General features: G+C 44.7%; 1 protein-coding gene across 4 annotated transcripts; it reads right to left on the reverse strand.

Moving 5' to 3' along the window:
* Window positions 1-8,602: 8,602 nt before the first annotated feature.
* On the reverse strand, window positions 8,603-60,377 carry chl1b (cell adhesion molecule L1-like b). Of its 4 annotated transcripts, XM_037490555.2 has the most exons (28): window positions 60,225-60,377; window positions 30,712-30,889; window positions 29,167-29,184; window positions 28,037-28,145; window positions 27,705-27,895; window positions 27,186-27,308; window positions 26,639-26,809; window positions 26,437-26,463; window positions 26,221-26,332; window positions 25,970-26,151; window positions 25,299-25,430; window positions 24,654-24,794; window positions 24,032-24,143; window positions 23,668-23,834; window positions 23,423-23,588; window positions 23,208-23,332; window positions 22,764-22,865; window positions 22,326-22,523; window positions 22,079-22,149; window positions 21,322-21,544; window positions 20,697-20,812; window positions 20,393-20,597; window positions 20,133-20,255; window positions 17,006-17,185; window positions 12,883-13,044; window positions 12,395-12,526; window positions 11,631-11,703; window positions 8,603-10,415 (listed from the first exon to the last, which is right to left on the reverse strand). In XM_037490555.2, exons 2-28 carry the CDS (start codon window positions 30,806-30,808, stop codon window positions 10,211-10,213), a joined length of 3,663 nt encoding a protein of 1,220 aa, XP_037346452.2. In that variant the 5' UTR covers window positions 30,809-30,889; window positions 60,225-60,377; the 3' UTR covers window positions 8,603-10,210. The 4 variants fall into 4 exon arrangements, with proteins under 4 accessions (XP_037346452.2, XP_037346449.2, XP_037346450.2 ...); XM_037490552.2 differs by lacking the exon at window positions 12,883-13,044; XM_037490553.2 differs by lacking the exons at window positions 12,883-13,044; window positions 60,225-60,377 and adding an exon at window positions 37,972-38,261.
* Window positions 60,378-128,210: the final 67,833 nt, after the last annotated feature.

A 128,210-nucleotide genomic window follows, 5' to 3' on the forward strand; every position in this document is an offset into this window, starting at 1 on the left:
AAAACAAGTTTTTTACAGTTTTTTTTAGAAAGCAAAACCTTTTTTGTTTACCATGTCACGGTGTGGGCTTTCTACCTGTTTTATGTCTCTCGTTCCTGGGGTTAGCTTCACTTCCTGCCTTGTCCTGTGATTGTCTGCAGTGTCTGATTGTTTCCACCTGTGTCCAATCACCTGCACCCCACTGTGTGCCCTTGTTGCATCATTGTTCACACCATAACTCTGAAACTATTACAATCGTATTTGTCATAAAAGTACAAATATTTTTTCACGATTGTGACTAAAGATTTGAGAAAACCAAGTAGTGAGTAAATTTACTTCACCACAAGTTCATCCAATTATATAAATTATGCTAATTGGCAATTGCATTGAAGTCCAGTTCAAAATAAAAATGATCCCAGTATGAACATGCATTGCACTGGCAGAATGGAAGAAAATATCGACGGAAGAGGTCTTGTGCATGACAAATTTCAATGTGCATGCCAGAAATGAAACTATGAGGCTAGAACGGCATGCTAATGTCAGGTAAAAAAGGTGCCACCGCCTGAGGACATTTCATCCTCTATTTCTTTTTGAGTGTCAAAGACAGACGTTGGATTTTAACATCAAAAAGCTGTGGAATCCTCCCACTGTTCGCTGCAGATTTATTATGGTCATTTAGCAAAAGTATTATAGGTTTATTCTGTTTCTTTGTCCCCCCCTTGCTGAATGTCAGAAGCAACAGACACAATTTCTTTGAGTGTGGTGCATCAAGGCTAGACCTTCTCAGTAGGAGGGTATTTCAAAGTGCCTTCTTAGGGACTCGGTTTGGAGCTTATCCCACTAGTTACCAGTATGAAAAAGGTGGGCCAAACCTTTTTGAAAGACTTCTTCTCCCCCCCCCCCCACACACACTTACAGCTCATGGTTTGGGGCCTTAAAGAAACTCAAAGCAGATAACACGAGCTCACCTTGTTGGATCAAAGTAGAGGAGCTCCAGAGGGGAGGGCCACCGCTAGGCCCAGACCACTCAAGCCAGAGGGCCATCAGTCTTCCCCTGAGCCAAGAAGGGGTCCGTGGGGGAAACGCCTTGTACCGAGCAGTGCCAGATGGGTTTTTCTGATCGATGACTGTTCATACGCTTTTGTTCCACATCCATTCGTGTGGCATAACATGCATTAGTATCATAAAGGACCGTTTTCTAACCTACATTTGATTAATTTGCTGCGTTGTAGGAATGCTGACAGGGAAACTGTAGCAGCCGACCACAGATGCTAAATTGATTTCAGTTTTTTCTATTTGACCCTGCTTTCTTTGACACATTTTGAGTGCTGGCAATGATTGTTTCTTTTTTTTTTTTTTTTAAAGCTTGGTCATTAGACATCCATTTTTTTCCCAACCACCATGTACCAGCTGCTCTCTGCGTTGATGTGATCAGACAAATGTCTCAACAGAAAGGATCACAGAGAGGGAGTGGAGTTGAAAGCAAAAATTATAACTTTCATGTGGTTCACCCAATCATAGCAGGTCGTATGAATAATTAACATGAGGAACTTAAGTCACATACAACAAGCAACATAGTGCAGTGATCTGGATAAGGAGTGGTGAGCAGCTGGGTTATAGATACTGTGAGGTCTGAGCACACGAGGAACAAAAAAAAAGACGAGAGACGAGAGAAGTGAACGCAAAAATAAAACCAAACTGTAAAATCAACTGTACAAAAACCCAAACCGTGATACCAACACTTACCCAGATGGTCTGTAAAATGAGTCCGTTTATGCTCAGAATGATTACAATAGATAAAATGTATTACAATATTATGTATTGTAATACATTATCATTAGGTCTGTCCTTTTGTATCCAGGGTAATTAGTTGTCAGACCAACAACAATGAACCAGGATGCAACAAAGGACATTTGTTCAGTGCCCTCAACAACACAAGCAGCTCTTATATTGCAGTGTTGTTTAATAGAAGCTAGGGGCAATTCCTGGATTACTATCAGTTTTTTTTTTCCTGTATCAGTTCACATTACATTAGAGAGTGGGGGAACTTTATTGGATATAATCATTGTTTGAACTTTTGACTTTAGTCATCCACTAATGCTGCTATTGCGTGTAATTAATGACCGTGACTGAGTTTTTATGATTCCATGTGAATCTATAGCATTTCCAGGGATTTTAATATTAAGCATAGAGAGTAGGCCGATCATTTATCACTCGTTTTATTGGCCACTCGGGGGAAGCGAAACGATGGGAACACATGGTTGTTTCTGTGATGGTGGTTTGGATGGGCTTTGTACAGATGGTTTTGCTGAGTGAAGATGACACTTTGAAGGTGTGAACCCAAACAGTAGCACCATAGGACAGCAAGCTAAACCATGATCTGAAACTCCCCACGAAGCTCCATGAAGCTGAGGGGAGCTGCAGATGATCCTCTGCAGGCTCATCACTACAACAACCTCTTTCACTTTGCCCAGAATGTACTTATGTCAATCTCACATGTCAGCCCAGTTACGTGGTGTGTGCACAGCGACATACTCTGCATGACAAGGTTAGGTTGAATTGGTCATGTCTCCGTTTACATGTGCAGGAACCCAAATCCTCGACACAGAAACAGAGTAGGGGCAAAGCTAGTTTACTCCGTGTTCGGGCCGGGTCAGAACCAGGAGATCAGTCAAAGAATCCAAAGGCAAAACGGGAAGGCGGGGTCGGCAACAGGCTGAACAGATATACATGGACCAAGTAGCGCCGGAGAGCTTGGCAGTGACAAATAAGACAATGTGTGCAAGTGAGCGGACCTAAACAGCGAGGGACTAATGAGGGAAAGGGCTGCAGGTGAGATGGCCGTTGAATACCAAGTGAGGGACATGAGGCTTAGTGGGACGGAGCAGCAGGCAATTTCTTTTTACACATTTGCCACCATCCAGAATCACTTCCAGTTCAGCAAACGCAAAATGGACTATGTCGGCTATTCATTTAAAAGTAAATAAAAAGTGAAACTTCAAATTCTGTATTTTATAATAACAATGGAATTTACCAATTGTATCAGCAAAGCCTTACGCCTCTGTCTCACAGGTGTATTGAATTCTAAAGAAATAAGACCAACTCTTTCAGCTTCCTCCTCTGTTGGAGAGCAGGTGTCGCCTTGCTCCTCGGTGCAGAACGAGACGTGAGCGCGTACAGATGAACGGAGAAGAGGGGTCACACACGGAGCCACCTGGATCTGAAGCGAGCGACGCCTCACACCCTGACCTGCTGTAGGCCCATCTGCCGTTCCCCCGGGGTCCCCCGCTACCTTTTGTCCCGCCATGTGTTTCACCGTAGCCTACGTCCCCAAAGCGGCCGCAGCCCACATCCAGCAGCTGTCCGTGTTCGACACTCTGCTCCCCGCGCTCACATTCCCGGAAAAAAAGGGTATTTCTCGCATATTCCCACACCTCCCCAGTCAATCATCACCTCCCCAGGAAGAAAGCGCTAGGTGTCCCGAGTTTGGATTGGGCGTCATCGAGTGGGGGACCCAGACGGTTGACATTGCTGTGTAATCATCATTACCCACACAACTGCCTCTAGGAGGGTCACAAGAAAGTCGGCGTAGTATCGTACATCAGCAGCTATGCAAATGCTTGGAGTTCCCAACCTCGTCTGAGAAGTGCATTCCGGTGCCTGTGAAGCTGAGCGCAAAGGTTTTGTAGAAAAAGTGAGGCAAGCCGAGAGTGTGTTGATTACCTTTTGATTTAGTGAGCTCATAAAATGCCTGGGAGTGAATTACTATCCTCGGTCTTTGTTTTATGACTTTCTAACAGCCTTATGACATTGTGTATCAGTAACAAATAAGAACCATAGACAGTAGTGGCCTGTGGACTGTGAAAGCTCAAGAACCCTCAGCTGAGATTTATTACTGTCAAAACATATTTGTTATATACTCCACTTTATTATAACTTCATACCAGCCTAAAAGATTTTGAACACAACCGGTTGTATTTCTATGGTTTGTGTCTCTTTAGCGATACACAACTTATACATGTGATGCTTTGTGTTTGAAAAGAATTAAACCTGGTGGCTCATTTTCTAGTAAATCAAAATGAATTTTATTGTTGATCATATTTTTATAGCCTTAAAGACTTTTATGTCCAGTTCATGGGTGTCAAGGGTTTTTCAATAAAAGTTTTTGATGTGGATTTTCAAGTGGCAGCAATCTCCAGGTTTCAGGCGCATGTGGGTTAACTCGGCCAAACCAAGTCTCTGGTCTTACAGAAAGTAATTTTCTCATTTTTTTATGCGTTCCAGGATCCAGCGTGTAGCGTGAATTCAGTCTTTCCCCCCCGAGGCAGTCATTGGCCTCTGCTGCGAAAATGCATACATGCATACCTATGATAAGAAGTGCAATAACTCTGGAACTACTTTGTCCATTTGGACAATTTATTTTCTGCAGGATAAATGGGAACCTCTGTGTGCCTTGATGTGTAAAAATCAGTTTATCTGGTTATTAGTAAAGAAAACGGAATTTTGATCTAGCTATCTCACAACGTGCATAAACTTCATAGTAGATCTAAGAAAATGCTGCGAATTGGGTTGAAGAAAAACAGTGGTAATGAACTAGAAAGTCAATGTTGATTCCTGGTTTGACATGCAACAGAAACAACTGTCTCCTAGGTTAACTTTAAGTGTCTTCAGGCCCATCGGTGTTTGTAATGTGGAGATGGTTGGTCTTTATGTGACGTATTTAGTCTGAATATAGATTGGTATATCGTGTTTGTCTACAAACGAAGCATGTAGACACCCCAAATAAAGAAAATGAGCATAATGATGCTCTAAGTCTCACAGCTAACAAATCTAAAAACCTTTTAACACGTTAGTACTCAGCAGCTCAGCTGACAATTCACCATGTACAGAGAATACAGTTTCACGTAGAAATACTGGAAACCCAGAAACAAAGCAATATGGATCCAGGTCAAAAGTTATGTTCATTTGAAAAATAAATGTGAACCTGAAAGTTTAAGTTTAGTTGTTGCCCATTGAAAAATACAACATTGTATTCAAAATAAAAATAAGTAGACAAAAAATATTCTCGAGTTGAATATAGTTTTGACTCAATCCATAAATTTAGAAATAAAAAAGAAAAGTTTTGCCACATTTCTTTCCTACTTTTCAAAACTTGCTGCTCACAGAGAAAAAAAGAAAAGAAAAAGGTGAGGGATGAAGCTCTCGTACAAAGTGAGTCTCTGACAGCTCCGGAGACCCGGGGGACCAATTCATTACGTCCCGATCGGTCCCTCCGATGTCCCAGATGTCCGAGCACTTTAAGGAGTCCCGGGACACGGAGCATCCTCTGCCACTGCTGGGGAGGCTTCGTCATCACCCGGCTGTGTGAGTCAGACGTCCACTGGTCGATCTGCACATCGTGCTCCACGTGTGTCTATCGCAGAAAGACGTTACGGAGGAATACGAAGTCATGTGGTATGAGGCATAACCCCCCCCCCCAATCATTATTGGATCCTCTGTTTCCTTTTGCTTTTGTGATGTTGGCCTCGAGGCGTCTTTTTGTGGCATCATGGGATGAAATTTATATGCGAGGGGAAAGAGTCAATTTGTCCTCTTAACTTAATGCAGCGATTCCTTTCCAGCGTGAGACCTTCGAGGCAATTCTGACGTTTATTTGCAGCACGTATTATTTACAACCCAGATTTCAGCAAACCGCTGAAGCAGCGTCCTGCCTGGGAAAGAAAAAAATAAGAGGCTCCTGCACGTCATTGGAGCTCTTAAAAGTCCACCTTGTGCATTAAGTCATTGACCCTCCTTCTCCTCTATTCATCACTGAGCAAATGGCGATGCCCCTAGAGAGACGCTCGCCACTATTACCCGCTGTGAATTCCATTAGAGGTACAGACACACAATAGCATTTCTTTAAGCCTTTGACTTTGCCATTGTAATGGACTGGGGGTCATGAGATGATGCGTGAGGTACAGAGCATGAAAGGCAGGTTGGATATGATACTGTAGCTGTACTTCATGGCTTTCACGTTTAGAGGTTAATCCTTTCACCTCTATCCAGAGTGCTGCTCCGGGGTTGTTTTTCCTGGATACATCATAGTAAATGAATCATGTGACCCCCCCCCCCCCCCCCCCCGACGCGCACAATGCGTGTGTTGGTTTGATAGTGGCCTTCATGTTACATTAATAATCTTTCATGCACAGCTCACCTGGGGGGCACAAAACCTAGATGGCAGATTAGGATTTTGTTATTCTTGCTGATTTGCTGGCACATATAAGTTACCATGGTGATGTGGAGCCTATTCTGTTCAATCCGCAGTCATTCCATGTTGTTTGTATGTATTTAAAACTCAACAGTTCACGACGACACAAGTACTTGCACCCAGAGGTGCTTTTACAAACTGCATCAGCGACACAGATTGTCTGGGGGCAGCCCACCCCTCCAGACCGCTCGTTCCTGAGATTCAGTATTTACGGTTTGGGGACTTTCTTCCTTGTGTGTCAATGGAGACGTCCAGCTATGTCCTGTCGGCCATCATTGGGGAACCAAAGGGCTTCCAAAGTGGTGTGAAGATGCACTTCGCTTCAAGTCGCTTTGGATAAAAGCGTCAGCTAAATGACATGTAATGTAATGTTAATTTAGCTGATGACATCAATGTCAGACTGGTCAGAGACCTAATATGTTCTTTTTAGTTTATTATTATCATATATACAAATGTCCAGTGTATCCCAAATTGGGGCTCTAATGTTTCATAGTTGTATCCCTTTCAGATAGATATTTGTTTTACACATACAGTAAAGTGTCTTTAGTTTATTGTCTTCTTAGACCTGTGTGTGTGTGTGTTTCTTCAGGTGATGCTCACAGCTTTCCAGGACTGTTACAAATATGACATTTTGCTATAAACAATTCATTTATATGCAGTAACGACTAAATGAACATTTCCTAAAGACATGAGACGCTCAGTCCACCCACAGCGTCTCACAGCACTGTGCAGAATGGTGTTGGTGACATTCATTCGTACTGTTCTTTATTTTGTGCTTTTCAGGGTGTAGAAAGTCCTCTTCACATGTGTATGTTATGCATTAATAATTAAAGCCTATTGTTGCTGGTGGTCAGCAGCTTTGACTCATTACAAGACGGGGTTTTATTCCTGGGCGTCAGCGTCAGTTCTGCAGCTTCCTCCCACGCTCCAATGACATGCAGCTTAAGCCAATAACTAGAAAGAAACGGTGTGAATATGTCTCTGGGGACGTGTCCCGGGTGCCCCCTGCTTCCCCACCGGACCCTGAAAAGGATGAGCGAGAAAATGAATGTTGCAACAAACCAAAGATGTTGGATGGGCTGTGACGGCTTTTCTCATTCCATTGTTGAGTAGATGTTGGTGTCATCAGCCAACATCACTCCAGTGCAAAGAGTTCCACCCGTCACATCGTCTCAAACTGTAAATAAATAATCTCCATTAAACCTTTTGTGACATGCACTTTTGTTCTGAGAGGTATCTGTTTATGGTTTAGCGGAGGGAAGCCTAGTCTCGCTTGTGGTCGTCATGTCATTTGGTGATTTGTCATTCTTATGAAAGAGCAAAACCCAACACATGAGGAAAAGGAGTTAAGAATCCTTGTTAAAATAAAGTGCATTCGTTACAATTTCATTGCATGTGCTGAGAAATTCTTTGGCCGAGATGTTTCAAGTTCACTAAACAGGAAGTGTGCAAACACACACACTTACCCTGCCCTCATTTTCAGAGCATTTGTAAGTTAGGAGCTCTAAAGATTTGTGCAAAACTTATTTAAAAAAAGCAGAAGCGAGCCGCATTATGTGCCGGAGTTTGACATATGTGGTTGTGAGGCTCCACACCTGCAAACAGCAGGAAACACACAGAAAGCCATAAAATAACTTTAATCATCACCTTCCATTCATCTGACTCATGATGCCTGTGTTTAGAGTTGTCAATCAAATGGGGAAGGATTCCATCGAAAACAAGTCATTTACATTTTGTCCTGGACTGTAACATCTGTGGTCCATAAGTGCAATAAATATCATAAGTGTATCCGTGGCTAGCGTGCTGTTTGTGAATGCATCTCTCTGCTTGGTGCAGAGTTCTGTTGAACTTTAGATCTTTCCTTTCGCTGCCCGCTGAGTGAGCACTTCTCGGATGATCATAATGACTCGCTCAACTTGTCCTTTTAACACAGAAAAGTATTTTTCAAAAGGCGCTGTGATGTAACTAATTGTATTGTTGCAGAATTAAGCTCTGTGAGTGGCTCCCCCCGCAATGCTAACGGCATGTGGCAGCGCGTCGCCATTGTAGCTAAAGACCTTCAAAATACCAACCAGAAGGTCCATTATCAGCACTCAAGGTCCTAAATGTGAAAGCTGTCGTCGCTCAGTGACGAGCTTTGGAGTGTGCGAGGCAGATGTGACCTCGGTGGTGGGAACCCTCACGGTGACTCTGAAACCCCCCCCCCCGGCCCCCCAACCATCAGACGGGATTACAGGCCGCGCTGCATGATCCGCAGCTTCGGTCCACTCCGCCTCTTAAACGTCTTCTGCTTTTATTCGTAGGGAACCAGGACGTGTTATATTTCCACCGCGGACTGGAAGTGGAGGCGGAGAACAAACAGGCCGTCACACCGTTACCAGGGTTGTAAAAAAAACAGTAAACCAATTTTAATGACATCGAAAAAACAAAACACCAATCGACATTCTTTACATGCAATGGCTGAATTTTTACATAACATTGCAATCGGTTCCCGGTGCGGATGTTACTGCTGAGCGACAGGTGTGTTTTTAGAATGGCAGAATACTGGAAGTAACAAAGTGAGGCTTGTTAAGACTGATGTAAAGGTGCCTACAGTCTATTTCCACTCACCAAGGGCCGCGTTACACAAATGGAAGATGGAAATCGGTGTATTTATCCCACTGCGTGCTGGTCAGAGGAAAAATGAGCCGCTAAATGTTCTGCTCCGGAGGTGATGATGTCACAGTGGTTATCCCGATTTTGGACTTTGAGACCGCCGAGTGACTGCGACACAAACTGGGGTCTTGGAATTTGAATGAGAAGATGAATTATGAAAAGTGAAGGATCTGGTGTTAAAACATGTCCACATTAACCCTTTATAAAATAGTGTACAATGCTAAATGGTTGGAGAACTGCTTTCAAGGAATAGTTTGATATAGTCATACTTTTTAGACCGATTGTGTCACTTTTGGGGCATTTCCATTAGCTAACCAGCCACAAGCCGCAACTTTATATTTAACGCTAAACCGTAAAAAAGCGAATATGCAAATTTCCCAAAACTACTACAGTAAGAGGCCACTTCTTGGACAAAAAAATGTTTCATTTGAGTATTCCAGCTATCGGTTAACAGTGGCATTGTGAAATATTCTGTCTACAAACTGGATTTAAGCGTAATGGTGCTATTTAATACAAATTCAGATATAAAAGTGTTCAACTGGATTAGAGTTTCTGAATTGAATTGATAATCCGTATCTGGTATGGAAACCTCTGCATGGGGTTGTTGATCATAAACACAGACTGAGGCCTGTCATATAATCTGTCCACTTGATCTGTGCTAAGTGCTAAACAAACTAGACACATAAAAGCTACATTTTTTGTCTAACGTCACACGGAGATCAATGAGATCAATGACTCGCTGTTTGATATGTAAATTTCCTTGTTATTCAGTCAGGTACAAAACCAATGGATAGAATAAGTTAATATGCTTCCTTTTTATATACATCTTCCATCATATTTAATGAATCCATTTCAAATATAAAAGGTCAGTAATAGTCAGCTGCAATTGAAAAATATCAACTTGATATTCCCACGTATCTGAGAGGCGAAGCTGCATATAATGATGTGCAGAGAGACGTGTTTCTAACACTTGTACAAGCAGCACTGCAGCTGATGTAATGGAGATATTTTTGAAGCAAAGAAAATCCAAGTCCTCTACATTTTTTGTGTAATATTAAAAAAAAGACACTCACACATACAATATGCACTATATATACACACAGTATTTAGTAACGGTCGTTCTGTTGCAACTCGACAAAACAGCTGTATAAAATGAAGGTGGCAGTGTACGGTCGGCAATGACTCATTACATTTGACACCAAACGCGTGTGCTCGCAATGGATCACGTCTGTTCCCCACTGGTGCCCCCCACCCCCCCTCCCCGGCGGGTTGGATGAAACCGTTGCCCTGGAGACGACGGATGATGGATGAGCGGCGGCCGCGCTCCTCACGCCGGGGCCTGAACGCCGGCCTTGACCTCGGCCGACGCCCTCTTCTCCTTCCGCCCGGCGTACTCCCCGATGAAGGATCCGTCCTCGTTGAACTGGACCTCCTCGTCGCCGTAGTCCACCAGGCTGTCCCCGCTGTCCCCGGCTTTGATCTCCCTGCTCAGCGAGCGCTGGCTGCCCTTCAGTGGCTTCTCGTCGTTGTCACTGCGAGAAAAGGCCCAGTGTGCTTTAGAAAGGCCCCGTTTCACCCACGCCGTCTCTCTATGGGTTATTTATTAGGGTGGGGGGGGGGGCACATGCTCCAACTGGCGTTGGTATCTCTGCGTACGAGGGAGGGAGGGAGGGGGGGCGGCGTCGAGGCGCAGCGGAACAATCTTTGATTGTGTGACGCATGTTAGCGGCCAGCCTGCGATTAGGTTCAGATACGCTCAATTGACATTACAGCCTTTGACATGGACTTCACTTGAGCTTGTTGGACCGTCAAATTAAATCACAAGCATTTGCCAGGTGGAAATGTAGGCGCGGGTCAGCGTTCAATCCAACTCGTATTTATTATGAGCGCCACTGAGGGACTCATTAATACCCTCTGCTCTTGTGTTCCACTCAAACAGTAAATACATAAAACAAAACCATCAGTGAATTGATTGAAGAGAAGAAGCCGGTTCCAACACACTTTAACTCCTGTAGTGCTGCTCGATCAGAGGGACCTCATTCAGTGGAAAGGCCTTCACACGCCGGGGGAACAATAAACAACTTACCTGAGATAAGACTTCTAATTATGAAAAGGTGAGAACACAATAAGTGGAAAATGGTCCACCTCGACAGTCTCGTTTCAGACTGCGTATCCTTCATGTGGTTTCATGAATAAAGCATTGAGGCACACCTCGTTTTGCATAACGAGATATGTCGATGCCTCTTTGTTTTCGGGCAAAAAAAACCTTGTATTATTTTAAAATTCTTTGTTTAATGTATTCATGAAAAACACTAAATAAAAAACCTGCCCCCGCGGTGTAAAGACCTTCAACATGTTGGCTTCTTGAGTTTAAAGGGACACTGCCGCACAAGCTCAAAGAAGTCAGGAGGGACTTCACCCAATCAGCATGCAGATCCTGCTGATTGGAGAATTACACTGCCCTGGGGGAGGAGCCGCTTTCAGTCTCCGCCCCCGGACAGAAAAACATGGCCGCCGCGTATCACAAACAACAAACGGGATCTAAGAGCCCCTCTAAAGGGATGCTACCACTCGGGGGGCTGTTTATCACATTCTTTTTATTTACGCGGGCCGTCAAATGTGTCGAGGGGAGGAAGCAGTGCGGAGCTCCTCCTGCATGCCGGGTGGTCTGAGAGAGAGGAGGACAGCAGAGGAGCACACTGTTGCAGGTGAATTGCAGTGAGGCGGTGAAATAGCGCTCCGCTTACCTGTATTCACAAAACGTGTCGTCATTCATGCCCTGGGACTCAACGTCTGGGTGAAGGTCTTCTTTTTCTTTCACTGCTCGAATGAAAACAAGATATCAGCGATTTCCCCCGAGAGGCGGCTGGCGCTGAGGTTTCAGTCTCGGTCCCCGACTCCCTGCACTTATTGGCAAAATGAAAGAAGAGCACTGCCAGCCTTGGAAAAGGGGATTTCAATCCATTCCGAAATATGATCTCAGTACTTCTAAATCTGACTTCAGATTTCAACCATGTTTCCTATTTGGTGTAAATTTACAGTTTACAGTACTTGTTGGAGCTGCGGGAGATAATACATATGACAGGGCTGCATCTCGACGACCCAAAGGCCACTAGCTGTGAAGGACTCTAATGTCCCCAAGAGGACCAATAACATTGGGATGCCACCCCGCCTGCAGCATTTGCATTCAGTCTCGCTGTGGGCTTTGTTTAGATTGCTGCTGGGGAAGGAAACAGAAGAGCTGCGTGTCCCAATGATGTCAAATTCAAATTATAGACACGGTAGAGAAGCTTATTTTCCTATCCGTACTCAAACTTATTTTAGGCGTGACTTTCCAATAAAAAAAAATAATTTAGTGGCTGGAAGCAAAACGCTTCCTGTAATGGCTGCCAGTGTGATTGATCATTTTGCTCGTGGCGTCCAACAGATGAATAGAACTATAACGATGCTCCCAGCAGCATTTACCATTAAAGCAAGGTGTGTGTGTGTGTGTGTGCGCGCGTGCACCTACCCGAATACTTCCCTCCTTTGTTTCTGTTGACGAAGCACGCGATCAGCACAATGAGAGTGAGCAGGGCGACGGAGCACATCAGGCCGATGAACCAGCCCCGGGTGGATATTCCTCCGTGGATGCTGGCCACACCTGAGGAGGAGAGAAGCCGGTGACTTTGACACGCCTTGGCCTTTTCATCGGGACACTTGATTGAATGCTTGCATCGACGGAGCCCGGTCTGACGCACGAGGCGGGGCGCTGATTGGAAACGGCCCAATATTAATATTAAACAGCTAATCCCGCTTGTCTAATTAATCAAGTAAAGGGACGCTGTACAAATGTAATTCCTCTCGTCTGGGTCCGCGCGGCTAAATTAAATCCAAGTGACAGCGCGGCGGGGCTTGAGTCAGCGCTCAAGGACGCAGAGGCCATTTAGGTTCCCCCCCCCGCGTCTCCCTTCATTCCTTTTCGTTGTCTCTTGAGCCGTTTTGAATCCCACTCCTCACCTGTCAACCCGGTCGTGATAACGTCTTCAAATATGCTAGATTTATCGAGCCAGCTGTTGGGAATGAGGCGCACAGTGTACTCGGTGCCGGGGTCGAGCCCGTCGATGACGTGGAAGGTCTGAGAGGTGTTTAAGGCCTCTGATATCTTCCACACCCCCTCACCTGTACACAGGGCCAATGGTCAGGATGGGTTAGTTCTGAGGTACGAAGGGGGGAGACATGGAGGACGAATACAGGCACCACAAGCTGTCACTAAAACCCACTGGTCACAAACTACCTGAAAACTACCAGAAAGAACAGTAATGTGAGCTTACGGTTGTTCATATGCGCAATATAAAACTCTGTGTGCTCTCCTGCAGACGTCCAGCTGATATTTGCAAAGCTGTCGCTTACAGCTGAGCTAAAGTTCAACAGGGACGAGACTGGAGGTGAAATGAGAGAAGATGGAAAAGGAGAGGTTAGTGAAGGTCTATAAGGAGTGAAGGAGCCCTCCTTTGTTTCCTTGTAAGGAAGCAACCATCACGCCTGAAGAAGAGGACATGGAATCACTCCACAGCAAACAGGAGGATCATAGACAAACATGAAAGGGTTCCTGGTATATTGCATCTCTTCTGAAGAGGAGTAACCCTTTAACTAGGCAAAAAGTGATATTTCTGTTGATTTTGACTAGCCAAATAACAGTCTCTAAACCTTTTGTCAAAATAATAAAAACATGATTCCATGTGGAACGTAAGTCCCATTAGCAGCAGTGGGGACATGAGCCCTGTCCCATTAACGGTAACCACAGCCCCGCTGATACTGTCTCTGCTTTGAAGATCAAACTATAGGTGAGCTTTAATAATGACATTTTAGAGCAAGCTCAAACTCAAACTGTCTGCTTTAAGCTTTGTCTGCCTCAGACAGATCATGTGACGTAGCCTTTTGATACCCAACTGCGGTGAGAAATCTAATAATGTAGTGAATGATGTGGGTCGTTAGTGTGGGGGGGGGGGGGGGGGGGCTTTTGACAGCAGCTGCAACAAAAGCACAATCCGCTTCATTTCCCCACGGCCAACATGCAAATCTTCTGCCGCGTCTCCAGCTCAGGTGCCTCATTTGCTCAGGTGATAATTCTCCAAGCGAGGACACCTGCGCCCCCCCCCCCGTCACCGCGGACGACGCTCTCTGACTAACGTTGATGGATTAGTCTGCAAACTATGGTAATTCTAATCACTGGCACTGCCCGATGACTTGAATTGACAAAAAAGCGAAGTATCTCGGGGCCTGCTGAAAGCTGCAGAGAGCAGCTGCTCCCCCAGCAGGGAGCTGGTGCCCTCAAAGACGCCCCTTCAAAGTCCTTTTTTTTATTTCTAAGTAGAGGCCGCCCTCAAAAGCTCCCTCCCATCCATTCCAAGATTCTGTGGAAATGCCAGGTGAGCGTTTGGTCAATATTGGGAGGTGTACGGGAGAAAGGGGGGGCGCCGAGGCCCCAGCAAATCAATCACTGACAATTAGACATATTTGTCCCCTTCAAGTGACTGCAGTCTACAGCTCCACTGTGGGGTCGTGCCCGTATACGGTACATCTGGTGTGGCACAGACAGGAAATTAAAGCCAGCTTTTTTCATCAGCACGCCGCCGAAAGCCCAAACAGGAAAGAGTTGGACTCTTTTTCTGTTTCTGATAGGGGAAAAAGGGTCTTGCTTGTTGTCATTGTATTGATTCACTTAGAGGTCAAAACGCATTGAAAACATCTCCCCTTAGGGTTTTTTCAACAAAAGACTCTACTGGGAAAAAGCTAAGGAAGTTTTTTCAGCAATGACTTACTGATTCATAATACTAACTATTTAACATGACAGTTGGTACTTGACGTGAATTCTGTTGATGGTTCTGTGCTCTCTCTCTCTGTGTTTTCATAGTTTAGTGAATAACGTTAAGCCAATTTCCCTTAATCTAGTAAAAGTATTGAAGGGTTTATACATAAGTTTGGGAGATGTACCTGCTGTGTATGGAGACATTAAAAGCTATCTAAAAATTGGTTGCATCTAAAACATGAAGCAGCAGTGATGCGCCTCTAGTGGTTGAAATTGCTATTACAACAACAAACAACTTTTCACCAGCTTTCCCAAAGACTTTTCTCACGCCATCATAATAAGGATCTTTTTGATGGATAATTGTGGCACTGTATCACCTTTTCTTTAGTAAAAACATTTGGATGAGATCTAGAAGATGAATAACCTCAACATTCCTTTTCACCTCTTGATGCAATTGTATTTAAAATACCAAGTGATGGTGATACCATCGCTAATAAGCCTTCCCAATATCCGGCTATCAAGTGACTAAATGGACGCATATTTATCTTCCTGAATCTCTGTAATGATGCCACACTGTTGTGTCACTGGAGCGAGTGGCTTTGGCTTGTGGGGACCTCGCAGTGCTTGGAGGTGAGGGCGAGGCTGACAGACCTTGTGGTGATCCATCAGCACAGTTGAGCTGAAAATAGCATGCGTGCTAACATTAGTAACTAGTCTCATCTACTGTGAAACAACCTGGACTGACATATTTTTTCTACACAAGGGGAGGTGTTTCTTTCTTGGACTTGATGTTGCCTCCTTAAAGTGAATACAGTGTCTTTGTGCACATATTGATAGGGAGAGGAATGGATGTCTGCTCTTAAGGCGCCATTTGTTTCCTCAGCTTGAGCTAGACGCGTCGGCTGTTGTCGGGATTTAAGTCAATATTCGTTTACAGTGGCTAATGAGCCCAGATTAATATGAATTCATAATTAGGTTACTCATTACCATTGCTATTAGAGAGAGAAGGCACAAACTTCATGGAAGAAGTTGACAATTTCCTAATGAAAGGAGGCATCAGAGTGCTCTCTGCTGATTGCAAGGGCAAACACAAGACAAGGTCAATTATTTGCAGAGGAGCTGGCTGTTTGGAGCTTTTTAATTCCGCATATGAGGAAAAAATAAAAATGTGTCAACCTTTTTTAAAAGTTCAAACCTGATGATTTATTCATTTCTACTTCTAAAAGCATGCAAGGACTACCTGAAACAACAATGCAACATCTCATACCGACATACTGCGGATTCAGAGACTCCTAAAAGGAGGCGTGACGTGCCGCACTGTCTACGACAACGCAGCGCTACATACTGAGGCCGACACCAGAAGCCAGGTGGGAGTGGGGGGGGGGGGGATGATGCAATGCAATCAGACATTTACAAAACACACTGCGGGATCAAAGGTAGCGCACCCAGCAAAGCGGTTCGCTACGACAGCACGCATTCAATACATAAGAAATGAGTCCTCTTCCCTGTAATCATTTTTTAAAATCATTCTCTTTATGCAAATAAACAAGCCCTAACAGCCATTAAGTTCCTTTCCCCTGATTGTCAGAATTCCTTCGGCAAACACTAAGTAATCGCTCGAAGACTTAAACCCCCGCAGCTTGTCTCCCCCCAACCGCCTTTCTTTTCCTTTGCAACCTGAATTCTGCACTTAAAGCCTGCCGTTTGTATTAAAAAGAGGCCCGGCCAATTATTTTGTGCTGACAGTATCTCTCTAGTCGCTGCTCACTGTTTCCCTCCCCCGTCCGATCGGTCTTTAAAGCGCCCCCCCTCCCCTGCCCTACCCCCCCCCCCACCACAATCTCACAGAAGCTTGACTTTTGAGCTCAACAAATGATATGTAATTAAAAAGCAAAAGATTACACGCTATCCCTCGGCTCATTATGATTACTTACCCGGCAACTCTTTCTTGTGATTACACAATTCAGTATCAGCAACTTCAGCCCCCCCACCCCTGCTCAAAGCAATTGTATTTCTTTGCTGATTGTTTCATAGCTGGCGCTCTCTTTCCAATCAATAAGCACTAGCTCTCTTCTGACAGTGACAAATGAAAACCTCCGCTCCCGACCGTATGAAATTGTTTATCCACAGAAATGACTTCCATGGAGATACGAAGCGCCCGGCTGTGGATGACATCCTTTCTTTTTTGTTACACAGTGAAAAGGCTCCTTCTCTCCGCCTGAATGTGTTATCTTTGCCCCCCCCCCCCCCATCCCCCATGAGCGTATCCACGTGCGCAGCCCCCCCCCCCCCCCCCAGTCAATTGCTTTGCGGGGGCCACCCATCACTCACTTGTTTCCAGGGTGGTGGTCCCCTCCTCGCTGGAGACGGGCCCGCAGCCCACGGCGGTGCAGGAGCGCAGGTAGAGCTTGTACTTGCTGAGGGGCTCCAGGTCGCGCAGGACCCACGTGGTGGTGTCGGGGTTGCTGATGTCCACCGTCTGCAGGGCCCCCGCCTCCTCTGTGTCGTTGACTAGATGGAGAAATGGAAAGGAACTTGTGAACATAGGCAGGATGTATACCTACGAAATGTTGTGGGCCTCTCCTCAAGTCACGTCCAAAATGTCATGTATGAATGTGCGTGTGTGGGGGGGGTCCATTTGGCATTGGGTTGACAACCATAAGACTCACTTATCTGGATGGCACTGTACCAGCACACAGCCATTGCCAACACTGAATATAGTAAGGACATTTTTTTTTAGATGTGGGATATCAGTAATATGGCCAGAGTGTAAAAGGCTGCATCAGAGTCAAGTGTCCTTTTCAGAGAGCCAAAGAAAACTTGCTTGTTCGGACCGATTTAAGATGTGATCCGCTTTAATCAAACAAAAAGATCGTGGCCTGCACATTCACAACTCGGATTTATCAGTGTTGTCCTTGTCTGCATTATGACGCCTTCTCATTTTTCACCTCCTAAAGCGGCGCAGTAGGCAGCGAGGTGGCATTTATGTTCTTTGGAACAAAAACAAACGCAGCAGGTGTTCAGGTGACCTTTTGCTGTGAAAAAGGTGCAACGGAAACAATGACAAGAATGTATCGGTCCGCCTCTCGTTTTGCTCAGACGCCCCCCCCCCCCGCTGCCATCAGACACCAGGGGTCTGGTTATTTTATTTCCATGGACCGTGTGGTGTTGCACAGAAGAGGCGTCGTTTGGACCCTGGTGGACGGATACCTTCACAGCCGCAGCACATGGCCTGTTCCAAAATGTCCCTTCGACACCCCCCCCCCCCCCCCCCCCCCCCCCAGTTGTTGGCCTTGTGGCGTGTCAGACTAACCACACGGTTAAGAGTTTAGCTCAAGTGCAAAAGATCCTTCTTCTTATTTCCCCATTGACATTAATACATCATTCCCATTTCACCTATATGGGGCTTCTTAATAGTCAGTCATCTTCTACACAGCGTATTCTTAGAGGGTCGCAGGGGGGCCTGGAGTCAATCCAGCAAGCATCAGGTGACAGACGGGGTACGCCCTGGACTGGTCGCCACTTAATTGCAGGGCTGATAAAGAGACAGACAATCAATCACTATCACACACACCTACGGGCAATTTTAATGTCACCAATTAACCTATGCGGCATGCCGTTGGTGTGTGGGAGGAAGCCGGGGAGAACCCACGCAGACGGCACACAGAAAGCCCGCTGTGTGGTTTTGAACTCAAGACCTTGTTGCTGTGAGACTGACCAGCGCCTCTAAAAAGTGTGATTTTATTTTGACGTCCCATCGTGACTTTTGTCTTTTTGATCTTGTATATGACCTTTCCTCTTACCCGCTCTCTCTTCCGATACATTTACTGCTAACCTACATATCAAAGTCAAACTGACACTACTCTGCAAACAATAACGCGGAGAACCGCTTCGAGGTAAAAACCGAGCGGCTGGATGGAGTCGGAGCACTGGTCTTCACCTCCGTGACACACCTCGGTTGGTCGAGAGGCGGGCTGGTGCTGGTTTGTCTTTGGTGGCCCTGCTCTGCTTCAGGCTCTTTAAGGCCTCTGTGACCGGACCACCCACTCCCTGCTGTGGCGAGAACTTTCAGCCTCAAGGTATTTAGTGATTAGAAAAACAATAATACTGACATTAACTTTCTGTATGGCTTCAGTTTACAACTATTATCATTGCTGGTACAGGTAAAGGTGTTGGCAGATGAAGGTCAAACCCAGGACACTGAGTCCTGTTAGGAGTCTTTTCTTCCGTGGTAGTTGCATTATTAGATTCTGTTTGGTTAGAAAGACATTTACTCTATTATTCCCACCAAAGGGAAATTTGAATATGTAAAAAAATAGGATAGTTTTACATTTCATATAGCAAAGATCTAAACAAACAAACAGTATAATGGTGTAGTTATGTGATTGGTTTATTGCATAAAATCTGTCCTTGTCCGTCCTTTTACAGTTTGGACAAATAAACACAGCCCACAGTAAGCTACCTCTACACTTACATTATCTACCGTTGGCACAGAGTGAAGGGAAAATGTTTCCGACATTCTTTTACTGAAAAAAACTAATGAAAGTAGCGTTGTCTCTCGATGCGTTTGGGTTTTACGGTGCGAGATCATCTGAAACAACCATGAAAAAAACAAAGAAATATTTTGATAATCCTAGCAGGACTCGAACAAACCTCTCACAACACGAGCCCATCATCTTTATTGTGGCGCTACAATGACGACGTCCTCTCCTGAAAACGCTGCGTGAAACTGCCCCCCCCCCCTGTGCCGCCACCAAATCAAACTCAATTAGCCGAAGGGATGCAGCGCTGAGGACGGCGTCTAAGGGGCGTGGCTTGTGTGCACGCATCAGAATCCCTTCAGTACACACAACCCACAGGGGTGTTGAGCTATGGTGAAGATAACCCCCCCCCCCCCCTTCTGCCCATGAAGCCGGAGCCTTAACAGACTGCGACATAGTAGCCTTGGTCAGCACTGACCCCCCCCCTCTCCTGTACCGACACAAACACTATCCCCCATTAGAGCAGCACAGGGATCTTCCCCCCCCCCCCCCCCCTGCTGAGGATCATCAGACCAGCAGCACACCCCTGTCCGGCAGACCAACAACAAAAAAAAACATTCACACAAATGACGCAGAGCGGATGAGAAATACCTTTAAGTAGGACTCGTAATAAATGCTCTTCTTCTGTCTCCTCATGGGGGGGCTCTCCAAAGACATAAAGGGGCCTAAATGGGTTAGGAAGGCTAGCATCGCCTTGCACTGGTCAAACTGACGCCGTTTCTGTGATATAAATATAATAATATGATTGTTTCTGTGCAGCCCGATCCAGTCACGGTTTCCAAATAGAGGCACACGACGGCTGTGTTTCTATTTTCTTCAGAGGAAACACGGGGATGTGAAAGATGTTAAACACCAGAGGGAGGGGGGCATGGCCATTCCATGCGAGCTAGATAATGGTGAGACGAAGGGATACGTACTGAGCTGATACTGGAGGAGGTACCCGGTGAGAATTCCATTAGGCTCCGATGGCGCGGCCCAGAGCAGAAAGATGCTGTGCTTCTGGACACCCGTGACCCGGAAAACAGGATTTTTCCCCGGGACTGCGGGGGGCAAAGAAGAAAAGACACACGGTGAGCAGTCGAAACTCTGCTGCCCAGTTTCCCTGGCTATTATTAGACCCGCCCCCCCTCAGTGGGGTTGAATCAATCCACTCCGTGCTGTTATTGGACAATCCTACCTCCCTCTGGGGTTTTGAAGATGAGGGGGTGGCTGCCAGGGCCGTTGCCCCGCCCGTTGAAGGTCATGACCATGAGGCTGTACTCGGAGAAGGGCCTTAATCCCGGCACCGTGCCGTGCGCGCGGTCCCCGGGGAACGCCAGCGTGTGCTTCTCTCCGTGGCTTTTCTTTGACTCTGCCAGGCTGCGCAGGCGCCACCAGTTCACCTAAAGGAGATGCACGGGGGGGGGGGGGGGGGGGGTGTATAGGAGGACGTTCAGAGCGAGGCGCCGTGCAGAGCTTCGTCCTAGGTTTTGAGACATTACCCTGTAGCCTCCCAGATGTCCGTGCAACTTGTCCTTGTGGACACGCGTCCAGCTGACCTCCGCCACTGAGCTGTTCAACACCTTCACGGTGACGTCGTCGGGCGCAGCCGAGGGAACTGCAAAGACAAAGAGGACATTCAGGACATTCAAGCACACGTGGCCAACTGCGAGGACCCAGTTTTGTGGAGTTCATGACTAACTACACCTACTGAAGGGACCTCTGACCTAAGGATTTAACACCACAGCTATTGACACGGGACACAACAAAAGAGAGTGAGACGAGTTGTGACCTGAGGTTACATCCTGTGGACAAGTCCAGAAGAAAGCTAAACAACAGGAGACAAAGTAAGCTTCTGCACATGCGGCTTCTCTCTCTCTCTCTCTCTCAAGAGAAGCTCAGAGAGAAATGGTTTCAACAAATGGGAGTAAATATTACTAAATATTATTTAAAACAAATTCAAGGCAAGTAACAGGTTATTTTTTTATACAGATTTGTTTTGGCAGGGTCATTTTAAAGGTACTTTTTTGTTGTAGTGCTCCTGAAACAGATCACCAAAATCCATTCATGTATTTGCTCCCCCTCGCCCCTCACAATCCGATAGGTTCAACAAAGTCCACTACTCACAGTCCTCCCCTGAGTATCCTGTCACTATCCTGGGCTCAGGGCCCCAGCCTTGGTGGTTCCTGGCTTGGATCTTGATCTCGTAGGGCACAAAGGTGGGCGTGTTCTTCACCACAAACGAGTGTCTCTTCACCATGTGCTCCTTCCAGTCCTCCTCCACGTCCTGTCTCCTGTAACTCACCTTGTACTCCAGACCGGGACCATTGTGCTCGATGGGGAGCAAAGGCTGCAGTAATGAAAGAGGTGTGAATGGACCCATAGAGACATTGTGCCTCAGAACTCTTCTCGGAGCACCGGTCTATCCAGCAATCTAATAAGGGAACACCTGGTCTGGTCTCGCTGCAGCGCGGCCTTTCTTTGATACGCGCCGCCAATGAAAAGATTCATCTGCTCACAGAAGTCCAGCCGTGAGAAATAGAACGAGATACTATTATCCGCAAAAGCAAATCATTAACCGACGGAAAGCTTGTGAATCCGATGCCACAACAGGGCGGCCAGATAATAAGCGAAGGAGAGATTTATCTTTTTACCATAAAGGCTGAATGTATTAAAAGAGTAATCATAAGAAATGGCTTTTCTAAAGGCCTGAACCCCAGAATGAAATATCAATGTTGGGCAGTTCCTAATACAATTAATTCCTATTGGTCACTGCCTGTGAAGCATTGATGGAACTTCATGTTGTAGCCGATGTGAACCCCTTTACAAAGGCAGCGGCCACTACAGAACGTGCGGTAAGAGAAGACCAAACTGTCCTTCTTACCTCCCAGTTGATATCCATTTCATGTGGCAATTGACCTTCGATTTTGATGTTTTCTGGGTTCTTGTCCGGAGCTGCAGAAAAGATGGAATATAGATTTTTATCGCTTTTGTTCGCGGAAGAAATCTCAGGTGAAGTGTGCACACAAGAGAGCGTGATGTTTAGTTCTTTCCCCCCTGAGCAGAATCAATTATGTGGCGGGGCAGCGTTGGAGAATTCTGACAATGAGAAAAGGACGCGATCCTCGCACCTGCCGGCGGGGGTTTGTATCTCTCGGTGGGCGCGCTGGGACGACCCCTCCCCACGGCGTTGAGGGCGGACACGCGGAAGCGGTAGTCCACGTGGCCGTGGAGCTTGGGCACGGCCTGGTTGTGGTTGCCCGGCACGCGGAGCAGCTCCTTCCAGTTCCCCGGCTCCCACTGGCTCTCCTCGTACTCGATGATGAACTCTGTGGACAATCAGCAGCTCGATCACAGCGGCCAAAAGGACCGCTCATCCACCTACCAGCTGGGTGGGGTGGGGGAGAAATACGCAAGCCCTGCTCCTAAGGGAGGCTAATCGTAGTTCATGCTTAGATAAATCAATAGACTGAACGAGAGGGTATCAGTAATCAATTAACCCCAAAACGTGCAAAAAGCGCTGATTCACACCTGTACACAGATGCTTATTTATTTACATATTTATTTACCTGAGACGGAGCTGTTGTGATCGTCTCCGGGGATCCATTTCAGCTTCACACTCTTGCTCTTGTGTTCAGACAGTACCAAGGACTCGGGTGCATCGGGGACGTCTGCAAAAGCATCACACCATGGCTTGTTTTCAAAATCACAGACACATCAATCTCTGCAGCAGCAGCAACAAAAAAAAAAAAGGCCAACGGGAGCCAAAGTCCAATCGAAATCAGCCCACAGAGCCAGAGGATGTGGAAGGAGCCGCATCGCTGCATACTTGGGAGTGTGGAATACAGAAGGGGCCGATTGTCGGTGAGCTGATGAAGCCGCGTGCGTTCTGCCCCGGCTCGCTGACATATCGATCCCTCTGTGAGCGCCTCATACATAAATGTAGCGCCAGGGGTCGCCGATCCTTTTGGCCCCCCCGAGGCGGGGGCATCGTGGGTTATTTGTTGGCTCACCTAGCACCATGAGCAGCGTCGAGGCCGAGTCTCGGTCCACCGGGGTCCTCGCCACGCACGTGAACGCGCCCTGGTCCCCGTGGCTCACGTTAACGATCTGGAGGATACCTTCCTCCGCAAAGTATCTGTGGACAGAAGGGATGGAGGAGAAAACGTCGATCGGTGACACTGTAGAAATAGATGTAAAAGAAATGGGGGGGGGAGCAGCATCCTACCTCGGATTCTCGGTGTGGTTGAGGCCTATCGTCATGCCGTCTTTCTCCCACAGGAGCTCAAAGTCGTCGCTGAAGGACTTGTCGTACTCTGCGAAGCATGACAGCTGGGCCGTGGCACCTATTAGGACCTGCAGGTCCTCCTGGGCCGCCTCTACTCTGGTGGGATCTTCCATAGGCCACACGTATTAATCATAAGGACCGCAAGCCACTGCTATAAGCATTTTTTACGGGATAAACAAACAAACCTTTCACGTCGAGCCCGGCGTTGACGGCGGACGACCCCTCCGTGTTTTTGGCTAAACACGTGTACTGTCCCGCGTCCTCTTTCTCGGCGCCGTAGATCTCCAGCGACCCGTTGTCGTGGACGGCGAACCTCGGCCCCTCCACGGATTCAGGCGAGTCGTCTTTGCTCCTGGGGAGCAAACCAAGTTCAATGGAAGCGCCAGCGGCAGTCTGACCCGGGTGGGACCGTGCACACTGGGGAGAGCGACCTGGAAACAGGAGGTCACTCAACCCACTGTGTGTGTGTGTGTGTGTGTGTGCATCCAGCGGTTGAGCTCTACTGCTCTCTGCTGGCGTGTGGGGGGCAGGAGCAAAGTGCACACCTACCAAGTGACTGTGAAAGGAGGAGAGCTGAAGACGGAGCAGTGCATCATCACTCCCTTCCCCTCCACGGCAGAGTAGTCCTCCCCCTCCTTGGTCAGAATCATGGGGCGCAGATCTGTGAGAGGCAGAATATGACCATCAATCTCATGGCCGCTGGACAGGCAGAGGACGTCCCTGATGTGGACCGTGTACCACGGAGGAAACCCGTCACGGCCACTTTGCGAAAGCAATCTGAAGGCAGGAAGGACAGGAGGCTGGTCGTGGTCCGGCGAGGCGACGGCGCTGTCGATTGTCCAAACAATGTACGAATGCAGCAACGACGACAAAAGCGGAACAAAATCAGGGGAAAACAATGGAATATTAAGTGAGCCCGGCTTATCGGTTGTAGCCAAAGCCTCGTGTTACAATGGAGCGTCCCTCCCAACCGTTTACCGAGGCAGCCGCTGGGACATTCAGACACTGTTCAGCTTTATTAACTCCGCAGCGTTCCTTCTTTTGTTTTTATCTGCACTTGTAAAGCGGCACATGGTTGCCTTATGGCCCTGAAATCAGTATGGAATTGCGGGTGGTGGGGGGGGGGGGGCTGAGGCCTGTTGCTGTTTGGGCAGCTGTCCTCACGACTCACTCATGATCATGATGTTGGCGTTGGACAGGAGGGTGCCGTGCTTGTTGGAGGCCTCGCACTGGTAGACGGCGCTGTCGGAGGCTTTGGCGTTGTGCAGAACGATGGTGTCATCAAACACCTTCCGGTTGGCTGAGGGGGCCCCTGTGGGGAAAAAAACAACAACATTTTAGATCATTTATGCCGCTCCATTGAGAAAGGAAACGTTTAGGCTGTATCTATTAAAACAAACAAAAAATCATGAATACTTTGGTTAAATGGTGATGACTCGGCAAAAGAGTCACACACACAAAGCACCTCCCCCCTCCCGAGTTAAATCCCCCCCCCAGGCAGACTGCACATAGACCCACCTGACACCGGGAAGGGGTGCGCTGGATTTGTAACACCCGACAAAACAAAAATGCAATGCGGCATAGCGCTCGTTTTGTTTTAGTGATCTTCATCAGCCAAAAATGAAAAGAAAAACGCATAAAGTCTGTACATTAAAGTCCGGATATTTCAACAATATTTAATTCCAACCACTCAGATTTATATTTCTCTTGTGCTATTCGTTTTGAATAAGTTGTATTAAAAAAGACCACAAAAGAAAGCAGAAAGCCGTCAGTGGACAGGTGTAAAACAGAGAGGAGGGTCTTTGGTGGGACGGACCCGTCAGAGGCTCGCCGTTCACCCTCCACGTGATCCTCGGCTGAGGCGCCCCGCTGGCGGAGCACTTGATGAGCACGTCGGAGCCGATCATGCTGAGCTGGCCCTCGGGCTCCACCACCCACTCCGGAGGCTCTGGGGACACACAATCGGGCGCAGTGCTATCAGACTGATGAGCGAGCGAGACACTCGGCGCACGCAATCAGGGGAGGGACACGGGTTACTGGGGACGAGACGCCAGAGGCTCGTCAGCTGCCGACTGTCTCGCGTGTAGTCTGAGGCCGACAGAACATTTCCCCAAGTGCCGATGTACCATTTTGAGGTACAAGTGTTTAGCATTTTTAAATATATATTAAAAAAGAAGCTCCCATCTCTGAGCTTCATCTAAATAACTGGTTGAGGCCCAAAGTGGTCATTTCGATATTCAATATATCAGCAAACAGGAAATAAAGGAATAAAACTGGTTGTATAGAACTTTCTTTGCTGTTAATCACCAAACGACTCCTCAGACTCTTCATGTGAGTTAAAATGTAATAATATCTCACTTTTATATTGTAGTATTGTACTGCTAATTCTTCTGTACTTAAACTTCAGTTAGCATCCGAGTGCATGACTATTTTTACACATATTCATACAGAATATATTTTTTTTATTGTAATGTATCTGGTAGCTACCTTCCACCGTCAGAGTAAAGTAATGGACGGCCTCTCCCTGCGCGTTCTTCGCCTTGCACATGTACTTCCCGCCATCTTCCCGGTCGACTCTGGGCACAATCAGCCGCTTCCCGTGATTCTCCAGTTTGACTTTATCCGGGAGTTGATGACCCAACTTCACCCACTCCACGCCTGGAGTCGGACTGAGAGAAAAATCGACTATACGTGACAGGAAATGACAAGCTGAGACCGTGAGAGGTTCATTTACTCACAATCCCTCAGCGATACACTCCCATTGCAGGTCCTCTCCTTTGACTAGATGCGTCTCTGATCTGACACCAGAGGGCGTCAGAAGAGAGGGCCTTCTATCGAGGATCGCATTGGCTGAGGAGGCACAGCACAGAATTAGACTATTCATATATTGAACACATTTATGCACACACATCGGGCCGCACACCTGTGTTTTACTTTAAAAACATGAAACTCACCAGTTTCGGGATTCATGCCACTTTTTTCTGAAATGGAGGTGGATGAGAGATAGAAAATCAAAACAAAGACGATGAGCATGAGGGCTGCGTGGATCAATGCGACACATCACAGAGAACATAACAACCGAGGAGATGCACGTAAACAAGAAGGCGTGACGTGGTCGTGGTGCGGATGTGACTCGTGGAGGGGGGGGACACCTACTCGTCCTCACGATGACGGACATGGCGTTCTTCTGAACGATGGTGCGTATCTTCGAGAAGGCGGCGAAGCAGCAGTAGTCCCTCCTGCTGTCCTTCTCCACGGCGTGGGAGAAGTAGAGGTCTCCGTTGAGGCCCATGGAGACCCGCTCGTCCTGCTCGATGTGCTGGAGGTCTGAGTACAGAAAAGGGGCGGGGCTTACATCCTGGCGCGTCTCATGCTTCATTATTTATGTGTTCCGTTTACACTATACTTCTACTCCACTACTACATTTACTAGACTTTAAGATTTCACACACACAAAATGGTTAAAAACATCTATCTTGTGCAGCCACAGTTGCCACAGTCCTTCAAGGACGTCGTCATTAAGTTGTATTAACATTTAATTTAGCATTACCTCTGGTGTATTTCCAATACATGTCTATTTGTGTGGCAAATGATGAGTGAGTTATTCCTGTTGATGTTGTGTTTTGTGGCTTCTTGAAGCCTGTACTGCATGCAGCCTAATGTGTACATAACGTCACTGTTGACTGATGGTAAACCCGACTCACTGATAGTCATCCAGTAGATCTGGAGGGGGGGTATTCCTTTCGGTGGATCGCAGTGCAAAACAAAAGCCTGGCCTTCCTCCACCATGACGGGTTCAAGTGTTTCTTTTGGGAACTTTGGAACATCTTGAAGAAAAGAAGAAAAAAAGACAGACAGGAATGAATCAAATATTGGATGTAGTTCTCTTCTCCTCCAGGAGATGGCAGTGATATCATTCTGGGATGCTCCTTCTTTCCCCATGTTGGCCTGCAGAAACAAATCGGACATCCCTGCCACAGAGTGGGTTCATGCACTGGGTTCAGGGAACAGAAAGTGAGGGAAGGAAATGCTGAAGCATACTCCATGCTTTTCTTTTTTTTTTTTTATTCCAATGTAGGTGGGTGGAGGTCTTTGAGGGCCTCAATGACTTTCTGCCTCGTCCAATACAATGAGAGGTTCACAATGGAGAGGTGCAGTCATCACACACCCGAATCAATTTGAAAGCCTTGTAACAGAGCACCACACACACAGATGTTACTCACTGGGCACAATGAACTCAATCTCCTTCGATATGGCCGTCCCCATTCTGTTTGAGGCGTAACAGCGATAGTTTCCCTGGTACTCTGTGAGGTTCCCATTATTGGGTATCACAAAGGTCCCAGAATTCTCCTCTTTCATCAGGCGGGGGTCCAGAGAGGGGTCGAATTCCTGGCCATTCTTCATCCATGTGAATCTACGTGAAGAAAGGCGGCACTGAAAGGTCAAGTCCCTCAGCTAAGGGCAACTCATTTTCCAAACCATCTGAAACCAAATGCAACACGCTGTAGTGGATTTTGGCAGCTGAGTGTCCTTCCTTCCCGTCTGGAGTACTCACTCTGGCTCGGGGTTGCCTTTGGCTTCGCACGTCACGGGGAAGCTCTCGTCGAACGGGAAGGCGATGAGGGGACTGGGCGACTGCGCCGTGATGGTGGGCAGCTGCTCAACTTGGGGACACACAAACAACGGCGGCAATGTGAGAGACACAACACGGGCCCTCGTGTAGAGCTCTCTTCAGTGTCATGATCAATGTCAGACTATGGCCAGTGGTTCCCAACCTGTTGGGCCTGTGACACCCGCCCCCTGCAGCTTATTCAGCCTTCTAATGAGGACATATTTCAAGTAAAAGACTTCAACTCAAGAGTAACTTTTACTTTTGAGAAACTCTGAATGGTGAGTGTGTCTACGGTGTTTCAGGGAATAAGCAAAACATGATTGGTTTCTTTCTTTCAAAGAGCTTTAATCATATTATAACCACATAGATTCTTCTCCTTGGGTGGTCTTGACCCTGCACTGTCTCAGAATGGGTCTTTTGGGGGGGTGGGGGAGGGTCAATAATCAACACAGTAAGCATGATCGAGCCCCGTTCAATATAAGTAATGAGTCCTATTTATCCTACTTGCTAGAAATGCGTGTGTTTGGCTGTTATCTCCAAAAGTATCTCTCAGGCATCGCGTAAACTTCAGCTGGGGAGGCGGATGAAAAGCCCAAACGGTCGGACTGTGGGTTCTGAAGCTGTGATCCCGATCACACTACGGCGTCCCAGCGGAGCGTCCAGGCCCCGGCGAAACAATGCGGCTTAGCTGGCTTATCCAGCCAAAGCCGCTCGTGGATGAGAGGCTGTAGTCAGTCAAAGTTGTGACTGTTTGATGTGGGATTTGGGTGCTGGCTAAAGCCTGAGGTCAGGAACCACTGTACCACTGTTTATGATCACTTCTACTTTGGCATGGAACAAACACAACACAGGCGAGGAGAATGGATAGCTGTGAAGTTACAACGAGGACATGCCATGAGTCCTACAAGCTAGAGCGCCAAGATGTTACGGAGTCGTGACAGATAACACATGAGATTCCGATCCAACACACATGGCTGGAAGCGAAGCATCCGCTGTGCTCCGCGGCAGATGATCAGCAGACGGGAGCACCGGATGTCACTAATACCAGTGATGGTGCAGCAGAGCCAACTTACTGTTTATATGAGCTAAAACTACAAAGTCCATGTCGGCAGGGAGGGGGGGGGGGGTAGAGAAAACAAAAAACAGTCAGCGATTTACAAATAATCTCCTCATGTCACAGGAATTCTCTACATAAACCCCTTTATACACACATGAGTAACGCAAAAATACTGACATCCACAAAATACTGTTACCTTTGCTGAAGAGCCGTTTATGAAATATTCTTTATCACTATCAGGCCCTTAAGAGATATTTCTGAATAATTCAGGTTGGATGTGTGTTTCCAAGGAAACTGAGGCTCCAACACAAAAGGGACAAAAAAATCGGACTGAAAGCAGAGAGCAGCTGTAAATATATTCTATTCACAGAATGTAAGCGTCCTCCGTGGTGCCATTCATCTGCCTCTGAAATATTCAACACCTTTTTTTCCCCCATTAAAAGCATTTGAAGATAAACCAAGGACAAGTCCTCTTGAGACGAGCATTAATAATTCTAAGACCCCTGTCCTTTACATGCTCTGCCGGCGTCTTGCTTCACATGTGGCTCATCTGAAGTGGCTTTTCACAGGAGTGTGATAAGGTTTGTTTTGTCACAATTCAGCCGTTTCATGCTGAATTATTACACTGAAAAACATCAAACAGCTCACCATCAATTACTATCATTGACATGATCACCTATTTAGAGCTGTTTCAGAACTAAGATGAGGCCATCAAGCGCATGATGGTATGATTTAAATAAAAGTGCTGCTCAAATAAAGTTTTTATACAAATGTCATCTGCTTTTTAGCTGACTCAGAATGCATTGCATCAGCGTTCAAATCTTTAAATAAAAGAAGTGGTTGTAGTGCCTGGATGTCACCCATTGTTTGGTATACTGCTGGTTTGAAGCACAGCAGACGACACGATGGTAGCAACCTGTCAATCATAACTGAAGCTGAATGCTAAATATACCATCGTTTACAGTTCAACATCATGCTGTATTGAAGGAAACTAGAGATTGAGACCATTAACTTATGTTTACAAGATTTACAACAGGATAATTTTCTCAAAGATTTCTAAACAATCTTACGTCTTATTTTTTAAACCAGAAGAGTCGCCCCCTGCTGGCCAGTAGACACAATGCACAGCATCACTTTTCATACCTTCTAGAAACCCTTCTTTGATTTTTACTTGTAGTTCAAAGGAAACACATGATAGCAAACAATAAATACACACATAGAATGTAGCCAAAGCCATGCTATATTAAATCAACTCAGTTTTCAAGTTATTCAAGTAGAGTTAACTCTCATTTTGAATGCAGCAAGAGAAGTCTAACTTACAAACAATAACTTTAAGTTCCCGGCCCTCCCCGATAATTTATTTGATTTGTCCAGATAGCTGTGTGCATGAACAAGTGAATCAAAATGTTCTTTTTGGTGTCATTGCAGAAACAATTAATTAAACTTATTTATTGATAGAAACTGTAAAAACTGCAGAAGACATTTGAGTGAATAGCCTGTCAACTATCAAAGACATCAAAACAAATGTGGAGCCTCCCGTCTAACCCGAGGCGGCACTCACCCTCCAGCGGGATGTCGACGGCCGTAGTCGCGTAAAAGACGCAGGTCATCAAGGACAGCGCGGCGACCAGCCTCGGGCTCCTCTGCTGCAACCTCATGGTTCCTCCTTAAATCTCGGACGTCCTCAAGCAACGAGTGTTCTCTGTTTTTGCTCGGACCTCAGTGCATTTCTATGGTACCTGTGAGAGAAGCACAGAGACGGAGGAGGCCGCATGAATCCACCGACAGGAAGTAGTGGAACCCCGAACCCGCGCTGCTGCTCAGCCCCTTTTTTGGGGTGGCTCTTGTTGAAAGAATCCTTCACATAAAGCCCTCCCATCATCCCTTCCTCTTGGGACTCGGCTTGTCTTGTAGTTTGATGTCAGTGTGCGGCACAGGGTTTATTATGGAAATAAATAAACAAAGGGCCCCATGGATGTATTAATGCACGGCAGAGATTCAGCAGTAGTTTGAGGTGGGGGGGGGCATTCAAATAAACAAATCCCCATGGAAGTTAGGAAACTTTTCGGCTGATGAAATCATGTGCCTGCCTGTACCCGATAACGACCACTCGAAGGGATTAACACTGCAGCTACACATTGCCGAGGGGTGCGAGCTATTACTGGATCACGTAGTTAACAGTGAACCTGACCGGCCCGGAGTGCAGGGGGGGGGGGGGATGTGATGTGTGTGATGACACAAGGAAAAGCAATGGCAGAAACATGATCTCTGTGGACCAATCATGAAGCTGCTGGTCTAAAGGGGGGGGGGGTTGCCGGCGTTCATGTTAAACAAGCGGTTTAATCCAAAGGGCAGAGGGGTTATTGCCCTGGTGTAGATTAGGCCTCAAGGCGCGTGTGTTGTTAAGGAGAACCAACCGAGACATGGACGTCCGAGGACGAGAACATCAACATTCACTAGAAGGCTCGAAGCCAACTGTGGCTTCTCTGCTCCATTAAAGGCGTCTTTAGCTCCTGCTCTGTCACATGTAACCCGTTGACCCAAGATATTTGGGCGCTTTGCAGTTATGGCTGAATAGATATAAATACATTGCTTTTATCCTTCTACCCCACCGGTCTGTGGGCCATTTCTCACCAGACTTTCTCCTCCTTAAATGCGCTCATCCATCTCGGCATGTTTCCCGAGCGCCACTTAGAGTTTTTTTTTTAAATGTTTACACACATCATAGTTTGCTCGTTGGATGGATGACCTGATTTAAATGGGTTTAAAACAGTCACTACATGATTTCGAAAGCACACGTAATATTTCATTTTACAAGAAGAATCCAGGATTGGATTTCTTTTTTGGGGGTAAATCTTTTTTGTATAAATACTTGACCTCAGAGTTAAAAGGGGATTTTTGATTTTCCCTTCAATAAATTCAGGAGGTCAAACTCCCTTTTCAATGGCAGTAATTAAATAACTGACCGTAGGGCGAGGGAGTCGATTTCATTCATTGCGCGCAGATCTGTTTTCAGATGAACGTGCACTCTGAACTTTTCAACCATGTTTCATGTTAATGGTATTAACTCTGCCTGTGACTCAATACTGGCTTTCTGAACCGTTGTGACCCCTGCCACACCCACGACAAGGCTGGAGACTTTTGAGTGTGTAATACATCATATGAACCCACTCCATCACGATTCAGGCCTATTGACTTTATTTCCAACTGAAGATTGGTGTCTCACAGTCATAAGTAATTCTGTAAATAAACGCCTCAGGCCTTCTTTTGTTTTTAGTTTTTCCCAGACATGGTGATTAATGTTACTTAACTAACAAGGTAAGGGCTGCCTGCTAATTGGCTGGGGCTTTGTTGGCAAGGTTGGCCTGGTTAAGAGAAGAGGGAGCAAAGGGGGGGGGGGGGCTGTCAATCCCCACAACACATAGTTTTCTCATTGTCCTACTGAGCTGGCCAAAATCCCACAACAACCTAACACCACCTTGGAGGGATTACATTGTTCAAACTGTGCTCGGGCGTTTGACTCCTGATTTAATTTGTTCTCCCCTCGTTAAAGATTTATTGAGAACCAGCCTGGCCATCTGGTTGTGGGAGGTCTGCTCCCGGGGGGGCTCAACTGCTGCAAGTGGTGATGTCTACATTCATGGGGTATGGTGCCCACCGGACCCACATGATGCGCACGGAAGGGGGCCCCCCCTTCTGATTTACAGGCAGGCAGGCTGTCCCTAATCCCCGCCCCTTTCAGCGGCGATCACGGCAGCCTGACATTGATGAAGCTGGCAGGAGGTTAAAAGCTGCTCACTGTGGGAAGACCAACATGAACCCTAACCTTACTTAGCCAAGGCTGAGAGGGAACAGAAGCTCGGCTCGGTGGAGGGGGGGGGGGGGCACACGGAGGGAAACCAAAGTCATCGGAGCTAAGTGAAACGTGCCCCGGCACTTTAAAGCTTTCTCTGAATGACAGATGTAGAGCAACTCTTCACTGTCTGCAACAACAACAACAACAACATCGAATCACTTTCACATATGGACGCCTTTGTAACCTACATTTTTCCATCATCATTCAAGTTTTTCCTGTGTTTTTCTGTCCTATGGGACAGTCAGTGCGCATCCACCAAAATTGTTGTTTTTTGTCCAACCAAGTCTCCCTCGAGCAGAAGTCTCATTGTGCATCCAAGTTGTTGAAATCGCCTCAATAGTCAGCCACGACCTTGAAAACAACTCGTTCCTCTCAGTCCCGTTTCCACCACCTGGCAACAAGTCCCCTCCTACAAGGCCTCAGAAGGAGAATTGCTCTTTCAGGTAAATGGATTCAACACATCAACAAACAAACCAGAGCAGGCAACGGCTAAATAACATTTCTTATTTTCCTTCATTATTCCCTGCATTTAACCCATGTCCTGCCAGTAAAGGCGCCTTGCAAAAGCCTCATAGCCGTCAATGGAGATATGAGCTAAAAGATGAATCTTTTATTTCTAAATGTATCTTGGGTCAGTTTTGTATGAGTTAAGGTCCCTCGTGTTCAACATTCATTGGAGCGATTCCTGTTGATTTTTAACAAAGTGACAACATCTTGTAAAACTGCAGCTGGTGTCGTTCCCCGCATGGGTCCCACTTGCTCTATCAGATGGTGGTGCCTGTCCTTTGTGGGATTTCCTATCTTAGTTGACAGTATATCCATACATCAGCTCATGTCTCATCTATGAGTTTGCAAACCCTGCTTTAGGTCGTCACAGTAACACGACGGCCACTAAAAAGAGTTTCCTCAGGAGGAAGCAGTCGTCTCGCATACGGTGTGTTCAGCATCCTCAACCAACATCAGTGTACTTATTTAGGGAAGTGGGCTTTCAGTTCAGCAAAACGACAGTGGCTCCAAATAGCTTTGTGCCCTGTTAACACTAGAAGATTCCTATTTTCTTCATATCGCTGTGACCTCCTTCACCTCTACTCCTTTGTTAGTCCTTCAGCGTTCCTCAAACTACCGGAGAGTGTGTCCTCTATCGCTGTGCCGCTTCCACCGTCTTTGGCCCACGTCAACAGTACAGTTGGCGAGCGCTTGTGCGTTTGTTCGCTCGTGTGGTTCGGCCATCTGTTGCGGCGTTTCACCTTAACTTTGACAAACAAATACATGAAACGGAACCCGGGCTGAGGATCACGTGGGTAGGATTTCAAGGAAATAAATAGCGCAACAACAGGCCGTTTACCTCGAGCATTCCCCAGCACTGGTGGATGTGTTGTCTAGTAACCGGGTGGGCTCAGCCAATCAGACTCCACTACGGTGGGCTGTGGAGCCGCCACCATCTGCTTATTTCTCACACAAAGACAACAGTCAGAGGCGTGTGGGCCTACTGTAGTTTAATGTGCACGTCTGTAATAGGATTAAGGAGATCCTCGTCTTGTCAGGCAGGATTAAAAATATTCTCCACGTTTTAAAGCCCTGAGACGGTGGGTGGGGGGGGGGGGGGGGGGGGGGGAGACGGCAACCCGGCGCTCCCCTCTCGCAGTCCGGATAATTCCACCACACTGATTCCCATTTGATCACTCAACGACAATTAAGACAAAAGGCCGATTAACACTAAGCGCCGATTGACTCGCGTTGCTTCTGATGTGCGTAATGAGCGCGGCTTCTTCGCTCCTCGTTTCGTGGACTCAAACGCTCATTCAGCTCATTCAGCTCGCCAGTCTGACGCCCTCCGTGGCGCTCGCTGCCACGTACGCAAGGGGAGGGTTTCTCTTTTGTGGTGTAAATACATTTCCTTCTGTGTTCAAACTAGATGTAGTTTTCCCCCACTACAACATGTTTGATATAGATAGTATTCTGACCTTTGGCAACGATTCACACAATCCTCGTTCTACTTGTTATTCTACAGTTATTCATCTATTATTGAAATATCAGTAGAGTGAGGAGAAAAAAGTTAAACCACAGAAAGCAGTTGCTAAATGAGATTGGGAAGTGGGAGCAATAACATGCTCGCTTAATTGCAATTTGTCTCGTTCTCTTACTGCACTTCAGAAAGCATGGCGGCTCAATTATCCCAGTATCAATAATTCAGGGCCGTGGCTTTAGCGGGATGAGGGGACCGAGGACTGGAGCCGTTCAGAGGGTGGTAGGGGGGGGTGAGGGGGTGAAGCTCCCAGGTGTGGAGGAATGATATAGAGCAGCTGCACTGATGAACACGGGGGGGTCCGTGACCCTCCCTGCCCCCCCCGTGTTCTGTTAGAACTAATAAGTACGACCTTAGATGAACTCTCCTCCCCGGGGCGGGGGGGTTGTTACACAGCGCCTAACCTGCAGCGACCTTGCGCAGCCATGAGGTACCACATACAGTACCGCCGGGGGGGGGGATTGTGAACAAGTGAACAGATCATGCAGTTCAGTGGAAATGAAATGCACACAAACAACAGCAGGTTTTCATGAGCATGGAGCCATGAGGATCCCAATTATCCGCTTGCTTGTGTGTCTGAAAGCCGCGTTTGTCTGTGTAAAATATGAAGATGTGCACAGAGTGATATGACATCAGTTCATCTTTTCTCTACTCACTAAACTGGAACTGGAGTGAAATAAACCAGTACGCTGTAGCCTTGGTCGTTACATCCACTCTGAAAAAAGCACATCTTTTATTTCTCAGTAAATGTATGCACATGTGGTGGCCTCAGTTAATTGATTAAGATGTGTTATGCGATGTCAACACGGTAATTCAGTCACTCAATTCCCACATGTAATGTCTCCATAATTAATGCAAAGGAGGGGGAGGGGGTAAACAAATAGAAATGTGCCCTCTAAACAGGACAGTGTGAATGGAGTATTATCTTTATAGTATTCTTTTCAGTTGTCTGCTGATTGAAAACACTTAAAACCAGCAACATGACATATGATTTTAAATCGTGTGGAATGTCTAAGCTACTGTATGTAAACCCAAAATGCATATCAGAGGCTGTCAGACTCCTCACTTTGAACCGGTTAATAACTTTAAAGCAGAAGGGTTTGTGAAAGTGCACTGCACCTGTGCACATCACAGCTTACAGCCCTTTTCTCATTTTCCCTCTGATCTGCTCTCTTTGAAGTCCCGCAGGAGTGGGCCCTTGCCCAGGACAATAATCACATTAGTGTGTGATCCTCGCCGAGTAGCCGGCAGAGAGATGAATTCACGAGCCGGACCGCAGAGACTGGAATAATATTTTGTGTGGGCTAACACAGCGTGCTCCACTCCGCATGCACTCTGACCGATGCTGGCAATTTCCCCAGACGTCACTGTGCCACGGCAGGACATGATCGATGGCCCGTGTGTGTGTGTATATATATATTTAATCTGACCCAGAAGGAGTTTATTTTCTGCCAAACAACCAATAATTTTTGCAGAAATACTCTGATCCATGTGTTTTCTTTTGAAATCCCTTGAGGTGTCTAACATTCAGTTGAAATCATAATTTCAGTTTGCGGACCGGGTTTCTCTGCTCGCTGTGATTGAGCATTTGAATTTCCTTCTCCGTGCTGGAGCCGAGCATCTGGACAGCGTTACTCTGGGTAAGCTGTTTGACACAGCTGTCGGATGTGTGGCCCAGTTCCTGAGCCTCTCCGTCACTTTGGTCGGGTCGGGCTGAGGTTGTTTACGGAGAGAAATTCAATGGAATGAACTCAAGACTTTCAAATCTCTCTATTGTCAATGGATGCTCTGCAGATGCAACAACAATGAACTAATTGTGACATAGTCATTGAAAAAAGCTCATTATGTATTCCGAGTCGAAACTAAGGCAGTGTGAGCCAACAGTGCTGCAATAAATCGGTTCTGTTTGTGTGGTGTTGATTTGGTGGTGCCGTGGTGCAGTGGGTTGAACAGACAGGTTTTTACTTTGCATGTGTTTAACACCTAAAAACCGGCAGTTCCACAGCGGCACATGTTGCATCCTCCAAATGAACCACGCAGTTGGATTAACTACTGTAAATTGAGGTGTTTGCAGGTCTATAGCGATGCAGCTGGGGGCTGTTTGATGTCCATTTGCTTTGGCAGGAAGCCCAATGTTCTTACAGGAAGTGCACGTGGATCTGTGTTTGAATGGCGAGTGTTTCACTGAAATACTGTTTGAAATGGATGTTCAGTCTGCTGTACGCAACAGTGATCCAGTGAAGTCCGATGGCTTCTTTTTAGTTGCATACTACGAGGCCTGGACACAATGGGATTAAATTCATCTGATCAAACAAACAAAAGGCCTTTTCACTGAACTGGTGGGATTACGTATTTTGTCCATCTAATCTCGCTTGTTTACTTGTTGAGTCAATGAACAGGATGATCTGATTAACCATTCCAACTTAAATCCACTGATTGAAGTTGATATAAATACAATAAATAGGACGATTTCAGAGTTTACGGCTGCCGATACTTAACGTGTCTCACATCTCCCACCAAGTGAATGTTCCACAATTCAAGTATCAGTCTACTCAGATATATTTGTCAGAGGAGCATGTCTCATGGGGTAAACATTTTTACAGCTATTAACTGTTGACTTTTCCCGTGAGCGATATCTGGATATTTTGAGGACTTTGTTTAGTCAAAGAGCTCATTTGGTTCCAGCTTGGTTGTTCAGTACTCTCCCAAAAGCAACCCGTGTGGGCTGATTTATTAATAAATACAACAGCTACAAAGCTCAATTTTCACATTCAAGTAAATTTGCATTTGCATTCACAATGAAAACATGGTTTTCAACAACTTTCGTAGACTAATCTCCTAGATGTCTCCTTCACACAGTAACGAGCAGAATACACTCAAACCCAATGTGCTGCAGCAGCTTTCTTATAGACGTCCCTAAATACCTACGAGATACTTACAAGATTTCACCTCATTGTTAGCTGTCGTCCCTGTGAGAGGAGCGACCCCTCTTCCTCCAGGTGAAACCATCCACAAGAAAAAAAGAGGACTAAATCACATCGGAGGAAACACGGAGAGCTGCGGGCCCGTTCTGCGTTGTGTCGCGCCAGCCGGGGACGGAAAAAGGGAACTAAGGCGCTACATGTGTTGCCAAAGCTCCTAGCGTGGCTTAGAGGCTCATTAAGCCACTGACAATCACTCCCACAAAGCCCCATCCGAAGGCTATTCACAGGGGGCGTACAAAGGAGAGTGGAGGAATGCAAGTTCCATTTTGCTCCCCACTTCCCTCCACTGTCATTCAGGAAGGTCCTTTGCGTCACCTGAAGACTTGTTGTGGTTTCCAGCGATTGGCTGGAATGAATATGCAGAGTGTGTGTGTGTGTGTGGGGTGGGGTGGGGTGGGGGGGGGGGGGGGGGGGGATCGCCTGCTGTGTGGAAATCTGTTTGGCGATGGCTGACAGAAGAAGATTGCAGGGCAATCTCCTTAATCGCTAATGCCGCCCAGAGATTGTTGCTCAGCATTTGAACCACTTTTGTTGGAGCGGCGCACGTCCCCACCGTTAAAAAAACTCTCAATCAACATGATGCCCGTTTACAAGCCTTATTTCGAGGGGACTCTTGATTGTTCCACGCTAGTGAACAAAGACCAGACTCCCATCCACAGACGGGGTTTTGAGTGGAGGCTGGTTGACACGTCAGGACAGAGCTCGGTGCACACGGAGCGCCGACAAGAACCTAACACACACACACACATTCAGTTTCTCTCCCACGACCCATGGGGGGGAGGAAGCGCCCCTAGTCTGGATGATGTATGGTGTGGACCCTGGGCCGAGACTTGGGGTTTTAATAAGGAGAGAAGCAGAAAATGAAAGGGGGGGAGGGTCATGCTTGAATTATGCTGATGCTGGTTGTAACCGCTGTAGGAGAACCAACCGCGTCCGCAAATAACAAGGTTATTATCACTGGGGCTTCACATATGCTGACAGTTGGGGAAACGCTGGAGGTGAGATTGTGTACCTTTTTTACAGGACTGGACAAAATGACAGTCATTTAGCAGCTTGTTAAGTGCAATTTAAATGCGATATGTCTTTCAATCATCTACCGTTGGATTGTAGGTTGGATTTAAATGGTCTAGATTCATCAACAAACATTTTTATGTCACCTAACTTGCGGTTTTCCATTTAGCAAATTGGCGGCTGAGATTCGGAGCTGTTGATGGGGGGGGGAACTGGTCTTTTCATAACGAGAGCAGTCTGCCAAAGTCGGTAACTGAGAACACTCACACGTCCTTTCAGCTACAACAGGATGGAGTTGCCATTATGGCCACACAAAACAAAGAGGGAAGCCTTATGAACTTTGCACAAACGCTTAGGGCTCCGGGGCTGGACAGCTCTGGACGCCAGGGGGAAGGGAAGGGGAGGGGGGGGGGGAGGGTACATACCGGGGCGGGCTGCCAGTTCCGAAAAGCTTAGTGTTCATGCACTAGCACCAGACAGACCTGACATTGTCCCGGGCACCGCCCCCCGGGGGGGGGGGGAAAGTCTCTTCCTCTTTCTCTGCGATCCCCTGGCTCAGTCGCACTTCCAGCCCAGCTGATTCACGGGGTTTTTGGACATGACTTACAGAGACAAAAAGGCACACTTTGAACCAATGTCAAAACGCCATAAGGAACGTCGGGGAGAAAGTGGAAGCTGGTCGCACGACTCAATGAACTCATAAATTCTGTTTCGCGGCCACTTAATTCAGGGACATTTATTCATACAACACCTTTAATTTATGATAGAATTCTTATCTCCCTCAAGCAGCAATCACTAAAAGGTTATCTGACCACGACAAGATGGAACTGTATTGTGTCACTGGATTTTAAATAATGCTCTCTTGACCCGCTGCCCCCGCCCCCTCGGGTGAGACCCGAGCACGGAGCGTTTGAATTCGCTCCCACCCACCCAAGCTCACACAACGAGGGAACAAACGTAGGTGGCAGCGGTTCACGGCCATGCAAAAACTCATCAAGAGGTAGCTCACGTGTTTCCTTCAACGTGTCAGGTCGAGGAAAATAATACTGCATCAGAAGGACATTTTTTTTTAATTGATTGGCCTTAACGTCATGGACTTCCCAGAGGCACAACCAAATCGCTGAGGGAGACCAGCTTTACGCTTTTTGCCACCATTTGGCAAGTGTGCTTACGACGCACAGTGTGACGCTTTTAATTGAACTTTGGGCACATGGCCGGTTTTCTGCTGCTCAGTCTGTCAAAAAACGGTCAATAAGCCTCCAGCCTGGCAGTCAGACAGAGGCCAGCCTGCCTTTGGTTGATACCGCACGCTCTATCCTCTAAGTCCGAATGGATATAAGAAACCAGTGCAGGGTATTCTTTTTGACGAGTTGCCACGGTAACAGGTGTCCCTATCTTTCTCACAGACTGTTGAAAAGTTGATTTTTGCTGAGTTCCAGAGTTTGAACTCTGCACGAACCTCATACCACATACTACTCAGGTCCTAAACTGGTATCGTTTAGGACCTGTGACTGCAAAATGGAAAACAGGCACAAATTCCGTAGACCAAATTGGCCACATGCATGCACTAGTTCCTCATCATCCGTGGCACTTTAACAGTCTCCTAAATGATTTCCAGATCCGCAATGACAGGAGATTTACTCAGCGGGGCGTACTTCAGAGAAGCTGATCAACCAACATGCGTGAGGGGTTTATCTGAAACGTTCACTCTTGTGATGATGTGCGAATGCAGCGCTGACTGCCGCCCTGTTGAGGACTGGGGGAGTCTCTTCACCAGACTGCTGGCCTTCGGAGTACCACAGATGGTGCACTGAGTAATCATGGCAGCGATCAGCGGATCACTACTCCTGATTAGCACACCTACTGAACACAGTGTGCACAACAACGTCTGTTCCATCTCCGGCTGCCTCCGCCAAAAGACGAGTGAGTGCCGCTTCTACGAGCACCGTACCTCTGACAGGGCAGAGTCCGTCTTTATAACCATCGGATGCACGACTCAAGTGCAAGATGTGAAATGATTTTAATCTTCAGTACCATTACTCCATTCGTAAGAATGCTTCCAAGACTATATGTTTAACAGATGGTATAGCCCCATTTAATAAAAAAATGGAGATTGTCACATCTATGTTGACTTCCAATTAATTGAGGCACATCAAAGAGGAAATACTGGTGCACCAGAACCCGGACAAACGCAGATTTGCGCTTCCCTCATGTGGACCAGTTCAACTGAAGTGTCCACTTAGACCTCAATTTAATCATGCCCCCCCCCCCCAACGAATCAATAGGCTATTTCACCCAAGTGACACTTGGCAATGGAGAAGTCCTCTGCTCTGTGGCTGTGTACACAGCTGACAGAGAGCACGGCACACAAGCTGGAAAATGAACTCGTTAAGATAAACGGAGAAGGGAAAAAAAGGTGTAGGCATGGTAACCATGACACTCAAACGCACTACACACACAGCGCAACACACATGCACTGCATGCACAAAATTCATCTGATCGAATCCTCTCTCTCCAGAGAGGCTGGCTCCACTGTAATGCAATCTGAAGCTAACCCAGAGGATGAGGAACAGCCTTTTAAGGAGCGTCCCGCTGGCCTCTCTTCACACACCTCGGGGTCAGCCCCTTTAGGTGCACTGAGGCAGAGCAGCCCCGGTGAGCTACAAAGTTAATCCTGCGGTGGAAAATGTTGGTGGGATCCGTCGTGCATGGACGCACAGCAAGAGATGAGGAGGCGGACCAATAGTTGAGACAAATTAAAGATGTGTGTGTGTGTGTGGGGGGGGGAGGGTTAGGGGTGTTCAGGGCGAGGCTTTTCTCTCTGTGTGTGTGTGGCTTTGCACAGACATGCTCATCAATAGGCTGGCTGCACAACGTTTCATCCTCATGGCCATTCACTGAGCACACAAAAATAACACTGGCAGAACTACATCAGTGTTTGCGTGAGTGTGTGTGGGCTGGCGTGATCGTTTGCTAGAGTGTTACTTGGGGAGTTCCTGATTCCCCAATATTCGCTTGAAAAGGTGTCTAGTCAGGAGAACATGGCGTGCAACAGTACTACACACTCCTTTAAGTGTGGGAAACGTGGAGGCAGATTCTTCTCAGAGCCTCTCTTGATATCAATTAGCACGTCAGGTGTGGTAGCCTACAGGCACAATTCTTACGAGTGCGCTGCCACAGCAATATCCCTTCTGGCACTGCATGATGGATTGTGCTCATCGGTGTTTTGGTGTATTTTTTATGACACATATGTTCCAGGAAGAAATTTGAAGATATAGACATGGGCTACATGGGGTAGTAGTGGCTTATCAAAAGAAAAACACTAAAGTCAATATAAATTATTCCCCTCAGGTGGTGAATTACAGGTAGCTGAGACATTTATGGACAGGCATGAACCTGCACCCTGCGTCTCAGGGACATGCGCATACAGTTCTCTCTGGGTATGCGATTGAATGGCCGATTGTCAAAATGCCAGTTTCCATTATTTCACTGTTTCTGTGCTGAGCTGAGAAACACATCAGGAAGTAGGAAGGGCAACCACATAGATAATGTAGTTATCTAGGGATATCAACCCAACATCAACCCATCATGACAGATGTGGAGCCAGATCAAGGGCCTAAAGCTCTCAGTGTTTCCGATAGAGCCCCCGCCCACGTGAGGGGGTGCTTGAAGAAGTGAAACAAATGGCTGCTTTAGACTGAAACAAGAGGCACACCCAGAAAGTTATCTCTTCACAACTTGAAAGGACACATGGGGCATTAGCAAAGAGGCAGTGAAAGGGTTCTTTTTCGGAGTTGGTGCCTTTGTTGGACCACCATCAAAAGCTCTGCCTGAAGACAGAATACAACATTGTGTTTCCTGTGTGCGCGAGGTCGGCTGCTATTTGTTGTGCTAAAAGTCAAACGCCTGTTTTATATCAAAAGGCCGAGAACATTTTAGAAAGTGACATCTGTAAAAAAAAAAAAAAAAACGCATAGTATGCTGACCTCTGAAGGAGACAGTTAGAGCATCCATTTGTAGACCACTCAATACACCCTGTGTCCAGAGTTATGAGCGGCCTTGGCTGCACCCTTCCTCTTTCCATTTGATCATTATTTAACATTTGTTTTGTTCAGGCCGATTGGAGAGTACAAAACACGCTGCAGAGCTCCACTGGAGCCGGGCAAAACACAAATTTCCTTCTTCTGTTGCATAGTGCACACGGTGTTGAGTGTCAGGGGCGGTAAAAAGCTCTAGATTTCAAGTGAGCGAGTTCAGGTCTCAAGGAGGTATCAAGTGGTTAGAGCAAAATGAGGCTGCCGTCCTCAGGTTCTGAGTATATGTTCAAGTGCTGCGGTTTGGCATCGGCACTGAGTGGGATTAAATCTAATTTGCTTTAACGGTAAAATCGAACCTTCAACAGGGCGAGGCAAGGAAATGGAGACGAAGATCATTGGTGTCGGCATGCTATCTGCATCTGTGGCCTTGGAACAGAAAAGGAGTGCTGCAGTTGTGCATGCTACTTCCAATAAGCGATGCAATATAGATTTGCTTTGTGGTCTGGACCGCATCCCATGAGTAGGTTGACGGACGAGGCGAGCCGGCCACAAAGCTGACCTCCTGGTGGCTCCACGCGGGGGCTGAATATTCAGGTTAACTAACACACAGCATTGTGAGGCCATTCAAAGGCAAACAACACATGAGTAGCTAAAAGTGCCGGCAACCTCCAATCTAATTATGTCTTTTGATGCCCATGTCAACACGTGAAAAAGCAAAGGCAGGGATGTCACGGTGAACATGTGGTGTGCCCCCTGTATTATGTGAGAAAAAGAACTGTGGGTCAATGACAACAAAAGGTTTGTGATCCACAAACTCAACATCGAGGAATGTTTCACCCCCCGCCAAAATGCTTATTTGTTCACGGGAGAATGCCTCAATATTTGCAAAACTGTTGTACAGGATTGCTTTGAACAGCAGCCTTTAGACATGGTAGGAAACATGCACTGATGACTCACAGTACAAATTGTATAAACAAGGAATTTATCGAACCAATTCCACTTTTTTGAGGATTCTAATATCTCCACTTAAGGTAGATGCCGATTCTGGGTACATTTTCAACAGCAGTGCTGGTAACCCATTGAGAAACACTGTATCTGCATTAATCTATCAGTTCCAGTCTCTAAGAGGACGGTGAACCATGGCTGATGCCCTGATGAGGAAAGCCTGGCTACACCGAAACCCCTGACATATGGTCTGTCATACTAATCATGATAATCATCCTCTAACAATGATAGCAGTTGGGTTCGGAGATTGACTGACTTGTTGCCTGCGAATGCATTATTTTTATGACAAGCAACATCCAGCCAGGGTTTACTGCGGCATGAGACACTAAGTAGGCAGCCGGCCGTGACTGAACGAAAGTAAAGGATAGCGGACCCACCTGAGCGTAAATGTTGAGCGCTGTAATTAAGGTGTTTAAACGGTTTGAATGCTCAAACACGTGGAAACATCGATCCCACAAAGTAATTTAACAAAAAAGTGGAGGCTTTACACTGTTTATGAAGTACTTTCATCTCGCCCCATGAATAGTTCAATGAAGGTTTTCCCTTCAACAGTCAATAGTCCATTTGTAATGCGAAATGACATTGAGAATTGGGTGAAGTTGGTCGCTCTGTGGTTCGATCGCTCAAACTGGTCGATACAAACGTGAACCTGTTCCAGAGCTTCACCAGAATGTCACATAAGAAATATCTTTTGAGTAGTTGACACAATATCAATCCAAAAGGGGGCCCAGAGGCTGGAGGGCGGCTCTGCAGAGGACCCTCCTCCCAGCACCCATACAGATAAGGAGTAATTACTTTCCCAAGCAATCACTAAGCCCTGCCTGCCCTTCATTTATTTGCTCGCAGAAAGTTTCTCCAATACAGAGCCTTGTGTTGCCGTCATTTACATATGGGAGCACATAGTTACCGGAATTCAATATTAGCCACTGGAATGGAAAACCGCTCCAATGACAGGCCACTTCATTGGCTCTTCTCTTCCCCACCAAGTCTAGACAACCTATGACTATACGGACAGGTGGGCAAAAGCACACAATGCCCAACTGAAGATATCTAAATGTCAGCATCTGTGTTTGGCTCCAAACAAAGGTTACAGTGTGACCCCTGTTTGGAGGCGAACACATTTCTTCTTCTTCCTCTTTACAATGATCAGAGTAACTGTTACACAGAACATTGTGAGGGAAAGAAAAAGAAGAAATGTTCACAGTAACATAACATGCTTTCGTGAGTGCTCCAGAAGAAAAGAAGGGGGATTCAGAAGCCCCATTACCCAGGAAACCAGCACTCTTGTTGTCATATTTGTCATGTTCTGTTATGTGTCTGGCTTTTTTATGCAGTCCCCCCCGGCCACAGGGCCCATTAGAGTGGACCATGCCGTGTCGTGACATGGGAACCCTTATAAACGTGTTAAGAACCGAAGGCATTAGCATTTTGGACGCTAATGAATAGAGCCACTTGTTCCTCTTCCTGTGCCTCCCTGAAAGACTCTATTAAAGGGAGGTTTAGGAATTGCTCTGTTTTGGACATATTAAAGTTGGGGCAGAATGAAGAGGACATTCAATAGCAGATTTTTCGTGGAAACATTTTTAAAGTTCATTCTTTTGTAATTATTTTTCTGTACACAAATACATTAATAAAAACCACCCTTTTCTGCTGCTTTGACATGGGCTACAGGTACACTGCGTGCCTAATAGCGTTTGCCCCACTAGAAGGTTATTGTGTGAATGAACAAGGGTTTAACGCCTTGCTGTGACAGAGGACAAAATCAAACACATATCCAAATTAACATTTATCTTATTTTCCACATGCAGATACAGAAGTGCTTAATGGATTCCACCTTCTTCAGGACATTTGAAGCAAAGAGACTTTTGGCTTGGCTTCCATTGATCTCTGCTTCGATCTCACGCTGTGGTTGCAGCAGCATCTGTGGGAAGGCTCTTACTCGCTGGCATCCATTCCGGCTTTCATCCCAAAGCCTCTCACAGTTTATGCGTTACATTTAGAATGACTACATCATCCATAATGCATACTCCTCGGTTTTGCCTAATGATGAACAGCGGTCGGCATGCTGCATCGTAGCAACACGCGCACACAACAGGCGGCTCTGATTCTCTTATCACCAGTTGTTGTCTGCATTGCCTGAGTGCTCAGCTGCTGATCCAAAATGAGGTTATTGAAGAACACAATTGATCACAATGCAAGTGAACTAGAAACGGTATCACGAACCAGTACATGTACACCCATGTCAACACATGTAAATGGATTTTCTGTTTCGGGTAGATCAAAGCTAAGGTTTCATTTTTATCTTAACAGGCACCAGCTGAAACATTTTCTTTTCACCCCGCCGAGTGTTCAGAGCCAATGAGCAAGACTTTATGAATTACATTAATTACTAGAAACTGTAAATGTGCGATAATATAATTGTCAGCATTATTTTTTATATATTTTTTTGATTTACTACCATGCTCAATTACCATTGACTTATTGTCATTTAAGATAAAGTTACTGTTACTTGAGGGTAACACGTTTTGGGTTGTCACAAAGAGATTAAAGACTTTGTTCTTCTGGAACAACCTGCTGTGTTTACATCAATACCTTTATCAAAATGTCCCAAAAACACATCTAATCCGTATCTTGGCAACCGTTTTTGCAAACAGCAACACCATCAAAAGGACACGTCTGTCAGAGGACATTTAGAGGGACAGTAGCCAATGATGTGATTTTGGTTTTGCTCTTTCCAGTAGACTAATGTGATCAACATATTGGTCAGGAATCAAAAGCTATGAGAATAAAACAAGAAATGACATGGCAGTGGGCTAATATCATTGGCGGATATTGGTTTAACGAAGACAGATTGGTATCAGGACGGAGGCGAGAACACAAAAGTAGATTCCTTAGATGGGAAACCCCTCTCTTTGATAAGCTAACATTTCTTTGGTTTTAATTATCTGCCGTAGGGTGTTTTTATATCTGTACTGGCCCCTTGGCCAGGCTCCAAATTAAAAAAAGGCAGCATCCTTTGCTCCTCCCAGGGGACTCGATCTCCCTCACCGCGAGTATTGACTGGCATCAGGTAGGACTGAGTGAGCTAATCATCATTGATGACGCCCTGTTTGCCTGATACACAGCATACACTAGTGCGACACCTTGATAGATCCAGACAAACAAAGTAGAAAAAAAACTTAAATGTCTCACACAGGTCAAAATAAAAATGTGGCCATTACGAGACCATGGCATCAAGTGACCGGTCAACATGGAACCACCCGGATCCAATTCTACCCTCAGTAGCTCTCAGGGGCATGCAGGGTTAAATTACTGTGACAACCCATTGATGTACAAAGTGTACATTTGGAGGAGGTAATGATCGTGCCCAAAACCAAGGGGAAAGGCTACACACAATGACTGCAGGCATTAAAGAGCTCATTCGGTGTGCTGGAAATCTATACTGAACACTACAGTACGAACAGAAAGGGGGGGTCGGACTGTGTCCGCCTTTGCATGTAATTGGAAAAAGATGGCCAAGTAAAATTGCCCCGGCGTGACGGAACAAATAAACAAACTTGATGAATGTCCCCTGTCATGACCCTCTATTGATTTCCAAATATTGCATTTAACACTTTCTTTAGAAATAGAGACAATAAATCTTTTTTTTTTCGTACTTCATGCAGAAATGTACCCCCCCTCCCCCATCTTTTGATGCCGGGATATTTCCCGGTTTGAAAGGGTGCTCTTATGGCCATTTGAGATAACTTAAAACACAATTAGGCCAGGGACAGCACATCTACAGCAGATCAATTTCCCCAGCCCCATCCCCTAATTAGCACTGCAACCAGTTTGCCCCTACCCTATCCCCCTGCCCCCCCACTCAATATTGAAACGAGTAAACAAACGCCATCTTTTCCAAGGCTTTTAAATGAAGATAAATGAGGACAAACTCTCCAATTAGTCTCCTTTCATCGTGAAAAAAGCGGATGCCACGGCTTCTCAACAAAAGGTTCTCCGCGCCCCGCATCCTTACGTCCTGCTGAGAGCGGCAACAGGAAACCGTGAAAATGTCTCCCTCTTAAATTCACGTGTTCACCCCCCCCCACCCCCGTTTTCTCGGAGTCCTGTGAATGTGCAGAGGCAGCAGAAACGGGGACCGCCATTAGTGTCCACCGCGGCACGACTCTAATGATGATGGCTGAGGACTTGCTGCGCTCTGCATTCTGGGAAGGCCTCGGCTCTGATCACATGGGGAAAGGGGATTCTCCGACGTGCCGCCTTCCTGCGGTCACTGGGTCAAGGCGCGAGCCCGAATGGCTCGGAACAACATTCCTTTGGCGCCGTAACGCACACACAGCTTTAATCCAACCTGTTTGTTTCTCTCATTCACGTGAACGTTTTACCCCTCCCACGTTTGACAAATACTCAGTGGCATGGAAAAGCATCTCCACAGCCATAGCAGCAGAATGCAGTGCTACTGTTCACTGACAGTGACAGAGAAGCTAAAGTATACCATCAATCGAATGGTCCCACCTGCTGTAGCAGGAAGCTGTAGACTTATAAATCAGCCACTGATGTGGTGGAGAAAAGGGCATTTTGATACAATTTTTCAGCACTTGAACACAAAATAAATCCCCCTCTGGTTCCTGTTGGAGCACAATAAAGGATCTCCCTCCCGGAGCTGTGCTTGTGGTCTGCCATGGCGCCCATTTCAGAATTGACGGTAAAAAGGAGTCGCACAGACGTGACTCCACTAGCAATGCGGAGGTGTGCTCCTGCGGAGGCACGCGACGTGAACGCCGGCGTCCAGGCTGCAGATGACAATCCGTCACTGCGCAGCAGCACGGATTCAGGGCACGTACGCGATCAGGAACTAGTAGATTACACCGTGGGTTTTGGACTAATTCTTTCAATAACAGCTGTTCTACCATCTGCGGGTGAAAACTATGAATTTCATTCAGATTACAGCTTCCCTTCCATCAGTAGCGCAGACGCAGACAGGTGGGCCGGTCGGACCTAGAGAGGTTCCCGATACTCTAGTCCACGTATGTCTGTATCTCTAACTATCGTGCACTACGGTGATCGTCTGGAATGGGTACATTTATCTGTTTTTAATGCAGATTGACATTTGAATATTCATGGTACCAGAAAGCTTCACTCTTTACCGGCTTGCTGCCCATCCTTGTGCCTTCTCCCTCACCAAGGTGTGGGAGTGGGAATCTCTGTGCACCTCACGATTCCATTATATTCCAATTCAGAGGGCTACGATGCGATAAGAAAAAAAGATTGCTTTTACCATGCATCAAGATTTTTCAATTCATAGTTTTTCTCACTCCTTTGAAATTTTTAATAACATATTTTCAGTGATTCGTATTAAAGAAAAAGAGCTGAATTTTCTTCCATTGTTATTAGTTTAAAATAGTAACAAATAGAAGAGATGTATCGCCTGGAGGGTAGCATTGTCCAGCATTACAAAAACACAGAATTCAACCTGTTCTGAATCATTGGACTTATTTACAAATGAAGCCCCTTATCCAACTACCAACCTGAAGTCAGCTCGTCCACCTGTGCAGCAGCCAGCCTCTGCCAGCCATTAAACTGCATTTGAAATGACACCAGCCGAAATTAACTTCAAAATGTTTTTAATTTGTATTCACGTAGGACCCCAAATACGCTTCAATTAATTCAAACAGCATCTGTAGGAGAATGATTCTGTCCAAAGCCTCTTGATCATTTTAAGTGGCACCTAATGCCACAGGACATTATGCATCCGTATAAATTGCAAATTAATATTCAATTTTCAAGCATATTCATTGAATGACAATTGTAGAGATTTTTTTCATCTCCAACTCGGCGGATCAAAACCAAAGAGGCTCCTCTCTTCCCGTCTTCACCAACACACACAAACAGCAAATCACTATGTTTTTTACTCTATTTCAATAGTTTCTAACACTCTAGTCTTATGAGGAAGAATGCCGCTTATTATGCGACTGAGCTGTCTGACACCGAACCCCAAAACACAACCACACGGGTCACGGAAAAAATGTGCGACTGGCGGGGCAGAAAGCGTGCACGAAGCTTCTTTGAGAGCCGGCAGAGTGTTTCCGCGCTTACTGTTCCTTTAAGAAGAGGCCAAGTGTCTGCCAGAGGACTGGCCTTCATAGAGAGGGACAATGCACCGGGTTAATAGCAGTGCTTCTGGCACACGTTCGGCTTACATCCCATCACACTGCAGGTGGTGGACTGGTCTCTGTGTGTAAGTAACAATTCAACACGAAACAACCTGCCTGCAACTTTCTCACTCTCCACAAAAAGCAGGAGGAAGCGAGGCCATCTGTAACTTTTGGATTCGGGCTGCGAATGCGGAACGGGGGGGGGGGGGGGGGGGGGGCTGCTCTTGCCGCTCGAGGACATGATCCGATTGTTCCGACAGCAGGTGAGTTTTTGGCAGAGCCATGGGGGCCTGTCCCCAGCTCAACGAGAACACGCACCCTGGGGGGGGGGGGGGGTGGCGGTCCGACTCCCGGAAGGACCTCTGCGACGGTGTGTTGGCCTCTACGTCACACTGAGGAATAATCACAGGCCCATGACACGGGGGCGCAAACTGTGCCTCAGCTGGGCCGAGCGGTTGTTAGCAAAGAGACTACTGAGGTGTTAAAAACAGGAGGTATGAATTTGTTATCTGAGGCGGAGGGGGTGGCAAGCGTGAATCCGTCAGCTGTCAAGACATGTGACAGACCTCAGGTCTAATGGTGTCAATTAGACATGCTTTCCTTGCGTCAAACTGTCATCCCATGAGCACCAAGGCACACGCCCCTCACCCGGCATCGTCATGACCCCCCCAGCAGAGCTGACAGTCTGTTGTTTAACTATTCTTTGCCTGGTGGATAAATCACAGGAGTGACACCAACACGGCTTGAAAGGGCTCCAGATCAGGATGGGTATTTCTTAGGTGAAAACATATGAAACAAATGTGTACTTCCCTTTTGTTGGTGAAACGGGAGCCAAATTTCAGGACTGCACATTGCGTTACAGTTCAGTCCGTAGTGTCAAAGGAGCCCTGCTGTACATTTGAGGGTTTAATTTGTTAGTGCAGAACCTTTTCCTAAAAACTTTGAACACTTTCTTTCCAATGTGAAGAAACACTATATCTCTCTTAACTTAATTCGCCAGAGGAGCCACCACACATGACTGACTTCAAGTTAATCCGCACTTTTTCAGAGAATTTGGTCTCCGAAGTTAGACTACAATTTCCCCCGAATAATAAGCCTGGTGCTGTTATCACACGTTCGGCAGATGCAAGAGAATTAGAGTTGAAGCCTCCAACAAAACTCTGTCAGGAAATAAATCACGCCGGCCCTGGAGTCAATTTAAATGCAAATGTCAACGTTTAAGACAACGCGCTCCCTGCAGAGCTGTGTCTCAGGGAGTTGCCGCAGCAGAACACCACCTTCACCTCGTTGGAGGGATGAAGACAAGCGAGGCCTCCAGGCATCGGAAACCGGAAAGGGTCAGCGGAAAGCCACAGGGCGGCGAGATGCCATCCACACGCACAAAAAAGAACAAAAACAAAGGAAAAAGCATTTCCAGGCTAAAGCCAAAAGGAGGATTTCTCTTGGATCACCTCTATTGATCTGTTTTTGTTTTTCCAAGCCTTTAAGCCATTTCGAATTGGCAACGCTCTCACAATGAAGTTGTGTAGGGCGTTATTTCATGTACACACTTGAGCGTTTCGATGGCGCTCAATCATTTTGGCTCGGACCGATGTGGATTTTCTCCAGGCCCTGAACTACAGCAGGATGTAGTGAAGCAAAACCAGATTTAACACAGATGCAATTGCACGTCTGCTGTTGTAAGACTCAGGACTTCATTTTAAGAACAAATCAGTAAAATGATGTCTAAAGTTTGCCTAAAAAAATTTGTTATGAAGCGTAATGCAACCCCAGATAAAAGGATTTCACATTGATGAATGTTTTACTGAGCAGCAAGGCGCGAGTTTCTTTTAATCTATGAAGGATGTGCTCCTCTTAATATAAATAGGATTAATCTGAAAGAAAATATTGTTTGTTTAACCAAACAGATCAGCAATTCTCCAACATTGTAAATTAGTATTAACAATGTTATCCGCATTTTTTCCTGCCCTCCTTCCACTGTGCATTTACTGGACTAGTTTATTTGAAGCCATTCATTATTTTTTGGCTCTGTAGAAACACACAGGAAAATACCATTAGGTCTGACTCTGGGGATCACAGCAGCTAGAAAGACCTGCAGCTGTGTTTTCTGCAAAGGAACAAGGGACAGATGCTATTTCAAGAAGAACCTTAAAATGACTTCAAGGAAACGGGGAACAGTGAAACTATTTTACTATTGCTATCTATCTTTAACTATTACAAAAAATGGAGAAATGAGGTTGAACCAAACAATGCATGTAATTAATCTACAACTTTTGCATTTTTTAAATGTGCTATATTACGGTGTTTGCTATCAATTTAATTTTCAAAAAGGAAAATCACTCCAATCCCAGCGGTTTGGCATTTCCTAATGAGCACTAGACTCCCAATTAGCCTTACTCTAGTCGTTGTGTTCTGCGATACACTGACGAGCTGATGCAATTAAAATAGTATTTACCGCCACTTTCCTTTTCAAGCGTTCGAATGACTCCATTTTTAACTAAAATGCACAATAAAAAAAAACAGCTAGTTTTTGGATGCATCGGCATCATAACAGCTCTCCCCAAGCAGAATGAGAGCGCGCGACTGGTCTCAAAACCATCCCCCGACATTCATAGAACGCCGCTGTGAACCGCGGAAAGAAATGTGACAAGGTGAGATCGTTCGGGAAGCGATACGAGGCCATAAAAACGTGCTCTGCGAGACGCCTCGGTTTCGACACCCCCCTGCCTGAAAAATCCGGAGCTTCAAAAATAATGAGGTCAAGAAGGTGTGTGTTTCATAGCTGGCTTTCTGCGGGTCACACTTGAAAAGACGAGGTGCAGAGTGGGGATCGCCCCCAAGCTGATGAATTCATTTGGATTCGTACCAGCTTGGCAAGATTCTTTCACTCAACATTTGCTGTATCTGGGGGTGGGTAAATTAAGGAAAAGCCATGTGGAGTTCTGGTTGTTTGTAGAGGGCCCTAAAGGAAGACTGAAAAGACTTTCACAAACTTAAATCACAACATTAAATGCAAACAAATCCGCAGACATGAAAAAAGCAGTTAAAATATGGTGTACTGGCCCAAACCAGAACATGGCTGAAGGACCACTAAGGGTTTTATATCATGAATAAAGGGCTATCAATCCTTGCATTCCCGTCAGAATGCAAAAAGGAGGCCATTTGTTTGGCTGCACCCTGAATGGCTGATTTGGCGCCCGTGAATCACGGCGACAGCTTGCGATGGACACAGCGTGGTCGTCCTTGCCCGCGCGTTAGCCCACTTAGCTAATCGTCCACTCAGCAGCACGTCCTTTTTGTTTCACCATTCTAATCAAGCCTGATCTGCTCTCTAATCTTCTATTTGGAGGATGCCGTGGTGCTTGATTGCGGGGTCTCGCTGGGCCGGTAAACTGGCTCCCACCAGGGAGAGCAAACCGCCAAGCACGCAATGTTTGCCCCGAATCCACAAAAGGTGGAGCTCCCGGCGGTCCACTTACAGCACCTAGCGGAGCCCGCCGCGCCGTAATGAGGTCCCGCGGGGCGCCTCTGGACCCTGACCATGTCACACTGACGCATATTGCACACCTGCTTCGAGACAGATCGCCACGTTATCCCGTAAAAATGATCAAGTACACGTTTGCAAAGTACCGTATCGCGTTCCCGACATTTGCTTTTCTGGATATGCAGAGCAAATGTATGGTGTTGTGTAAATAGTGAAGGGAAATACCTGACTTTTATGGACCTTTTGTCTCAGCAGATATCTTGGCATCTCGTAACAGGGAAAGAATTGGTAAGATGAATTGGCCCGAGTTGACAAATTTCCCTGTGTAACCATTTTGAGTTTGATATTTGTGGGATGATAACTTGTGACAAATGTTGGATGGCTTGCCCTGAAATATGATGCAGACATTCACCACCCCGTCAGCATGCTTTATATTAAATTGGAGGATCCTTAGTCGTCTAGAGGGACCATCAGGTGAACAGTTTCACTTGTCCAATACTTTATGACCCAATACATAATTCATAGGTTATGGCTCTCCCTTCAGTCTCTGTTGTACTTTATGAATGATCGACTATTATCTGTATAGTTGTCTGTTCAACTAGCTGAATGATCCGTCTGTATAGAACCTGCAGGTACGGGTTGATCTGATTTTGTTATACTCGTTAATTAATAAAAATCTATTTTCAGAACAGCTTCCCCAGAACAGAGCAACATTTTGGATTGGAATTTGGAAGTGTTTAGCATCAGCATATTAACATTGTTATTGTTAATCTTACAGCTAGTGTGGCTGTAGATTGTTTCCTACCCTGTACTTTATTGCTATTTAAATATTAAATTATATACATTTTCTAAATAGGTAATAAAGCAGCCATCAAATAGCTATGAATAGATGAAAAATAATAAAACAAAAGAATCCATTGCTGCTCTGTTTTGTATTGTCTTTGGCGTCGGTCCGCTTTTGGACAAAACAAGCAATTTGAGGCTGTGGGGAAAACCATGATGGACAATCCTATCAAATGAGCTGCCAAGCAGTGTGGCGTCATAGTACGAAGCACTGTTCCACTTGTGTCCCGGTGCGTCCTCCGTGTCCTCTGCCTGTCACACATGTCCTCCTGCATCCTCCGTGCCCTTCACTTTGGTGTCCCAGGGGTCCTCCTTGTACCTTATCCGAGCGGCCACGCACAATACCCTTCATGGGACACAAAGCCAGTGATACCGTGCTCCTCTGCTCCATTCTCTACATTTGTCACTTTTATTCCACGGCCTTTGTTCGCCGTACCTCTGTATGCATGAGTTCTCCCAAATTGAGCTGCGCAATTGAAATGGAAATCATCTCCCTGTTTCCCGGTGACTTAAGGGCAATAACTTCTTACTCTTTGAGGCATAGATGTCATGTTTGTTGTTCCTTGGAGAATCTTATGGTTGTGTTGCCCTTTTCACCGAGGATATTTTGTATATTCTGGTTTTATCTAGACGACCCGTACGCTTTGATTCCACAGAGGCTTTATAAATCTGAGCGGTAGTCTGCGAGAATGGGGACAAGGCGTTTGGAAAATGGGTTTTTGAAGCTGACAGCAATGCACAGCGGGATTAGAATTTTCCCCATAAAACACCATTGTGTGTCGGCTCTCTTTAATAGTTATGGTTGTCATGTGAGAATAATCTAAGTTGATGAATTAAACATAAAATGAATCACAATTGTAGCACAACTTGAGGCAAAAATAAGTATATATATAAAGAGCCTGGATACAAAAGGATAATGACGTAAAGCATGTTTTTTTATGTATAATGACATGTAAACATTAGACATTCAGGGCAAAGGACATGAAAAGCCAGAAGCTGGAGGCAGATCCAAACGGATGTCTGGGTGAAAAAAGGCCTCGGTGCCACAGAGAGACGACAGTGGCAGGCCGATCTATCCCTTCTGTGCATAACACTTTGCCGATGACCTCTGACCCCCTCGTGCTCGGAATGGAGGCGCTGAGCATATGAGATAACGCTGACCTCACTGCAGGTTGGTCCATCAGTGTTAACTCTGATTAATTGTCCACGAATCCCGGGCAGCCATTGATCGCGTTTGCACAGTACCCCTAACGATGCAGTGGACTGTTAAATAGGAAATAAACCTTGATTCCATTGATAAGCCCCTCCTTATCTTTGTATCTCCTCCCCCATGAGAGGCTCTGCATGTAGGGAATCATTTCCAACGCTCCCATCTCTCCCCTAAACCGGTCGAAGGTATCATTATCAGTCCCCTCCGAAAGAAAATCTGGAAGATAAATATGCACGGTGCCGGAGAGCATGCAAAGATATGAATATTTCATTGAGCCAAACATGTTTCCTGAATGTGGTGAGAGAGTGCCTTCACTGGTTGCCACCGGTGACAAACATAAAAGGGCTCAGGTAAGAGGGTCGTCCCCGGGATTGCTTGCGGTGCCAGAGCCTGGACTGACCCTCAATTAGGGCTGGGAAACGTGCTCCACCAACGAGCACTTTGCTCGCTATTTGCTGTTGTTAGGTCTCCTTTTATGTCTCTAATAGCCATCTGATACTCATTCAATCAGACAGAACCTGCAGTAAGAGTCTGATGCTCATAAAAGAGATGCGTCCCCATACAGTTGGTGAACAAACAAGAACGAGCCCAACGTTTGGAAGCGGTTTAATAGCTCGGATTGGCAGACGGGATCAATCCCAAATCTATCTGAATCAAAGACTGAAATCCAGGTTGCAGCCTCCCCTGGCTTCACTTTCACCCGAGACCCCTCGCCGCGGTCAGGGGTGGACGGGGCTTCAGCCACGCTGAAGCTTGACCCGTACATCTTTCCATCTGCACTGTTAAAGCCCAGGTGTACACTGCTACAGGGACAAAGAAAGGGCTCTCTGTGTTGTTGCCTTTCTTCCTTTTCCCTCTCTACCCCTACTAGAGGGAACACTCGTATTGTTGGCATGTCAGGTAGCGGGGAGCAAGCAGAACCTGGATCGTCTGGCTCAAAAGATCTTTCACATCTTCAATGCGCTTCACTCTGAATATACTGCCAGTTTGATACGCTTGATAAGATGGAAAGACAACACGGCAAGGTGTGAGCTCAGGTGTTTTCATCCCTCTGCTAGTTCCAGAGCTTCCCTCCATTGTCTAGTGTGGAGTGTGGTATGTTTGAAGATGCTTTTGGCAAACCTCATACCTGTGTGAAATCCTAATGGTACAATCAGAACCGTAGATTGTTTCCTAACTTGTTGAAGAAGCGGGACACTTTTAGTTGACCGAAATGCTACAATGAACTCTAATTAAACTGAAACGCCAATGTGAAAGGTTCCCTTACCTGTTAACTCTGTCAATTAACCACGCTCTAAAGCATATCCTGCTCTATGGTCTGTTTAACTTCATCTTCATCATGAACCACCATTTACTAAATTAACATTATGCTGTATTGAAGACTTTAAACAAGGGATTGACATCAAAAACTCATATTTACAATATTTATTTAGGGAATAAATCAAGAGTGAAGTAATTTTCTAATAGACTTATAGCCAGACTCCTTTTTCAAACCAGAGCCCATAAGCAACTTGTACAAAGGCTTCATTTTCTTAATCTGAGGTTGACACCTGATTGAGACTCTCCACCCTTTGAACTCCACCTTTCATTTGATCTGAACCTCACCGTGAAGACTGACTGCCTTATGCGCAGTTATGAAATACATTTTTCAATGAACTGAAACTCCAAACCACTTCAGTGGTAGGCCTTCTCCAAAGCCACATTCGTTTCACCATGATGACTCACAATGTGACACAACGACACAGCTCACACACTGGTGGCTGGTAGAGGGGACAGCCACATGAGGCTTCTCCTCAAAAGGACCTCTGATATCAGACAATCGGACTCTCATGAGTCAGTAGCCGATTCTTTATTTCTTTGAGCCTCACTCTGAATCACTGACCACCATTCTGAAAGCCTTAATGATGATCATCAGGCCTAGTGCCTTATGGCCTCATGCCACTTCCTCTCTCTAACCCTCTTGTTTGTATCCCACATGCGCATGGCGGTGTCTCTTTTTCTTGCTCTCCTCTCCCTCTCCCTTCCCCATAGTCTCTCCTCTTCGTCGTGGCTCTCTGTACCTCATTCCAGATGTTTGGATTCTCTTACCTGTTGTAACACTGTGCTTGAGCTTTACCTCTGGTGGGTTTGTGTAGCCCGTCCTATTTCCAGCTCGCCATGGGGGAGAGGAGCACGAGTGGGCTCAGGTTTGATAGACGTTCCCCCGACATCACCCTCGGATCCTGATTTTTTACAGATGCTTACAATTTGTATTCTCCTGATACTTCATCTATGTTTATCTATTCTGTACAAACAACATCTGTTGCATGTCGGTCCTGCTCCTCTTCCCGAGATTCTTCCAAAAAGTTTTGAATTTTCCAGGAGCTTGTCCTAATCCGAACCGAGTCCATAGACCATCTGCACTGTTAAAGCCCAGGGCAATCTTTTGATATTGGGTTGTATGAATAAAATTGACTTCACTCGATATAGATGCTGCAACTGGGTGTTTCTCCACATTTGAGCTGACATTTGTCGGCTCAAAGGGAGTAAGCGAACATGTCGACCTGCAGCTACAAAGGATGTTCTGTTTCCTGTATTTTGTTATCTAAATGATTTTAAAAGGCTGAAAACGGCCCATGAAATGCGTCAGGCCGGCGCTGCATATTAAGCGGTGGAAAGGGGGCCGGCGGACACTGACCGGCCAGGAGATGGTCGACACTTTGCTTGTCCAATTACTGGCTCTCTCTCAAATTGTTTGGTGAGAAGCATTCGACCTACTTCTGGACACAAAGTGCCACTGCCCTGAATACTGAGAGGCTGGGGAATCACGTGGGATGACGAGTGCCATTAGCGGCTCTCGTCTTTGGCCTGGAAATTAAAGTCTGCCAACTTACCTGACGTGGAGGATAATTCCGGCTGTTAAAAAACAGACGAGGTGTATGTGTCGGCCTGACGGGATGAAGGCGGGACGACTTTAACGAGATCTCCTCTCAGGTGAAGAGCAGCTTGAGATGATTGCATTCACTAATAGCAGTGTGACCTTCAGAAGGTCTTTTGTGTTCAACGATAAGCATCAGCAGATCAGTAGCACTGCTAGTTCTATCAGGAGAGCCTTTTGTTTGTTGGTGTAGAAAATGTACCACAAGCTGTGCCACAGACAATACGGGCCAGGCTGTGTTTGTTGTGAGCAATGGCAGAAAAAGCACATGAAGGAGTAGAACTATTAGAATGTGGGTAAACTATAAAACACGCCCGCGTTTCCTGGGATTTCCTCAAAGGCGTGATCTATAACGAGACACTGCTCAACAACGCTGAGGAAACATTTGAGTCTGCAGCACTAATTTGCATACATTGTAAATATTCATTCCAGGGGAATCACTGTGTCTGGTGTACAAATGCAACACATTCAAGCCCGATACACAACTGTTCCACCCGCATCCCCGTCAATTACCAAAGCTCAGTAGGTAACCGAACCTCCTCATTTGAATATCAGTGTAATTGCACACATTGACACCTCATCACTCATTCTAATCGTAAGTCCAGCATGCTTTACGATGTGCAACAGTAACGCGTGTGTAATGAAGAGCAGTGAAATGTTAGTGTGGAAAAGGGAAAGAAGATAGATTCCGTTTTTTTTTCTCTCAGATTATGCATTGCTAGGGCTTTGCTAAAAAAAAATGTTGATTAAATAAAATTCTAAAGTAAAAACAACTTTCATAGGCTTTTCGTGCAGTTTGTAGAGCCACTTATCTTTGTTCAGTACAATAATACATCTGCTAAAATGGTACGTGGAATTTTGACAGAAAATATCCATGTAGCTCAACCATCAGCAGGGTTTCTCCACTGATGCCCTTCCCCTACTGAACAGAACTATTTCACTGTCACACGCACAAGGACGAGATAATGTAATTCACCCCTCTGGATGACAGGGTTATGATTCAGTGGTGCGACTCAGTGATCAGCAGGCTGAGATCACGTCTAATGGGCAGTGTGGTAAATAAGAGGCACTGGGTGATCTCCAGCCAGTGATTACTACCAGGCATCACAGTACATACAGAATAAGGGGAAACCATCCTGTCAGAGGGGGGGTCAATTCACACTTACAAACTCATCAAGTTGTTTTGCATTTTCTATCAAAAAGGTCTGTGAGCTTAATCTTTGTGGAAACAGAGTGATGATTGTCCCCCCTGCAAGGTGTGTAGTCTCGGTCACCCGGCTCGCCATCGCCGTGAATCGTGGGGACATTACCCCCCTCTCAGCATGTATGATTTCATACCAACCAGTAGCACCTAGTTACACGATCAGCGGACAGGTGCGTGCGCGAATCCCGCCGCGCGCTTGCGAGCTCGCGGTGAAGAGCTGGAGCTCACAGTTAAAGTAACAAGTGCCTCCAACCACCAACCCAAACAGCAGCGTGTCTACGCTCCTCTTCACGCTCCTGCAGTTACGTTAATTAAAGCAAAATGAATGTGTACAAAACTCACCTTTTGGGTGCAACTCGTGTGGCGAGCCGGCCGTTCACAAAGTTCGATGGAGCCCGCTGGAGGACGGCGGCAGAGAGGAGGACTCAGCGCGCGCTCCGCCGCTTCGCGTCGCCCTTGGTGTGAGGCGGCGCGCCTCCCTCCTCCCCTCATTGCTACCTCTCGCTCCACCCCCCCAACCCCCCCCCCCTCCACTAGTCCCTGAAAGGGAGGGGGGGTTATAGCGGTTTCCTCCTCCTCCTCCACCACAATGACGGGGAATAGAAAAGAAGGGACCGTATCGCAGTCAATAGGTTTTTACTGGACGCCATGGCAACGCGCAAAAACCGCGAGCAACTTCCCCACGTTGTGACCGGGTTAAAGTGCCCCCCCCCCCCCTCCTCCTAAAAAACAGTGACAGCGACATTATTCCCATCGAGGTTTGTTATAGTGAGGGGGGGGATACGCGGTGAAGTCCGTGAAGCAGGATGAGAGGCACCGGGAGGTGATCACGTGTCATCCAAGGTGTCACCTAAATACTACTTTGTATATAGATTTATAGATTATAGATTGATTTAGTCCATGGACTGCACACATAAATACTGCTATTGGCACGGCCCGCTCATTAGTTGGATGGGGGTCGGATGAGGAAGGGGGGGTCACCAACCCATACCGACCTGTTTAACTGCATCGGACACCCACATTTTTACTAGTTAAAAAAAGGTGTGTTTTGCATTGTAGATAATGGGGCTGTCCTAGTAAATAGTAGCAAATAGCAAATAGTATATATATATATATATATATATATATATATTCTACACTGAGCAGTTAACTTAATTTCTTTGCATTTCTTTCTGGGCAATAATAATCTAATATCTAATCCAATAATAATCAGCTGGGACTCCAATACATTGGTTAAATAATTCAAACAGTTACAGAAGACAACATAACGTCATTCTCTACAAGCTGAGTGACAATGTCATGAAAAAAAATGGAACAGTAGAATAAAGCACATGTGGAATATAACAAGTAAACCTCTTGGGTCTGCGGCCTGTCACCTGTACACACCGTCACCTTTAAAGAAGTAAGTAGGCTTTCATTAAATGAAAACACTAACCTCGAGTAAAAAGCGCCTCCATAATGGGGTTTATTTTAATGTAAATGTACTTAGTTACATTCTATCATTAGTGACTATGAAGTGCCATCACTTGGATTTTCCAAAATGTCATCGCAATGTGCATAGCAGCAGTGGGTTGTTGACTTATAGGAGATTTTATCACAGCCACACAAGGAAGGAAGTTGATGTGTCCTTTCCCCCAAAATTGCATCTTTGGTGTTTGAATGCAATGTGAGGTAAACTTAGCAGACACACTATGTTTGTTGTTCTGTCATCACTGTATAAATGAGGTCGGAGGGGCCGTCCATTTACCATATAAGGCTTGATCCAACGTGAAACATCCATATCCAGTTTATTTCTCGAGGGTTAATGTGCAAGCAAAAGCATTTGTCAAGTGTCAAACAGGCCAAACTCTTACAGATGATCGCACTCATGTATTCTGTGATATGGGCTGTTTATTTTGTCACAACGGTCTTTTGAGTAATTCATCACATGTTCCTAAACGTGTCCTTTGGTCCATCATTTTATCATCAGTAGAATAATGTTGGAAGAGGGGCGACATTAACGTTAATTTATCATTGATGAAAGTGACGTGGGGGGGAGGCTTTATTCCTTTTTCAATCAGGAAGCATCATTTTGATTTTGACATTAGTTCATTACTTTGATGAAATCTCTTTTAAAAAAAACCCGGCACTCCATACTGGACTACAAAGGTTCTGAAAGCGGTCGGAGCGGCGCTTGCCATCATCAAGCGTCCTTTCAGCCCCCTGCATCCTTGGTTTGTCGAAAAATGTCTGCCTGTTAATGTTCAACACATCGTCAGCAGCCTTTTTCAGTCCAAAGGGCACCGAAGAGTGTCATCTGTCCGTCAGTGGAGCAGGATGTGTGATCAATAAATGATGCCCGTTCTTGAGAAGCAGAAATTAGCCAATCAAATGATCAGACGGCTCTCTCCCGCTCTTTTTGGCCTTTTTGTTCTAAGTGATGTTGTAGTCCACTGCATTCTGAATACACACCATACCGCAATGTTCATCCCCGCGGGCATTAGAAGTAGATTCAAATCTAATATAGATACATTATCTCATTCAGTCGCTTTGCATAAAAGCGTCAGCTAAATGACATGTTGCGTCATGTAATCTCAGCAGTAGAAATCACCCTCATTTCTCGAGCATTTCTACTCAAAACAACAATTCAATCAACTGTGGAGTCGGCACATAGTGTTCTGCGCCTGGGCGTTGGGATGCATCGCAGGTAACAGGTGTTCACATTGTTGTGTCCAACAGCTGTATATCAACACTCCTTTCATCATGATGTCGGCCAGTAGTCTCTGTGGGGATGTGTGATTTCTGCACCTCTTGACAGCACAGGATCATTAAGAGGTCTTTGCATCGGAGAGGGGGCAGTAAAGGTCGGCTGAAAATCCATTTATCCAATAACCTTCGACCCGCGGACAGAGACGGAGAGGATTTCCAACCTGGAAATGGCGAGGTGGGAACTGAGGGCCTCTCACCTCTGAGTCGTGCTCAGACGCTCTGACACTCACAGTCTGTGCTTTTTAATTTCTACCTCTTGTCAGGCAACTGCGCTACCTAGTAACTGGATATTGATTAGTATAACTGGATATTGATACAGTATATATATATATAAATAAATATATATAATAATGATGATCCCTCCCAACATGCAACAGCTTTCCTCTGTTACCAAAATGAAATCCTCTGGATTTTCTTTTACTATTTGTTCATTGAACGGTTCCATTATTTTTGGTTTTCCAGGATACTGTAAATGTTGATTCAAGTACACAGCGATAGCTGACCCTGAATCTGTGCCTTACGCTTAACTTAGTTACCCAGAACAAAATGGTTCACACCTGAACAGGGAGAAGTTTAGCACAAACTGAGCCAGGTCTTCTTCCTGTTCATCTTTGTCCACCACACCAAGAAGGGAGGACGAGGCCCCTCTCTGCTACACAAAGAGAGGAAATGAACAGATTGACTGAAATGCAAATAACCTGATTTGCGGTATCACAATCACTGTGAATAGATTACACAATGGGTTTGACTGGCCAGTAAATGTAACCCAAGATCTTTGTGAGGTGCTCCACTTTGAGTGCTTTTAACAAATCAAATTAGATTTGGTTAACATCTGCTTCCTTTTTTTCTTCTCATTGAAGCAGGAACTGCAGTAAATGTGATGGAGTATAGCTAAAGGTCCAGTTCTCAGAGGCCCAGGTTAAGACCTCAAATATAATAGAGTCCTTTTTTACATACGGTGCAAAACTAGTGAAACTAGCTTACAAACGCTGAGAACCCCTTTTAGGATGTCAATCATGTCGTGTATGCACAGCGCCATAGAAAGAGCCGTGAATATGAGGAGAACAGGGTGTTTGCGATCATATTTCTGGCTTCTGTGAACGAAAACACATTAACCCCAGATATACCCACTGGGATGAGGATAAGCATCCTGTATCTTCAATTTCATATCATGAGGTGCTTTACATTTCTGCTATTGACTTTTGGATAGGTTTTTTTTAGTGTGTGTGCAGTGTACTACAGCAATATTCTTATATTCTATTCGTATTCTGAAAATATTTTATCAAAGGGAATGTAAAAGTCATTTGAAAACAGGGTGGAACTAATTAAACAAACATTAGTGAGCATCTTAAATACCAAAAATAAAAATCCTGAACCTAAACCATTGGATTAAAGTGCTGCTTATTTTCTTTTAGATGGAGCCCCTTTATATACGGCTTCACAGGTTGTAGTTCTTAAGCGTTTTCCCTATTTACTAAATTGCTGCTCCTACCCATATTTTAATATCCTGAAATTTTCTCTCCAACATGTTCCCCCCTTAGATGTTCAGACTTCATTGTTTCTCAGGTGACATGTTGTTGGCCACTTTGCCCACAATTACTGGAGGGAAGCAGCACGAAGACCTGAAATCCTGGCACTTCCCCCAGCTGGACACGGTCGGGCCTCATTACGTGACGCAGAAATGTGAAACACAAATCTCCACCGTGCACTGAGCGAGGCGGGGGGGGGGGGGACTGAGCTGCTGCTGTCAAACCAAAGGCTCTGGAAACAGTCCCTACGTTGTCAAAGGTGTCAAAGTTCACGGGCAGTGCATGAATGAAGCCCCCCCCCGTTTCCGTCTTGCATCACTGTGGGGCAGAAATCCCCCTCGTTGACGTCCGCGGGGCTGCATAATGAGAATAAATGAAGTGGAAGTAAATATGCAGGCCGGGTGCTGTTTGCTGCTCAATCCCAGACGACTCGTAGGCTTTCACTCAAAATGAAGATGGATCGTGTAGCCGCAGTGTTTTATTCATCCAAAGCACAATTAGAGGCACATTTTTAAAAGTATTGAGTTTCCATTTGGATGTGTCTGTTTGTATGTTTCTTTCTCTGCTGTTGCTGATCTAAGTTGGGGTGATCTAATCCAGTGAATCTCAACTGGCGGACCCGTTTTTATGTGTCACGGGCCTCTGCATGGGAAAATAAAAATTAGAATTAAAAAAAAAAAAATCACAAAAAAATTCCTCCTGTGATTTTATTTTGAAGGGACTTTTTTAATGTAGCGGAGTGTCTTATTTGCTGGCTCGTCCGTCCATGTTTTCAGCAGCGTGTGCCAGGTTGGGTGAATCCATTCTGATATGGGGGAGACATTGGGTTTTTAGGATAATTAAACACCCTGAATATAAAATATAAAATTCAGCTTATGAACTGAAAGTTGAGAATGTTCCGCGGCTTGTCATCAAGGGGTGATGGTGAGTCCCGGAGCCTGACCAGTTGAGAACCACTGACCTAATCCATTTGCAGCATCTCTTCCACACTCAACAGAAACAGTTCACAAGTTGTTTATGACAAAGGAGGGAGGGCTACTGAACCGCGTGTAGCTGTGGTGCTCTACTGAAGAATCCCCACCTCTTTGAGCTGCTCCCCCCCCCCCCCCCAGCCTCTAAGTGGCTTCATCATTAAAATATCTGATGCAGGCACTTTTTCTTTTACTCATCCAAAGACTGAGGGGTGGGTTCTTACCACATTGCTGCGATACTAGAACTATTAAACTTGATTTGAGGTCTTCCAGCGGAGCACTTCTGAAGAACATCTTGTTTTTATATTAATGAGCTGTCCCCCTCAGATATACAAATAACTGATTGGTGACTTTTGAAGGTTACAGTCTTCTGTCTGGAGCGCCTTATGAAGGGTGCTGACTGCTCCAAAGCCTTTCTGAAATGATCAAATGAACACCAGAAAAAGTTATACAGGCAGAGAAGTTAATTTCCAAAAGCCATTCTTAAAATGAAAAGTCCGACACCAGTTTGATTGACACACCGTTGATTTAGGAAGATAGAATGATGCAAAACTGTTGCATTTGCAACATATACAACAGAGGAACTTTCCACAGAAAGGGTTCCTGGCTGTCATCGAGGCAAAGAAAACAAGTCACTCGCCACATGATGCAAACTACCAATTAATGGTTAGGAGTGTGTTAGCAAACATTTATGCTGCAATAGCTGAACCAACAGCTGCAGCGCAAATGCGCTGTATACTGTACACAATGAACTGTAACTGTTAAATGCACATAAACGTTTCTCAGTACTAATAACTTGTTAATTAGGTTAAAGTATAAAGCATTCATTGGTATTTTATGTCCATTTATGTTTAGCTAGTAATTATCCAATGGTTCCATACCCGATGCTAAGCTAGGGTAAACCCCTCCTGGCTGCAGCTCCATTAGTAATGTGCCGGGTGCTGTCAAACCGCTCATTACATTCAGAAAAATAAATAAAACAGACTGTTCATGTCCTAAAATGTTAAACTCTATTGAAATTCTGCAATGCGTCGTCCAAAATATTATCGTCATAATGACACTGGGTCCTAAAATCCAATTAAACCACTGAGTCCTTGCATAGAAGATGTCTCACAATACAGATCGCATTGGTTTGGCATTAGCTTGTGCTAAATAATTTATTATTATGTGATTTTTAACCTTATAGGCACTAAAGTGCTAAATGACATTGTGTTATTGCACACATAAAGATCCTCTTTACAGGAAACAGTTTGGTCGAAGGTTCCGAGCAATTATTTACACGGTTCTGCAGGCTGTCTTGCAGGATCGCATAGTGGGAGTCGACTTGGAAGAATCTTCGGCTGAGCACGTGATGCACGGAGGTCGACGGGGCAGCTGTGATTTATTGCTTGAAGGTTTCCTCGGCTCTAACCAATCCACCTGCACCAATAAGTGATCCGAGCAAAGCCCGGGCCTCGCCCACTTTCCACCAGAAGAATGCGTGAGCAACATCTGCATCCGACCCCGTGCACCCCCTTAGCGCCACGCAGGAAGTGCTGGAGGCACAGCCGTGGCTTTCGATTGCTAATTAATATCAGCAGCGGTTTTTGGAGAGGGCGTTTTATTTTTTTTCCTGTGGCAGATTGCTCTGTGCGTAGGCGCTCCACCCCTCCCCAGGGACGAGAGCTTCATCATCTGCCTTCGTGGAATCGCTTACTCTTTATGAGAGCGACAAGGAGCATCCTCTCACCCAATAAAGGCAGGGAGATACCGCTGTGTCTGGATGAAGGCAGGATGCAGGGGGGGGGTGGGGAGGGGGGGCTCACCATATGAAAGCTGTTTCCATAGCAATCCAAATATTGCAGCGATGAAATTTGAGCTGAGAAAAGGAGACCAGTGCCAAGCGGCTGTCAATCATTTAACAAAAGGAGGAAATAGGGAGTGAGCTTCCTCTCTCTTCCTTCAGTAATATAACACTTGATAAAGATGGAGTGCTCTCATTAAATGGGGCCATGTGTGAGCTTAGCTTGTGTGCTGCAGCTCAGCGTTTCGTAAACCATAAGTTGAGACCATCGATCGGCCCTTAGTGCAAGATCCAGATATGTTGTAATACTTATGTGTCAAATCCTTTCACCGCTGTGCGCTAGACGTAAGACGCCGAGTCAGCGATCCTGGAGATGGATTGTTATTTGTATTTGACACACAACTTAAGAGCTACCCTCCCTCTCTTACATACATCCCTGGCCTTCCCCCTCTCTGGTGCACGAGCACTGATTGGTTGGTTTAGATTTGCATGAGTAACTTTAGCTTGTTTCCCTCTCACAGAGCCAAGTGATTCTGATTCTTTGTTTGTTTTCAGCTCACAGAGAAAAATGGATTGGATCAGAATTGCTGACTGCACCTTTCTTGACACGATTCAAGCACCGAGCCGAAAAGGCTGAATTTCACAAGTGTTGTAGTTTGTCTTTACACTGTGCGGCAAGAGAAAAGAAGCACTAAGAGGGGCCAGAGTTACCGCGCTCCTCTCGCAAAAGAATTCCCTAATAGATAATGAAATCTCTCGGTGGTTGGATGCAACACAATGAGTGTGTGATCATGCAAATAATTGCCTTTCCGCCTGCACTCGGGCGGGTAGCTCGGCCCGGCGTGGTCGCGTCGGATCTACGGGAAACGCGAGCTCACATTCACGCGCACACGCATGTATCCTAATTCACGACGGTTGTTGAGCGGACAAACAACGTCAGCGGGGGTCCATGACGAGGGAGATGTCACGCGGAGGAGAAACGTGTCTCCTGCTCCGACCGGCCCCCGCAGGCTGCGTGAGCATTTGAAGGTGGTGTGTTGGGCTCCCAGGGGACCTGCATAAGGAGGTAATAGAATTGGGCCCTCGGGATAAGAGGGGTGTTATTTTGTCCGTTTCAATTAAATGTCTAGGGGAGTCCTCCGAGAGGGGGGGGGGGGGGGATGGTAATAACCAACAAAGTGGCTGCAAAGGAGTCTCCCAATAGATCAATAACTTTAGATCCAGAACCCCATCTAAGAAAGACTAAAGTCCTGCGGCTAATTGATAAAAGAAGCGAATGAAATCGATAGAAAATAATCCTTAGACGTTTGCTTCAGTGTTTTCACACGTTTTAAATCTGGAGCATTAAGCAGAGTGAAAATCCACACACTCTCTTAAAAAAAAACCTGCAATCACACAGAGCTGCCTTTTGTGGTATGTGAATACATTTGCATAAGATATTGCATTTTGTTTAATCAGCAGACATTTTCTAGCAGTGGCTGAACAATATAAACCTGGCAATATTACATCAAGAAGATATTACATCAGATTTTCTCTGTCCTTGACCCCGTCTTGAGCTCATAGAATAATCCAAAACCCTGTTTGTGCTATATGAGTTTAAGAATGACATTTTTCCTTTGCTATTTCAAATAAGCAAGAAAGAAGATGCACATTTATTCTGTATGTTAATGTGGTGTTTTGATCCGTTAGCACGGGGAGCACGAGGCTCTCTGCTTTAAAATAAAAGGTGTTCATTTTGACACTTCCTTTTGGATTTTGGTTTCTGAATAGCTTTAGTCACATTTCCATATATTTGTGTTAGTTTTATTCCAGCCTTAGTCCTTAATAACGCTGGGGGCCGACACAGAGACCCCTTTTGGAGAGCGAGGACCACGACCCGGACCAGGCGGGGCAGACTGTTAAATTCCCAACCACATAGAAGTGCAACAATATACACAACTTTACAACGCGGGGTGTACCTTTTGACCCTACACAAGGCCTGCACACCATAAAATATGATATGCATCTTTTTAAAATACAGGCTCACGCTGATGTAAACCCGTGGAGGCCTAACGCCAAACAAATCCTGATTTTGTTTAAATGACCAAAAAGTCTGCGTCTGAGCTTCCCTGCATGTTCCCGCACAGGCCGCTTGCTCCGGGACGACACATCCTGGATCATGTTACCCGTCTGATGTGGACACATGATCTGAACTATGGGGGGTGTTGGGGGGGGTCAGTGGGATTCACAAAGGCACCGTCAGGAGGCCCAGCAGCTGTGATTCAGGACTAGTTGATGTCACTTTGACAGAGAACAGAGAGGGCCATGTTGTTGTCAGCGGGGAGCCAGACACTCCGACAAGCCCCCGCCCCCCCCCCGGGCACAATCTGGTTTGTTGCCGCTCGCTTTGTTGGGAACGGTCACAAAAGGCCCCGCTGATAAAGCTGTCTGTGCAACAAAGTCCTCAAAAGACACACACCCACACACACACATGCACGTTTAGCCCGCCGAGATTTGCATCAGCCTCCAAAAGACACTCCCAAGAAGTTGCTTGCCTCTCTGTCTCCGAGGATCAAGGGTGGAGCACGGAGCCCCACCGCCACCCCCCCACCTCCTCGCATATTCCCAGACAGACTCCCGATATTGCAGCGTGGATTCCAAACAGCATCCCGCCAGCGCTAACGAAGAGCAACGTGGAGTCACCAAAAGGCGGTGCAGGGCTTCTGATGGTCAGCACAGGATGTGTCCCGGTGCTGATTGGATCACGAGGGCACGGGAAGATGCTGATTCCGTTTCCGTCAGCGCCTTGACCACGTCTCATCGTCGGATCCGCTGAACCCAGTTCCAGTTGTTTTTTGCATTTTTGGATAATTAAGTCAGGGGCGTGTAGTTCATTTAATGCCGGGGTGTGTCAGGCAGCAGCTTCCTGTCATCGTCTGTGGCAGCAGATGACATCAGCGTGGCCTCGGGCAGCACCGGGGTGAGGCATCTCGTCCTCCTCAAGCACATATAAAAGAGGGCTTTGATGGTATCATCTTCGAGCGCTAGCCCCCCCCCCCCGCCGGCACATACACACGCATCCACTGTCACACGACAGGAGACTTCCATTTCCCAGTAATTGAGTTTCTGTCTCGCCCCTTTGTGTTGAGATGAAGATCTGATGAAGTGCCCCCCCCCCCCCTTCACTCTTTTACCCTACTCCGCATAGAATACCGCTCCCCTTCCAGCCTGTTAGTGTCTACTTATTTCCCCCTTCAGTACACATAATGAATATTTATGATTAAACTTAGCAGAGAGAACGCTTGTGTTCCAGTTGTTTTTCCAACAAAAGCTGTTTTTGGATAATTAATTCAGGGCGTGTAGTTAATTTAATAATGGGGTCTGTCAGTCAGTCAAAAGCAGTAATGGGATTTTCTGAATTTGATGATAGCGTTGAGGCCAACGGGAAGCGCTAGAGGTACGTAGCATGTGAGGGGCGTGTATGGCCGGTTGGTCTGGGCCAGGCACACCCCGCAATGGTGTAGTTTACAGACAGAAACAGGTAATCTTCATTTCTGTGGAAAAAGATAAGCACTGACTAAAATAGTAAGTAGCAATATATACCAGAAGTATAGACTTCTACTTACCAGCCTGGTTAAACCAATGTCATCTCAGAGGAGCAGGCTGGCTAAACATGACAGGTGAAGATGTGGTGACAACATCCATTTCAATCAGGAGAGACTCGTTTAATAGTAATACAATAATTTATTCCACAAGCATAAAATACAAATTGTGCAAGGTCTTTGGCGATTGGACTCCATCACGAAGTACTATCCCCGAAGGCAGGGATAGTGAGGTCCAATAAGCCCAATCCCCAAAAGACATTTATTTTCTACGAATAAGTAAATAAATAAATACCGTACCCACTGCCGTAGTGAAATTCCTAAGCAAACGCCAAAAGTTAGTCATGACTGAAGTTAAACTTGCATGGGTTGATGTCAAAACAGAGGTAAGAGATCTGGTGAGTCCAAGCCCAGAATAGGACGTCGCAATGGACTGCCGATCGCTCACCGGGTTTACCAGACTGAGACTTAGAAAGAAGGTTACCTGGATGGGTCTTACGAAATCGGCCCCAGACCTTGAAACTTGTGTTGCCTTGCTGGGACTTACGCACTCGGCCCACAAACTTAGGATGATGTCATCTTGCTGGGACTTACACCTTCGGCCCTCAACATGGCAACGATGACATCTTGCTGGGACTTACACATACGGCCCTCATTAGAATGATGTCACCTGATGGGTCTTACACATTCGGCCCCCGCCATAGTAAGATGACATCTTGCTGGGACTTACACATACGGCCCTCACTTGACTGATGTCATCTGCTGGGTCTTACACAGCCGGCCCCCTCCATAGTAAAGATGACATCTTGCTGGGACTTACACATACGGCCCTCACTTGAATCATGGCATATGGTGGGTCTTACACACATGGCCCACAAACTTTGCATGATGACCTCCTGATGGGACCCTACGGCCTCTCTTCCAAGGGACACTAAGGAACCACGGCGGTCCACTGTAAGGGGACGCTGAAGTGACCTCCCCACATTGCCAAGGGAATACACCACCACCACCAGTTATATGCATGATTGTCTGTTCTTTTACCGCTTCAGGGATCTTGCAAGTACCGTGTTATGGTCAGGCTGGAGGAACGTCGCAGCAGCCGCCGCCGCCGACCACCGCCCTGTCAGCGGTGAGCTTGTCACTCACTTGGGTAGCTGCTGCAGCTCTAGCCCTTATCTGTATTGAGCGTGTGTAGGACAGCCTCTAGTGGAGCTTTGAGCATGGGCCAGGTCCGGAGCCGCATGGGCGGCGATAGGAAGTCTGGAGACGGGAAATTGCAGCGACATTTCGCAACCTGCCAGTGACTCGTTCCCGGGGTGAGGGCTCAGAAAACGCAGGTTAGATCTACCTCCAGTGCCGGTGCGCAACCTGCGAAGATAAGGGGGGTTTAAAATGCTTAACAGTAGCTAAAGCAGATAGCAGCTGCCATTCGACGTGCTAGTGCAGTTGCTACTTCCTAGAACTGCAAACTTGTCAAGTTGAGCCAGATTACCGAGTCTAACCCTCGGGCGTGCAAGGACTTCTAGGGACACGAGAGAAGATCCCCTGCCTATATTGTGGGAACCATTTAGTGCTGCAGCACCCTGCATGAGGAATACTGCTACATCGGCAACCACCCAACGAAAAGAGCTTTCCTGAACCCAACTTACCATCCTCGATGTTTGTGACTGTAGGGGTTGCCGCAGTTCAACGTCCCATTAGTGGCAGGGATGAAGAGGAGATACCTTTGTTTATAGTTTAACGTAGCTGCCCCTAAACGAATGTCTTGCGTACTGTAGATACTCACTTCCTTAAGTGGACCATCTAATATTTCAGCCAGCTAAGAAAAGAATTTTAACCTTAGTTGATATTAATGCTGCACTCTATTGTCACACTAAATGCCATCATCTGAAGAAAGGAGGCCATGGTCTAGCCAGCTGTGGCTCTGACTGAACCTCCCCAAAAAACGATGGCCTGCATTGTCTCAAGTTGCTGATCAGAACCGCTGTTGTGGCGGTTACCCTAATCATATGAAACCCCTGCCATCCACGCTCTGTCCGTACCGATCCTGTTGCCAGATTCAGTTTGCAAAGACGCCATGTCCTGCTAGCAGAACGGAAACGCAGGTCCGCCTGAGATGAAGCATATGGCAAAAGAGCCTCTCACTCTAGCGCAATCTCTCGTCAACATGCTGCGAGTGTAGTTTAGCTTGCATGGTGCTGCAATGCAGCTCCATCTTACGCGCACTTGTGTCGATGACTCGTCCCAATTAGTGTTCCTAAAAGGGGCCTGCACGTGCTTCAAAGAACTTCACTGCCAGCACAGTGGAGCAACGTCCCTTGTTGAAGACGACCCAGAGAACGACGTCTGGTGTGTTAAAGCCGTTTGTTTGTTCATTTGTTTCCGCTGTTCGCGGACATATTTGTCCCGTGTTCTCCTGCAGAACTATCGGACCCCTTAACCAGCCACCCGACGTTTGCAGAGATCTCCCGCCATGAATTAGAGTCCCTATGGGTGTCCTTGTAGTTTGCCAATGACTGGTTGAATAAGTGGTCCTATTTCCACATTACTTCCGACAGAAGCTATTCAATCTGATTAATCGCTTAGCATCCTTTAAAATGCCGGTATTATGCGAAAAGGATGGATGGAAAGGATGTTAGCCAACCAATCGCATCCTGCAAGAACATCGGTCGGAAGAGGGTGGAACCAAGCACGCCCCTGCGTTTCTCTGAAAAGCAGGACCATAAACTAGGCTTTAGGACCTCAGACCCGAAGATTTCTTGCTGCCGCAATGACTGTTCCATGTCCAAAGCAGGTGGTTGACGCGTCGCTGACAGGCCATCGGAGCTGGGTAACCCAATGCCGCACGGCTAGAGAGCGCAGTTGACTGTCGAGAAAGTAGAGTTCCTTGAAAGCTTCCTGTCCAAGTTGTTATTAACTTCTTTTGCTTGAAAGCCTCGAAACCCATGTACCTGCATACAGACATACCATTATTTATTTTATTCTATTCTATTGCTAGTGGTCCTGTAGTGTATTTATTTATGCTATATGTTGAGGATTAAATATAATCATGCATGCTCACGCTAGACTGCAATTACACTTGAACAATAATTGAATACTAATAACGAGTGGAGGCTGTGTATGACCCGGAGCACACAAACATGTTGATAAAAAGGCTGCACACACTCTCAGGGTCACGTCCATACATGGGACGGGGTGACCATGGCTCACACGCCAAACAGCCTTAAAATGGAGTGAACCTGTTGCTAAAGAACTGCACGCCCTCCCAGGGTCAAATGTAGATAAAACAGAATATTGAGACTAACATGTCTCACACACACAAACTGTCTCAAGTATGCAGTGAACTCATGAACAACAGGAGACGTGATGATCCGAGAGCCTGAAGGGATGGACATCCCTGTGCTCCAATGGGGCTCCCCGAAGGTCATAAACAAAGGAGCTGCCTCCATCATAGTGAACCAATCAAGAATGCTCTTAAAGACTTTATATTCCGAGCGCACTTTGAATTAAGCGCCCTTTCATTGCTGTTGCTAGACAGATTGCAACAGGTCCGTGCACGTATGACTGCAGGACTGAATACTCCGGTCACAAATAAACATTGTCATATCGCTTTGATTAAAGTCTCAAGTCTGGTCCTTGTTTTGCGTTCACGACATATACATTATCTACATCATAGCCTATAGAATAGTCCAGGTGAAGCCGTTATTCTGCTATGGTCGTGTAGAGGATCCCTTCCTTGTAGTCAATGCGGTGGAGTGGGCCTGAGGACTTTGAAAGCTTTACTGGCTTTACTGGTGGCAGAACGATTACTCCCGTAGTTCGCGCTGAGATCGCTACCCAGCTCTGTACGAGTCTAGCTCATGCTCCCCCTCAGGGTATACATTACATTACATTACAACGCCAGAGCTACGTGCTCCCCCGTGGAGCGGTACTTTAAACAGTGCTTTACTTAACCAGACGCTGCGCTAGCATCACATAGAGGACGGCCGGATAAATGCTAACCGGGGTATAGCTTTGCATCGCGGAGCTTCAGCTGAGCGCGTCGTTACGTTAGCAGTTTAACGTGGATGGGGAGCGTCGACTTGCCTTACCGCGTGTTAGCCTTTTGAGAGGCTGCTATGCTGCTTGCTGGACGTAATGCTGCGTGTTTCCCAGGCGTTGGAGATGAAGGAGATTCCCGTCCTCGATGTCCCGCAGTAGCTGGAGAGCCCGTCCGGGGTGTAGCGCTCTCCCGGTTAGCCCGCGTAGCGGGTGCGTGTCGCTCCCTCAGAGAGATCTAACGTAACCCCTTAACAACAACCCGACTGTTTATGCCCTGGCTCTTAATAAAGCACTTGTAGTTTGGCTTCTTACTTATTTGTACTCTCTTGCTTCTTGTTCTGTACCCTCTGCTGAATGCATTTATTGTGCCTTGGATTATATCTTATGGTGAATGACGTTACATAAAAACATAATGGTCTGTTTCCGATTCACTCCGCCCGTCTGCCAGCTGTGAGCCTTACCCACTCACACCTGGGCAGAGGAGGCTTGGTACCGCGCTCTTACGTTTAGCATGACTGCTTCCTGCTGCGCCTCGTAGGCGAGTGCTACTACACCGGTACCTCGGCGGGCTGCACGACGGCTCAGATTATTGATTTAGTTTATCCACAATCGATCATCGTCCAATCGGAGTTTGGAGTTTACCGCAACACTGTGTTGCCGGACCCGCTAATTGAACGCCTTGCTTTGCTTCGCCTCGCTTCAGCTACACGCTGAAATGACAGCTGACAGCCAACAGAGAGGAGAACACTTTTAAAGATTGACAACGACAACGTGATTGGCTTAAGGAAACCGTGTGTAGAATCTGATTGGTTACTAAAATGTGCCCGCCTCCAATCAGCTGATAGAGTAATTGCAAAGGAGGCGAACAGAGTCAGACTGGTTGTCTTCCTGACTGAACTTGCGCTTAAGCTACATATCATGGAAAATGAAATAAATAAATATGAATTAAAAGGTTCCTTGGGATTAATTAAAAATCAGTATAATACAATACAACTGATGAACAGTTCATGAAAATTATTTTTAGTAATTTATGAAAATGGGCAAAATCTTTTCGCGTCATCTTAGCTCAGTGGCTTCACAGGTGCTTAATGGTTATTAGTCATTTTAAAACAGGAACGAAAATAACCTTCCCCTGCTCTTGTTGAATCTTAGTGGTGCTTTTTCACTTTGACACACGTGTTTCCGGTGTGTTGTGAATTTGTCATCGGATGCCCTAACAAGTAACAAGCTTTGATAAGAAGATTTGTATTCGGCCCGCGCTAATAATTTGTGTCATCAGTGATGTGCTCAGGGATTATTGTTGGCCAGTCTGGATCCTTGGGAGGCGATGGGAATTTAGGGGTGACGTGTTGGGGAAAGATAACCTCAGATGTCTCCTGTGTGATGGGTACAAATTGATTCACAGACTTCACTGAAACAGTGAAATCAGTAGATTTCAACATGCAGGGATAAAAACTTGTGCTCTGCTTCTCTCTGTCGGTACGATAAAGAATTACATCTATCAGGCAAGTCTCATTTCCCTTCCTTTAAAGTCGCAGCGCCCTCCTCTGGTTGTATTTTTTACCACACAGTCCCAGAACCTATGATTCATTTCACATTAATTACTGCGTTGAATTGGCAGCTTGACATAAAAGGAACATCTTTTTCAGGTGAAACCTCTGAAAATGATCAAGCATCATAACTTATTAACACCCACAGAGGCAGATGGGTGGGTGCTCTCATATATATATATATATATATATATATATATATATATATATATATATATTTTTTTTTTTAAATAAGATATTCTTTTTTAGCTCCCCTTGACTTTGAGCTTTCCTTGCCACAGGGGTATTCCATTATTATGCCTTCTGCCATTTTCTCTTGAATATATAATTAAGTGTGTCAGCAGTGGGTACTGCACAGGGTCAATAGCCAAGTGATTTAACACCGGGGAGCTGAATCCCATTCACGCCCTTGAGCAAGGGTCCCTCGTCCTTAATTGCCCCAGTAAAAAATACAGTTGTTCCAATGTGCTCTTGTATGTATAAAACACCTCGTATTTTGTGTGGAGTTAGAGGCCGTGGCTGTTATTAATGAACTGCAGCAGCAGCAGCATCGTCCTGCTTTATGATAGCGATAACATAAAGCAGCCCATTTCTCCCAGCGCAGTCGTATGCAAAATATGGCTGGTCAGTGATTACTTAGTAATTCATCCTGTTATATATAAACCTCTGGCACACAGTCCAGTCCACAGAGAGAAGTTGGGCAAAAAAAAAAAGCACACAGTGCTTTCTGCCGACAGTTTGCATTCTTAAGGAGAGAGAGAGAGAGAGAGGGAGATATTCCTTTTTCTAAAGTTATACGCTCAATGTTTTTCCCCGAGGTGGCGTAGAAACACTGACTGAGCCGAGCCGTCGACGCACACATGTAAATCCACTCCTCTGCAACGCTCTGCTGCCACTTCCCATGGAGGAGATCTCTTTGAGTCCCCTCTCACCCACAGCGACTTCACACCAGCGCAGGCCCCCCTGCCCTCGAGTCTGCGCCAGCCTCATCTCGCACCCAGCGCCATCTGCCACCGCCGCCCCCCAGAAGCAGCAAAGCGATGGCACCTCCTGAACAAAATCGAGCGATTTCACTGCAACGCGCAGGTTGTCATCCAAGACACAGGCGGCTCTAATTAGCAACGAAGCCACCAAACGGTGCAGCACAGGAAGATCAGAAGGCCGGCCTCGATGAGATCATTGGCCTGGACATAAATGCCATGAACGTTGAGATTCCACCTTCTTTGTTAGAGCTCCAATGCTCCGATCGGTTGAACTGATAGAGACCACTTTGTTTGTAATGGGGGCCTTTTTTTCAGCTGTTTTTCTCAGTTTGCAGTTGTGTCTCTTGACAATCAAGAATCATATCAGCCTCCCACTATCAGCCCTCAAGATGGTGTTTCTCTTTACACCCCTGAGTGTCAAAGTCCTTTTGAAAAGGCTGTAAGTGCAGTCCTCACGCTGTACTTTTTCTGTAGTTTGGTGTGATTATAACAATTATTTAATTTTCACATTTGTACTTAATGTGCGGAATTAATAAAATATGTTTGACAATCATGGTTTTGTAAGTAGATTAAATTTGTTGTGCCATAAAATGAATATCTACTTCTGTTCATTTGGAAGATTTAAAATGGCAACCTGATAACCTTAATATCTAAAATCCATTAGCTCGAGGCCTGAATCAGATAGAAACAGTTTAATGTGAAATTAACTTGTGTTGGCTATTATAAGCTCCGCCCATCGTTCCAAGACCAGGTGTTGTCTTTCTGGAACTCAAAGGCCGCCCATCGACAGGACATACAAAGTGCACGTAGTTGTTGGAAGGTCGTCCATTGGTTTGCAGACTGTGTTTCAGCATTTTGGTCGTCGCCATCTTGGATTGAGGCCATTAGCATGTTCAACCAGTGACCATATTTGGACTGTGAAGGAGTGATGCAGAAACGTTTATGGCTCTAGTAGCAACAATCCAAGCTGTGACACTCCATCTGAACGTGAACATTACCTCGCTTTCACAAACGTACATTCTTACAGTTTTCATACAAACACAAGCAATTGTCTGTGGTTGAGGGTAGGTGTTGAAGATGACCGGCCTCAACGAATGGCGATGGGTTCCCTATTGACGGGTAGATGCTGCGTTCTGCTAGACACTTCACTTGGATTACAGAGTTGACATTTCATTTTCAATCATGTCACAATGGAAAACAGTGACTTACATTAAGTTACATCATCTTCCATACAGACCTCTGACCAATGAGTAACAAATGTGAGCACTTAATGGGAACCCTGCAAGACCTCTCCTATTGTGCAACCTGTATCATTATAATTTAGTGAGCTGCTGTATTTTACATTGCATTTAGCAATCTATTATCAGCATGGTCATCTTTTTCTCCTTGGCTTTTTTTATTTATTTTTTGGTGCAATGTGCTTGTTGTAAATAGAGCACTGTTCCTGCTGCAGGGAAGAGTAAAATAAATATTATGTTCTGTTCCCAGTGGACTCTTCCCTGGAGCGACACCAGGTATAAAAGAAGGAACTTTTCTTCAACAGAGTTGAATCCTTCTTGCTGTAATTCTGTTAAAAACTGTGAACTGAAACCTGGACATGTAGTAACTGTTGTTTGGCTGAGTGAGAAAAAGAGCGTCTGTTCCTTTTGGACTAATTGAAAACAGCTTGTTTGGCTTGAAGGTGATTTGTAAAATCTGTACAATCAGAAATGACTGGCAGCTAAAATACTCACACTTTAAATCCTAAAAACTAGTCTGAGCTGCAGAGGTGGAAAGTAACAAATTACATTTACTCACGTTACCGTAATTGAGTAGTTTTTTTGTGTACTTTTATTTTTTATTTTTTTAAATCTGTAATTTTACTTTTACTTAAGTATTTTCTGTTTGAAGTATTGTACTTCGCTACATTTTAAATCATATCCGTTACTGAGTAAAAAAAAATGCAAAGAAAAAAAATGCAAAGGAAAAAGAAATCGCGCCCAGGAAACTAAGGTCACTGCACAGATTGAGCGGGAGAACGAACGCGCTAAACAAGAATGATGGAGACGGACAAAACAGATGCAAACCCAGCTGAAATCCAATGAAAATATGAAGCGTAGCCGCTAAACCGGAAGTACGTAGATTTTCACATTAAGAATCGACGCAACCGTCTGTAATGACAGCGGTTACCAGGGTAACAAGAGGAGAAAAGTTAATTAACGGATATAAATACATAATCCTGGTCTGACGGGATGTGTGAGCAGCAGCAGTTGACTACACTCGCTGCTCTTGGCTCTGATATTTATTGTCCAGGTATTGTTTTGCTTCAGTGACCAGAGCAGAGACAGGCATACGTCCCGACGTCAGCGAACTGTCGGCCGAACCGCCAGAGACCCACCCCACCCCCCCTCCGTCAGCGACGCCACCCGTCATCCGTTCGCGCCGATCGTCAGCGGCCCGCGTTCGGTCCAATGAGTTTGACACCCCTGCTTTACTGAATCACAGTTCATGCCATATTTAGTGGTTGTAGTAATGTTTAAAATGTTTTATTGGATGATCTGCACTGAAATCATCTCTTTTAGTTTTATTTTATTATTTTTGTTATTACACTTTAATTTGTAAAGGTCTTCCTTCAATTAAAAACAACTAGATTGAGATTTATTTTCCCTTGTCTTTTTTTAACTACATAGAATCCCACACAGCTGTTAAAAAAGTAACTCAGTACATTTTTAATGAGCTACTTTTTACTTTTACTTGAGTACATTTTTAGACTGGTAATTTTACTTGTACTTCAGTAAAATTTTACTTAAGTAACAGTACTTTTACTTGAGTACAACATTTTGTTACTCTTTCCACCTCTGCTGAGCTGAGACAGGAGAGATTGTTCGATACCCTTACATGACAGTGGTTCTATAAACGTTTAGCCTTCTCTAAGAACTGGGGGCTGAATCCTGATTGGAAGTAAATACAAAGGCTCAGGCAGAAAATGAGTGTTAAGCATACTGTCTGTAACGAGTGCGGTTCAGTAAGGGCTCGGGTGCAATAAAAACCAAATACCCGTAATCTTTCTGTGCACAAACACTGCTGCTGCAAATATTTAATTACAGAATTGGAATACATTCCCCAGCCCACTTTAGCCCTGCTGACCAGCCCCACAGAGCTCCAAATGATTACAACCACTTGAGAAGACCCCTTCTCAAGGCCTGCATAAAGAAATTAAGAAATTTTAAAAAGCAGTAGTGCGACTTTATTTGATTAATCAGTGCAGCGTGTGTGTCAGGCCCGGTGGGCTGGGAGGGAACACCCCGGCCCGGCTGGAGAAGCCCCTGGGAAGGCTGTTGACAGTCCCCAACCTCATTAGGAGGGCTAGTCAGAGGTGGCATGTTGCCGTGCAGTCTGCTGGAATGTGTCTGCACTGGAAGCGCTGTGAAGCCTGCTGGTGCGTTGTAGGCGCGTCGGGCCGGGAGCAGAGCTAAAGTCTGTTTTTACCACTGCACTGTTTTGACATTAATTATCTCCCCGCAGCCTGGAGCTCATGCAGCCAGCGCTCGGGAACTTGCTCCACGGTGTATTTTTTGGTTTCGGATGATAGTTTTGAACTGTTCCTCAGAACCGTTTTCTTTTCTTTTTTTTGTGCAAATAAGATATATTAGCAATTTTTTCTGTCTCTGGGAATTTTTGTTCTCCTATTTCCTGTACTGGGTCGAGACTCTGCAGCCTATAACCTGAGCTAAAACTGACGGCGCAATAACATTTCTACCCTCCCTAAACGGCTGCAATGGGAGCCAGGCGTATCCAGAGGAGAAGACAGGGCGGTGAAAGCGGCACTTATTTATCGCAGACTTCAATAAAATGGTTTGGAGGCAGCATCACCTGCCTCGTATCCAATGTTTAACTGCAGCACAACAAATGAATGCAGCTTCACCTGAGAGAAGACACAGCACCAGTGAATAACTTGTTGCAAGATGGAAAATACTGTAGAAAGAGAAAAAAATAAGGGACGGGAGTTCATTCTTTTTTTCGTTGCAGAGAAATAGTGTTGTGATGCTTCAAGATCGCAAGAAGGAATACAACAATGCTTCATTGCTCCCCGGAGAGAGACGAATTACACTATTCACAGCTCTGCGCTGCCCCAAGAAGTCGCCTGGAAAACAACCCGTGTCACTCAACCGATGGGATCTTGAACCAAAGTGATTGCAATGCAAGGTGCAATCATCAGAGCAGGGCGACATGCAAAGGCAGCGTGGCCGTGTATCCACAGCCCCCCCCCCCCCCCCCCCCCTCTGCTGCAGAGCACAACAGGAAACCAGTGAAAGGTGTAAAAAAGGACTATAACACAAACAAGAATATAATAGGATAAAAATGCACCTTATTTTTAACCTGCTCCAAGGTATTTTTTGTCCTTCTGATAGCGGGGATGAACACTGCATTAATAGAACCTAACAGTGAATATCGGAGATAGTGTATAAATATTAAATACATTGAAGAGAAATTGATATGTCCTTAGTAAACTGTCTGTCTCTCTAAAGTTGGGGGTATGCCAACCGACATCTACTCACTGGTTATGTATCTCATACCACAAACTATCCCTTTTATCTTCTATACATGCACACGCTGAAAACATGATCCCACAGTATATGAACAAATGAAATCATGAACAAGAATATGCCAAGAAAATAAAAAAAATGCACTGCAGGATTTGCAGAGTTTTGGGGCGAGGATCCATCAGAGCGATGACCTGCCAGATGAAAAGACAACACTGGCACAACGTTTTGGCAAACTGACCTCAGTGCGGATGTCTCTCCACACGCTTCGCCTCGTCCACCATCACCATGTCAGTCACATATTCTGCTTTCGCACACGTCTCACATTTCCTTGAAGGCAATCAACACTTGAACCCCTCCCTGTTGGTTCCAGTGAGGGGACACGTTTCTGATGATCACATAATCACAGATCAGAGTATTTTGAAATCACCTTCAGAGATAGGGGGCAAGAGTGCCACTCGACTGTTAGCGACTGTGTCCGTGCTGCAAATTCTGATGGGTGGTATGTGATTCAGTGAAAGACAGTTGCACTCGAATTTTCATGCACATTTCCAGCGGATGTGTTGGTTTCACCTCGTCCCCCCTCGCTGTCTTTCGCCGGCCGAGGAAACACAAAGAGAATAGACAAAGACAGTAGGGAAACTGGGGGGGGAATGGAGGGTGGGCTCCTGGAGACTTGATGCTACACACATGGATGTTTGAGCCAAGTTTTCCAGCTAAGGCTGTCAAAAGTGCACCTACATCATCCTATGCACTGCAGTGAACAAAGAGACTGAGGTATGAGCTCTGGAGCAGCATCCCACGGTGCCCTTGGCGTAAGTCTCAGGATTTACTATTGATGCAAACAGCATTACCAGGATAATTACCATGTATTATTACTAACCTCTGCCCGGAAGAAGCTCCATAATGTAAACCAGTGTGTATACTGTACAGCAGAGGCCACATTGAAATGCAAAAAAAAAGACAACAACATGCACCTCCAGGGTTCATAAGTATCACAAGACTGTAGTTCCCTCTCACAAGCCAAGCGGACGCCGGCTCTCACAAAAACCGATCATGTTGCGCGCACATATCGCTGTGTCAAGCCCTTTGTCCTTGATTTGTACCCTGAAACTAATTTGCAGCTGTCTGAGGGCCGTGCAAACGGGAGCCGCAAACACACCAATTAAACTGACACTCGCTTCTCTGCGCACTTGTCTCTCAAAAAACACACAGGGGCTCGCGCCCCAAAGCCAGATGAGAGGAAGTTCACGAGTGAAATCCCTCGATCCCTGTGAGAGAGAGCGGAGGCTTTAATTACTGGCCAGCACATTTGATTTACTGTAGCTGGCTGGAGTCCCTCCGGCATGGTTGTAAATAATTCTCCCAAGACTGGCTTGAGTGTGATGCAAAAAAGCATCCCACACACTTACCTCGTGGTACAATCTCTGGCTTCATAACACGGCGTGAATATTTAATAATAAGACTTGCAGGTTCAAAAGATCATTCAATAAACTCAAGGGATTGCCTGGAATTCGACTCTGTCTGAAATCAAATGAACAGCGAGGAGCAAGGGGACGTCTCCAGACAGACGGATGGCCGACACTATTGGTTCACAGAGAAGGCAAAAAGATTTAAAACAAACCTGATATCCCTCTGAAATGCATGATTGAGTCCCCTCTTGGCATGCTCTGATGGCTGAGCCGCTCGCAAAGCTTTAAATATCCAGCCAGTCAATACGCCATTGAAATAATGAAATAGAACGGCAGCAGAATATGTATGAACGTGCACGAGTACACCAATGTCATTTGAAAATATGATACCGAGTGTGCTGCGGCCTGACTAAGTCAAATTTGAGATCACTATGAAAATCCTTTTAAAGCAGATCAATTCATAGCCACGGGGTTGGATCACATCCCTTAAAGAGATCCCAATCTGAGCTTAAGAACTGTAACACAGTATTTCCATTAATGCCTCGTCCCTAAATGGCATTCAGAAAGCGGACATTCATGGCGTACAAGGGTTAAGAGGCTTTAATGGATAACACAGTGTAATCATGTAAAGGTTACACCAGTCATTATCAGTCAATGCGTCTGCACTGTTCTAGCGCAATGGCCTTAGTTCATGATTTGAAGTAATTTGGATATTTAATGTCAGTCAGTCAGTCATCTTCAAAGCTGCTTGTTCCTCATACGGGGGGGGGGCTGGAGTCAATCCCAGCTAACATCGGGCCAGAGACGGGGTACACCATGGATTGGTCGCCAATCAATTGCACGACTGAAAAGGGAGACTCACAACTGTGCATACCCACATCCACAGACCCTCTGGGCAATTTAGAGTCACCAAGTGACCTAATCCCCAGGGCATGTCTTTGGAGTGTGGGAGGAAGCTGGACTAACCAGAGACAACCGCGCAGAGAACATGCAGACTCCACACAGGCCGCAGGGAGGTGAATAGTTGATGTAAATAACTAATTTACGGTTCAGAAGTTGTGCGCTTTTGAATAAGGCAATGTGCTGGCTAATGTTGCATGCTATAAAAGTGAGAACACATGAAGGTGTTGGATCTGATTTCAGGGCATTACTATGAAATCAACTGTAAGGGCAGCGGCGACTGGTGGATTTTTTTTTTGGTAGGTCCAGCCAATCAGTTTGAGTGAACATCCCAGTATGATTCAATACAAAAAAGATATCAAACACACATTTTTACTTTGCAGTTTTGTATATTCAGTAACAATATTCAGAATATGATGTCGTACCATATTGTAAGTATTATAAATATCGGTAGGCGTATATACGGCGTTAGCATGTAGCTAACTAGCTAGCTAAACATCCCAGGTGTAGATGTCTCTACAGTAGCGTTGTATGTGGAGCTTCCCTTTCACGCTGGTCCGTTGTCTGTTTGTGAGGTCAGGCTGATCTGGTTCCAGCTGTGTTACTTCTAGTTTTTGCGGCAAAGTTCTTCTCTCGTACAGAGTTCGGGTCGGGTCTTCTTGGAAGGACACTGCCGGTGGTCGCTCTTGTTGTTAACCGGCGCGTCAGAGACTCGCTCAGACGAGAGCGAAGCAAAGGGCAAGCACAAATCTCAATGTCTTTTAGGCTCAAATCAAAATGTCACTCATTAACTTTATCAGTGATTGGCAAACTGCTTCTTAGACCCGCCGCTTTCAGAACCAGCCCGAGCTCAGCTGAGACAAGCAGAGAGGATGTGCAGGAAAAGCATGTATTTTGCTACCATATCAGATATCTTAATTTACAAATATTACCAGTTATATAATCCACGTTTCAAAAGCACAAAAAACACAAACATTGACTATTTGTAAAATGTATTTTTCATATAATAAACAACAAAAATATATTATTTTCTTTTTCCGTCGCTCATGGTGGGGCCACACCCCATTGCGACCAGCCACCACTGCGAAAAGGTATAGTGGAGTATCTCCCTAAGCAGGTACACCACACGGGTGTCTGATTTGAGTTTAGCTAATAGATCCCCTCCAGTTTCCCTCTAAACACTGCTAGCCCTGTTAGCGCTGTTGTGTTGCTTACAGTGTTCATGCTGTTGGCCCTGTTAGCTGCATGCTACTCGCTAAACCACCACCATGTTGCAGAGGCAATCCCTGAAATATATACATATGCTAGGAAGCTAAAGCTTGCATGTCTTTTTAAACGAGAAAACTTTTGTACGAGCAAATACTATGGTTTGTCTCGATAATGAGAAAAATATGTCATTATAACATAAAAGCATCTGGTCATGTCAGGGGCGGGGGAATATTTCTTGACATAACAAGATGTATTTTCTGTTGTTCAGGTTAAGTCTTCTGTGACAGTATCTGCTTGGGGGAATGTCAAATGATCAAAGGGAGAGTGATCGCTGTGCTTTTTGCTTCTTCATACTATACCCACTCATAAAACAAATATTGGAGAAAAAAAGGCAAAAGGCATATTCCGTGTGCTTTATGGGTTTTAAACTTGTCTTTAAAGTGTGCTGTTTGGAGCAGAAGGTCTTACATATTTTTGTTTAGCAGAAGGTCTTGAGCCAGCGTTCGCTAACGAGCAAGCGTTGGCCACAGTGAAGCAAAAAGCTCTTGTTGTCGGACAAAAGGCGTGACGCTCTGCACAGATTTTCATTACTTTAGCTCCTCATTACGATTCAGCTTTCATAGAATGTTGAGGCGTTGATGTGTGTACATTTCAAAAGCAGAATCTTCTCTCTACATTGCTTTTTTTGATCTTGGCTTCATGTTACAGGGATGAGAAATTTTCAGACACCTGTTTCTTTTGTACTATCGCAGCTGTGCAGAGAATAATAAGAGCTGTCATCCTTTTCAGGAGCAACTTCACAGCTCGGGACAGCGAAGGTTGACCGAGTGCGACTAGCGAGATGCGTTGATGCAATGGTTTCGGTTGTAGAAAAATTAATGGGCGACACGCTCTTTTGTATCACACTGTGGATACAATCAAGCCTTCGTTATCTGTTCACTTTTTCTCGCGATCGGCGAATGGAAGGTGTCCTCCCCGCAGCCTTGATCATCGTCGCCATCCTTCAAAAGAAGCGCTCATTGTGCAATTTTTCACCCGACTCGCCCACTGATGGCCCCGCTACCATATAACTCAATCTTTTCAATGTGCCTGTCTTTAGTGCTCTCCATCCTGATAAAGTCTAGATGACATCTTAATAAAGGCAGGATGACCTTTACCTCGCAGCCTGGAATCTATCATTTACACACCTGACCGCCGAGCGCAAGACCAAACAATGCTTGGGTCTGTCTTATTGTAGAGAGGCTTTATGTGCCGCTGATTTGGAAAGGATCAATGCAAACGAAAAGGCCCGTTTCAACGCAAGCCTGTTTTTAATGTGCCAACTATGGCAATATTATTACTGTGTACCTTTCATAAGCACCTATTGGACTGAACGCCCAACTGCTAGTATTGTAGTACTTTACTTGGCTGAGAAAGTGTCAGTTCTAATGCTTCCAGTGGGAGAAATAAAAAGCACATACGACACTTATACATTCATAATTAGATACCACTCTGGCATAACATACAATACAATGGCAAACAGTTTATAGCATTATATGAATGCAGGAACCTTTGGTCAAATTAATGATTAATGATTGAAACCTAAACGTATAGCTTTGCTAAATAATGAGCATATTGTCAGGATCCGGGTCTCTCTCTCCCCTCTCCTCTGCCATATACACTCACTGTCACACTCAGTTACCCAGTAGTCTCACCTTAACGCACACACCCACTTCTCACATAGTCTTCCCACCCACCTGCCGCTCATCCCAATCAGTGCCCGCCCTGTTTGGTGTTACACCTGTTTCTTGTCCTGTCTAATCACCCTGGCTATATCTTGCATGTGTTCCCTGTGTGTCTTGTCGGATTGTTGTTTTGAGTTGAATCCGTGCCCTGTCCCGCAGCCTCAAGACTCCTCTACCTCTCACGCACAGCTTAGGTCTGCGCGCTCGATCTCCAGCGACGTGCCGCGGAGGCTACATCCGATGACGACTTCCCCGTCCGGAGGATTACTTTGTGTTTAACCGTTTGCCCAGCTGATCTCCTAGAGAGTACATTTTTGTTCTGTGTTCTACCATCGAGCTCGGCTCGTTGTTTTCGTTGAAAATTAAAACCTTAATTTTGTGACTCCCTCTGCGTGTGGATCCTTTCCGCCGATACGTGCCTCCCTGTGACACATATTCCACTCCAAGCAGACAATTCATTTTTCAAGCTGCTCACCTTCCCACCAATTTTAAAAGTATTATGTATGTAACAAGTCAATATCTTCCAGTGTGTGATATACATTTCGACATTCTAAAGAGTTCATCATAGTGATACTAATATATAGCATTGTTAATTACACACTGACATTTTCTGAATCTATTCAGCTACAAGTATTGCAAGAAATTGAGTAAAATGTGAACAAGATACCCAAATGCCATTATAAAAAAGCAACTCAAACCAGCGCTATTCATAAAAAGGGCACAGGTGTGAGTTTAATATATCAGTTTCACTGAAGAAATCTACCCTTATTAAATTCTCCTTCTTCATGATTATTGTCACATCTTTATTTCCCTTGAAAGATACAAAATGAAGTGCACTCAAAATCATGTTGAAAGCTGTAACAAAAGTACGACCGAATATCAAGTCTGTCTACAATTATATGATAATATCTATGAATACTATTAAGTAACACTGCCACTATAGCATTGGTTAGGGATCAATCATTATTCGTAGTAGACATGACTGTGATCCTTCGGACGGGTCCACACGTGCAGTGGAAGGACTGAGCTGACTACTTCCATATCACTTCCAACTCCTTTCATCTCCTGAAACAATTTACCCTGATTTTGTTCCCCATTGCTACTTTCCAAGCTTTTTTAAAATTTGATATCTTTTCCATTACCGACATGGTGTGACATCTTCCTATATTTTTAAGAAATGACTCAGTGGTTGTGTAAATGTTGATTTCCACTTCACAATATTTCCCTTTGACATACAATCCTTTGTTCAAAGGGTCTGAATGCGGTGTTGCCTCTGCAGGGCTGCAGAGCGACTCGCGCTACCTCGTTGTTGCTGTGGTCGCTTTCTTCTTAACCCTGCATCGACACACTGAGCGCCCTTTCATTAATTTGAATATGCCCAAAGACAAAAAACATGGTTAACACTCTCAGCGCCGGACACAGTAAGGCGCCTTAGCTGTAGTTCTGGTGCCTTCCCCACCAGTGATGCATTCATCACACAGAAGCACCAGGCCAGTTACATTTGTGCTGGTGATTGCACAGTGTGTACAGCTCCTCAATGCATCCTGGTTAAACCGCGTTTTAGCAAAAAAACTGAGGACAGCAAAGCTAGAAATCGAATCTCTTCACTCCCGCAACAATGTTTAATAACTCCTTAAGAAGTCTCGTTTGACGTTAAAAGATCAATTCATTCTAAAATGAAAGCAAATTTCTTTATCCGTTGGGCTGTTTATCAAGATTAATTCTTTCTGTGGGAGTTGCCGTCCATAGAAATAGAAATCCCCCATAGAAGCTGTCTCGTATATGTTGGAAATATAAGAAGGTCGGCTTGTGGGACTCAAAGAGCCAAAAAGCTTCTGTCCAGTAAATCCTCACACGCGTCCTACACATGATCCAGGTTTTGTTTTTCCCCAAACTACACATGTGTAGTAAGCATTTATGTTGTAATAATTTGACATTTGGATAACCAAATGACCAAAAGTTGTTTGCATTTATACGCCGTTCCATGTGCAGTACATTCAAGAGGAGGCATCTCTGAGAACTCACACTCGGCAAATCACATCAAAGCAAATAGATGATAAATAGCACTAGGTGAGAAGACATTTGACTTTTTTATTTAGGGACGAACTGTTCTTTTAAAGCGATTCTTTGTAATATTACAGTAGATTGAATACAATAAGTAAAGTGTAAACATCAGACTTTTCAGTGATGTTGGCTGTGGCTTTAAAGAACTCAACACAAGGACATGATCACAACACCAATCCAGGAAAGCAGCGCGGAACAGAGGAGCGTTTCTATATCCAACTTCCTGTTCATCTTCTTCGCAGACACAGGTTACCGCTGTGGGGCGGCTGCTGTTTTAAGGCAGACAGCTCATCGAGATGAGTGAAGTACCAGGGCAGGGACTTGGCTTCTGGAGGGGGGGTGTAACAGCACATTTCTCAGGAAAAGAGTCTAAGGGAAAGGCATCACACAATGTAATGTATACAGACATTTCCACAGTTTAATATAATCACACTCCAGGGAATTACTACTTTTATTGTGCCCAATAATTGCGGATGAATGTTGTGACACTTGATAAATTAAGGTTTTGTGGCCTTTTATGCCGGTTTGTCAGGTATTGAATTGTCTTTTTAAAAACAGCCGCCATGGATGAAAAGATGTAAATGTAATGAAATGAAGTAGTGACAGTCAAGCCCTTTGTGCTGGAGTCAGGTGCACCATCAGGACACATCATTTTATTTTTGTTTGCTAGCTTCTGTGTGAGCTGCTTTATTACCACGAGCAATGAAAGCGGGAGAATGTGAAGTCTGGGAAGGCTTTAATCAGCCCACAAAAAAAGCCTGATGAGCACCTGATGATGTCTGGAGAGGCCTGGCATCCTGCCTCTCAGGCTAAGTGCAGCAGGATGAGCAACAGCTGCAGCCCACAAGCTGATGGAGACTGGGAGGCCTGGTGCGCCGGGATGTTGCGGTTCTGGAGGCACAGTCCTGAGGCCCTGAAACCTTGAAACTAAGTTTGGTTGTTGCCTGTCACCCAGAACCAAAGAAGTTCAGACAACCAGTACCTACGATCTGCTTTTTGGTGTCCTGATGGAGGTGCACACATAATGGCTTTACTGAAGTTGTCAGCGGTGTCTCCGGGTCACGCTGAGACAGACCCCAAAATTTTAGAGAAGTGTCGATGCAGCACAAGCGCTGCTGGCAACAGGCCGTGATGAATTGGCGAGCTATTTTAGGCCGCTATCCCAGCAGCGCAGGTGGCGCCGTGCCACGCTGGGCTCGCCCTGACAACTTCAGATGTGGCCCCCCCCCGGGGGCCCCGGTGGGACGGGTCGGGCCAGGGCGCCAGGGCTCACACTGGGCCTCGGCCAGTTCCTCTGAAGTGGTTCCTTCCGGGCCGGCAGATGGAGGGCTGTGCGAGAGGGTTGGAGCCGCGTTCCCACGGCGCAGTCGGCCGCTCCAGAGGAATCAACCAGCCGGGCTTTGAATCAGCCCGAATCATCTGGCCTCTGTCTGTGCAGATCCCACCAGTGAAATCCAACCGTGCTCTTCCAGATGGACGGACAGACACTGCGCAATATGTTCTGGTGCAGTCGGCGTGACGGGCCCGCGCCCGCCACAAATGGAGCAGCGGGAGGAGACCGCTGACACTCAGCGGCACCGGTAGCACTTTTCTGTTTTTCTTTTTTCCTTCCTCAACGTTCTTGGCAACTATCGCGATGTAATTACTTTACTGTAACGTGTCAGTGCATTCAGCGTGATTTATTTGACAGCGTTTCCTCAAATATCTCGCCGCGCTCACGCCGGGATCAGACAAGCACCCCCTTAAAATGTGCAGTTAGCGAAGAGCAATAATTAATGTCCATAAATGAATCCCGCGCTTCACATTTTAATAGTGGGAGTGCAGTGACAGGCCTGACGTTATGAATTCCACCGAGTCCTCTTTCAGTACTCGTCAAGGGCAGCACGCACTTCACACTGTATCTGACATGCTGTGTATCCGGGCCTCTGTGTGTGTGTGTGTGTGTGTGTGTTTTGGCTGCAGCAGGCTCGGATTTAATGAGGAACACCTGGCCCTCGTTCATAGTGGTTGGCAGATTTCATATTAATTAGGTGGTGGTCTCGGTGTCCGGGGTGATGTCAAACAGCTGTAGAGATACAGTTAATGCTGGATAATGTATGATATCTCACACTTATTTAAAAACCCTTTCAATTTTAAACACTTATTTCCATTGTGGAAGCAATTAACACAAAGGCTACTTCTTCACTACATGCAGAATAAAAGTCTTGACAAAACAAGCAAAATGAATGAAAAACTTGAAGAAGAGTCTTTGAGAAATGCGTGTTCTCTCCGAGTTTTCCTTCCTCCCACTGAAGCATCTGCCGGGTCGCCGGGTGAGTCTCAGCGTAGGTGGAGGTGCAGACTGCAGGTATCTCCTGTCCCTTGTGTGAGCATGTACAGAAATCGTGTTTGTTGCTCGGTGCTCTCGGACAAGAAGTAGTCTGGCATGGAACCAGTTGATGTTCCAACGCTTCGGTCTTTGTAAGGATTAAACACGAAAAATATAGTCCCTATTAATTCACACATGTGGGCGGATGTTGTTATTGGAAAAACCCAAGCTAGCTCCTCCCCCCTGTTTCTAGGTGATAAGCCAAGGGGCTGCTGGCATCAGCATGTGCACGTCTTACAGAGAGTGGTTTTGGATTCTTCTCAGTGACATGTTCCTTTATTACCATAAAAAGGGCCCCTGTATGTTGAGTAAGTCCCTACAAACTGTCCCGCTTCTGTAAGTACTCACTGGAGCATCACCAATGAGTGATTAGTCAACAGAAAACAGCAAATATTTCCCAACAAATGCAAAATGTATAATTAACATGAGTTAAAAACGGCAGTGCCCAGCTGATTCATTCTTTTCAAAAGTCTTACTAACACACTGTTGACTATGAAGGTAGATTTGTGTCTTTATTATGCAAACCAAAAAACATGTTTCGAGAGCAAATTTCTTGCATTGCAAGCAAAAATGAAGTTTGTAAGTAAAAATGTATAAACTGAGAAAGAATTATTTGTTAGTTTTGCTTATGAAACTATTGTTTTTGCTCTCAAAACAAAAACTCTTTGGTCTCGAAACATTTTTTTTGGTTTGGTTTTTTTGGTTTGCATAATAAAGACACAAATCGACCTTCATAGTTGACTTGCTCTTTTTATTGGATCCAACACACTTCTTCACTCATATTCCTTTACAGAGAGTGTATTATTACAAGTGAGTTATTTACCCAGAGTGTAGTGTATTGAGAGGGGACCCCCATTAACTTTCACACCACTGAACGACATGCTACAGGCTACAGCTACTTAACTAACAAACACACTCATGGGCACATTATAATTGGTAATTTTCTCTACAAGCCTTCATGGTGAGTGGTTGGCGAGACCGCTGCGAGCAGCAGTACCGAAGGCTGAGCCGTCGGACCCGTTCCAAACAGGCCCGTTTTAAATCCAGACCGCAGTCTGTCCACATTGTTTTGCATTTCAGCGTCGTACAGACAGGCCTTGAAAGCTGGGGGCGGGGAAGGATCAACACTGTAGCCGATGAGATCAAAAAAATAAAATGTGTTAAATACATGAAAGAAGGCTTATATTTATTGTTCTCATCCTGCCTCTGAGGCGGTCTTTAACAAGCAAGCAGAAATTATTTATCAACCTATTAAAGTGAAGAGCACCTGAGAGTCTGTTCGTGATCATTGAGAAACATAACATATTAATAATGGAGAAATATGCTTGATATGTAACACTGCGTACATTATTCATCTGAGAACACAATTAAAGCTGTTTTTCTTTTAACCTTCCCTGACCCCAATGGAATTTTAAATCTGCTGCAAACCATCTGGGCACCTGGGTGTGAACGCGTTTGGTCCCACACTCACTGCAGCGGCAGTGTGCAAACTTCACAAGTTTGATAAGACTTGAAAGGCTGCAGTGTGATATGAGAAGGTGTGAGTGCTGAGTTTTTGTGTGTGTCTGTGGGGGGGGGGGGCATTTTCATTCCTCGTCAAACAATGTTCTGTGTGGCCTCAAACTTATAACATAATTGCATGTGTGAGTAATTTGATTTGAGCCAAGATACATTTCTTATGGATAGAAATTCCTCTGCACAAGCAGTTAAATATTTTCCTCTGCAGTGATGGTGATTCTGGATGATTCATCACATCTGCATGATGTGGATTCAAGCAGCAGGTCGTCATAACCCACATATTACAGCACACGGACCTCACCTCAATTAAACACCACCCATGAGGGTGGATTGTGATCTTTCACAGAAGAGAAGACAGCAGAAAATACATTTACATTTTAAAGACAAGAATGAAACCAAAAAGCAATACATCTATCTGTCACAGGGTGAGGTCAAGTTGGGTTTTTGTCGGCATGTTTTGGTCTTGTCATTTCCGTTTTATTTTGAAAGTAGTAACCTTCCTCTCGTTTCAGGTCACTTGCCCTTCCTCATGTCACCAGTCGAATCGTCTCCCCTGATTCCTGATTGTGTCCACCTGTTTCCCATTACCTTCATGTGTCTTATAGTCTGCGTCTCCCTTTGTCTTGTGCCTGAGTGTACCACCGTGCGTTCACCCAAGCCTCGCCACAGCCACAGGATTCGTTTATACCATTGCCTTGTCTCGGAATGATTACCCCTTTTTGTTTTTCCTCTGAGTAAGAGTGACCTTTTGTTTGAGCTTCTTAGATTTAGTTTTAGCGCGCTTTCGAAGCCGTTCGTTTTCCTCGTTTAAGAGAGATTTTAGTTTGTTAACTTTCGTCGGAAACGCTGATAGCTCATAGCCGTTTGTTTGTTTTTTCACGACGCGAATAAAGACGCCAAACCCTCTGCATCTGAGTCCTCATTTTAATCTGGTCCTGACACTATCTGAGTCAGCCGTAGATCGTATCCTCAGTTCTAGTACAGTATGTTGCTTGATTAAAGTTGTTGGAGACCCACACAGGTGTTTCTAGTTTTCTGGTTTTGTTGGAATTTAATGGGGGGGTTCTAAGTACCACATTCTAATAAATATGACCAAATGTGTTGGTTTCTCGGTGTGATAAAATGGATCAGGGAAGAAAACATCTTCACAATTGTGACTTCTTCCATCCAGCATTACAGACCAAGGCTCCAATAATACAGAAATGAGGAGAAAGCGTTTTGTAAATTGAGTCAGGTCCTTTCATGCAGTCACAAGCGCCCAGCTGGAGGCCCACGTCACACCAGCTGTGGTGCCGAAACAGACCAGAGGCATGAAGAGAGGGGGTGGGGGGGGTGTCAACAATCGACCCACATCCACCTTGGAACCTGCCTATCATCCGATTTTCCTCTGAGGCATCCAGGTGACACCGCTCTATGACCGTTGTCCTGCTCTTGTAGCCCTCTCCAAATGCAGCCAAACCCCTTTTTGTTCCATTAAGTTACAATAGTCCCCGTCCTGAAGGCTTTGTTTTGTGATGTTTCATACTAAACAAGCTTTTTACCGCTAATGTCGTACAAAACATCTGTCTGGTTGTCAGAATCCAGAATATTTGAACGGCGTACAGAGGTAACTGGTGTTTCAGTTTATCAAGTCACATTGTAAAATATGGACTTTAGGCCGCACGCTGACTTTTACCCTGACACCAATATTGTTTGTTTTCGCTTTCGACAGCTCTCAACATTACGAGTAACCATGGCACGTTCCACGGAAAGTCATCCGTCGCACAAATACACCCACGGTATCTCGTTTCAGTTTATTAAGAAACAGATCATGTTAAGGTTCAATCACAACACATTATCCACATGTGAAATCCGAACCTACCTGAAGCTTGAGAGAGTGAAAGCAGTGATTAAAGAGGGTCCTCTGGTTACTGCAGGTTACGCGGTCGATCCCCAGCTGATACGCGTCCTGTGTCCCCGAGCAGGACATCTGACCTTGGATGAAAGCTTCAGATTAACGGTATGTTATAATATGTCATGTTAAACTTAAACCTGGTTACATTTTTGTATAGGGAAGTCTATAGTCTCATTGCATGTAGACCTCTGTAAACCTCAACAAGGTTTTCCTTGTCTTATACATCATGGTCAGTGGGAGCATTCTACATGTCACGACAGTAGAAAAAACACATCCAGAAATGAGGAGCCTGCTTTTGTTTGTCCATGATTGACACCACGGACCCATTGTTTCAAAAGTTACAAAGACGAGTCTGCCCCAAATTGTCTTGGCAATTGTCATATTTGCTGTTTGAGAACGGGAGCATAGCAACAGTAACCAAGACAGGGATGAGCTACCAAATGGTCAGTTCCAAGGTCCTTATGTTGCACATGCTGGCTCGCCGTGGATTAAGGGACACTTGATGGAAGGTCTACTATCTTCATTAATTAGGTGTGTACATGCAGAGAGGTTAGCATTCCAGGAAAAAGCCAAAGTTGTTGCCCTCAGAGATTTGGCTCGCTCCCCATCCGCTCACTGCGATGCCAGATCAGAGTCAGTCACGGAGAAGTCCCAGGCACCTTCCACTTCTCCAGCCTGCGGCCGCTCACTAATAATTCTGTCCTGAATTATGATCCTTTGAGCACACAGGAGAATTTGATTCATTGCGTACTGCCACACAACAGGTAAAGTATTTATTCTGTTGGTTTTGCTCTCGGTTTCCGCTGGCGGGGAAAGTTGATGTATTATCCAGAAGGCTCCACAGAAGCAATGCATGGCAGTGTACGACAAAGCGCTTTATGTCTCAAAGTGAAATATGATATTGATTGATACCGTGGCGTGTTCACCTGACAGTGCGCCATAGGGCTGAATATGAGAGTTCTTCTTCTGTCAAAAGAAAGGAAACCCAGAGAGATTCGCAGTCAACAAACACAAGTTTACAACACACATTTGCATTTTTTAAATTCTAAGACAAAACAGAGATCATTCATCCTGTAAAATGTCTGATTGGTTATTCTGTGTTACCACTTATATAAATGCATCCGAGGCAGCTATTAATGTGTCATTTACTGCTGCCAGTGTGGTGCTTAATGAGTTGTGCTACTGTATTACATTTTCCTGTCAACAGAATCCTCAGCAGGACAATTCACTGCTTAACATCGAGCTATTGCATTGTACTGTTTCTGTTTATTAGATGTTGATGCTATGCTATTAACTATGTATGGCACTAATATGCAGTATGTATACCAGATGATATCCCTCTCCAGGGTTATATGAGGCTGCAGTCTCTCACAATATGCCATGGGTGAAAATCAGGATAATTCAAGTAACACAAACACACACAGAGGAGTTAAGCTTGAGCAGGGCCTCCATACTGGGAGGCAACAGTGCAGACCACTGAGCCACGCTGTGGCACCTCTGGACATTTTATTTTTTATTTTGTTAATTAGCTTTTCCTTATCCATGTTGTGGCATGCTCTGGTCTACTTCTAATTCTTAAAATGCAAAGTGGCATGACATAAAGCAGTTCCCAACACAGTATCCTTCCGGAAAAGGGATTGTTTTGGCACCCTATTAACTTAATGCGCCAAAATTAAATTAAACTCATGTTGGAGTCGAGAGTGGAGTCTTTGAAACGATTACATTTCGGCTGCTACGCTGCACACTGACTGCGATACGCGCTATTAGTTTCAAAGTTGACTCTGCACGCCTGCTGATCATTCAAAGTAATTAAATGATTACTTTGCTGGATACTGACACTTCTAGGTTTAAAAAAGCACATACTCCTCCATATTGGCATTCATTTAATGGTTGAGGCACTATTGTTTGAGGTGCAAGTCAACAAAACATTAACCGTACTGCAACCTGTGTTGACACCTTTTAAAGTTCATGCATACATACGGCTCTGGGTTGATGCTAAATGCTCAAGTGTCTTATCCAGCTAGTTGCTGACTCTGTCTGCTGTTTATTACTGAGCAGGTGATCTACTACCTTATCTCATTCCTGGAACCACTCTGATGAGAGCAGTGAGAGTAAAGCAAACCATTACAGTTTCAGGCGGTAAAACCCAAACCGTATATTAGAAGATGCTGAAATAGCAGATTATTTCCATACATTTGATTGTATTTTAGTTTTAATCTTCCAGGTGACGTCAAACTCATAAATTCAAGAACCATTGTGCTGCGCTGTGTTGGAAGTTCTGACTACTTTTTTAATTGAATATACGAATGTATCTGTACATTGCCATCCATCGATAATTTCTGGCTAGATGATGTGTTTTTTTTCATAATCTCCCACATGCTCAACATACTAGCATGCAATGAATGGTGCAATTGACAAGAGATCATTACATGGTTTGTTGGCAAGATCTTGGCAGCAGAAAACCCAATACAACATTAACTATAGCGTTATGATGTAACGTTGGCGAAAACCAGGCATCGGCTCCACTGCGAGATGAGATCATGATGTAGTGTCGCATGCTAACGTCTAGGAGGAGTCTTAACTCTGTTGTGAGGGGCTCAGAGCTGGACTCGGGACATCCTGGCTCCGTCTGACGGATCCGACGGTGCTTATTCAGCACCCAGAGAGCGGTAAATCAATGATCCTTTAACAGTTAATCAATCACAACTCACTGCTATTCTCATAAGACCACTGTAGCTTCATTACTGTTCAACAATTAACACTGCCAGGAGATTGATTGGTACGCTGGCTTCCATGATTAATGTGACTATAAAATGGGAGGGGGGGGGGTCCAATGAATTCAAATTTTAGATGTTAATTAATTACACTAGAGTCATTATTCAATTACAGGATAAGGCCGTAGTGTTTTGTTGCTTCCACATATCAACATGACTTAGACTGACAGTGGCAGGTTAATAAAAGGTCCATTCAGGTTTATGCAAAATGCACACTTTTTACTATATAACTGCGTATTGACAGGTGAAGCTGTCAGTCTTTTCTTTTTTATTACTTGCCATCAGCAAAGACTCAAATCACAATAGTGCTGCATCTATTCTTTTTCCCGCTAAATCTTGTTAAAGTCTGTCACAAACCAGTGGGTTCGGTAATTGCTATTTGTCCCCTCTTGTGTCGGGTTATCCAACTGTTTTCAAGCAGCACACTTTTTTGAGGCCTTGGATTGTTGCAAATTATTATTTTTTTAGTTACAAGTTGTTTAAAACCAAGTGTTTTGAACGAGATACTAAGTTGAAATGATTATGTAATAATTGAAGGCTGCAGCAGATAGCTAGCAAATGCTAAATTGTGTCCCAGAAGAGGAGATGACTCAAGACAAGACAACGGTCCCTCCTACACACTGTTTTCCCAGATAGCACATTCACACACATAATCCTTGCACTATTCCTGGTGCTTCTTATCAGCATTCATTGTGAGCTAAGAATGTGTTCTTATTTTCTGTTCTTGCAGCATGTGTCTTGAACAAGTGTTATTTCAATAAGCATGATAATAGCACACATATACATCACATTCGCACAGCACCAGTCAGACATGAGAACATCTCGATCGTATCGTCAGGTTATGTCAGTACATGTAAAGTGCAGCCCGATTGGGTCCACCCAGTCGAAGATTGGTTTTCATATCTTGACGAATCCTTTGACATCTTCATGGAGGGTGTGGGTCAACTTTTCCAAAGGAAAAACTTCCAAAATCCCTTTATACCAATTGTCCGTAGAAGGGGTTGTCTTTAGAAATCCAGAATCTGGGAATAGTCCTTTGTGCTACATACAATAGCATTCCAACCAGTTTAGTGTTGTTGCTGCTCTTGTGCCGCTCACTTTGGCCGCCAGAATGCATTGAGGGGGTGAAAGTTCCAAGTCATATCCGATCAATCATGCCACTTGGAGCTTAAAATATTTGAACGTATTGTTTGATAATCATTCATTTGTGAACCCTTGGTGTTGGCTTACGTAAACACGTCATCCCTGCAGCGCGCCGTTGGCTGTGACGCTGCATCACTACTCTCCTGCAAACAGGCAGCTAACGGTATCACCAGACAGGGTAAGGGCAAATGTTATAAAGACCATCCAATTTGAAAACAAAACGCAAATTAGAACAGATTTGCTTCTCTAGTAGCAGATTTGTATCATGTAATGACTTCATAGGGCCCACTGAAAATGTTGTACACAGTAAAATCCACAATGTTTAATATGCAGTGTCAACGTATATTGACTCTTTCAGAGTTATTTCCTTAACAGCTTGAGTAAAATGCCTCCCGGTGTTGGTGTTAATTCAATGAGTTAAAACAGGTGGTGTCAGAAGTACTCTGAAAAGCTCCACCCATCTCTTCACCTTATTTCTTGTGGATTATCATAGTGTTTCATTTCAGTTACAATGAGCAGTGTCAATAAATAATTTGAATTTTCACATTAGTGGAGTTAATTGTCAACACAGTAATGTGTAACATGAACTTGCCGTAGTGTTCATTTTGCATGACGTGCACGTGACGTGTTGTATCAGGCAGCACGGTGGTGAGGACTGTCGCCTCACAGCTAAAGGTCCCGTGTCTGCATTTGTTTATTCACAGTGAGTATAAATTGCGGTGTGAATGGTTGTTTGTCCCAAAGTTGGCCCTGCGATTGGCTGGCGATTCATTTTGGGTGGACCCTCACCCTCGGGATCAGGATTGACTCCTGTGAGATGGATGGATGTATAGTGTCAATGAAAATCTGAATTCAACTCAAAATAGAGTTGATTTGTTATCACAGAAGAGTAAAATAATGAACACTAAGGAGAGTTATTTTAACACCAATTCTGATTGGAACAAAATACACTCGGCAACACTGCAAAATTGGCTGTGTACTTGTTCAAGTTGTCTATCGTTATGCAATAGACGGGAAGTTGGTTTTAAACATTCTGCATTTAGAACAGTCGTTAAAAATAAAATAGAAAGCTGAGGAAGGATGCAAATGCAACCTCCACAGATGAATTTGATATTTAGGCAGAGAAACGTCCAAATATACCACTCTTCAAACATTACAACAGCTTTCACAACTTTAATAATTCTCTAGTATTTTGAGTAGTTTTCACAGTACTCCTTCCAATCTTGGAACCCATCGGCTATCAATCGGACTGCAATTTAGCCTGTGGGGACCATTGAAAATGTTTCTTGGATTGCAGTGAAGCCAGCAGATATCCAGATAACAAAGAGCGGATATCCAGGCCCAGACCTCCCTCCCTTCAACGCGTCATGATAAGCAGCTTGAGACGTGATTATGGAGTTGAAACTGACAGACCTCAATAACCAGATTGTATAAATGCAGACACGTGTAGATTTTTATCTCTAGAAACAAATTGAAAAATTAAGTTTTACATGTACTTTGCTCTTTGCACAGATTAATTACCCTCATGGTACCAAGGCCTGCTCAAACATAATAGGTCAATACTACCAGGACTACTGTCACAATGTGCCTTATTTTGTAGTTTTGTGCCTCTTATCCCGGGCATTACTTCCTGCCCTGGTGTATTTTTCTTGTGGGTGATTTCCTGTGTCCAATCACCTGCATCATCCCAGTGGATTGAAACCGCGTGTTTCGCATGTTGGTTCAGCGTCTTGTCCATGTCGTATTGCAGTGTGGTTTGGTTTGTCCTGATTCCTGCTTGAATAAAGTATTTTTTGTTCAGGAAGTCTGCGATTGGCTCCTACTTCTGCCTTCACCTGACAACTACAAATGTTTGGAGAACATTTTGACCTCTCTTTGATGGTAAACAGTGTAATTGATACAATAAATTACTGATCCCATTCTATTTAGTGAATGACAGTCCTTCCAGTGAGTCACCTGTACAATACCAGGGCTATGGTATTGTACAGGAGGCCCACCTAAATGAAACAGCGACATAAATTATATCATGAATTATTCTTTTCAGAGCTGTGTTTGAATTGCAATGACATCTCACAGGGGCTCATGTGAAAAGTTTGTCTACCCAATGAATTTCCCGTTGCCTACTGTTTTGCATTCATATGTAGATATTGTCTTTTTGAGCTTAGCTCTGTGGTCTTTGTGACCACTAATAAATTGTGTCAAAATGTAATTCACAACACAGTTTTATTTAGTTGGAATGCTGTAGGTACTGTGCGCTGTTGAGAATTACAACTATGACATTTCTTTGAAAAACAAGTTCTGATGAATGCATTTGGACAAAGGCTTGGTTCACTTAAACACATTGTCAGATGTCATATAAGTCAAATGACACTGTACACTGGACATAATGGTTTGGACAACTCTATGCCACATAATGGGCAGCCCTGATGATCGCAGATAGCTAAGTGCACATTTAATTATCACATTCTGCAATAAATAAAGAGGTTTATGTTGCCAGACGCTGGATTAAAAATTGGTGCAATAGGCAGGATTATCATATCAAAGTGTAAAGATGAGGTTGGTTTGCTGGGGAAAATACCCAAAGGTGTTTGATACCAGATACAAGTCAATATTTTACTTTCTCTCATGAACTGAAATAAAGTGAGAGTTTATGGCATATCTAGAATGCTTTTATTCTAATCTTCTATCACCCAAACATCCATTCATCCGCTGGTCACCTTTTGGACCACTACTCACTGTGGCCATAGCAACGGAATGTATTCATGAAAAAGGATGTCATGATAGCAAAAGGATCCACTCCACTTCGGATGTTGAGCGAAGGACTTCTCTTTGTCCCTGACTAAAAGTTGCTCTCAGGAGCTTTTTCGAAAAAAGGACTCTTAGTCGGAAGATAAGACCCTTACAGCCAAAGTATACAGCCACTGACCTTCATTGGAATGCCACTTCAAATATTCTTTGATGGAAAAATAATGTCAACGTAACCAACAGTACTGATATTGAAAGGCAAACAGACTTTCTCATCTCAGACAGGACAAAATTGATGTTAGTCTGCTTTGAAAAAAAAGGAATTGGAAAATGTCCTATTGATCTCTTTGGAGCCCGCGTTAAGCAGTGAATAGCTGTTTAACCGTTGCACCCTTAAGAACACCTGTGGGACGGGGTTGGGGTCAAGCCAGCACATCACACATAGTAATGCCGCACACCGCTCACGACATTCATTTTACAGTGTCAACTTTTCCTTTAAAAAACGCTCCATCAAGATCTAAAAACGTTAAATATCCTATGCAAATTTCTCCAACAATTGTGCACACGGCGGTGCATTTGCACACCCATTGATAAAGCTGCAAGCTAACAACGAAACCTCGAAACCGCGTCCGCATTCCACCCTGATCACCATAAAAATAAATGTTTCTCTGTGTGCCATCTTTATCTATTTCTTAACCAGTTCCGTACATATACACGTATAAATACATGTATATTTACATAATATTTCTGTCATTCACATCAGAACACACTCACAGGTGTTCTCCTTTAACCCGACAGATATACCTTGCACTTCTAACACTTTTAATCAGGTGTATGCCATTTTCGGAGCAATAAAGGCCAAAAGAGTTCAGGTTTAGAGCAAATTGTCTGATTATTTTCAAGAATGGTTGCTAGTTCTATTATGTAACAACTTGACCTGTTTGCATTGTACAATGCCTCTGCAACGGTTCGTTTTGCCTTGCAACAGGTCTCCGTGGACCCTTAAACATCTCTTTGCCTCAAGTTGCAATCGGATAATTGTTTCTCCGAGCAACCATTTGAGACTGCAAGGCCATGTAATCCCCAGAGCCGCTCTGATGGCGCTACAATAGCACAAGGCTGCAAGAAACTATGAGGGTGTCTTTGTGAGCTTCTTTTCAGAGTTGCTTAGGGAGCCAGGGACCAAAAATATTTGATTCACAGTGAACTTTCAGAAAGGCAAGATGCCTTCTTTTCGAAGGTCACACTTACATTATGTTTATATGGCAGGATGGAGTGTTTTTTCCAGCTTTTGTTTTGTTTTCGGTAGGTTTTTATTTGCAGGACCCCAATATTCTGCTCAGAGATTTAAATTTTCTGTCGAAATGGACATTTGCAACCTTACACGGACAGTCCCCCTGGCATTCATCATTACCAAATTACCTGTCAGCCTCCTGCCTCTGGTATGTCCCCTTTTCTGCCAAATGGGAATTTCTGTAGGCTATGCGTGTCCTACTCAACCTAGACAGTGTTGCCCCTTATGGGCTGCCATGAAGAATTGGTTGTGAACGATCCCTAGCAACGTGGGGGCACGTCTACGGGAGGAGTATGTGTTGCCTGAAATTGTGAACATGAGAAAAGAAAGGATGGAAAAGAGACAAGTACCTTAGGTTTGACCTTTGCAGGCAGACACTGGGAAATCAAAGCCTTGGTTTTTCAACTAAGCCACATATATTTAGAATTGAAATGACTAATTGCAACTGAGAGTTCCAATTCCCACCTCTCATTATTTGTTTCAGCAAAACCATTACTCAGAGTAAAAAATTGATTGAATGTATTAACGATTGATAGATTCTGTTTAGCGGGTTTATCACTGTGCGAGTGGCTTTATTGTGTGACTTGAAAGCTAGACTTTGCATTCAGGTATAATTTGCCATCGTCCTTCTGATCTGGTGAAAGGTCTATTTAAAAACTGAGCTAACTTTTCAGCCTTCCCTTGGTTTAAAGTGTAGTTGTTATCCCCCATGGGCAAGCGTTCATGAGAGATTTTGGTTGCAGCCCTTAATGCCTTTGAAAATATAGAGGGACAAAAGCTCTCCCGCAGATTGCCTGTTTGTTTTTTCTTCTTTAAAATTCAATTTTAAAGCAGAAAAAGTGCTGACTACTTGCAGAACAAATACTTGGTGAGAGATATAGGAGGAGTAATTAAATGTTTTTGGGGTGAATCTTTTAAATAGTATCAAGGCCAAGGTGACATTGCCTCTTCAACACAACACAATATTCATGTAGTTTGCACCTATCTAGTTAAGACGGTGGTGCCAGTTAGTCCTTTTTTTGATGCTTTTAAGTAAATCCTTCATGCAGCGCTGAATCCACCACCTGTCTGCAGATATCCGCCAAACTAACGCCTGCAGGTGTTAGTTTGTCAAACGGCTGTGATGAGCAGCTGAGTCATGAGATGACAGAGGTGTCAATGGCGTCTAGATTTCCTGTAAACTGAAATAAAAGAAATCAAGCCCAAACGTTTTAAATTAAGACCCAAGATCTAATAGACGGGAATTGCTTTTTTAATTCCAAGGTTGCGGCATCCAAGGTGTCAGGAAAAGCAAAGATGGAGAGAAACATTGGGGACCTGAACACATTGGAACCTGGTTGGGCCAAGTGTGGGGTTTGCATGCAGGTCATCAGTCAGCTCCAGGCGGAGGAAGTAGTTTCGTTAGAAACATGAACATTTTAAATAATTTCTGCATGTGCCTATTGTATTATGATCCAATATGTTTTGGAAAACTAATAAAAGGCATACATACAAACTTTATGTTAGGTAAGAACATTTGGTCATGATCCAAAATGACCCGTTGGACCTTTCCGATTAAGAGCAACAAAGTGGAGGCTCATGTGGATGTTTTTGTCACACACATGTAATCCCTCCAGTAAACATGTGAATAAAGAGGTTTGTTCAGTTAAGAACTTTACTCACGCCATGTCAAGTCACTTGGTATTGAGCCTATGTAGCCAATCACACTCACTCTAACCCAAACCAGGATCTGTTACTAACTCTAACAGACACAGAGAGATATTCGTGACAAAGCAGAGACATCCTGATTGGTGTGGATGAACAAAAACTTTTTCAAGTGCAGCACTTAGATGTCTCCTCAGTCTCCACATGTACAAGATGCACACGGGCAAGAATGCCAACACAGTTATTATTCCTTGAGGAAAGGCTTTTGTAGTTTGCACTGTAACAACAGCCCAGACTTACTGCGTCCATCCTTCCCTACTGCAGGAACTTTATGATATATACCGTGACCACTTTTTCAAGCGATAATATGTACTTGAAAATGGAAACAGCCCCATGGCGGCCTGTGATTTATATCAAATAAACATGCGGCCCCACTGCATTGTGAGATTCAAACATCTGGTGTGGAGGCTACAAGATGTTTATTTGGAGTTGCATGTGGGTGTGATATTTGAAACTGACTTTGTGTCGTGCTCGTGAATCATTCCGTGCAGGCATTTTTATTCAAATATGCCTACTGAGGCATATTCACATGCCAAGATGAATCTCCCTTGACAACACAACACAGCGTGTAACCGTCAAGAACACACAAGAGCCAGTGAAAGAGATTCAAAAAAAGATTCCGAGGTGTTTGAATTTTTCAGGAATCATGTCAGGTTTGGATTCGGTGTATTGCAAGGGGCTGTGGCTGATGATCCAATTCCTATCTGCAGCAGCGCATTGTGCATTGAACGTGACTCAGAACATGAGACTGCATGTCAACCTTTGAGAGTGCACGAGCATTCACACTGGAGCGAGCAATCCTGATTCATCCAAGGCGTCCTGCAGCGTTTCACGTGGGACATGGACAGTGATCTCATGGGTGAAAGTTCTTCACTTGCCCATCCTCCCGCTTATGCAGACTTGCTGGCTCTTTATAAAATATCAGTCACACCCTTGCGGTCTCCTCTGTACTAGTGGAAGAGGGCCACTGAGTCGACTCTGCCTACTTTCACTGGTTGCTTTTAACATCTGAGCATTTCTGATCACACGTGGCTCCCAACAAGGGGCTGGATCAGACTATTTGGGACACTTTGATGTATTGTTGGCGTTTGCGTCTGCACTGTAGATGAGGTGATGAGGTTTCCACAGACTCTGCCCATTGACCCCCCCCCCTTACAGTCGCTTGTATCTCTATCATGGGAATGTAGCGTTCAGCCTAGAAGTGGCAGTAAAACTTCCAAATGTTGGCCATGAAAAATTCTAACATCCTTGCTACTAGTCTCACAATGAATCTGCAATAACAGACATATACTGTTCTTTAGATAGAAACATTAATTGAAGGAACACTAATCAGCAATCTGCTGATATTCCATATATACACACACCAGTTCATCTGTGTTGAATGTAGCGTGGCAGTTTGGTTCTGAGTCAGATTGCTGCACACGTCATGGCCGTCTGTATCACAAGGTTAAAGTCAAATGAATCAAAATGTTTATGTTCTTCATACCAATGGCTGCAATCGTCTGGTTTTAAGTTGTTTTTGTGACACTACCATCCTAGCCAGAACCCCTTTGTCAGTGGGATTATAATGGTTAAATAAATGTCAGATATAAATCCATATTTTAACTCATCTGGGGGAAACATGAAACTCCACCGTCCCCAACTTTTCTTTCCAAAGTAAAAGAAGGGTGGATGGAAGGTTTCAATTGGAAGAAAGTTAGCTTCCAGTTCAAATTGAAAAGGTCAAAGCTCTGCTCTCTGTTTGAGAAACTGTTCAGAGGATTCAGATGAAGCGAGCGCCAGCAGCTTTGATCATTACAAGCGTGAGAATTCTTGTCACTGCCTTCAATACTGTCTCAGAATTCTACTTCTGAATCATCGGTTACGCTCGCGAGTGTGTCCCACCTCGCGCACAAAATCAAATTTTGCTCTTGTTAATCTGTGCAAGAGCGCTTTTTACAGGTTGACTTGCACAGAAGCCCTCAGATTTGTCCTTTTTTCTTAGCTTTCCTTCAATGGAAAAATGACAAAACATATGCTTCAGTGAAATATACAAATACATAAGCACTTTCAAGTGCTTATGTATTTGTATTTTTATTTGTATTTTTATTCACTCGATTGTCTCTTCCCTCCATCTTTGCATCCGCCGTGAAAAGGAAGACATCTCTGCAGTAGACAGGCCTATTTTTCCTCCCATCCAGTTAAAATAGGTGCTATTTCTCTATCTCTTCTTTTTTTCTATTTAAATTCATGCGCATAGATCAGATTCAGATGGCTACCTGGCTTCAGCTTAAATGCGAGTCCAGGCCCTTACCGATCCAACCTAGGCACACTACTTGTTGTACGGGAGGAGTAATGAGTAGATTCTTGGCTGTGCTGAGAGCATGCCGGAGGCAAATCCGCCCTCCACTAGTCTCTCCAAGCATGAATCCTGAGAAGTGGGAGACCCCACAAGTTTCTTATTAATCAGGTTGAGGGGTCACGGATGCAAGGGAATATGATTTAAATGAGTTTAGTTCATTGTCAAATCCACATCGCCTTTTCCCTAAAGTACAAGCAGTCTTCCCCGGATTCACCTTTAAAATGTACACTTACATTGTTGTTTCCGATGGATGTTAACTCTGCGAGAAATACAAGATTTTGATACGTACACGTATTGTTCTGCTAGAGAACTAAATAAAATTGCCAGAAGTAGAAAGCTAACGCTGATAATGAATACGGTACATCCCAGTATTAACAGGCTGTAGTGGCGGACGGGTAATGTCCCGTAGAACCTAGTGTCATATGGACACTTTTCAGTAACGCTTAATGTGAGATACTTTAGAGCTTAAAAATCAATGTTTATGTTGTACAATCGCTAAACATTATGTTAAGCACAGACGTTCATTTACATATTTAACTGTTAACCCATGGACTTTGAGATGAGGAAATCAGGACTGATGAAAGACTGGCTGGCTTGTATGAGTCCTGTGGCACCGTGTTGCAGTGCACATGACTACACACATTTAAAAACATGGATTTAGATTACAGTTCACACAAATTAACTGGGGAAACTTCCAGTACATGTAAGGCACTGAAGGCTAGATCAAAGATTAAAATCTTTATTGAATATGATTCCCAAAACATTTGAATGAACAGAAAACATTTGTAGTTGCAGCATCACGCAGGTAAAGCCATGCACATTCCTGCAGACGGTTACCATCAATCACCCATGAAACCACTCATCAGACCTGAGGAACCAGAAGAGCTGGATTTTTATTTTCATTTTTTATATGTTCATTTGTAAAATATATTTTTTGAAATTGCGTTGAATCCATGTTTTGTATCTTTACTTTAAGTTATGTCCAAATGACACACCATACCCCGGTAGACTAGTATAAAAGTAGATTAACCTTCATGAATCCTTTTATTTAACATCCACATTGATAGAAATGTGGAACACAATGTAATCACATAACGGCTTGCTCCTGAATAACAGACGCTCTAGATATTAGATGAACAGGGAAAGACTGCAGGGCCGCATGTACCCGCACACGTACAATAAAAACCAGCCGCTCTCGCAGTAAGACGTGACGGCAGAGCTGCAATCAGGCCAACGTGGGAACATGTTTTGAATGCAGCGCTGGGAGGGCCCGAGGTGGGAATTGACGTGCGCTGGATGTGATTGATTGTGTTGTTATTGCTAAGGACTCTCTTCCGGATGCCTCTGGGAGCCTTTTTTCGATCCAGCCACTGTCCGCTTGTACTGCTGCGCGTACATTTTACAGCCCGTGCTTGAACCCACTGGGAGCTTAAACACTTGCTTTATTGATGCATTTCCCTCTTACGGGGAAGAGCCCTGCACCGGGCAAGGAACCCTTTGACAAATACTCAAATTATTACTGCTGGTCTTTTTTTTTGAAAAACAAACAAAAGTCTAATCAAACGAAGTTGGTGTTGATTTGTACTGTAGCAGAGGATGAGCCTTGAAATGGTGTTTCTTCAATTAATGCCTTTTTTCCTCTCTAAAATGTGCGGTTGGTTTATGTTGTTTTGCGAGGTCTAAGTTGTTTCATCACTTTCCCCGTGGAGAAACAAATGTAAAATTATAACATCAAACAAAGAGAGCCTTTGGAAATCCACATTAGATCGTTTAAAAGTGAGCTTCTTTTTTGAGAGAGAGCTGTGTGTGGTGCTATTTATAGGTGCAGAGCTGGTGGGGAGGGGGGGTTGGAATGTTAGTGGTGGGATTATTGGTGTTATTAGTCTTAGAGCTACAAACTTATGTAGGAGAGAGCTGTCAAGATATATTATGTCATTAAAGGGAACATCTTTAAATGTTCCAACATCGGATCCAAGTCACAGTAACCAGCATGGTATCAGAAAATCTGCCCTTTTATAAATTTAAAGAATAAATATTGCAAGGGGATGCATGTTTAATTCTTGCCAAGATCGGCTCCAGGTTCCCAGCAAGTCAACTGGGGGTTTTGGTTGAAAATGGAGTGCTGAAATATTTATTGCAGCGTTTCATATTCAGCTGAGGGTCCTTTTGTGCGTGCTCGTGTGATCTTTCCCAACACGTTTGCAAATTAAATATTTATCGCATTCAAATAAAAACGCAAGAGATGTAGTGTGTCTGTGTGTGTGTGCGCGTGTGTGTGTCAGTGTGGGTTTACGCGTGTGCAGGGAGTAGCGAGTCATGTGCTAGCAGGGATGATTGGTGTGGAGCCCCAGGAGGCGGAAGGGTAGGGGGGGGGGGGGGGGGTGTTGAGCCTGTCAACATGAAGATATGAGACCCACCTCCCTATCTTCCCATTCACAAAGAATGGAATCAGCCCCAGCTTAGCCAGTGCACCAAGGGCTGCTTGGGGGGGGGGGCGGACAGAAAAGAGCACTGTGTCTGACCTGATGCTGCAAGTATGCCAAACAAACACCACTATACGTGCTCCCAATTACACAGTTACATCTCTCTCCATATTGGTATTTTTTACTAAAATCACTCTGTTTATTTACTACATGAATGCTTTTTTCCCCCCTTTTCCTTTTACAACGGTCCAACACTGATGGTTTACGAGCATGGCAATTGTGCACGTGTGAACGCTAGAAATCAAGAAGAAAAAAACAGAAATGGCTGGTAAGGAGTTGGCCTGAGCGATGTGGTCAGAGGCCTAGTTTTTGTGAAGGCGGTGGGTAGTGCAATGATGAAAGAGAAGAGGGCGTCCACTGTGACAGTGCTTTATGAAGGGGGCCACTGTTGGTCAGGCAGTGCGATCAATGTTTTTTTTCGATAAGTTTGATGTGCGCAGACCAATGGCTGAAAACTCAATCATGTTGTTATGCTTCTATTTTTTTAAACGTTTAAAAGTATCTCATCACGAACAGGTTACTGATGAACAATACTCAATACATGCAACTTTTCACATTATATAGAAAAACAACACACGCTGGGGCTTATAAAAGAAATATGCAATTATTGTATAATAAAATATATACTGCATTATTTTCTGTCTCACATTTGCTTTGCATAAAAAATAAAAAGCCCTGAAAACTTACGGAAGTTTCAAATATCATTAACCCAGGAACAAACTTTTCTTATCTCAAGCGAATTCATAACGCTTCCGCGGGCACAGGAGGGTCAGGTTATTTTGAGGAAGACACTGAATTTTATACATGCTTATGTTACAAAAATAATATCACTGCCTAGAGTTTTTTTTATAATAATTACACATTACATGTGTGAGGGTTTGTCTGTGCTTCCAAACTTTGCTGCCATTTGATGTCCCGAGGCACTTAATGTTCCCTTCTCACTACCTGTAGAGCTAACTCAGTGTCGTCGGTGTGAGACCTACCGCGGCTGCTGGCTGCCATTTCTCAATAGGAGTCATTTCGACTCAACACTGGCAACATTCAACTACCAGCTGGAGTGAGATCCTGCTAATATCAACAAACCACCCTGGTATAGTGTAATGCAAACTTTTTTCTTTTCTCAAAATATTCCCATTAAACCTGTAGTTGGTTTATGCTGTGAATTACTTTCAGCCAGTGGCGGCTGGTCCATTGAGGGCAATGGGGCGTGAGCACACCTTGAGCGACGGATATATATATAAATATATTTTTTTTATTTAAATTAAAAATACATTTTACAAGTAGTCAATATTTGTGTATTTGGTTTTGAAACATGGATTATATATCCGGTAAAATATATGCTTTTCCTGCACGTCCTCCTCGTCACTGCTTGTCTCAGCCGTTTCAGCTCGGGACCCAAAGGTGGCGGGTCTAAGAAGCAGTTGGCCAATCACTGTTAAAGTTAATGAGTGACATTATTATTCCCGCTGTCACGGTTTGGGTCCTCTTCCTGTCTTATTTTGTAGTTTTCTTGTCTCTTGTGTCTCTGGGTGAGCTTCACTTCCTGTCCTGTCCTGTGATTGCCTGAGTGTTCCCACCTGTGTCCAATCACCTGCACCTCCCTTGTGTATTTAAGCCCCGTGTGCCTGTTGTCCCTCGTCGTGTCATTGTCCATGTCTACCCGTCGTTGGTGCACGTTACTTTGGATTTTGTTTTGTGGTGAATAAAGATCACCTTTGGAAACCTTGAGAAGCCTGCGTTTGAGTCCTGCCTGCCCTGCAGCCTGCACCAGCACCCCCATCCTGACACCCGCGCCCTAAAATACATTCAGATTTGAGCCAGCCCTTTGCTGCTTCCAACAAGACCAAACCCTAACTCTGTCCTCAAAGAGCTGTTTGACAGAAGAACTTTCATAGAGAACTAGAGGTAAAAAACAGCTGGACCCAGATCAGCTGGACCTCAGGACCAGACAACGCACCGGCGTGAAAGGGAAGCCAAGGCTGCTGTAGACACTTCTACACCTGGGATGTTTAGCTAGCTAGTTAGCTCCATGCTAACGTAGTATATGCATGAGGTCACTGGGTTAAAGTGACTACACGACTAGGACGCGGATAAAAATAGGCACATTTTATCTAAAATAATTCATGGTGTGAAGTTTTGTTGGTCTTTCCTCAACACAGTGATCGACAAAGTAGGTTCATAGGTGCATCTCAATATATACATAGATAAATGTTCTAAATGATTTCATATGAATAGATTTGTATTTTAATATATTTATCCTATAATATATTCATCTAATACCTTATGATATATGTATAGATATACTGAATTGTTTGTATAGGTTGTCCTCAGTATGTTTAACTGTTGGAACGAATGTTTTCATTGCAAAGTAATGATGCATATTTCATATCCTTTTTTGCATTGAATCATACTGGGATGTTCACTGAATTGAACTGATTGGCTGGTCTTACCAATAATTCCAATCCATTGTTTTGGGTCTTGATTCTGAAAAAAGTAAATATAATGAATCCAAACCATCTGGATGATTATATGCCACCACAAAATAGTTTGAATTGAATCATGATTTGTGAAGCATGAAGTAACATGAGACAATAACACAACTATAGTGAAGTCTACACTGTTGATCCTTTTACTAGTTATATTTCTGATTTCATTCAGACTACGATTCCTGCACATGTGTATGAGTGTTGTACATTTACCAACAATTTTCAGCAAAATGCTTTATTTGCTCATGTCTCCTTTTTTAACAAACATTGATGAATGCTAAAAAAATGAGTCCTTTTTAATGCAGCTTTTTCAACAAGCTGTGTCTCCAGGTTTGTGTCCACTTGTTGACACTCCAATGTGACAATAGTGATCAGATGGTCAAAAGAGCACCGCAAACTGTGCCAATACACACTTCAGTGTTTTGAAATTCTTCAAAAATAAAATTCCCCCCTTTATTTTGTTATATTAAATGATTTAACAAAGTCATGATATGTTGAGCCTGACGCACAGCAAGTCTCTAGCCCCACTTTACCTCCTTTTTTGGCAGATGATGGAGACTCACGTTCATTCCATCTCTCTGAATGTGTCCACTCGCTGTCCTCGACTCAGAAACTTTACCTTCATGCGAGTCGGACCACAATATGCTCCGGTTTAGATTGTCCAAATTCCAGAAGGGCTTGACTGTGATCAGGTGACAAAATTCACATCATGTAACCACTGCCTTTGTGTCCTGCTCAGTTGAATGGAGAGTAATCTTCCTTTGTATTATAAAAATAACTGATGAATTAAATTGCACAAGGAACATTCTCTGGGAAGGTGTGAGATTTAATGATTTTTCTTTATTACAAAATGTCTTATCAGTCATTATAGCTACTTGCAGACCGCTTGAATTCGGAATTTATCTTTACAATTCAAATCATGCCATCAAAATATGCAGTCATTCATATCTGTGTTAAGGATGCAATAGTGGAATAACAATGTGCCAGATGCCACCAAATGTGGACTTTTACTGCCCAAATGTCTCCCCTTGCTCGCTTCAGTTCTTTCCTCCTCACATGATCTCCCACAGACCCATCTAATTATATATTTCTGGCTACATGGTTGCAGTAACATATGGCTCTTCTCCTCCTGGGCCATTGTGGTTCAGCATTTCGCACATAGACATCTTGACGGAGACCCTTGACGCACCACTGGTGATGTGCAAGACAAAAGTCCGGGGCGGAGCCAGCCTAGCTGACACTACTTGTCCTTCTCCATAAATCGCCTTGTTAGCGGAGTAACGGTAGCCTATTAGCTCAGCCATCAACAAGAAGTGGTTGCCTCTGGACACCTCCATGTGTAATTCAACCCTCAGCAACGCAAAGTCAAAAAGAATCTCCAGACGTTAAGGGAGGTTCTTAGTGCCGTTATACGGTAATTTTCCGTAGTGGGCAGGAGCCATAAAAGTAATAAACGACTAAATCTCCTGTTAATAACCAAAGAGGATCCATAATCCTTGAGGGAAATATGGTTTGTGAATTCAGAGCTGGTCATTGCCAGCTTGCTGCCAATTCTTTTAAAGGCTAAATTGTCAGTGTGCTACCACGTCGCTAATTACACAACCAGGACTCGGTGATTGCTTGAAAGCACATTAAAAAGTCCAACAGCAACAAGGACATTTTAATCACAGCGTGCTCAGGTCACTCTCCCACTGCAGGGCCAAACATGGCATTTCCTTTTCAAACACATGCACATTTAAGTCGGCTCCCAGAGGTACCTTCATAGCGGGCATGAATGTGTGCTTGTCACCGCTTTGTGGTGTGAACTTGAAGTATGGGTCAGCGTGTGCTGAGACGGGGCGAAGTGTCACAGTGGAGCTGACCCACGGTGACAGAGACATCCGAAATGAGCCTCACACAATTAGCATTCAAGTATTCAGCATGTGGGGATTTTTATATGCAAAATAATACCTCATCAGCATAAGAGAACAACTATTGCAGCACGACCGAGTGCGTCTATTGATGAGCAGGGAGCGTGTCTTAAATCACCGTATGGTCCGGTAGACAAAATTAGTGTCTCATTTTTCCTGAGAATACGGAGAAGACAACTTGACAGTTTGATCTCAGGTACACTTTCGTTCTATTTCCGAAAGCGTATTTTTAGCTCCGTTGCCGACGAGGACAGCGCAGCAAGAGGGAATTTAGTTTTGGAAATGTCGGCCCAGTTCTTTAAAGGTTAATGGTGCATTAGCGATAAGTTTTATCCATCCCACCTTTTCTGCACTAATGGCCCGTCGGCTCGCGTCTCCACTGCTTCCAGACGATGGGCGTTCAGGTGCAAATTGGTGTGCTGGGGTCGCTGTGGCGATAAAGTTCTTTGCAAGGGAACGCCAAAAGTACTGAAAGACTCAGGCCACGAGTGCTCTCGTCTCATTAGACATGGGCGGCAAAGATATATCAAAGACACTATTTGTGCAACATAGACATTCGAAATTTTGCAAAAGTAAAAGGTAAACTCTTCCACTGCACATTAGGAATGTGGTGGGTGGCTGTTCCCGTCATTTTCTCCTTGGCATGATCCCAGGAAAGATTTGAAAGAATTATAGTCCGGGCTCTGTACTGTAAAACTCATCGGAGCTTTACGTTATCTCAAAGTAGTCGGGGGGGCCACGGCGCCATTTATTTTCATGCATTTTTAAATGAAATGTGGTGAGGGATAAGGGTTTATAGTGCTTATATATTGGCTCCAGAGGGAAGTGCCTGCAGTTAACATTCCTGGCCACCGGCCCGTGGGATGTTACTTCTTCATAAAGGGATTAGTTTGAATTTTTGTTCATACAGGGTAGAAATATTTATACAGAGATATAATCTCCAGCCCTAGAAACGTTCAACAATAGATTCTTGTATTAAAATGTGATACCAGCTGTGTAAATAGTTTACCCTGGTTCCTGGTCATTAGAATGAATGTTTATTTCATTTCTACATGGTTTACGACACATGGATTGCACAAGACTAATAATGTGATGGGTCTCTTGGTGGCTTTTAAATATTCATATCAGTGGCTGAGAGAAGCGTTTGAATTGTTTGTGATTATGTTTTCCCTTGACCAATCAGTGCAGGTTCTCTTTGAACCGGTTACATGCTACATCAATGCATTTAAAATGTTTTCCTTTTACTATGAACACAGCACGATAAATTCAGATTAAAAACACAGAAAAAAATGTGTCGTTACCGGTCAATTCTAATGCAAATACACATATTTGTGAAAGTAGGCCTCTTGCTGCCACATTGGCTAACACTGTTGTAGAAAACACTTTTTACATGGCTTACATCCTGATTGAGCAGGTGTATAAGCCACATGGGCAAGTCCATTTCTTATGTAGAGAGCTGTGCGCAGTTGAATTGCAAATCGGCAGCAAACCGTTTAGTTTTTGAGACTTGAGCTGAGGTTTTGCTCATTGAGTCTCAGTACATTCCCTTTATTATTGGTTGTGTGTTTGCAGAGGAAAATACAACAAAGTGCATTACAACGCAAGTAAATATTTAACGCAGGTTTGAGGAAAGTCAGCCAAGGACAGTTGGTGTTTATTCACGCTAGTTGGGTTGTTATGGATCCAAGTTATTGATCTTATTTCTAACAATAACCAAGTCCTTTCCACATCAAAGGAGGATTTATGAGTTTCTGCTAAGTCTACGTAAAAAATGTTTATTCATTTTGGAAACGTCCACATTCAACTCTGCCGAGCTCCACTGGAGACACTTTGGGCTTCCAGCATTTAGTCTCATCCAGAGTGGGAATCAATGTCCCATAGAAAGCTTCTAGCTGTTCTTAATTGGCGGAGGAGAAGTTTACACATTTATTTGTTGAAGCAAAAATCGCCTGACAGGCCCCTGCCCAACCTGCCCACAACCCTCACTTCCCCAGTGTGGGGGGGGTGCCTTGCTGTTCAAATGAATGTTTCGTCATCAACGTCGATGTTTTGCTGCACCGGGGCCTCATTTATGAATTTGTAAAATACAGCAGGCCCTAATCTTAATCAGCCGAATGCTATATTAGACAGACTAGATTGCTTTGGCCCCTCCGTGGCTCCCTCTGTGAATGTATTACATAGCTGGGCCTGCTGACAGTCAGGGGCTTTAAGTGGAAACATACTGTACGCCATCCCGGGCAGCTGGAGGTATTCCACTGGCACTGGTCCACTTGCTCATACATCTGTCTACCTGGTCCATTCAAGTCTGGTTCATGTCAGCCACCGAACCGAACATAATCCCGTCAGCGGAGAACTGTGGGATGCAACCTGCTGTTCATTTTTCAAGTTTGTATTTCTTTGGCCACGAGGCAAACGAATCATCTTTGACTTGTCAAATCAGGGGGATGAGCTCCTCTGGGTCCTCCAGCGCCTCTGGGCAAAAATAGAACATTTAGGCACTGATACAACTTCTCCCCGCTTGCATCTGCCTTCCTGAGCAGCTATCCACAAACCATCAATGGACTTGGGAAGAAATCTGACACTATGTGGGTGACGTGTTCCTCCTTGATGCCAGGAACAGAGTTTGCCTCCTTCTATGCTCGGCTGCCTTCACACTACTTCACTCGCCCGCCTACATGTGAAATAACTATGTAGTCACCCTCACGTAGGGTTTTATACGATTTGCTGCATTGATACTACCCTTTTAAATAGAGTAATTATGGCACACACTAGTCAGACACTAAAGCAGCTCGCACTTGGATTCCTTTCACGCTTTCTTTTTTCAGACATCCCTGCAGCCAGCCTGGTTTAGACATATTTGGACAAAGAACAATGGCGTTTTATGCATTTCCATGTGTAGCATGCTAAGCCATTAACAAAAATGCAATGTTCATCCTCATGATATATACGCATAACAATATTGGACTCAATAAACTTACCTGAAGATGAGTTGAATATAGTTACTGTGTTTTACTGCAAATTAAATACAGTATATTGCTTTTTCAATCCTTTAACTCCCTCTGCCAAATCTCATTCTCTCCACTGTTTTTTTTTATGTCAAACAGCAAAGCGGATTCTTTTTGGGGCTGAAGTTCTGATTTATAACGGATCTCATTGGTCTCAGGTGTTTTCACAGGTGCACTCCGTCTTGCAGTTGATTGGTTATTGTGTGTGGTGTTTCAATGGTAACACACACAGGTTGCTGCTTTTATATGATGTGTCCAATGCAGAAAATGTTGTGTAAAGATATACATTAGATTACATTTAGTGTGAAGTTGACAATACGCTCATGGCTGAACTGAACTGGTAATAAAGTCGATAAATGTTGTCGTGGTTTCATTCTTTTGTGACAGTAAATGGTGCTGATCCAAAGGTAAGGTTCTAGGTTCAGTGTAAAAGGACTGCATTGTATTTTCTTTCAGTAAACTCAGGGTTTTTGAAGACGCTCTACAAAAATGGCAACGAGTGGGTTGGGTAAAGTAGCAGTCTTTTTTACACAAGAACATTAAGCAATTCTGAGTCATTCTCTCTGATACTTAAGAGATTGTCATTTTGCTTTGCCTTGTACTTTTAAGTGTGTGGAAAGGAACTATTGTTTGGTGATTTAATTTGATCATGGCCAATGACATTATTTACTAGAACATTGCACTTTTATACTAGGTGCCTGTGTTGCTTCTCACCTAGTCTGTCATCCTCCCAAATAAAGCTGATCTCGCAGAAGAGCTACATGGTGCATCACTGACTGCGCAGTAGTTGTGGGACAAGGTAAGGCTATGACAAGGAAAGAGGACTAATAAAGAAAACCGTGAACATGCTGCCTCATGAGAAGCATGACAGCGTGTTTTTATTGTTGCGAACCTCAGGATCCAACACAGCAGACAAGTTGTTTGGCAGCTAATTGAGGAGCGCTGAGCTCCTGCCAGAGTTGCTTTGAGGAGCTCGTTCTGGTTTTTAATTAATACCAGTGGACCTGCAGGCCTAGAAGTGAGAAACCATGAAAGCGAGGCGCTCGCCCAACCATGACTCGACAGAGGTCTGCACACACCAGATAGTTGTGTTTGGTTCACAACACAGTGATGGGCTCATGTTGACGGTGGACTTTTTACAAAGAATTTTTCAGACTCTCCTCCGTCAAACCTTTGTATAAGCGAACACCCTTCAGTAATTACTGCCGAGCCCAAACCATTTTGTTGGGTCTGTGCGGTTTCTTGACTGACCCCAGACTTATGGTCCGGGGTCAACAATCGAGGTATATTAGGACTATTGTAACTTTCTCCTGGCAGGTTTCCCTGCTGCCGCCATTCCACCTCTGCAGCTCATCCAGAATGCAGAAGCTCGACTAGTCTTTAACCTTCCTAAGTTCTCCCACACTCACTCTTCACTGGCTACCAGTGGCTGCCTCATCCAGTTCTAATCATTGGTGCTCACGTAGCATGCTGTGAATGGATGGGGTCCAGTCTCCATCCAGGACATGGTCAAACCCTCCATCCCAACATCAAGCTGCTTGTTCCTCCCTCACTGAGAGGAAGATCACGACTCTTTGCTGTCCTGCTCCTGAATGGTGGAAGGAGCTCTGTGATGACATCAGGACCACAGAGAGCCTTTACATCTTCAGACTAAAGACTCACCTCTTCAGACTAAACCTCCACTAAAACACTAACACACTGTGGACCTTAAACCGGATTTATAATGAATCGTATCTATAACAAGTTGTACATCAGCTTATTTAATGAAATTGAAATTTCTTGATTCTTGTTCTTCTGAGTTTGTACGATGGTTGAAATGCACTTATTCTACGTCGCTTTGGATAAAAACGTCTAAAAGCTTAAGCGTATGTAATGTAGTGTATTGTCCTTTGTCATTTGGGAGAGGGTTTCTGCATTTCTACACCTCAGAACTGATCAAGTGGCAGAAGGAATAGTTGGTCTGATTGCTCCTTTGTGTCCAGCTGTGTGATTTGGTCTTGGCTGACTTCGGGAATCTGTTTGAGAGTCGGTGTAAGGACTCCTTTTCTGTATCTCCCCTACCTTTTGGAAAACCATTTTGGACTAAAATTTTCCTTTTTATTAGAAACAAGATAAGTTAATTGCCGCTATGTTTGAAGGCCGCTGCTCTATACGGGAGAGGGATGTGTCAGACTCCTGAAAGTTCCTGTTCTTCAAACTTTCTTGCTGAAACCACTCGTAGTCGAGCCGAGCAGAGATGGTGGATAGATCGCTTTTCTCCGCTTACAGAGCGCTGTGAGGCCGGGGGGAGGAGTGGGTGGGTGGGGGGTGTCCTTAATAGATGGTTAGCGATATACATAATATTTTGGATTCGACAGCAAATCTGTCCTTAAGTTGCCGTGACAGCCACTTCCGATTCATGGCAGAGAGCTATCAAATGGAACGGATTATTCCCCGACGTCGCCTGTCTACCAACCACACGGAGTGGGGGGCGACACGCACCCCCCCTCTGGCTGTGGTTTGTGTGGTGGCATGCTGCCAGCGAACAAAGGCCCCAGCTTGGCAAGGCTGCGTGACGTAAACCACGAGGAGCGTCTTCATAGCCCCGGCTCAACGTTTCAGAATTTGCGAAAGGTGAAAAAAAAGCAACAAAGAAAACAGCTGTGCACAGTCTCAGCCGGGCGAGGAACTCGCTCTCGCTCCGATGCAAAAACACAGCTGGTAATTGTGCACGGCGCCAGCATGAATCACACCAATTAATGGAACTCATCTTCCTTCCTGGCAAATTTGGGAGAACGCCGCCCTTGGGTTGTATATTCTCTCTTGGAATCACAAATACATCTCCAATTATCAGCGTACCAACATCTGCAGCAAAAGGCCACGTGTGATCACTAAGAAGCTCTCAGCTTCGGGCACTTTTTGGAAGCCTCCCTGAGAGCCCTCTGCTCTTCCTCACCACTCATTGAGATAAACATTCAATTCATACTGTTGTGCTTTTCCCTGCTCATTGCCTGAACAAGAAGTTTTCCTGTGGCTCATACTTTCTATTTAATCCGGTTCAGTTTAGAAAGGTAGTTGCCTGCAGAGGAAAACCAAGTTTGCAGACAAGACTCACAGCGCGCATTAGCAGAAAAAAAGGGCAGCACAAATAATGTAAAACATTAACCAAATGTGAGTCACCAACATTAAACAAAACTACTTGTTCATCACATATTGATGTGAAATGCCACATACGCAGGAAACCACATCCCTGCATGTTAAAATGAAGCAGTCTGCAAGATTCTTTTTAGACCCTCGTTAACTCTCAAATTGGCACCGAGGGGCTGTCGAGGCAGGAGAGAATAGCATGAGCTTCCCTCATCACAGCCGCGCTTCCCCAAAACTCACTCACACCAGTAAACACAAATGCTTCCAGTTCTGCTTATTAGCGCCTCCAAGAGAAAAAGCAGCCTAGACAGAAGACACCGCTGCTCTGTAAAAACTGATAAGACTTGTGTACCACCGGTTTCTGCCCTGCAAAAGGGTGTAGAAATGGCCATATTAGCCCCAAATGTGATCAAATGTCTTATTTGAATATTCATATATGCAAGCAAGTGGAAAGAGCATAACCCATGGGATCGGCAGTAGATGAAACGGGCCGCTGCGGGAGGACGACACTGACCCAGATACAGAAAAATGTGACAGTACAGAACCAGCGTCCTTCCTGCAATGGTCGTATCTAACTTGACACGTGACTAAACTGATATCTAAAGATGCACACATTGATCGGTGCCGAGTAAAAGCGCCTTGTTTCAGGTGATCAGCAGATCCTTCTCACACCTTAGATGCTTTTGCAATTGCATTTACAAGCGTGCTGCAAATGAGATGCTGCACACACATAATGTCGTTGGTGTGGAAGTTCTTCAGCGTGGGTTTAAGAAGATATGGTGCTCTAAAAAGCCTTCCTCCCAGCAGACATTTTGATCTGTCACTGCAGGGTAAACACAGATGTACTTTATAACATGAGCTATGGCCCTGTTCCAAGGCGCCCTGATACTGTCGTTCCATGGAGTGTAAAGGCAACATTTAAACATTTAAAGTTGTTCATTTTCCCTGCACATACCCTGCCATGAAAAGGGCCAGCCCCTGACAACCGCAAGTTAGAAATAAGAAGAACCGTCCTAAAAACACAAAGGACCAACTCCCTTAATTGGACACTCCTTTGTCACTCATTCACGTCCCGCTCAGAGTAACAGCAGCGACCGGCTCGTTTGGCTACAGCAAGCTTTTCCTCCGCTGTGCTACTTGTGACAAAGCAAACGGCTATAAACTCATCTGACGTCGTATTGAATTCCACTTGAGCATTGTTCTCTTATTAGTCAGGAGTACTGGGCAAAGGTATATTAGAACACAATAGTAATGGGATCAAATGTAATCGGCAAAAATAAACATGAATTAATACAATTTTTCAGTAGCAAAAAAACATGTATACATTTTTGGGTGAAACTATGCCAAATTAACTAGATCTATGAATCTTTTGATACATAATAAAACTATGGATGCTTAGATGTTGTTCTAATCTAAGCAAGCATATCCATTGAGTTCAATCAGTAGGCAAACAGCTGCCTGCAGCCTTCTGTTGTACCAGAAAATCCGTGCACTTTTAATTTGACTGTTTTTCTTTTCTTGAACACACATGGGCAAAATGTGATTTCTTTTAAAGGCTACTTTAACTTGAAACTTTTGCTTTTGTCCCTTCTGTCAGCTCTACATAAATCTACCAATTCTAAGTAAAGGCTTTTTAACAAACTGCTTTCTCTTTGCATTCAATCTCTTATTCCCCCGTCAGTAAATGTATTTGTCGAGGGCTGCTTTGAGATGTATAATATCTAATGTTTTCCAGACAGTCTAATTTGTTCGCATTTCATCTCCTTCTCAGTGTCTCCCTAACGTCTCTGTGTTAAAGCCCAGCTCCTTTCTTTCTACTTTTTGTAGTGTTCGATGGGAATGGCTCTGCAGCACTTCAGTGGTCTTAAATGTTGCTGGAGTTCATATTCAGGTCAGTGAGAGCAGAGATATTACTGTATTAGAGTTGGACATATTTTATGCCTGGAGCTTGAGTTTCAGAAAACACCGAGCTGATTGTCTCTGCCTGTGAAGGTAAGTGAAACTGTAGTCGGAGAAAGTTTCAACAGAAAATTGTAAGTGGGATTTCTGAAAGGAACATTTGGGGATTCAAATTGGTAGTATCTCTAAAGTATCTTTAATACCTACCAAGGTGAGGGAAGCTATGGCTAACGATGAAACTCACAATCCAGGTGGCCATCACGTTGTATGTTACACGTACAACACGTTTCAGCACAGAGACAAATGGACCAAACTAACCGCCGCATTCCCACTCATCATCAAGACGTCATTTTCTTATCCTTTTTTTTTTCTTCTCAAGAGCCAAGAAGCTGTTCAACTGGCCCGGCAGCAAGTGAGCCAGCTGTCCAGTCACACTCGAATATTTATAAGGATGTCATTATCCACTGGTGTGGGCCTGTAGTGGCTGAAAAAGCAGTTTGAGGCAAATGTTCTTTTGAGGCAGATGTTTTACATTTAAATTCTCTCCTCAAGTTCAACCACGAGATGATAGAATAGAATTGTTGTCTGGTTTTGCATCTTTTTTTCATGGTCGTAAATAGAGCTCTTTGCCCCAATGCTAGATTGTAGCAATGTAAAACATGAAAGGAAAACACAGGAGGGGGTGAGATAGTCGGCGGGAAAGAGAGACAGTGGGCTGCAAACAGTGGTCTCCCATCTCCATCAGATGATTTTTAAAATCTAGCTTCTGTCTTATGTGAGTGCTCTGACTAATAACTGTTGGCCTATTCTTTCATTTTACGTAGTAATGTTGTTATTTACCAATGAGGCATGATGCTTTGTTTCATTACAACGGTTGAGGGGCCTCTGATCTAATAGTGGGGTAGTATCCACGGTCACCCTAGTATGAAGTTTCACTTTTAAACCGAAATAAATAGCTTATAGAAGACATTTAGTAAAACAACGACATTCTGACAAGGCATTCCTTTTATCTTTGTCAACGTGCCGTCAGTTTAAGAACGTAAACCATCACTGCTTCTGAAGTTAATGCTGTCTGTCCCGCTGCGTGGGAAATCATTACTTACATGAAGAGTGAGATTAACTTACATTTGTGGTTGCTGCATTCACGCATTATGTGCAGTAATACAAAAATAATGACACTGCTTTCCTTCCTAAGGGCATCAGAAACCTATGAATGAACAAGCCGATGACACAGTGCAGCCATCTGCCTATAAATATGTTCCCTCGTCACAGGTTTTATTATTCCGTTGCATTTGTTATGCATCTCTAAAGCATGTAGATGCTCAGGATTCCTTAAGCTAACCGTTTGTTGTATTGATCATGGAACATTTGCATGATTAGGACATGCACTAGTGTCTACTGGCGGCATTTGTCATCTCACTGCTGAATAAATGAGCTGTTTTTTGTTTTGTTTTTGCTTCACGGCTTCCTTCTTTGACATGCGTGGTCGGATGAACAGAGGTCATAATGACTAGGAAAGAAAATGGCAGCAATCATGTGATCAGCTCCGGGGACTGAGGTGTCCCAGATATCCCAGTTGTTTCTATTTTAAATGGCTCGTAGGTCATTTGGCTGTATCAAGGCATTTTTAAGTCATGCAACAAAGAAAATGTATGTTAGTTTTAAGGCGGGTATTTAAGTCTTTCCAGGTTCCCTGGCAAGCGCCAGATGTCAAAAAGAGGCACGCAAGAAGAAAAATTGCTGGAATAAAGTACCTGCATTACTCAAAATGTTGCCCCCCAAAGTTTTGCAATACTAAATGTGGATGTTCTGTAACTGCTTGCTTTTGAAATGATAAATCTAATAAGGCCTCAACCATAAATAATTCTCTGCTGCATCAGACGACCATTTTCCATGTACTCAATTAAGGAGATGAAAACAACAATAATAAAACAATTTGTATGGAAGCCGACTTCATTGCGTCAACTGCGTAGATAAAACACTGTACTACTTTAAGAACAAATAAATGTAGAATAGTTTCCGGGGATCGAACAATTGCAACACGGTTCAACAGCAAGTTTAAAATGATATTTCAACCTTTTCAGTTGCAAGCACCTTTATTCACGTTGTCACACGGGTATTGTCATTGCACAACAGGTTTGCACAATGACAAATAGATTGCATCTTGCAACAAAAAAACTCACACCAAAATTGTGCTTTTGCACTGTAAGCAGAAGACAGCGTTTCCATCGCCTGGTACTGTCCTTTTTTCTTCAGTATGACAGCTAACTATCGTACCAATCCCAGTGTACGGACGGGTTCTTTCACAAAGCGCCCTTGCAACAGAGTAGACAACGACACGCTTCGAGATGGTCACACGTACGGAATGTAACGGTGAGCTTGTTGTTAGCAGCCTGTCGGTCCTGTGGAGTACTCAGTCACCCATATCGGGACTAAGTCAGGCCATTTCACACCAGCAAGGTTCCAGCGGAGGTTCCGGATGAGCGAGGACGGAAGCGCCCCATGACACGGCAGTCCGTGCGCATCCGTGAGTGTCAGCTGACTTTTGCTGGTCCAAAGAATGCTGTTCAGCCTCGGAGGGAGTGTAAGGGGCTCTGACATCAGGACGGCACTTGGAGTTGAAGGGCTACTCCTTCGTGTCAAAAGCAGTCAGCTGAGGCGGTTAGGCCATCTAACTAGGGAGGCCCCATGGGAACGCCTCGGGATCCCGAATGAGCTGGAAGATGTTTCATTTGAGAGGGAAGTCTGGATCAAGCCTGCTGACACCGCGACCCCACCCCACATAGGCAGAGGAATATAGATGGATGGAGCAATATTAAGTCTGCCTGCAGCCTGAGGGGATCGAGCTCTGCACCTCCGTTTCTATCTTCACATACAAAAAAAAAAATTGGGGTAAAAATGAATGACCTCTCCACCAAATGGGCGTTGCTGATGTCTGCGTCTTGTTACGTTTAGCAGCACTCGACTGAAAGCCTAAGAGCAGGATGGAGCAGTGCTCTCTAACAACAGAATGCAATGCAGGTTGTCAGCACGTTGTCCACTGCTCATGGGAAGATGCCAAGTTGCTGTCTTCCACAATACCTCTCCACATAAAAAAAAAAAATGAGCCGATCAGGCATGCACACACTCAATTATTTAGAGACCACAAAGTCAACACTGTTTGATGACATCACTGCCAAAGTGGGGAAGAATGTGCTACTCACCATTTCTATTTCTGAGAGTATACTGAAGTTTCTTCTCGGGTTTAATAGCTAACCTGATTTAGTCTGCAAAAAAAGTCTTTTGAAACGAATGCACGTCTGGATGTGCTGTGTGTTCAAGTGACAAAAATCGAATTAGTGTGATTACAGTTACCTCTACATTGTGAAAGAACCGTATACACTAAGATCTTCTTCTGTAGCATCCTTTATCCACCACAGGAACGCAACCATGTTCTATTTTTTCCACCTTTGACAAGTTCACAGCAAGGTGTGATTCTTTCGGGTTTTTTCTGTTGTACACACCTAAAGTGCACCAATAAAACGTAATGTGTTATTCTCACCAGTGGATGTTGTTATACCTCCAACTTAAAAGAAATGCCCAAAACACAATGAAAGCAGTACTGTAAGCTGCCAAGCCTGGAGCGCCAAAAACTCACCAGAATCGCAGTCAAAGCGCCGTATCTCAGTGGGAAGCAGTGTAGACACCTTCGGCTGAATTTCTTCTTTCCGATCACTTTCCGTTTATTTTCTTTTGCTAACTTCTCCCCTCATGAAGTGTCCTTTCCGAACCCAACTGCTCAATCACAGGTATAAAAATAATACGTTTCCCTTTGTTCACTCAGCAGACCAGTAGGCTTCTTGGTTCAAGATGTTCTTTTACAGCAGTGATGTGTTGATGTGCACAAAGGTTAAGGCTACAGAGATGGTTACTATTTCTATTACTTGTATTTTGTCATTATTTTTTGACAGGGCCGATAAAAATCGACAGTAATTTGTAAAAAGTTTCAGTGCAGTAATTTTGTTTTTAAAATAATGTTTTTTGATTTGTGAAGTATCAAATATCGAATTAATTTTATTTCAAGGCATATCATACATTCCATAGATGGCCAGCTGGACGACATGTCTCAGCTTGATGTTCAAGAAGGACTAACGACAAGCACAGATGGAACCAGGCCTGTGTCTGCAACCCTGGATGGGATTCAGGCTCTTTATCTGTGTACAACTGGTTTTCATTTGATATTTTGCAGTATCATAGGCTTGATGTGTGATGCTATTCAGTGTCTGGTGAGTCACATATGTTACACATGTAATATATATATATATATATATATATATATATATATATATATATATGTATATATATATATAGATACATTGCTTCTGTAAAGTATTCACAGCACTTCACTTTTCCACATTTTCTTATGTTAAAGCAGGGGTCAAACATACTGATGCCAAGTGTAAGACATAAATTGCATTTCTATAAAAGTAGCTGCTATTCCTAAAAAGTGCACTGGGAGTCGTATGCGTTAAACCAGGAGGGTCGACAGCGTTTCTCCAGGCAGCAGCCCCCCCCCCCCCGTTGACAAGACCCACCAGACCATCCACCTTAGCAACTCCGACCGAACTATCTGCGCACCCCCACAAGGTGAAAATATTTTTTCAGGAAATTTATTTTGGCCCCCTTTTTGTGATTGAGTTTGAAACTACTGACCTATTACTGCTCATTGGAAGTCGCATTGCAATGGAACATGCTTGAAACTTTCAACCCCAGAGAGCAGTCCAGCAAAAACCTTTTGGCATGTTAAATTATAATAATACAGGAAAAATCTGTAAAATAACAGTCTTCCTCTGGAGAACTTGAGATATCCCTTTTATAGAAGATGTTTGATTGCAATAATACAATAATGTTTCTCTGCAAAACATTTTAATGAAAAAGTGCCATGCATGTAGTGTTTTTGCACTTTATTTGTATTAAGATATTTTACCTGATTTTAGGGTTTTTGTTTGGCAGCCATTACGTTCAGTGATTTTAAGTTTTTTTACGGTCTTATAATGGACTTATAATGTTAAGATATGAGCGTGTCATATTTGCTCTTGCCTGCAGAGGACCGATAAATATAACATTAGTAGCACACCTATGAACTAAAAGTGGGAATGAGAGAGGATGTTTAACCCTCGGTTAGTTAGAGTTAGCACTATAGCACGGCTAACACTGCCACTGCTGCGACTGCTAGCTACAGTTGATAAGGAGCTCATTGTCTTATAATAGCCAAGTGTGTGCTTGCCCCCGCGGATGATGGAAACCTCAACAGTGCTCTCGTTTCCACGGGCAGCTCCTGTCATCAGTATATGAGTGGGTGGGAATGGGTGAATGATGATATGTTGTGCTGAAGCACTTTGAGTTGCCGGAAGACTAGAAAAGTTTTATATAAGTACAGTTAAATGACCATTTACGTGCATAAAACAGATTAATTTTATATTGTCCAATTACACATTCTTTTTTATATATTTTAATTAAACCTATGTAGAGCATGTACTTAGATGCCAGATCATGGCATTTTGCCTCATTTATTCTGAGAACAACTATCTCTTGTGCCATTCGACTCATTCAATATTAACAATGCCGTGAATCTCATGCAGGGAAAAACAATGTTTGGTTTAAAAGGTTAAAAGCCAGCCATGTTTTTATGGTAACATGTGGCACAGGTCTGTGACCAAACATCCATTTTTAATCCCTGAAGTCCCATAGTTGGGTCCACACTTTAAACGTAAGTGATCGTGTCCGGCATACATTTAGAATGGAGAATGGTGAAAGAGAATCTTATTTTGTCTGTTAGAAGGCTGTATGACCTCCAGCGTCTTCCTGCGTGTGTCTTCAGTGGGACTTAGGTCTCATTGCTCATTTTGTCGCCTTAGTTACCTGTGGGTGAAGGTGGATTATCTGCAGTGGCAGCCTCCTATCTCTGATCACCTTGAACTGTCCCGCTCCCCCAAACACAATCCTGCACCCCTCTCCATAACCAATAAGATACCAAATGACCTTAATTAATGTCATTTCACCTTGTCTGTATTTTCTATCCGTCTCTCTGAGAAACCCCTGGAGTTCTCTGCTGCCCAGAAGCATTAAATATTCATACCTCCATCATTTTAATATTTAAGTCAATCAAAGGGATTGCAGTAGATAAAACTAACACCAATTATCTGTGCAGTGATAGGGAGATTTATTTAGTGTGATGAGTGACAGTTGCTGAAACACGAGGCTCTACATACGCTGCTCTCGCCTTTTTTTTCTTTCCGCTTGTTTTGACGACAATGTGTTTCTTTCGAGGCTCAACTTGAAAAGGGGGGAATCGCTGGCACAGCTGATGAAAAGTTTTGAAAAAGAGACATCCACTTTAAACAAATAGTGACACGGACCCTGACAACTGACGGTGTGCAACCTGTGGTGCCATCCAGAAGATTGTTGTGGATGGAGCGGCGATGAGAGCTAATGTGGTGGCCCTATTTTTATTGAGGTTTAAATCTGTAAAATATGCGGTGGATTTGTTTTGTTTCAATCATTGAGAAGATGAACTTATCAACAGAATGGGATTTGATTGTAGTGTTAACGCATGTGTGTCGTGTTGCAGAAAGAGCTTT

This window comes from Pungitius pungitius, chromosome 8, assembly GCF_949316345.1.
Source record: "Pungitius pungitius chromosome 8, fPunPun2.1, whole genome shotgun sequence".
Classification (NCBI taxonomy): Eukaryota; Metazoa; Chordata; class Actinopteri; order Perciformes; family Gasterosteidae; genus Pungitius; species Pungitius pungitius.

What these genes read in the sequence shown, in the direction of transcription:
- chl1b (XM_037490555.2), bottom strand. Translation starts at nt 30,808, where the DNA reads ATGAGGTTGCAGCAGAGGAGCCCGAGGCTGGTCGCCGCGCTGTCCTTG. An exon ending in CGCCGGGCTCGACGTGAAAG is followed by an intron (nt 23,589 to 23,667) that starts GTTTGTTTGTTT and finishes GGCCTATGGAAG; the next exon opens with ATCCCACCAGAGTAGAGGCG. An exon ending in ATACAAACCCCCGCCGGCAG is followed by an intron (nt 22,150 to 22,325) that starts GTGCGAGGATCG and finishes TCTTTTCTGCAG; the next exon opens with CTCCGGACAAGAACCCAGAA.